This window comes from Coturnix japonica, chromosome 9 (genome assembly GCF_001577835.2).
Source record: "Coturnix japonica isolate 7356 chromosome 9, Coturnix japonica 2.1, whole genome shotgun sequence".
Lineage (NCBI taxonomy): Eukaryota > Metazoa > Chordata > Aves > Galliformes > Phasianidae > Coturnix > Coturnix japonica.
This window is the reverse complement of record NC_029524.1, coordinates 18,925,225-19,069,403: the sequence shown is the minus strand read 5'-3', so window position 1 is coordinate 19,069,403 and position 144,179 is coordinate 18,925,225. Positions and strand designations below refer to the sequence as shown.

The window sequence follows — 144,179 nt, the reverse complement described above, 5'->3', positions numbered from 1 at the left end:
CATAAAACTTGACCTTTACATGAAGCTAAAACAGAAAAAGTCAGTGAGAATAAGGCAGAGAATGTCATTTGTCACTACGTACACCCTTGCTGTGCTCACAGCTTGATCAGTGTATGCTGTTTTGATTCCTGCATCTCAGGAAGGACACAGTGAAGTTCAAGAAGTTACCAAGGAAGGAAAATAAAATGACTGAGAGAGTGGAAATGCTTTAGGAGAGGAAATTGGAGGAGCTATGAGGCTTGAACTTGGGGGGGAAAAGCCTGAGAAATTCAATGGAATTGTACAAGCCCATGATGTATTGATGAAGATTCCAGTGCATTGCACTGTATGTTTTTTTTGGTCTTTTCTGTTTGTGTGTGGTTTAGAATATGTTAAAATTCCATATTTTCCTAATTTTCAAATTATCTAAGTGCAGTTCTTTTCTTAAAAGGAAACCTGAGTGCTTGGAGGCAGTCATTCTGAGAAGTTGAATTAAATGCTATTTTAGTGGTAATGTAAGGGCCTGTGAAGAACAGTGCTTAAAGAAAGGAACTGTGAAGGCATCAGTACATTTTCTGTCTTGAAGATCTGACCTCACATCAGGGTGTTTAAACCATCCAGCAGCCAAACAATGTTCTTCTATAAGTGAGTTTTGTAATAGATTTTATCTTTTTTTTCCTCAAGAACATATACAGAGCAGGGGAATTGATTTTCAAAAAGAAGATAAGCTCCATAGTGTAAATTATTTTAATTGCCAACTAACATGGCAGTGCCACAGATGTTTAAACCAGGTTAATGTTGTGACATTGCTATTCTGAAACTTCTAGATGAATACATATTTGAACAGTAGAGGCTTAATGTGGCAAGTTTATTTTCCAGAAAGTGGTACTGTACTTTAGTAGAAATGACTGCATATGGATTGCTAGGTTGACCCATTTAACCCACCCAGTATTACCCTGGATATTCCCTTTTGTCACTATGGAACACTCATCCTTCCTTCTCCAGCCAAGGAGAACATTCTGAGGTGTTTACTTGGACAAAAAAAAAGTGGGGTGAGGAGGGTGTGGGTCCTCCAGATCACTTCTGCTTCCTAGAAACAAGCTGAGGAGAGATGGAGGAATGGGAGAAAATGACAGAGTGGACAGAAAACTGCATCAACTCCGCACAAACTGATTTGCAAACAGAAATGTTGCCAAATAATTTAGTACACAAGTTAGATCAGCTTTGAGGGGATATAAGTTGTGTAACTTAGATTTATGTAACTCGTAATTCAAGCTGACACTGACTTTGCCAGCAATGCAAGGGTCGTTTGGTGCTGTTCTTGAGCAGTTCCTATGATGAAAGAAGCATCACTCACACAATAGATTTAGTATTTGCAACTGACATTATTTATTGAAAGAATAACTTTAATTCTGGGGACGGGGGGAGATCATAGCCAAAAGAAAAAGAAAAAAAAGAAAAGAAAATGAGTTACTTGAGGTCTCCTCAGTGTCTCTTGTTGTTTATGAGGGTGTTGCCTGAGTTTCAGAAATGTTTTCCAAGTTCATGATTGTGTTTTGAATCCCCTTTGAGAAACTAAAGCCAAAAACAAACAAACAAAAACCACCCAAACCCAACAACAACAACAAAAAAAAACAGCAACATCTAGTCTAGTGTTTAGTGCTGTCTTGCACCACTGGCTTTTGTCATTTGAGGATTGAAAAGGATTTTCTTCTTTTTTGGCATCTGTACATATGGCACACACTGCTTAATTCAAAAGCTGTGAGTATATATAGCAAAATTAGCAGAACTGAGTCCAAGCTAAAATATGGAGAAAAAATAAATAAATATTGATGAAAGGAACCCTTAATTTTCCCAGAAAGTTTTTCTGGAGCACTGCCACGCTCCCTTAATCCTGACACCCAGAGTAGCAGCAGGGATGGAAATGGTTATTCATCACTGAGACTGGGAATGATGAAAACTCCCTTGGTCCCACCAGTGTGCTCCACCAGCTCTCCTGCAGCCCAGCTCTGCAGTTCCTCCCATGGCAGCTGACTGATGGGAGGTTTTTGGGTTTTGGAGTCTGTGAAATGTGGTTAATCTGTTTTTGGAAGATATTTTATTTCAGTGTCTCACAAAAGATTATTCTAATGTTGGAAGCAAAGTCACATTTTGACTTTCCTATATGTTTAAAATCTGCTGGTGTTTGTCATTATTTAAGGGTTTAAATGGTAATGAAATGTTCTACAAGGAATGTTGCCAGGTGCTTCCATGGTTCAACTCCTCGCTAATGCCTACAACAAAGGAAGTAAACTTTTTTTTGGGGGTGGAGGGAATTGAAAGAAACAATTTCGGAACTCAGTGGTTGAAGTTATTTTTCTTGTTCAGTTCTAAACTTTTTCAGTGTGAGGAATTTTTCATTTATGCATCAAACCAATGATTTTCCATTTTTCATCATCTGAAGTTAGTCCCTCTTTCTGATATTCCACTTCCTCCTCGTCGTTCATTTTTCTCAGAAAGGTCATAACATCTAGACTCTTGGTATTTTCTGTTGTAGGAGTTCTTGCAGGATTTTTGCTTCAGGTTTTGGTAATATTTAAAAAGGAATGGAAAATGAAATTGCATTTGCTCTTTCATCTTCAGATTTACATATCTCATAGAAAGCTGTATCCCATAAATTATGTTCCAGGAATCCGTGCTTAACTTCATACGTGGAAGGGTGCACAAAAAGTGGCCTGCCTGTAGGATTTCAGTGCAGATCCATACAAATTGGTACAGAAAGAGCTCAGAAGTGAAGACCATGTTTTTGGAGACAGAACTTTCCTGGAGCTCAGTGGATTGGGATTTCATGTAAATCTGGATTACGCGAAGAACAAAGCTGGCCCATGAGCTCTTCTGTATTCTCTGTAACCCTTAGGGCTGGTTTTGAACTCATTCTTTCTGGTCGAAGTCAAATAAGTCACATTTATGATTTGAAGTCTTGTGCTGACACTTGTGTATGTAATTTCTGATCTCTGTCGCTCAGTTTAGCAGATTCCCGCTGAAGTGTTCAACTCGTTTCTGGGCAAGCTGGGGTGATTTGGCTATTTTGATTGGTAGTTGATGTCTATTAAGACGGTAGCATAGGTAAAGGATTTCAGGACATTTGGAAGAGAGCTTTATTATAAATATTTGGTAATACAGTGAGTAAGCCAAGACTAATGTGAACTTTCCTGTAAATAAAATATAGATATCTAAAATTACTATATTCACAAGGTGCATCTTAATTCATCACAATAAACACAAGTGATGATGCAGTTACTAATGAAGATTATTAAAATAATCAAATTAAGGTTCCTGTAAAACAAGTATGGTAAAAATAATAAGAATGATAGGTGTATAATGACTCACTTTAGGAAGGTTGCTAGAAAATAGACAGCTATCTGGATGATTTTATGTAAACAAAGGAGTAAGAACACTATGTGTGAGATGCTGAGAAACATGACATCAAAAGAAACCAAGAATAAAGCCATCCATCTGCTTATCGAGAGTATCACTGGTGAGGTGTAACTGAAGTTACTTTCCACCATTGCTCTGAGCTCTCAGCTCTAGGCCAGATTGCACCTTATGAATCCCAGCTTGCATATTCATGATGCACTAGTAACATCAACAGTGTTTAAACCACAAAGCCATTGATTTAATTTTATGTAACACATAAGTAGGTATGTAATTGCACAAAATGGAAATGAGCACTTGGCAACTTAAAATAGGAAACAACTTCTGCAAAAGATGCTAATTAGTTATTTGCATAGGAGTCGCTTTATCTATTAATAACTTTGAAGTGGTCAGTGCGCCCTCAAAGTAGCTTTCTTGGCAGCTAAAAGAAGAAGGGTGGGCTGTTGTGGAATGTACTTTAGTAGTATTACTGTCGCTGCATTGGCAGGATCAAGGCGAGAGGATGCTGCCCGGGTGGTATTAATCACTGGGTTAATGGAAATGTTCCCAAGAGAGATGCAAAGCTGGGTTAGAGATCTGCCAAGGTGAGGCTGCATGCCAGCCAACTCAAGCAGCTTTGCTTTAACCCTCTTTTAGATTAGCTGGAATAAGCCCTAACTTCTGATAATGGAAAGATCATATTAATAATGATTAATATTAAATCCCCGCTTTATTTGCTATTGAAGGCCAGTGTATGATACCTTCATAAGGGTTTACTTTTACTTAAAAGGAATGGGAATACATTGTTGACTGAGAGAGAATTAGTAAGTGAACTGACTGAAGAGAATTACGAAGGCTGAAAGAATTAGGGATGAACTGCTGTTGTGACCGAGGTTCCACATACAGAAGCATATTTGGTCAGCTCATTTTCCTGAGGTGCTGGAATTAGTTTTGAAATCCATACATGAGCTTGGTAGTCCAGACTTTTATCTCCCATGTGCATTACTTTGTATTTCTTAGTATTTGGGTTTGCTATCTTGCTGCTTATTAATTTTGACTGGATCTTCATGGGGAAGCTTGGTAATGCAGAGCTGATAGAGGTGTTTGTGTTTCATTTCTATGCTGGATGTAGTCAGTGCCACTGTGGCAGTGAATTCAACATGTGTGTTACATATCATCCCTCCTTTGGAGAGGTTTTTACACTTTAAACACTCCACATTACATTTATGTCTACCTAGTGCTCTCCACCACTCCTGCCATAAATATTGCTCTGTTAAGATAAGTGCTTGTCAAACAATTTCCTGACTGAACTCTCCTGATGTGTTTGCAACGGCTTTGAGATGCATATGTGAATCTTCCTCTCATCCATGCCATCCCTTCCCAAGCTTCTCTTGGAGAAGCTTCTTTCAGTACGATGCTGGTCCTGTGTCCAGGAAGGAGATTCAGTGCTCTGCGGGGATGACACAAAGATAGCAAAAATCCTTTGGGGTTTCAGAATAATGAAGAGTAGGGAATGAATGAATGAAAGAATGAATGAATTGGTTTTATCATAGAACTGCAGCACCAGTGAAGTTTCCTCACTGTGAGAAACACGGGGCGTAAGGCTGGCACTGCCAGCATGGATATGATGGTGGGGGTTGAGGGCTGCTAGAAAGGTACGTTGCATGTTATGTATCTTGCCAGTCTCTAGTAGGATGATGAATTGCAATCCATAAGATACTGAAAATATGGTAGGGTAATTAATAGATCCCCGGGTACCTAATTGTCCCATGTACAAATTCTCAGAGTTTGTCAATGGAAATGAGTATTTTATTGTCCTTTTAGTCTTGATTGACCTGTGCGATTGATTTTGCCTTTGTTATTCTGGGGAACTTAGCTAATTTTCCACTTTGCCAAGTGATGAGAGCTGCATTATAGAAAAGATCTATGTTATGACTGTGGTGTGCCATGCCAGTGGTGAGTGCATTTGAAAGATAAAGGATGTACTGCAATGACTCATTTATGAGTTGGAACCAGAGGGCTGTACACCAAGCTACACAAAATGCTGTGCTGAAGGGAGACAAATATCGTACCCTGGCACGTGCTGTGCAAAGAGCCAAAATTGGTGCCAGTGCCACCTGCTTGGTGGCCTTCAGACCTCCTGGAGGTGCCAGTGATGGCCATGTAGACCACCTGTGTGCTCTGGCCAGGACAGATTTTATCCAGCAGCTTTAGCTGTGTGCAGTGAGCAATTCAAAAGTGCTTCCCAGGATCCTGAGAAAGGCACAGATGAGCTTAAAATACCATCTCAAATGTTTTCAAGAGTTAATGTGAATATTTTGAGTGAGTGTCTGAAGGTACCTAAGAATCAAAGGAGAGAGCTATTCTTCTGCACTACTAAAGCAAGCAAACATTCAGAACTTAAATTCTGTATTCTAATAAGCGAGAGATACTAAAGATCAGCTCCATGCATGGTTGATATTATTGTTTCTACCTCTATACCCATGAATTTTTTGTGCCTCCCACAAAGTTTCAAAATTGTTTCAGTAAGAAACTTTCCCAAAGTGTTTTATTAAAATCATGCTCAGTTACTGACACATTGATGAAGTTCTTCTCTCTAGTTGAAGCTCCAATGATTTTAATTTTATCAAGAAAATACATAAAACTCGAGCAAAAGAAAAACTATCAAACTCTAATAAATCTTTTAAAACAAATTAAAGTGATGACTGAGCTGACATATTCAATTTTCAATAAAAAAGGATTTTCAGCAAGCCACAGGCATTACTCAAAGACTGAAATCTGCAAAAACACAATTCTGCTTGTTTGTTTGCACTTGAATGCATTAAATCAGCTTGGTGGCTGATGTGTACAACACAGCACTGCAGTGCAGGGCAGCCCAGTGTTTCAGGACACAGAGATTCTTACCAATACCAGGAATGTCCTCAATAAGAATTATTTTTTTTAATGTCTTTTCAGTGAACCTTCCATACAAAATTAATGCAAAATTTTGTGTTTGGCTCATCTCCAGTTTAAGTAACTATCTATAAGGTATGAGGTCTGCATATCAAAAGTGTTGCTGAAGGTGTAGGTGTTGTTTACTCACAGTTTTCTACAGAATGCTGCTGGAGGTGTCTTAAGAGACCTCAGGTGCTTTCTCCTTTGATTATATAAATATTGCTGGTAAAGCAAACCATTCCCAGCTGGAAATTTTCCATCCATGTTTCCTTTTCAAGAAAAGCACAAGATAATTCACTAAATAAATAATATTTACCATGCAAACTATTACATTTAAACTTATGATATTTTTCCAAACATTTCCTTGTGACAGGAGATTAATACTGTGTGAACCAGTTCCTTATACAGTCCTTTCTAAACCTTAAATATCCATAAAAGGTACAATTTAGAACTGCTTCCCCTTTGTACCTTCTTTGTCCTTTAGTTTCTAAGCCACTGATCATCATCTCCATTCTCTCTAATTCTGCCTATGGGAGCACTCCAATTTCAGTTAGGAATTAAAGATGAAAACCATACTCACCACATCTCTGTGCTGCTTTTTTGTCATTTCTTTCTTTGTGTATGCCACCTTCTTTCATGTTCTGACTAAAGGGACGTGTCTTTGGCTGACTACATAATAACTAACTGAATAAACTCTGGAAAATAATACGCTGATTTCCTAATAATAGCAGCAATTACTCTTTCTGACTTCATGGTCCTCTTAGCTTGATGTGTTTCTGATTAATTAGGCAGTATTTTTCAATCATGAAGAAATGTAAAAGTACCCTTTAAGGTCAAACAAGTGGTGTGCACTGTATGCTAATTTTTTCTTTCTTTTTTTTTTTTTTAAACTCAGGTTTGTATGATTTTTGGATTCCCCTTTGAAGCTGAACTTCCTTGCCTTCAAAGCTTGTGTTGACGTTTTGATGAAGAAATAACTAATAGCGGTGACAAATAAAAGCAAGGTGTGAATACTTCAGAAAGAGGATTATAATCTCTAATTAAAATATGCTAGTACAGAAAAACCTATCTTTTACAGCTCTTTAACTACATTGTACTTTTGGTGAGCACTATGTGTGGAACAGCAGAAGGTGGGAAGTTATTGAGCTGTATACTTAGGGCAGATGCAACTTCATACATTTGTTTGCATGTAGAACATAAATCTTTACTGGAGGTAGTGTCTGTAGCAGTATCATAAAAATGATGGTTGAATGTTTCTGGTAATTCGTGGCATGCTTCAAAGGTCAGCCATTAACCATCAGAGAGGTCAAGCAGCACATGGGGAAGGGTGCCAATCTATTTGGGGATTTCTGCTTGGTTAAATGCCCATTGACCATGACAGCTGCATTTATAGCAAGAGTTAATATGTGAGGATTTGCTGGGACACACTGACTCTCCTGACCTGATCTCTAATTTAGTTACATAGTTCCATGGTTTTTCATCAGATATAGACTCAGGTGTCACACAGATGGATTGCTTGTTTGTCATGTTCATGGATCTATTCTCACATGGTACTGGTTTTCTCTATTTTGCTGGGCTTTGAAATCATGCTATTAACTGGATAGTCCCGTTAAGTGTTTTAAGTCCAACAGAGCATGAGTAATGCAAAGTACTTCTAGTTACAAGAATTAGGCAAATGTTCAGTCATTGCATTTCCAAAGTGCACTTTCAGATTAAGGAGAAGAAATAGTGCTCACAATTAATATCAGTTCCACAAAAGAGGCTTATGCTAAGACTTTTTATTTTAGCATACAGCATTTTCGCTATGTAATTTGACACTGGAGGTTATCTTAAAAATACATAGGTTCCTTCTCCATGAATATGCTGATTGTCTATTATAATTCCATTTTGCTCCAGGTTAAATTAAGACAATTTGTTATGTATCAAAAATTAGGTATAGATTCTCATTTGTTACCAGTACACTTTTTTAGAAGTACATGCACTTTGTCAGCAAGAGAATATTTTCTGGACATAAATGAATTATGAGAAAAGAAAGGTTATTGTGAATCATAGCACAGTGTTACACGCTCAGCCATGGACTGTTTCATTTTATCCCATTTACAAAGTTACTGCTGCTTTCAAGTTCTGTCTTAAAGCTCTGTGTCCCATATCCCAACTTGTTATTTCATTGTTGGACTTAAATTTGAGTTAACTGGTTCAGAGTTTTAAAATCAGATGCAAAGTGTCAGAGAGAAGAACATGTTTTTCCAAAGAGATCATGAACATGGAAGTGCTGAAAGTTACTGTATTTAAGTAACTGCGGGTGAAGTGGAAAATAAGAAGGAAAAAAAAAAAAAAAAAAAAAGAGAGAGAGAAAGAGAGAAAAATATCCTGAATATTAAGTAACAACTTGAAACACATTGAATAATAATAATAAAAACCCCACCATCTCATTTTATTTTTTAAATAGAGATGTTATTAATGAACCTGCCATCCACTAGAGCAAAGGAAATGACAAGAAGAGTAGACTTCCTTGAGCTATATGTAACTTGCCTTCATTGCCAATGTTCTTTTTTTTTTTGCTTGAAATTTCCATGCTTTCCCTAGATTTTAAATACACCATTTAATCTTGTATCTGTTTCTCAGTGTTTAATTAGTGAAAGTTGCATGGTTCTACTGTAGTAATTCACCACCGTTGGGCATTGGCATTGTTGGTCAATTAGAACGTAATATCTAATTATGTAATATTAAAAAATGAAATCTTAATAGCCTAGGATTTCCTAGGAGTGCTGAACAGCTAAAAGCAGAAATCTTAAAACAAATGTTACTGTTCATGAAGAGTAAAGTATGAGCATCCCATTTAGTATATTGATTTGGATGATTGAATATCTGTCTTGATTGCAAAATTATGTCTCTTCAAGCTTGTGTATATTGTGAAGAATGGAGATATGGAAAGAGGTGGCTTATCAGTATTTTTTGCTTTCAGATCGAATCATATTTTTAGACATGACATCAAACACTGACAGTTGGATATATCACAAACCTCAGCCCTTCCCATTCGCAGTAATAATCCTCTCTGATTAGGACTTATATCTAGATTATACCAGAGATCAGAAATCATTTCTCAGTGAAGTGACATTTATACCATTTTGTGTTGTTTGTTTTTTGTTGTGTTTTTTTTTTTTTTTCAGCAAGTAGGAATTATCCCCCATTCAAATGATAATGAAGTGTGCATCCTACTGTTTATTTAAATACTATTCCTTATATATAGTTCTGGTTTTGCAGGAAGTGATATTTTATGCTCTTGCTTTTAAACACAACACAGTGAATGGACATTTTAATTTACTCTTTTCTTTGAAATTTGATGTCAAACCACTGCTGTGTATTTGATAATGACGGCCAATAAAATTCCTTTCTTTCAAATTTCTATAGCTTAAGCTTACAAATATTTATTTAATAGCAATGAATGTAAAGGAAAAAGTCAAGGATTAAAAGGGAAGTAGACCATTTATGTTAGGAAAATAAGAGAATATCTCTAATTATTGTTTAAGACTATAAAATAAATGTGAAAATTTCCTCTGGCTCTAAAGGGAGTTTGGTTAGATCGTCAAAAATAAATCAGGCAAACTATTCCCAGCAAGCATGCACACTGAATAAACCAATCTCTGATTATTTAACACTATCTTTTCTAAAATAGAATGTTATTCATTTTCCAAATCCATGTTATCATGATCTAAAATCCATTTATCAGCATGCACAAGACACTGCATGTGTTCCTAAGACTTCACAGCCTGACTAAACTTAAACATTAGCAGTTAAAATCTTCACTAAATGCTAAAGTAAGTTTTGTATTAAGGCAATGTAAAATCTGTAAAGTGCTTAGAACAATTAAGCTGTACAGAAGAGTACTTTCAACTCAAGCCATTCTGTGATTTTATATGTACAGCTGCTGAGATATTAATAATGCTTAGTGAATTCAGTAACAGAATGGAAATGGTAAATTTCATTAATTGTTCTGTAGTAAAAACCCATGAGCACATAACTCTCATCAAAGTTTGATATAACCCAATTAAAAATAGGATAAAACTCATCCCTTTGTCTTAATAAGCATGTTAAATTAGCTATGTCTTCCAAAGAAAAACATGCTTAGAAACAAATACCATAATGTTTAGGAGTATAAAGTAGTTATTTCTTGTCCCCTGCTATTTATAATCTTTGATTAAGTGGTGTGAAATGGAGCTAAGCCACCCTGTTGGTGCCTTAGAGTGCTTCCATCTCCCCTGTGCACTCCAAATATGTCTGTAATGAGAGCAGGGCATGGCAGTGCTAATCTTCATCTTCGTTAAAAAATCTTTTAAAGTAATGCAAACTGTAAAAAATGGCTGTTGTTTATGCAGTCCCACAAAGCTGTAACTCTTACAGAAGCATGGATAAAAAGAAATAAAACCTAGTTCCATGTATTTCTCACATGCTATGGTGAAAGTAATTGGAAGATGTCTTTCTGTCTCCAGATCCAGTCTGTTTGTTTATCTGCATTTGTCTTGTTTTGTTTATTTTCCTGTCTGTGTATTTGTTTGGTTTTCAAGAGTTGCAGTCTTGGTGATAAGAGGTTGGACTGAAAAACAAAGTGGGAGCTTTTTCCATGGTTTGAAAGAAGTTAGTGGTCCAGTGCGTAGTCCTGCAGTTATCATAATGCAGTTTCATATAGTATAGCAGTGAAAAATGGAGCATTCTCTTATTATTTCCATTTATGAAAGAAATAAGCATTCTAATATAAAAATGAAAATCTTAAATGAGTAGCAGTATACATTAATGTAGGAAAATACACTTTAGTAACCTTTTATTCAATATATATATATATATACATATATAAATATTTCTACTTCTAATAATTATTAATGTTTCTCCATCCATTCCACTCTTCTTTTCTACTCAGTGATTCAAGCCACCTAAGTTTATACCCTTTGTTTACCTTAACCACTTTTCTGATTCAAGGGACATTTTCAATGATTTATGTAAAGAAGTCTTTAATCACTCTATTCCCATGTCACATAATGTAACCTATTTTTATTTTGCAGTGGAATATGAACATTTTAAATTAAAATTTAAAATTACTGCTATCTCAGTCTGGACTTGCACTGTGCAGTTCCTCACTACACAGTGGATGCATGCAATAATCAGAATTGTGCTGCTGCAAGTACTGCCTAATAACTAGAAAGTACTTGCTTTCTATTAGGTAGTTTTATCCGTTAATTAAACTCCTTTTAATAATTCTATTTAAACCTTGTTGCAGAAACTATTTCTTAATGTGTATATGGTTTGTTTGGGCTAGTAATTCAAATACTTATTGTTTATTAATAATTTACAGAGAAGATGTTCCTGTAACTTCCCCAGAAGCACTCTGAGCTGGTAGGCTCTACTGATTTCATGGCTTTTGCTTCTCAAAGAGGCTGCTGTTCCACTAGTGTAATTGGCAGAGCCCCATTGACTTCAGTGGAGCCTCAGCAATTCTTACCAGCGCTTATTTGCATCATTAAAGGCATTTAAAAATCTGGTCTTGTAAAGAACAGATGATGTGATATTAAAAGAAAGTCAAGCTCATTGTTTCATGAAAATCCTTTGAAAGTCATCAGAGGAGGCAAAATTCCTCTCCTCCTGGATTTTCTTCTCTTTTCTGCCGGGTGAAGGACCAGAACTTTAAAGTTCCCACATGTCATTGGCATGCCTTGGTGAGACCCATCTTCCTCATTCTTCCCTCCCTCCTGTCTTTAAGGTTGGCTAACAACAGTTGAGAGTACTCTGCTCCAAAATCTAAAGTCAGACATCATTGTACTATTAACCACATATAATCTGGATTATTGATTTATCTAAATTTTTACTATTATTAAGAACAAGTTCATTTTTGATGCTTTGCTACACTTTATAGTAGAAAAGTGACAAACAAAACAGTTTTCCTATTAAAAAGATTTATTTTTTCCATTTTTTTTCTTCTTTCAGTGTTCCATTAATAAAGCTTGATGATCACTGACTTTCTGAATGTAGTTATTTTAAGAGACATGTAGAGAGACACTAATTTATGCTATAGAAGCTTGACGAGTAGCATTTTAATTTTTTTATAAAGGCTAAAAAGTAATCCACAGAATACTGCCAAGTAGAGCAGAAACTTTATCTGAGCGTTCCATCATGCATGGGCAAAAAAACCAAAACAACCCAAAATGATTTCCTAAAGCTAAGCACTTAGACACAGCTTTGTTTGGTTGTCTCGCTAACAGATATAGTTCTTACAGAATTTGACTGTCCAGTTTTCCCACTGAGGACATATACATGACTATAGATACAGATATTCATGACTAGTATATGCCATGTTTGCCACTCTAAGGTTGTTCATTAGGTCAGAGGTACTTTTGAGCTTACAAAAAGTGGGCAAATTTGTGGTGACATAGCTGTAAAAGGAGAATGATCAAATATGAGAACCCAAAACCCATATATTTTGGCTCAGATAGAGGTTTCTTGATGCAGTGTGAGTTGCTACAGGGATTCCAGTTCAGCATTGTGATGCAGTAATGAGACAGAGTGGTGCCATGATATAAGTACTTTGAACAAACATCCATGACTGAAGTAATGATTAGGCACATAATGTCCAGATTTAGAGGCACTTGCCAAAGTTCAAAATGTTTTAATTCCTTGCAGAACTGTTGGAACTGATGACTTTTTCCTTTTTTTTTTTTCTTTTTTTTATTTTTCCAGAATTGATGCAAACGTCTGCCAAATACCACTGACACTTAATATACTCAGATCGTGAAGAAGAATTTAATCCTCACAATAACTCATCTTTTCACTCTCAGCCTCTGGCTCTCCTATTTGGGGAAGAGAAATATTCAGCAAGGCTGGTCAGAGAGGTTGGCTCAGTATCCAGTTCCAGTCCCTGAGGTGGGCGCTAATGGGTCTTTAAGTATGTAAGTACCTTCTGTTGAAGTGTATGACTTGCTTATTTAGTTCAGTGAATTATCCTTGGTTGGAAGACAAACACTTGACCAGACAGCAGAATGTCTTAAATGTTGATGAAATCTGCTATAATCCAGTAAGATTTTTTTTTAATTTTTTTTTTTTTCCCTTGGCAACTGCTTTTTTATTACAAAATTATTTTTATGTGGAACATTGACAAAACCACTCCTGTGAGATCTGTTCTACAGCATCATTCCACTTGTCTTCCCTAATGGCCACATTCCTGTCCTCTGATAGTGAGGTGTCTATATTTATGGGTTATCTCATGACATTTCATGCACTTTCCAGCTTTAGCATTTGGTTCATAGTTAAAAGTTTGATTGTGAATTCTGCATAATGGAGCTGGCTAGTGGGAAGCATGACCTTTGCAAACTTAAGAATGGCCTCTGGCAAAGAATCTCTAATAAAAAAGTATCTCCAAGTTCCATAGGTTCTTGTGCCCAAGGCAAGAGTGAGCATCATTAAATTATTGAAAGGCGAGGAACAAAATATAGGTAGAGATAACACTGAGTGGGAATGGAAATGTAGTTTAAAAAAAAAAAAAAAAAAAAAAAGATTGATTTTACTTGTGAGGCTTTTTGAATAAATATTGCATTTCTAAAAGACAGCATTGACTGAGGAGCTCTTTGCAGCTCTTTTTTTGGTTATTTTACTTATTTTCTTCTTCTTTGAAGTATTCTGCTATCACTCTTGGAAGTGATAAAAGCACTGGGTTGTAATTGTGAGCTTTTGTTTCTATTCAGTGGCTGTGTAACATGCCAGCTCAGTGCAGCTGCTATTATATGTGGAGACACGGCTCCACTCCAGTGCATGCCAAAAGCCACATTCTCAGTAGTGCTTTCATTGCCACAAGCCACAGATTTCCCTGATCCTGTTGGTAGTGGGGTCAATATGCAAATTCTCAGACGCTTCAGTAGGATTGAAGTGCTTTTACTATAGGTAAAACAGTTAAAATAATGAATGGATATTCAGAATCTTCCCTTCCCCTCATCCTAAACTGAAGAATGCTGTGTGTATTTGGAATGCCAGTGATGAAAGCATGGCTCAGATTATGTCTGATTTAATAAAAGTTATGTAATTAAAACTTAACACTCTCCTTAGAAAGCATTGCAAGTAGTACACAGAACTCCTAGAAAGGCATATGGTAGTGTTTCTCCCATGATCATGTACAAGCTTCTCTAAACTCTGGGTGTCAGGAGCATGACCTTTCTTGACTAAAAATGAGTTGGTTTCTGTCATGGAACATGGAACTAGATGGGTATGAACTAGCTGCAGCACTAGAAACAATGTTGGAGAGCGGGGTATTTGGGTACGATGCTTGTGAATAGCAAAGGATCTGCTGTTAGCTATTACAGATATTGTGTAGGCTCTAGGGATAAAGCCTAATTAAATATCCATAGGTTATGTAGAGCCTAATTAAATATCCATAGGTTATGCAGTGTCTTGAAACTCTATTTCCTAATACATGACCAGGGATCTTGATTACTCAAATGTGAATAAATATAATCATCACCTCTATCATCACGGATTTCCTGAATAGCTTATCCAGTCCTCAGTTCTGAGAGCCACTTAGACTGCAATGGCTTGAATAAGAACGATGGAAAGTGGCTCTTAGGGCCACAGATGTGATTCATTTGTAACACTGCTATTTAAGTTGTCCTACCTGTACTGTATCACACTGTTCTTTTGAAGGAACAAGTTGTTATGACTGCCAGAAAGTTTTCTGGAAATAATACAGATAAGCTAATACTTGTCATACAAAAATCCAATGTTTATAATAGCATAAGAGCATTTGTATTTACATTTTGCATTTTACTTACACACAGCAGATAGAATTGATTTCATGCTGCAGTCAATGCTTTAGCTGTGCTATCTTCCCTCTTGCAGGGTGAAAAAGTATTGTAATGGAGGCAGATACTCTTATTCTCTTACAGGGGATTTGTTACATTAGTTTCAATTTAGGAAAAAAAGCAAACATGTGACATTAAAATACAAGCAAACCTGTAGCTAGATAAAGGCCTTTGTGCATTATGCCATTGGTAATGGAAAGAATGTGAACATATATTTGAGTTGTGAAACGTACATCATGTCCCAGAGATAGTTAAAAATACATAATAAATTCTTCCCTGGAGGGGCTTGTAAGTGGAGCCCTAGCAGGAGTGCGTCAGGGGTCCTTATGCAAAATGATTTTATAATGGCTGAGGAAGAAATTATTTATTAGTTCATCAGACATAAAGGAATAGTTAATGATAGCATTCATTATAATCTTTATTGTGGCACATAATTAGCAACTCTGCTTCTGTCTGAATGCAGTACCAGAGTGTGACAGGTAGAGGAACAAATAAATATGATTTATAATAATATTAAAATATAATTTTCCCCATCAAAAGTAATGTATACTAGTAGAGAGAAAGAGTAAATGTATTTAGCAGAGATTTCAGAAGATGATCCCCAAATGCGTCCTCTCACTATGTGTTGTCTCACTCCTTGAGCATTGCAGGGAAGGAGTGGAGGGAGCACAAGAGCTGTCCCACCCTCTGCTCTGATGTGAGAGGAAACAAATTAATTGTGGCTTGCATACAGAGGCTTATCAGGAGTGCTTCTAGGGGCCTGCTGCCCTAGGCTACATGTTTTGTTCTGCAGATGATCTCTGGTCTAATGTTGGCTGTCACCAGTGGTTTGCGCTGTGATGTTGCAAGTACTCAAGTTATTTGAAATGAAGGGCTTTTTGCTCAGGCTGGAGAAAGAGAGGGATTTCCATTCACTTTGCACAAAGGGCAGATGTTAGTGCTGCCCTGCAACAAATCTCCCCTATGGGATGGAGAGGGAACTGCAAGGAGTGGAGGAGAAGAGGAAATTATGTCGATGTTATTTATAATCCTTCACTGTTCATGAAGGAAGATGATCTAGATCCTCTCCCTTATTTTCCCTCTTTACATTTAGTTCCATTTCTTTTTTTTTTTTTCAGTGAAATCAAATGTATTCCCCAACTGATGCTATGAAAGTTACAATAGTTCCCAGGTTAAAAAGTGCAATACCTTTAGAACATTTTAGGCTTCTTATGCTGGATATTGTGTTTCTTTTCATGGTATTAGATGCTGTGTGTGAGACTGCACATTAGTTAATTTGTTGCATTTTAAAAATAAATTACTTGTTTTTTAACTGTAGATTATGCTTAGTGCACTTGACTATGATTTATGCTTGACAATGGATTGCTCTTATGCTACAATATAAATAGCTGTGCAATCCTTCTCACTTGGAGCATAAACAAATAGGGAACTCAAACTGTCTTTTACTTAAAAATGAATATGTATTTTGAATTCATATACTCCATACATCCACATTTTTTGAATAAAGAGGACTTAGACACACAAACTGTACCAAATGGAAACATTCTCACTGATTTCAGAATCTTTGAAGGAGAATTTAAGTGAATTTAGGAAGATATTAATTTTGTTTTGGAGATGGATGGGATTAAGAGGTCAAACTGGAAATTAACAGAGCAGAATGCAGCCTGAACTTGACAGAACAATCGCTTGTTTTCATAGATTTTTAGCAAGAAGGTGCCGTTATAAACATCATTTCTGACCTCCTGGGTATTGCAAGCCAGGAAATTTAATCCATGATTCTTGCATTAGAGGAAACTACTCTGCTCTGTTTCATAAAATGGTTGTCTTGTTTGTTTTGCTGGGTAATATTTTACTTTCTCAGGGTGTAGAATATCAGCCATTAGAAGCCACTCTTGGCTTAGTGTTCTGTAGATTTATTTTGAACATTTTGATAGGCATTGTATAAGCAAAGGCTTCATCAAACAAAAACTACTGAAAACAGCATAGTCACTGCAAATTCTATTCCATCACTGCACAGATCTTTTTTACTTTTATTTTTTTTCTTCTTACAGAGAGCTTTCTTTTATCTCCAGTGGCTGATCCCACTTAGATGCCCCCTATGCCTGGTTTTGCCATAAATCCAGAAAAATAATCCCCACTGTGCTGAAATATTCACAAGACGAATATCACCACTGTTGTTTAAGGAATGCCACAAAAATGAAGGTGTGGAAATGTGTGGAGCTATAGAAGAAATGCAATTTAAGAAAACCACTTCCAGCTGATGAAACAGGAGATCAAAGTCTTGGCCAAAAGTCAGAAGGTAAAACAGGTGGAAGAAACTGCTGAGAAAGGTTCTTTATAAGAGCTTCACAGTCATTATAAACACACAGGTGTGTTCCCCACATACAGAACATCTCCTGACTGTTTCTGCATGTAGGGGCACAACTTCAGTGACTGCGTTTGTGTCCTCCCGTTTATTTGCCGCATGAGATATGCAATCTCAAAGAATTTAGGTAAGTGGATGATTTTATTTAATCACACGGTGTATTTAGATGTCAAGAAAATTTCTTTAGATAAAAGGCATGTGAAATTATGTCTAATAGATGCTATAGGATATGTTTCCAAAGAGTAAAAATAAGTAATTCCCATGATAAATACCCTCACATTCCTTCTTCAGTCTCTAGCTGCTACCCTGCAATGAAGTAACTTTTCTAGATAACAGACCTTCTAAGCTGTTTTGCAGATACCATGTAGTAGAGCTTTAGTCTTTAGCATCCATTTCAGATGCTCAAGTTGCTTTTAAGCTTTTGTTGGTTTCAAATAACATCGCTTCTTGTGGCACTGTCAGCTTGTCTGCATAACTGCTGTGTTCAAACATTGTGTTTTATGCAGTCTGATTTGTGCTGTCCACACTCGTGGAAGAACTTTCTTCTGTGGCATTTCTGCAATCACTGCTTCATCTTAATTATAATAATAAGTAATTTGCAAATGGTATTGAGGTGGAAAAATAAACAGAGTAAAAAGAAAAATCCCCGATAAGTGCATTACCAGAAAGACCCACTATTGGTTGTGTCATCAAACATTAATTTTGCTGGATTTTTAAAAATAAGCATTTCACACCAAACAATGTATTGCCTGACTGATGCAGTGAAATACCCAATGAAGGGTGAGCTCTGTGTGTTTTACTTCTGGCTTATGTTTCCAGGTGAGTTAATAAAAACTCATTTCAGTTAATCTACATCCATTGGGTATTGTCTGTGTGTCTTTGGGGCTGAGTGATGCTTTGGTCATGTCCGGGCCACGCTAGCAGAGCTTAAAGCTTCTACTGTCCATGAATTAGAAGAATCAATCTCTTTGAATGCGTTTTAAATTGATCCTTGATTCGACCACACAGCTCTTGGATAAGGTACCCTACTATTAGTCAATTTGACTTGGAAAGATGATGATCCAAATTAAAATGGAAACCTGACCTATATTGAGCAGCTGCAGTCTGCAGAGTGATTTTATTATTGTTATTATTATTATTAGTGTGCAGCTCTGTTTGTGAAGTCCTTGCAGTGAATACTAATGTCTGTGCCCAGGGCTGTGTCCAGAATTCCTAATTCAGGCATTTGCATTAACGATCAGCAGCCTGTAATATGGCCTTAATCCTGGCTTCAAATGGCTCAGAATCTCTAGCACAAAATGCTTCTGTATCCCCTGCTTATAAGAATTTAGCAAAGACTAACAGTTACACAAAAACTGCCTGGTAGCTTGAGGGGACCAATTTTCCTGCATCAATTGCCTTGTCAGTTTTAATCGTAGTTTGAAGTCACCACAAAAGATTTGAAAATGTACGGGTTATGGGTGAGGTCCTGCATTCCCAAGGGCAAGGGTTGCATTCAGACACCTGGCTGGCAAAGGGTGGCTTCCTGTGTATTTGCCTGCCAGCACACAAACAGTGTGGCATCACTGCATATCTCTGGGTTGATGTAGCACTGGCACAACATTTGCACAAGTGACCAGTAAGGAAAGGTATTGAATGTTTGGCACATAATTACTGATTTTGATTAATTTTAAGCCAAATTTCTGTAATTTATAGGAGTATGGAAGAGATGAAACCTTACTGATGTATCTCAGGTGTTCTTTCTGTATTTCTTACCATTGAAGGAAAAGTGAGTTTAGTCTTATATTCCAATAATTACCTGTGTTATTAGTAAGAGAAACCAATGCATCCTAGATGTCAAATATCTTTTGGTTTCAGACTCTCTCTCACATGCAGTTTTATGACCAAATCCCATTTCTAAATTCAGCAGATTTTAGCCAATAATTAAATTTTCATGGCTAAATTATAACTAGCCACTTCCCCTTATCCCTTGCCAAAGAAGATTTGTAATGGGAAAATTGACAAGTCAGGACACTTACAAATTTATATCTGAAAGCTCCATTGTGTCAGCTTCTTCAGAACAGACTTAATGTGATTGCCTTGTCAGCTGCATCAATAATAGAGGGCGAAGATCAATCTGTAATGAAGGCAGATGAGATAACTTTTCTAAGTGTAGAACTGATTCTTCCCCAGTAACTGGAGTTGCAATTACAGTGGTCATGCTGAGTATTGCTCTTGAAATGCCCTGTAGACTTGTAGTTTGGAATAGCCAGTGACAAATAAAATTCAACTACCATAGCAACACATTACTCATGAAGGCTTGCAAAACAACTAGGTCATATTTTGGTGCTTTAGAATAAAACTTTTAGCTCTAAAATATAGAATGCACTTCATTATATTTTTATTTCAATATTGCTAACAGAATTCTACTAGTGTAGGTGTATATTTTTAGAAGAACAAAAATGATTGTAGATCTGTCATTGAACGTAACTGATATCTTCCATGTTTTATTTTTTTCTGCGAAAATTCCATATTTGTAATGAAAAATAGTTGTGTTCTTTTAATATGGTCTGCACTGTGACAGCCACTTGGGTGGCTGCTCCTTATCTATTTGTTTATTTATTTATTTTCCCCTTAATATCCTAGAATATGTCCTCACCCGATACTTTCTCCAATGATTTTTGGTAGACTTCTGCTTCTTGTTGCTGATTATCCTATTTTGAATTTGTCTTTTGCACCACGATGGTGTGGGCAGGCTACTCTGGGATTTAGATGAACTGTCAAATAATAACAATGAACATTAAAAGCAAATTGCTGAGACACCACGAGGCACAGGCTGGAGGTGATCTCCATAAACAAGTCAGAAAATGTTTTAAAGAAAGTAATGCATTCAGTTAACTGAGGATGAGCTGATGGAAGTCTGAGTGATTTTAGAGGAAAAACAACCACATCCATCAACTTGTTTTGAATGAGTGATTTATCTGTTTGGATTTGGAAGCACAGCCCTTTGCATTTGAACAACTCGCTTCTCATTTCCCTTATGATGAAAAGTGATTTTAAAAGGCAACATTCAAAAAAACCATGGCATTAAAATGGTACAGGTTCACTGACGTTGTCCCTTGTCAGCTTTTAATCCAGCATGTCTGAGCAGTGCTCCCACCACTATCATATTGCACACCTTTATTTTAAGGTGTTGCTCTGAGCTCCCCACTGGCCGCGTGAAGCTCTCACCTCAGCAGTCAGTCCCTTACAGCAACACCAGGTAATGTCTTTTAGTTTGACTTCTGGGACACATCCTTGTCTGGTAATGACATATGAAGGGGGAGCACCTCTGGGTTCAGATGTGATCTACAATTGAGCACTGCTGGGTGAAAGTGGTTTCCAGATGAAAGTAATCTCTTATTGAACATAGGGAATATTCAAAACTATTATCACTTAAATGGAATATTGCAGCATGATGCTGAACTTCAGTGGGGTGAAAATCAGTAATGAGAACTATCTTAGCTTTCTCTGTGCCTGCCTTGGAGAGGGAGCAGCAGCTATCTAGGGCACCTTGGAAAGCAATAAAAGCAAATTAGTTGATGAAATTGTTCTCTGTTGTGTGCAGTACAATTTTTTCTTCAGTAGTGAGTCTATGTAAGGGAGGAATGAATGCCTGAAAATGATGTTAGACCCTCTCACATCAACACAGGAGAGGTTTTTCCAGGCAATGTCTTTAAGGCTGACTTCTGGAAAAGATCATCTGATGGGATGCAGCATGCATTGATGAGTGCCACAGGGCTAGCTGAGGGCTGAACTTTTGTTCCACAGATATTGCCAAGACCTGGGGCTAGAGCCTTTGCAGCAGCAAAGATCAATTAGAGGCAATGATCTCTCTAAAATCAGTAGTCTGCAGGAGGACAAGAGGTTAATTGCTGCAAACAAGTAATAACAGAGTAATAAATGTTGACAGTGAGTAAGTATGTACTTCCCCACCCATGCTTAACTTAGTGTAGTCCCTGCAGACAATGTCATAGGCTTTTGGTACCACATCTGTCCTACAAATCCCTCCACTGGTGTGGTTAAAATGCTCAGTGCTAGCTTGGAGGATGGCCATGATGGGCAGGGTGGAAAGGAGGAGCTCAGTTCCTCACTGGAAGAAGGGATTGTGTAGGAAGGCTAAAACATTTGTATTAGGGTCTCCTGTAAGGCAAAGAAAGTCAATACAAAGACTACCTGGTCTTCAGTGTGTTGAAAGAGTTGAAGAGGCAGCAGACAAAATTGATTTGTAAAAGTCTTCTTCTAGGCATGTCTGGCAGTAAAAGCCATGCAACACTTAACAATTTGATTACGCTTCTCACAGACCTGTTTTTAAGTTTTCTTTAGCGGCTCTCAGAAGTCTGATCTGTGCACTGCCCTTATACTGAAATGGCTTTCCATGGGAGCACTTGCAGTTAATTTCCTGATACTCTGGATTAAGAACAAACAAGATTTCTGACCGCCAAACTGTCTTTAATTACATAGAGCACTTTATGCAGCCATGCATAATTTAAAAACACTGCTTCATTTTGGGAACTGGTGTTTTACAGAAGCAAGCCTTCAGAGTGGATGTCAATTTAACACAAAGTATATAAGTGTTTAAAATAAAGTAAATAGGAGCTCTGTCATCTGAGCTATTTCTCCCATGCATTCCTTCAGAAAAATACTTGTCCATTGATGTCCAACTCTAGACACTTCATTATTTCCATGTTTCATGCTCCATATACAACAGCAAATTATGTCAATTGACTCCATTTTATTTATTTTGTGCCTTAGTTGGAAGTGATGAATTTTTGTCACAGACTAGTGAAAGAGCACAAAAATTGTACTGTAAAATAGAGGGATTTTTAGACAGGTTTGGCACGGATAGGAGACTGCTTTTTCAGAAACAATTCTTATTTCGATTTTCAGATATTAACAAAAAAGCCTGAAATTTTAATCAGTGAAGTCCTTAAAGCCTAGGACCATAGATACAGGAGTTTGTAGTGAGAAATGTCCCTGAGAGCTGACTTCAATTCAGCCTTGGAAGTGCTACAGTGAGACTGACACACTCCTGAGCCCAGACCTATTTATGTTCTTGGACTCATGGATATGTATCTGAACAGATTCTGAACTGATACCAAAATTACACATCTCCATTTTTGTGACAATCAAAAGAATATATATATATATATATATATATACACATATATACGTGTATATACATATATACTTATATACGTGTGCATACACATATACACATATATGTACATATATGCATACATATATGCATATACACACATATATACTATATATATACACATATATACATATATATATATGTACCTATATATATATAAATTCAGCTATGTAGATGAAGGAAGGGAAAATGTGTTACATCTGTGACTCAGAGGGAGAATAAGTGCATGATGGAGTCATGGCCTGATGAGCTTAACTTCTCCAGGTGACAGAGCACAGAATTCAGAAATGTAATCACTGAAGAGTTGTGAGAGTCCTGATTTTCTCGTTCCTCTGTGGAGTTTTTGGATGAATATAAGTCTATTGTTCTCTCTGAAAGAATGCCTTACTTCTAAAGGCACTGCAGAGCTGAGCATCTTCTGATCAGATGTTCACAAGAAAGCCACTTGCTTTTCTATTAAGATAAGTTATAATTGTGCACCTTTTGAATATCTTTGAATGAATTTCTTCAGTAAATAAAAACTACTTTTAATTTTTAATACATTATGAAAGAATTCAAGGAGAATAACTGAGAGTCATACCTGTTAATGCTAAACAAGTTTTACTGCTTTTATGATTTCAATATATTTAATGATTTAAAAACAAATACATTATTCTGGGGTGGCCACACTGCTAGCTAGTGTGTTGCTGTACTCTCTCCTGCAGACCTTGTGTAGTTCTGTTTCTGTCTTGGCTGTGTTTGCTTCTGTTGTATGGAAGCCAAAATAGGGAAGTGGTACATGGAAAAATAAGGCAAATGAAGCAGCATACCTTTATTTCTTACTCTATGAGGCCAGTGGCTCCCACTTCCCAGTAACTGCAGACCATGCTTCATCAGGTGTTTCAACAACTCTGCCTATTGCTTTCATTTGCTATCATCTGGAGAGAAAAGGGGGGGAAAAAAAAGAGAGATTGTGTGTCTCTCTGTATAATGCATTTAAAAATACAATTATCATTAAATATTCCATTAATTAGCAATGAGTTTTTTAGTGTTGGTTTCCTATGTAGGACTGCAGAATCTAGCTCTGGGCATGACAGGTCTGTCCAGTGTGAAAAGTAAATGAAAAGCTCTGTGGACTTGTGGCTTTACAGTCCTTTTCTTACAGCTTAAGTTTACAAATGCTACCATCAGGAAAGTAGCTCCTGCTTCAGCTAAACCAATTAGGACAGTAAAGCAGGCCAGTTTGTAACAGGCAGTCCTGAGTAAACTGGAATTAGGATTAAAAGAGGATATCCCAAAGAGGATTAGACCTAAGTGAATATGGCTTTCACATTCTTAGGGTGGCTTAGGGTGTCACAGTGTACTGTGGTTTAAGCCCAAATTGCCAGATTTTGTTTTGTGTTACAAAGTAACGTGAGTCCCAAGGAGAAAACTGGGCAAAACAAGGTTCTTTTGGAGCAGGAGGCATCATCTTATTTTATATCTCTTCCCATTCTAGCTAGCAGACCAATAGCTTGGTATGCTATTTTTAGGGACTTTCCCTCTTTATTAATGCAATAATGCAGCAAGATAATTACACCATATTCCTTATTTTATTTCCCATTCTGTCAGCAACAAAAGATGCTGTAGAGTAGATTGTAAAATAAGACTTGAGGGGTCACTTCTTTAGCTCTGCCCTGCAGGGTGTGGAGCAAAGTTATAGAGCGGGGCAAGGGTAGGAAATTAAGTGCGCTCATCATTGGCTTAGATCTGCTGTGTTCTATATCAAAGGTAGTTTTAATATAGTGAGAGCAATTCTGCCCTCTTTTGCAAATGCTCTCAAAATGTAGGGCTTTTTAAAATGTGAATATATGTCTAAAGAAAAGACCTGAAGTGGCAGTAAGGCTTGATGGCAATGTCTGAGATGATCACAGTAATGGCTCATAGTTTTTACCTCTGGGTCACCACTCCAAATCCAGTCTAGGTCATTAATGATGCAGAGTCACTGCCATCTTGTGAATGTCATCAACTGACACTTGAAATGTTAAGTATCCTGTTCTACAATCAATACATAAAAAATCTATGCATCAGTTTTCTCTGTGATCAGTGAGTAGCTCATTGAATCATTCCTCACTCAACCTCTAATTTTATCACCCCTCATAAAAGTCATCAGCTGTCAAGGATATGTCAATATCTCATGGCTAACCAGTCTTCATCATTTGAGAGATCATGGTTTGTAGGATGAACCAAATAATTTATTTGTCTTGAGTCCTGTATATATGTTACTTATTGTCATTGTCTTATGTTAACAGGAAACACATTTTCCCTTTACTTAAATGTTGAGGATTTTCAGTGCAATGGTTATTTACAGCCAGGTAAATAAGAGGTAAATAATTAAAATCAAGCAATAATTTTCATCTTAAGCAATATATTGTGTCCATCCTGTGTTTCAAGATATGAAAGACAGTGACTAGTCTGATTACAACAATGCTACCATTTATAATCCAATTAAGTATAAGAAAACCTCCTTAATAATATGCCAAAATTTGATATATAGAGAGTTATGTATTTCTATCATCCCTCTGGGTCCAAATATCAACAGTTCCAGTCTTAAAGAACAGTTTAAATAACAATGTTGCTGTCCTGTTGTAAAAGTCCCAGCTGAATCTGGTGTCATTTTGTAAAGGTGAAACACCTGTGGGCCCTTAGGTCACACTCTGTTGCCTAAGAATGACTAGAGGAAAGGTAGCTGCTAACAAACATAAGGAAGGAACTGAGCAACATTTAGGTCATTAACAAATAATAATATGTTTAAAGCACGAGTTCTTAAAAGACACCAACATAATCATGATCAACACTAATAAGATTTCTGTATTTTTTTCATATAAGGAAGTCTTTCTCCTCTCTTTCTTTTCTTTTTTTCTTTTCTTTGTTTTTGGAGACCCATAGTGATTCTGAAGCCACTTCTTAATGGGATTATTTTCTCAACCCTTAGTTTTCCAATTTCTTTCCCTCTTAGCACCATTTCTGCAAAGACTTGATGTGGTTAGAGCGATTGCCTTTACAGAACTCGAGCTTTTCCCATTCCAAGTGCAAGCCAGGCTGAAAATGGAGAGCTAACATAAACCTTGTTCCAAATTCAGGTTGTGAACCAGATGTCAGCTGTAGGAACTTAAGGGCATTTGAGGTAAGTGAGTTCTTCCATTGTCATATAGAACAAAACCATTTTTAAAGTAGAGGGCAAGATCTCTGTGCAAAGTGATACTTGGAAAATCATTTATGAGTTCAGTTGTGCATGCAAAATAAGGTTAATATCTGCGCGCTTTGATAACTGGGCCTCTAGGTAACAATTCCCATGCATGCATAATGTACAGTTTCTGTAGGACTTGCACATATGCATATGTTACAAACAGAAAAGAGGATGGGTAGATGGATCCATACAACTGCTCTTGTACAAAAAACTGTGTATTAAAGAGAAAGTGTATTTGGCCCAGAGTAATTGAAATAACTTTCTAGTCTTAATAACTACTGGGTGTTTGCCTTCAGGTACAGAAAAATCACTGCTGCTCAGTGAGCTGCTGCCACAGGATCACATGCTTTGGACCTGAGGTCCTACTACTAGAGGCAGAAGTCTTACCATCTATACAGCCTCAGTGAGCTGATAATCTGTGCAGTGCTTCTGATTGGGTCCCAGGAAGTACATATGTATGTGCAAGGTGCTGATTGAGAAAAATGAGAGCAGGGTTGCAGGAGGAGAGTGGGAGTGCTAAGGCAGAGCTATGAGAAAGTCTACTTGAACCAGGAATTGCCATTGTCAAGTAAGTCAAGTGTCTTAGAAGCATCAAAGTAAAGACTGCTGAAGATGTTTGATTCTGTATTGTGGATCAGAGGAAATGTGACAGTTTGTCTTGGTAATGCTCACCAGAATGTTTTTCGTGATATTGAGAACTATTTTGCCTGAAGGCATGAATTTCAGATGAGTTGTATTCGAATAATATTGAGATGTGGGGCTGAATCTCAGGGAAAAAAAAGAAGGCAGAGAAATTTTGTAATGTAGATAAATAGAACAAAATGGGATCTACATGAGAAGTTTTATTAAATTTGGAATTGGCTTTTGGACCAGAAAGATAGAGCTAAGTAAAAGCATGAAGTTAACTAAGGGAAAAATGAGTTTGAAGCAGGAACAGAACTCATATTCATCTTTGCCAGAGCAGCAGGAGGCTGACTGTGACCTTGAGCTGCTGGACGTGCCATTTACAGGAATGACTTGCATTGGCCTAGGAGAAACTTGTGCAAATGCAAAGACTGCCTTTATGAAAGAGCACATAACCCAAAACTGCCATAGACCATGTGCTGCCATTTACACTGTTATTCAGTCTAAGAAACTGAGCAAATGAGCTGCCACGGATCCCAGGCTCCTGAGGCTGACATTTCTAATATCTTGAGTAGCTGTGGTCTCTCCATGCCTAGCAGAGGGTAATTGGACGCATTGCTGGGATGTTACCCCCTTTGGGCTGAGCTGGTGGAGGGGACTTCTGTAGGTCGTTCAGCACAGCCTGCTGCTCCATGCTACGTGCTTCGTTGCTGATGGTCAGGCATTTATCCTTCACTGCTAAGTGCTAAAGGAGATAAACAGTGCAGTAAATGTATGCAGAATAGTCTGGTGGCACTTTCAGGGGAAAAAAAAAACAACAACAACAACAACAAAAAAAAAACCAGACATGCAAACCTCTTGTTTAGGCACGCTTTCCATCAATAAGATATTCTGTAGCACTTTCTTGCAGGTATACTTCATTGTGATGATTCCCTATGGGCTCATTTTTTCTGCTCCCAAAACATATTTTTTTCCCTTCCTGTCCATTTGCAGGCCCTGTATCTCTTACTGTTTTTCTTTTATAGCATCCTGTTCCTTATGTCCAGACTCTCTTTTGCCTTTCTCCCCTCCCCACTCCCCCTAGTTAACTGTAATTATATGCCTTTTTAATGAATTTTAATTCGGTTTGGTATGTTTTTATGTGACTAACTGCAATCCCTCTGCTGGTCTAATTTCATATAGTGTATTTAATTGAGTCCCTTTCTTCAAGTACACAGCTCGCAAAAATGTGTGTGTCAAACCTATTCCCTAACTATAAATTGCGTTTTATTCCCAGTTTTCTGATTAGATTCTTATTTGCATTACATTAATTTTTTTTCTCCACTAAAATCCTGTCACGTACAGTTTAACCACTCCAGCAAATTAATTCCTTCTATATTTAATGCCACATGCAGAAAAGCCTTCATGGGTCTCCAAACTGTTCATTTCAGCCATTCTAAAATTAGTTCCCTCTTATTAATTGGGGAGTCATTGCATTCTTGAGAAGACAGAAAGCTCTTCTGCAAGCCACTGCAAGCCACATTAACTGGACAGATGTTCTGAAATAGGTTAAATATTACCCAGTAAGCGCTGATACAGCTCATCAGTCATGTCACTGCAACAATCACTCTTTCCATAATCTAATACAAGCTAAGAAATGAGAAAGGCAGTCTAGGAAGTGATGAACTCATGTTATAGACAATAGTTTTCTGTTTAGAGTAGATTCATGCCTTAAAATACCTGGAACGATTTCGTCATCTGTGATTAGAGGATGACCCCCTGCCCCTACCTTGTAACTATCAGCATTGCCATGCAAAATAATGGGAACTGATGATGGTGTCTAAATTATTGCTGTTTTGCAATAGAGCTGTGCAAAGAAATTCATTGCCTATTTACAGGTGGAGAAAGAAAAGAAAGAAGCTATCTGGGCAAAATCATACTGTGGACACTGGAAACATGGCCAAAGAGTAGATTAAAGCTTTCTTTCAGGACTTTGGGTCTCCCCAACTTAACTACACCCTGCAAACTGTCAGCTCATTAACTTGGCCACCTCCGTCCCGCTCTTTAAATGTTTTGTTTACAGCCTCTCAGATGGGATTAGGAGATCTCAGGACATATATTTAGATATGTCAAAATGAAGAGACTTATAAAAGCCTAGGAGCAGACAAGATGCATCTCGCAGACAATCGCTAGTGTTTCCTTGTTAAATTCTTCATTATAGTTTATGCCATGTCAGTAGCTACAGGGTGATAAAGCAAATGACACAGGTATCCTGACAGCCAATTTCAATGACCAGAAGGCAAAAAATGCCAAGTCCCCTTTCTTTAACAGCTAGATGAATGATGTTTGATCAAAGAACAGAATCTAAGCATCATGGTACTTACCTAGCCCATCATGAATAGCCTCAGGAAATAACTGCAACTCTCAGTTTTATAAAGAGATGTTCAAGACCATTTAATCTTTTTCATTCCACTTGAATTCTTAAGCCTTCCAAGACCAATCGCAGCATGTGCAGGCAAAATCCCAAGCATTTAAAATCATGTACACAAAAATAGAACTTGAGCAATGCATTTTCAGTCTTTAATTCTTGGGTTCCTTTGACAAGGTTGCTTGCTGAGTCAGTACTTTTATTTTCTTAGCCTGATGATTGAGGCTTCTGTTACCTGTGTGTGGCCAAAACAAGCTGTGACAGCAGGCTTTAAGACAAAGCAGTGAAGTTTAGGACATTTGTGGGCATCTCAGTATGTGTTCGCATTTACTTCCAGAACTATGAGGCCCAAATACTTGATTAGATTTGGAGATTGGATGGTATTGCCTGGAAAAGTTGGCTTCTAGGTCATTATTTTTACTGTTAATGAAAAGTGTCACTTTCTTAAGGATCACTTTAACTTCATGCCAGGGAATCATTTTGTTGTCTTGGGAAGTTCACTGTTACAGAGATAATGGGGCAAATGTTACAGATTTCCTTTTGAAGAATGCCATGGCAGTGATCTGATGTGCCCGAGTAGCTAAAAGAGACATTTAAGATTTCAGACTTGCAGCTGTGTAAAAAGCCATTGATTCTGATTGCTCCTTAATGACAACAGAAATGCTTGAAAGGTAAATGTTGGAAAAAAAAAAAAAAAAAAAAAAGAAAAAAAGTCTTTGTTTTTATTGATAAAGCCTCCTGTGTACTTTACATCTCCTGTTAAGAAGTCAGACTTGTCACTGAGAGCAGTGAGATCAGGAGGGTCAGCTCGATGGGAACTGCAATTTGCTTTAAACTGATGAGCAGTTCTAGCAAAAACTGGAAAAAGTCACCTTTGAAAGCTACATAAGATCTAAGAGAAAATGCATTATGCTATCAAAATATAGCAGTCCAGTGCTATGTTTGATGCGATAATGGACAATGATGGCATTGTTGCAACAATTGCTTCCCTTTATTAACTACAGCACTAAGATTATTATGCTTCTCTTTTGAAACTAAATGCATATCCATGAAGTAGTTCTACAGAGAAGTTCAGAAGCTGTTTAAGAAATTTTCACTACTCAGAATTTCTGTAATCTGATGAATCTTACCAACCATGAGTTGATTTCAAAGTTTCCTATACTGGGGGAAAAAAAATTAAACTTGTTTATCTTACATAAATGTTGCTGTTGTAATTGGTCTCATTGAACTTCTCTGCAACTGTGTGCAGTGGCATTCACTTTTGTGAGATTTTACTGTCTTCTTTTATTGCTTCTTTCTCAGCAGCCAAGTCATGAATTCTTTAGCTGCTCAAGTCGAGCTTGCATAATGTGGAAAAATCTGTATATGTTTTGTTTACAACAAAGCCAAGTAATATATTAATTAAATCATAGAGTTGAAAATAAGAAGCTTTCAGTAGTGTTAGCATATTTTGATTAGCTGCATGATCAATAAGAAGTAAAAATGGAAGAATAGTCACAAAATCTGTTTAGGTTTATGGTTTCCACAAGCATTTCAATTTTCATGAAAGTTGCAAGCAAACAAGACCTTTGAACTACTTCAATCTACTTTAGATCAGAAACTACAGTTTCCTTTGGGATTTCTGTATTTTATTGTTCTGTCAAAAATTAGGTGAGAAGAATTGCAATAGAATGAGAGACCTGAATTAACAAAAAACTTGTGTGTCTTATGTGTTACAGAAATAAATTTCCCTGGCTCTAAACAAGCATTTTAGAACCCCCAGCAGGATTTTGATGTTAGCTTAAGGAAAAGTAAATGTTTGCTCGGCTCCATCTTCAAACACTCTCAGCATTTTGACCACCGTGTATAGCACTCATCTGAAGTCTTCCCATGCTACTTTTAACTCCTCTGCTTCCATGGTATATTGAAATTAATTATACAGGTATGTGTGATTCTTTTTGCCTGATTTTCGTGCTATCTCACCTGAGGTCTATGGGATTCCTAACAGGTGAAAAAGGACTTGGGGCTAGAAGAGACTGACTTGCACTTCAAGTTGTGACGTTCTCTGTAGTTGCAGCAACTGGGTAATATATGCTTGGACCATTAAAGGTCTGCAGCATATCCACTATTTACAGTTCAAGATCACACAGGTCAGGAAATGTTCCCAAAAGCTCTGTTGCAACTGTGGTACAAAAGGCCAACAACCACAGGAGAAGATCAGGGGAGATGAAGGGGCTTGTCTTCACACTGTGCCATTGTAATGGCAGGGAATATTCAGGTGTCCAAATGATCTGAGAAAGGTCACAGAGGGTAGAGAAATACTTGTATGATATTTTCATTCCGTGCATTACAGCAGGATTTGAGATGTCACTTCTTAGAGGAAATCACATTCAGACGTAAAGTCCTTTATTGAAAATCAGAACATTTGGATCATGCAAGTAGCTAACTGATGTGCCCGGAACATTTTCCATTCTTCCTGTTTTACTTGACTGCACTTAAACCAATTTTATGTGCCCACCACATCAACAGCTTCAAATGTGTAGTGTGAATTTTCATCCAGCAGGATAAAACTGATATCTTTTATAATGACAAAATTATTAAGGCAAGTATTATAGAAATGAATATAGTTACTGTATTTCTTTGGAACAAAATTATTTTAGCATTACCCCTATGATGGCAGGGCACAGTACACAACCTTCTCTGTACTTTCAATTGAAACCAGAATCTAAATTTACAAAAAAAAACTTTCTGTAATTCATTTGGGATTGCATGGCTTCTTGGGTCTGCCCATTACACACTGCACTACATACCCTGCATTGCTGTGAGAAAGATGAGGAGCTATGTTCTCCAAAACTGCTTGGTTACATTGCAGGGGAATGGAGTTTCTCGCAGCATAAACCACTGCTCAGTGAGTTACAGCCTGGCCCCCAAATAGTAAGCCAGTCCCTGCCGATCTCCTTCACCAGAGCATCACCTGATAGACAGGAAGATATATAAGAACATTGCTCAGTGCATGGGTTTTATCTATTTATTTATTTATTTTGAAAACTGATAACTGTGTATATACATCAAACTACCCCCGCACACATGGAGAGTGGGTATTTGATGGCTCCACTTCAGAGCACAGCTCCTACAGGAGGCTAGGGAGAAAGGTATGGCTACAGCAGAAGTAAATTAATTGAATGCCATTTGCACAACACATCTTGTATATTCTTCAGTCAAAAGCCTAAATTAGGTAACGTTATTTGTTTGCTAATCGTGTCCTAAAACATGCTTGCAAGCTTTTATTTTTAATTGAATTCATTATTATATTGCAAGATAGCCAGTTTTAAAATAAGGTGCTTATTAAATCTAGTAAACATTGCATTGTTGGGAGAAATAGTTGTGTAAGCAAGACGTGTTTAGCAGTACTTTTCAAGAGTATGGATAGGAACTTCTATTAGAGAGTTGGTGTGACTTAAACACAGAATGGTGGATGCAGAGAAATCCGCCACCAGGGGCCTTTCTGCTGCACCTTTCTTCTTGATTTTTCTTGACACAAAGCAGGAAGCTTTCAACTGAAATTTCCATGTCTGGGTGTCTAAATCTAGGCGCTAGAGTATCCCGATGTCTCAGGGGAAAGTGCACTTGTGTTGGGATGCCTTTTTCCTCACTAGATTGGATCAGAAGGAAGTTTTCAGGTAACAAAATGTGATGTAATGATATTTGAGAAAGGACCATCTTTCACAGGCTCAGGAGAAAATCAACTGAATTCTAAACTGGGAAATTACTATCCATATTTTATTAGCTGAAGTAATGATGGAAGAGAGAGATTTAGATGGTATTGCCTAAATCTCAAGGTAATTTATCCAGTGGTTGACAATGTTCAGTAGAAGATACCTCTAGTAAGTATGTAAATCAAAGGAGAGCTAGGAAAGAAAAGCTGCATATCTTATATAATATGATTCCTGAATGGGAGTTACAGATGTTTTAGCATAAGTATGAAATTATTGGAATAAGTGAGACGTGGCTGAATGAGAAAAATGATTGGGGATTTAAAACATCAAGAAATTACTGAAAGGATGTACAAAATGAACAGAGACATGGGAGTGATATTGGTAAGGGCTTATGGAGGCTTGCATAGAAATTATACATACATATATATATATATATATATATATATATATATATATACACACACACATGATACGGCAGAGACTCTGTGCATTGAGGATAATGGTAATGGAAGCAGACAGATAGCTTTGGCCTTTTTCTCAATCTCTAGCAAATGAAAGTCAGGAAAAGGTTTTATAAATATGATTAAAAGGTTAATACATTAAATACTGATTGATACAGTGCATGCTTATAAAGGACAAAATTCTTACACGGTTGTGTCTCTGGAATTGTCAGTTCAATGGGAATAGCTGCAGAATAAAATACCACAGAGGAAGTGAAATCAATAAAACATGCCTCAATCTCTCAGATGCAAATTTAGTATTATCCTTACTTGCTTGCTTAAGAAAATGTCAATATACTGTATTAAAACAACTAGTTCCAGACCTGTACCAAGCCATTTCCTGGCTTAGAGCAGGAGAAAGGTGTCCAGATCATGAAGGCTCCTAAGTTCCTGGCCATTCTTGCTAATATTTATGGACATGTTTCTCCCAGTGAGGGAGTCATGAGTTCTTGCTTGAAATCTCTTAGTTTTCAAGTCTGGCGGATACTTAAAATAATGTTAATGCCAATAATGGTAGTCTGTCTTCATGTTACTTGGTCTGTCACTTTGTCACTTGCTAGAGAAGTTATCTTTTTAATTCATCTCAGTGAGAAACTTAATTGGCTTCTGTTTTGTAGACCATTTTCTTCATATTCTTAAAATTATTATTTACATTAGTGTACACTTTCATTGAGTTCAGTTGTTAGGTTAAAATCTATGTATATAAGTGTGTATATACATGTGTATACATATACACAACCACATCACTTGTCTGTTATAGGTATGCAAAATATAAGTTGTCCCTTCATAGGACTTATTGGGCATAGAGGCACAGCTTCATGCCCAGCCACTGTACATCCTGGTGCAATGAGATGCTCATGATTCAGAACTTCTTACTGCACACTGCTTGTGCTTTCCTGTCTCAGATTGATTTTCCAAAATCATAACTGTTCCCTAACTCGTGAATAAATGTTTCTAGTTGGCATGGTGATAATGTTAAACTTCCTGGAGTGTCAGTTGTCCAATATTAGTGTATTTTCATGTGCTTAAAGTTCTCATTTGTGCTTCCAAATGTTATTTAAGAACAGACAACAAACAGTACAGCAGATCTGTTGAATTGATTCGGTTCCCATGTGTGAGAAAAAGCTATTAAATACAGCCATTGTCAGCTAGCAGGTGTAAAACTACAGTATTTGGTTCAATTTAGCAATCTTACAAAAATTTGGGCTTATTCTATGGGGTATTGAAAAGGTAAAATTGCAAAGCAGGCATGCCGATTAGTTTGCTGGATATTCCAGAGGATTTTGGCTTTGGGACTTTTTCTTTTGTAAAAGTCACTTTACAGTTCCAGATTCCCAGCTGATACAAAGCTGTGTGAAGTGATAGTTATTTGAATGAATTGCAGCTGCACCCCTAGATAATTTAAACAGCATATGGCGAAGCTGTAGTAGGTACAGGCTGCCATTAATTGCAGGTAAACTCTATCTTGGTTTGTCTTGAAGTGAAGTCTGTAACTTTGTTTCTCATTTTTCTTTTCATCCCTCTTTAATTCCCCCTGCTTGTGCACCAGCTCTTTCCCCATTTACTCTCCTTCACATCTTAGTTTGCTTTTAAACAGTTTCCCCCATGCAGGCATCTCTTGCATTTTCTGATTTTAATCTCTTATTTCTCCTGTTCTGCCAGTTCAACCATGGCACTCTTGTATCAATTTGATAGCAGTTTTTTTAGCAAAATCAGTTGGTAACTCCATGTTCCTGAACCTGCTTTTTTTCCAGACATGAAACATCTTTCCCTTTCACTTTTTCTGTTTTATCTTTGTTATAAACTGATTCATATCAAATGATTGCCCAATCCATCTGTCCACTAGACTCTTTTATAATCTCAGAGAGGTTTTCCACCAGGTTAGCTCCATGTTCCAGCTGCTTCATTGTCTGGCTTTGACAATTAATCTCTCTGATCACTTTAACTACTTTTTTTTTAATTTATTTTTTATTGCTTTTCTCTGTGGCTCATTATTTTCTCTAACGCGCATCAAATTGTTGTGTTTTTTCATTTTTCAGAAGTAAAAACCTGACAGTGGCCTATCAAGAACTATAAATATTGATATTCTCTTGTTTCCTTCCCTTAGATGTTGACTTATGTGATAGCTCATACCAAAGTCTGTGTGCAAATAACTTGTACTGGCATCCAAAGAATTTTTAAGTTGTTGACAAAGGAATTTGCATGGTAATGGCAAGTCTGAGAAAGTGGTGATGTTTTCAGTAATACTTGAGTTTCTTGCAGTGTTCCAATCATCTCCATTTGCTGGATGGGATAATTTTGTCTGTTAAGATGAGGAGTCTCATAAACTGTTCTCTGGAAGAACAGAAAACACTGAGGACTGGTATGTAATGAAAAGATTAGGATAAGATGGCTCAAAGAGTGATTAAAGTCTTGCAGGATGACATCATAGCCCTCTTTCTATGTTGTGGTTCCATCAACATTGTAGGTGATCAAAAGGTAAACTGGCCAATGCAGGGATTTCTGAAATGATGTGTTTTATTCAGCACGGAAAACTATTCAATTGAAAAGAAATGGGATTTTAGGTCTGTCTTACTGGCAGGATAACTTGTATTTCTTCTGACATCTTTTTAACAGGCATTTAAGGAAAAAGTTGAATTGTGAGTGTGATAGCTACATGCAGAAGTATTCCCTGGACATAAAATAAATTAAAAAAATAAAAACTCATGGCCAGAGAATAGGGAAAGTATTGAGCCTGATAGCTAGCTATGGCAGATTGAGTGGGCAGCAGTTCAGACAGTAGGTCCATGCCTGCTGCCTGTATTTGGAAACAAGAAATGTAATTCAAGCACTTACAAAACCTTCTCACTTCCTACGCCATTGGTGCTGGAGAGCGATGACTTCAAAATCCATGCAAGTAGTCCTGTGGTCTCTGTATTGCTGAGTAAACTTGTGATGTTTTTAAAGGATTCCATCAATTAAAGAGAAACACTAAAATATGTTTTCCATAGCAATGGTAAGTGCACTGTGTTTTTTTCTGTATTTTTCTATATGAAAATGTTTGACCTGTTCTGTAAAATCAATAATTAGCTCTTCCCAGTTTGATCAGCATGTGTGTTTGATCATTAGCATCCGAATATTATTTTTGGCTTTTACCAGGTGTTACTGTAGCTTGTCTCAGTTTAGCTAGCTAAAATAAGAATTTTATTATTTAGGAAATGTTTTATAGATTTTCCACTCAGTTGTGTATTTTTAATGTGATAGAAAAACCGATTGATAACTGTTTCCAAGTTCAGAAAACTGGGGTTATTTCTGTTGCCACAGAAAAGCAGCACATAACTCCAATTTACTTTTTCTGTGTAATCTCTAATGCCATTATATCAGACTTATACCTCTGCATGGATTGTTTTGTTTGTCTGTCTTCATAAAAATAAGAAGAAAACTGGCTGAAGGGTTACCATGGTGAAACAGGAACGAAATAAAACAGGTCGACAGGGCAAAGTACCAAATGGATGTGATTTCTGTTTCTTTCTTTATTTACTATCTGACCTGAAAGCTTCTTAGTTACTCAGTAAATGAACTGAGATTTAAGTTGGTGAAAAAGTTTGAGGTGGGATTACTATTCTAGTTGTGCTGGGAGTACATGAGTGGGAAGGTGAGAATCCTGCATGACTTTCAATGGCACTTTGAGTTCACAGATTGTTAAGACAAATGTGAAATGACCAAATTTCAGAATAGTGCCCAAATATTTATTAACATAATTTATTGCCTCAGAGAATTGAAAGGATGTTATTAAGCAGCCTAATGGCTTCCACCAACTGGAAAAATGTGGCACACAGTAGAATACAATCTATTGCTAATTATAGCCAAGAGGCAAGTGCACATGTTTATGTTGATTATTTATCAGTGACAGATTGATGACTAAAGTAGACTAATAATATTGTAAGGAATGCAGTTTAATTCCATATATGGTGAGGCTATGTCATTGTTATTTTAAAATGCAGCATAATTTCAGAAGTTGGAAAGCCACCCTGAAAACAAAGCAAGTCTATTTTAGCTGTCTTCCATAATGCAGCTTCCTGACACCAATGCTTTTATTCCAAGGAATATTCATTGATGTGTTTAAAAGCCAGAATCTAAGCCCAAATACACCTCCTGCCTTCCTTTGGAACTGCAACTCTTCATATGTTTTGGGTAGATTAAAATAGAATGTCACAGGCTGATACTTTTATAATGGTTATGGTGGAATGTTTTTGTTAAGTCACTGAGTATATGCAGAGTGAGCATTATGGAAACCAAAGCTTACCTCTTTGGGGCACTTCTGAAAAGATATTTAGGCTGCGTGCCTCTATGACTTTGTATTTTGTTGCTTCAACATCTCTAAAACCCAGTTCTTACACACTTTCACTGGTGCATGCAGAACAAAGTTTTGCAGTTAAAATTATGTATGGAGCAAGTATAGCAAATATAAAATCCTTAAAAGCGAACTGGTGAAATGTAATACTTGAAGTGGGTAAGGATGGAATGTTGGAGCCCACAAATGTTTCAGCTCTTGAGCGGAGCGAGTGGCCCTGTATGATTTCCTGACTCCCTCATATTCCCAGCTTTCTTCCAGTTGTTCCTTTCTGTTGAATACTGGCATATATTCATAGGGGCATATTTCAATTTTTCCCCATTAAAGTTTTCAGACTTGAAAATAAAACTAAAAAAAGCAAGGAGTGAGTAGGAGGAAGTCCTTTGTTGCTGAGCCAAATTGAAAGATGGGCATTCTGTAATTTTCTGACACAGTGGGAGCTCTGCATAGGGGGAAAAATAGCTCTTGAAGCTACATTTCCCTTTATCAGCTTGTGTGCCGTGAGTATGCTTCCTAGTTAAAACTTTTAAATGACTTTAATTATGGAAACTAAGAAGGGCTTCTGCAGAAATTATTCCCACGCAAAGTAAAAGGTCATTAAAAGTTTGGACTATCAAGCTAATTTGTGAACAAGGCTGTGCATGAGGTGCTCTAGCAACAGTAATTATATTGCAAGATCTTCTCATCGCTGCAGTGCTTTGCTACCCTTTTGTCCAGCTCCTGGCAGAGCACTTCAAACTCTTCTGCAGTATAAATAACAAGTGGTCATTGCTAAAGTTTATTAACTACAAGCCTGCCATAAAACCCACAGATGTGTGGCTCTGTAATAAAACCATAGCTAGATATGGCAGACCAGATTCCTTTTGGACTTGTCTGAAATCTTGACTGAGTGAAACAGAATTGATCTGCTACAAGTCCCGATTAATAGAAACAGTTTTCCAGAGCTGGGTTTCATCTTCTTGGACACCTTTCCCTGTCCTGGAGAAAGGAAGGGGAATGAGAGAGCTCTCTGAGCTTCTTCATATTGCTGCCTTTAATTCAGGTTGGTTTGTAGGCAGGCTTTCATCTTTCAGCATGTACAGGTTTGTAAGTTTATCTCATTCCATGCACAGTTCAGTGTTATCGTTCATGCAGTGGCTTGTAAACTAAATGTGAGAGCTGATAGCACTGTACCTGGATGCAGCTCCTGCTTATTTCAGCACGAGCTGTGTCCCTGCGCCTGTGTGAGCAGCACCTGTATGAACCAGAACCAGAGGTGGGTTTTGAAGGTGCCATATTTTGACATGAAAAGTGCAGTGAAAGGCTTGAAAATGTAAGACAGCAAAAGTCACTGAAGTACAAAACCACTTTTGAGACCCTAATTTTGTTCCAGAAAAGGGTGTGGCTTGTTAGGTTAGATAAAATGCTTAGATTTTAATTCATTTATAAGCCTGTATGTATAAATCTGTATTCAAAGATACAGTGAAGCTTTCAGAGATTGTCTTCAGTTTCAGAGTTGAATTTATTTCCTCAAATCCCAAAGCAAACCCATGTTGTTGTCTGAGATATGGCATTTTTCTTTGTATATATTTTTTTTAAATATAGGATGGTGACCATGTTTTATTATTTATTTAGAGTAATATAATGCAGCCTTTAGGAGTAAATGAGGATGAATCCAAAAGCAATTGAAAAAAGCACAACAATATAAATGTAAATCAGCCACGTTTTTTGTTTTCTGTGCTGTGTTAGGCCTCCATTAGCTTGTCCATTGTGGTAATCCTTCCCAAATTGTTTAATTTTCTTTTCTAAATCCATGCTTTCATTGATCTACATCTTTACACTCCACAAAGTTTCTTTAATGATAATCCTATGAATAAAAGCTAATATCTGAGAGATTTCTGTCTGCCTGTCAGAGTAACCATCAAAATGGGTGGGGGAGAAGTTGGTTTTTAGTTATATTCTTGAATTTCTTACTTTTAACTGTTTTCATATATACATGTACATGTATATACATACATGTGATACTAATGCTGTATAATACAGAATGTAGCAGCTAATGCATTCTTTACCAGTTATGATAAGCTATGAGTAGATTGCAATTCTTTCAAGTCAAGAAAGGACAAACTGAATTTAATTTGGGCTTAAAAAATAAGAAGTATGTATATGTGAATTTTTGGTTTCTTTGATGCCCTACATTAATCCCTTGATTGGATGTGGTACTGTGGAGTCACTGCACTAAGGCATCAGAAGGGAGCTGGGATAATGGAGGGATGAAAGCTTTGGCTGAATGCCTACAATCAGTCAGCACAAGGCAAAAACTGACCTCATCCTGCCTTCCAAAGTGAGCAACCAGTGCAAAGAGCCCAGAATATGTCATATGGATAAAATATCCAGTTCAGTGTTTGAATTCATTGAAAAAGACATCTGTCTCTGTGGCGCAATCGGTTAGCGCGTTCGGCTGTTAACTGAAAGGTTGGTGGTTCGAGCCCACCCAGGGACGGGGTTTGTCATCTCTTGATCTTTTAAAGGAGTCTTATAACCCAAGAGCTGGGGCTATTCAACTTGGGGAGGCTCAAAGAGGGGGCACACTAACATCAGTCCCTGCATGGAGGTGCTGGGGTCTGGAATACATTTGACGCAGGCTTGGAGCTCTCCCTGCCCATCAGGAAGCAATGCTGTAATTGGTGAAATCTTAATTAAATAACTTAGCTGTATATTAGGAAAAATCTGTCTTGTCAGACATATAAGTGAAATATTCATCTAAGGAAAGCTATGAAAAAATACGTAGATAAAACTTCTCTGATCTACTTTAAGGTGAATGAGGGGCAATGTAAGGAGTGAAGAAGTCTATTTCATGATCTGAGTCAAACTTTTTAATACATTTTTTTCAGCCTTCTTCCCTTTCAGATGAATGTTACTGCTTTGTTAAGTAAATCCCAGCCTCTCTTTTGTGTCTGGAGAAGATTCTAATTGAAACTGACCAGGGAAAGGAACATTATTCGAGGGTTTCCTGGAAGCAAAATTTCTTTGTTTGCAAAGTTCTGTTCTCTATCTGCTCTTTGAACAAACCAAAGAAATAGGAAGGGCAACATTGGCACATCATGAATTCACCCACGAGGTTGCTTGAAAACAGTTATTGAAATGTTCAGGTATGCTCAAGATTTCTCATTCCTGGTGTATCTCATCATGCGCTACACTTCTTAAACTTTCACCTTTATTAATGCTATAGTATTAAATCCATCATTAAAAAGATGGGTATGTATGCATTTTATTCTGTGTAAGGTGTGATCTACACCTTAGCTCCAGAGGGGGTAATTTGTTCCCTCAATTCCATTTTCTCATTCTATTATATAAATCTCTTTAGACAAAAAGGAGGTTAGGAGAGAAGGGAATATATATATGTGTGTGTGTGTGTGTGTATTGGAGGTGGCAGGAAGAACAAGCAATGTGTTCTGGCTGATGTTTGGCATCATTTTTAAAGACAAATTCATGAGCTACAAATGCCACAAAGACTGAGCTGGAATCTCAACTAGTTGAAGAGATGCTGGCATTTTAGAAGACGCTGGCAATTTTTGAAGAAAGGGGAAACTGATTTGCAGGTGGAATATATTGAAATATTGTAAGCAAGGATAGAGTGAGGTTACAGAGAATTTATGCAAGAAATCTGGAAGATCTGAAGTCTGTAGAAATTCCAACATTGCCTTCGCTCTGGAGAGAATATTTTAGGTCGGTTGGAATGGATTGGAACTGTAGGTCATAGAACATGTGTGGCTCTGAACACAGGAGGAAGATATGCTGAGCACCTGTGGGAAATGGGAATTGCAGTGATGTGGTTTTAGGAGGTTGTAATAATTATTTGCAGGTGTTTCCATCTTAAATGTGCCCCCTCTCTCTTGTAAGTATGTGCCATCTAGATTAGGAAATATGTTTTCAAGCTGGCTTTGGTGAAAGTACTGTCATCTCTTTGCACAAACCAGTCCCATACCACTAGTAAACCTGGTCAATATGTAGTCCAGCATGCTTCCTCCCCTCCATATATTATTTGCCTCTTTGTATTAGGCAAAAAGGAAATATCTGGCTGATATGTTCTATCTCTGTGTGAATTCTAACCCTGTGTGTCTCCAGGTAAAGACAGCAATAAATCCTCATTGACTGGGTCTTCAGTTTTGTCTTACTGAGGAAGATGCATGAAGTCCGTGGCATTGTTTGGCTTTTCCACATACCCAGCTTTGGGCGATATGCTCCATGACTTATATACTCTTCTTATTCCTTACAAATGTTCCTATTTCTTAACAGTGGAATGCCTGAATTTATTGGAACTCTGAAATCTGTCTCCCAAATTCTGAAAACAAATCAAAGCCAGGGGTTGGCACTTCCAAGTATCCAGCTTCAGAGCATGGTGGCTGCAATTCCAGGTATGTTGAATTGCAAAGTCTGAATTATTTGCTGAAATATGTCTGGGCAGTCATAGTCTTGCTGCTTGGTACTAAATTCTTCCACTGTAACTTGTTTTGAGACAAATAGTTTATACTAAACTTTATTAGATGCAAACTGTCTGCTTTTGTTGATCTATGTATAAACACTACACTACTCATAAATTAATCAAATTTGCTGTCTATAGTAATCAAACAGTTTTCCAATATGCTTATACACAAAGAGTTTGCCTCCAGCTGGGAACATTGTCATATTCAAATTATTTTTCCTTGCTGCATTCTAAATTGCAAATCAAAGGCATTGACTCAACAGATTTAAAGACACTGAAGACATCTCCTCTTTCTGGTGCCTTTAACCAAATGCTGCACATGGACTCACATTTGGTTCAATCAACCAGACATAAGACTGTGAAAATGATTTTATCCAAATGCAGCCAAGGGTGAAGTTCAGCAAATTGAGTCCAAACTTTTCTACATAATGTTTCACTCCTGAGTGCAATCTGCAGAAAAATATAATGAGGTGTCAGTTTTACTCACTCTGTGCTAACCAATGAAGGATGTTAAAAATGTAGCATGGTTAATACAGTGATTTCACTTTTGAATTTCCCTAAATCCCTGTTCATTTTGTTGATTTGCTTTCCAGCTAAATACTGTAAATGAAAGCAATAATGAGTGATGAGAGTAAACACACTTTGCAATATTCAAAGCAAACATTAATAAACCAGAGCAGCAGAGCAGCAATAAAGGTCACTTGTTCTCCAGAGACCATAAAAAAGAAAGTTACCTGTAGTGAATCCAAGAGTGTCTTATATTCTGATTGTCATTAAAAAAATTCTCCTTTTCATGTTTCTGGTGCAAGGGGATATAATCAGGGAAACATGAAGTCAGAATTAGGTCTTTTGAATTTGAATGTTCATTACACTGATGAAATTCCTTCACATGAAAGCCTAAAATACAATGCTCAGAAGGATTTTAACATATACATACCTGTGTTGCTTAAATATTTCTCCTTCTTTATTGTGAACTTAACTGTTCTGTACTTAATCCAATGAAATCAGGAAATATTCATAACTTATCCTTCTTCCAGTTAATTGATTTTTTACATAACTGATAGAGCATTAGCAGAAATCTCTACTATTGAAGATTTCTGTGTAGGATATTAACTGGTGCTAATCAGGTATTTCCAACCAATTCTGATAATAAATTCCATGTTAATATAGCACAGGATGATTATCAGCTATGTGGAGTAAGAAGAAATTAGAAATCATACACAGAGTAAATGCGTATCTATTATTTATTTGTTTTAAATTATATTCAGAACAGAAATCTAGGGAAGGATTTTTAATATTAGTCATGAAAGCTATTTAACTGCACTGAAAATTCTCAGTTGTTTTGATTCTACTTGCTCTTTTTTCCCCTCTGCTCTCTGTGCATTTACTTTAGGACTTCATGTAGAATACTTACTCTATTTTGATGCATGTCATGTGGTATCTAAGTATGCATTAAATGACAGGACATGAACAGCAATGTACTGCTGCATTGGGCAAGTTGTACATTTATTCACTATAAGTAGCAATATGATATGCTGTGTAAGTTATTGTTATGAAATAGTAAAGAATCCTTACATCAATAAAAACTATAGATGTACAGAAAACGTAAGTTTTCATGCTATACGTGTGCACATGTGAATGTGTGTATATGAGTATAAAAACAGAGATATGTTTTCTTAAATGGGGCATATTTTAGAGTCCTGTGGTTAGAAAAGAAAAGCAAATTTGAAAACTTCCTTTTTCTTTGATACTTTATGTTTTTATTGTTATTTTAAATAATGGGAATGAGTGGGAGCATGAACACGTGAAGTTTTCCCATCATGTTCTGATGTTCATGACCTGCAATTATATTCTATGGAAAAAGATGAGTGTGGTGATTTTTTTCTATAGATGGACTTTATGCATTACTTTCTGATGCAGTATATAAAGGGAGTGCAAATGGCAAAGTGTTTAACAAAACCTGAAATTAATGGAAAATTTCAAAGTAAGTTAAGGTTATTTCTTTGAGTGCATCAAAATAGTTCTGCATTCTCCAGTCAGGTATGAAACCTTTCCTTTTCTTAAGCACACAGGTGAAGTGTTTCCAGGTAGATCTTTCTTTTTTACACTTATTCTGCCCAGAATGCTATGGCTAGAGGTTATCATTTACACTTGATTCCTGCCACACTTGAAAAAGAGAAATGGCAGAAATCACCTCATAGGAGCAGGCAATTAGAAATGGATCAAATGAATGTAACAGCAGCTGTGGTTTTGTTGCACTGCATCATTCCTTCTATACCTTCAGACTGTGTTAAAACATCCCATCTATTTTATTCTAGTCACACTGAAACTAAAGGCAAGCTTGTTGGTACAGATGTAAGGACAGGCATAGAGAGGAGATAATCACAGTAAGGGAATTCTTGGGAAATATTTCCTAGATAAATTGACACTTCTATGCTGTTAAGTTGGTGTTTTTGTATTGTTGGTTTGGTGTTTTTGTTGTGGTTTTTTTGTTTTGTTTTTTTTTTTAATGAAAACTATTTTTCAAGTTTTAGTGCACAAATGCATAAATATTTTAGTGCTTTCCAGGAAAGCAGTTTTGACATAACTCAATATTTACACCTGTAAAAGGCTCAAGTGTAATTTCTCATGACAGTGTCATTGTTATAGTCTAGGAACAAATGCAGGCAGATAACGGGCAGCATTATCTGAAATGTCAGGAACAAATTAAATAAATGATTGGACCTATCACTATTGTAGTCTGTTGTGTGCAAGAGGCAGCGGTATGTAAAAATATTGCATTGATATAAGGACATTATTGCCATTTTTTGTAGCGGTGATTTACAGGCTGATGGTGATATCTGTGGTAAATGGTTTTCTAAACAAATCTGTTTAGTGAGGTAAACACATTTCTTCAGTGTATCTCAGCATACGTGACCTCCCCAGATGTGGTTGAATACCTCCTAAAAGCAGCGTATTTTACCACTGTGGACCAGAAGAGAAGGGCTGTGAGGGAGTCAAGGGAACAGCAGGAACCATGGCAATTCCCTGAAACAATTCTTCTTTTCCTATTGGCATTAGTTTGTTTGTATCCAATATTACATGTGAAACCATACTGTAAGTATTGTATGCTCTCGAGTCGATTGCTCCAATGTTTATTGCAGTTTTCAGTGTTTGTTTTCAAAGGATTTGCAGAAAAGCAAAAAATACTCTTCCCTTGCGAGAAAAAAGTAGTTTTTATCACTATAATCATATAAATATAATGAAACATTTTATAGTACACAACTGAGAAATGGATTAATAACCATACTTAAGTACAAATTGTTTAATGTGCACTGAAGCATTCTAGTTTCCACTTAGATAAATTGAACAGAAAAAGGAACAGAAGGAGCCACGTTTGCAATTGGAGGTAAGCTGCCATTTACTTTCCTAATATTTCACCAAATATAAGCTCCAAATATTTCAAACAAAACCATAGTAATTTCAAACAAAGCCATTGTAATTTCACACATACCTTAGACATTCAAGGAAGAAGCTCTTCTTTAGACTAGGTGATTGTGCCACCTAAGGAGGAATATGGATTTGTCCCTGAAGCAGTAAAAAGGCAGGCCTGAAACAAATCCGATACTTTAATAAAGCTTTTCACTGTGTTTTTGTCTGCTGGTTGGTTTGTTTGTTTTAGGAACTTATCCTACAATTTTATGTTGACTGAAGCAGACAGTTTGCATTGGTGAATTACTTCTTAGTGTTCTTGGAGTTTATCCTCTTAGAAACCGCAGGTCAAAAGTCATTAAAACTTGTTTACAGATACTATTACTCTCAGTTTGGTAATTTAAGGTAGAATTAACCTTCACAGTCCTATTTTCTTGTTTTCCATTTCTCTTCTTCAGTTGTTGCTATTTAATTTTCTATTTCATATTTTTCTATTGATGGTCTGTGGTCAGTTACTAATCAGCTAATTTGCTGTTATTAGACAGAGACACAGTGAAGAGATTGTACTTTCTAATGGTCAATAAGACGCAAATCATGAGTAATAGACCAAAACTTAGTTACTCTTAACAACCACTCTTTGCCTTTGTACTTTCTTTCTTTTATACTGCATTTATAAAGTATATAATCTCAAAAATGCATGGGATTTCAGAGCTTCTGCCGTCTCTGGGACGTTATCTTGTTGAGGTTAAACTAGTTGTTGCATGGTAATATGGGGAAATGTGGTGCTCTGTGAGCTAGTCAGGCTGGTGTGCTTATACCCCTTCCAGATCAAGCATGATCTCATCTTGTTAGTTCAAGTCTGCCCACATACTGTTAGATGTGAATGCAGATATGATGGACATGAGGAGTGAAGGAACCACGCTCATTAGATGGTGAAACAAGTGGCTCTGCCCTTGAGAAGATTAATCAGATTTTCTCTGCTAAAGAGCCTGTATATTGTCATCTGAACTGTGAAAATTTGGATATCCATTTTCTCTGTTGCAAATCGATGACATTTTATGTGAGAAATGTGACTGAATATGTGTGTGTATATATATGCACGATTATGTGAAGGAAAACTAAATTACAGCTTCACAAACTGCTACAATGTAAGGATCAAATGGCTGTGGTATGGTTTCAGAAAGTGCATGCTGTAATAAAATATGAATAGGAAAATCAATGTGCAATATGCAGTTTTTATGGGAATTGGTTTTGCAATGGGTTTAGAGAGATTAGTGCAATCTGGAAAGTGTTGACTGTAGTGTCTGCTTTGTGATTTGGGGAAGGGCATTTACTGGCTTGACTACACACAAAGATTCTCTCATAGTTACAGTGCTGGAACTGAAACACTTGTGGTGTATGTAGGTATGTTCCATGCACACCCCAAACAATGGAGTAGCATGGATGCCCCACAGCTACCAATGCTCACATCCTGCAGGGACTCCAGTTTGTGTCCTCAAGCAGAAAGGTTTGCAGGTGTAGTTTCTGTTCTCTGAATAGCCAAATAATGTGGTTAGTCAAAGACTTCTGTTGCTTTTCTGGATACCCACTCTCACTCTGTCCATTTAGGTTCATTTGCTGGAGTACTTTTGTTGCATCCATATTCTTGATAGTTGTTGAGGAAGAAAAGAGAAGAACTGCATATGAAGTATTTAATACTAAATAGCATTTACAGCCTTTAATTTATTACAACAAGAAGCTTTAATAACAGCGTAGATATTCTATGCTGAACTGAAGCCTTCCTAAGGAGTACAAAGAGATGAAATGTAATAGGCTGTATACATAGTTGAAATATCATTGCTACTTGAAGTGCAGCACTTTCACTGAGAGTGCTCTCTAATCCATTTTAAATTGAATATGAATAGTTCCAGGATAATGCCATCTTTTTTCATCACTGTGTTGTTTTCCTAAAACTCAATCATTGATTGTAAAAGCCCCACATTTCTACTGTTCCCGGAGGTGGTTTTGTATTTGTTGTGCATATATATTTTTAGTTTTATAAATGTTCTTAAAGTCAGAAGGAGCTTACTGAAGGCAAAATGGAGGTAAAGGTATGGTTATTTACACCAGAATCTCATGCTATTGTATTTTTACTGATTACTAGAGAATTGATTTTCTCTTTACCAGAAGAGGCAAAAAGAAGTGCTTATAAAACACTTTCCTTTCCACCATGCAAATGCTTTTGATAAAAAACAAGATATTCAATGAAGACAAAAATTCTGCTCCTGGAAGTGTTCCTGAGCAAGCACTGCCCCATCCTTATCATTTTTTGGAAGAGGGGCTTTATCCACCCCCATGCACTTCCCAGGGTCACTGAGATTTATTAGCAAGGTGAGTTGGCTCCTGTCATGTGAAAAGTTATTAATGGCTTTGTGACAATTCACATTAATTGCATCATGTGAACTTCCATTATCACTCTCATCTGTAACCTCCTAAAAATATCAAGGCTATCAGTTATTTATATTCTTCCTCTTATTTCGGTGACCTCAAATTATATCACTGTTTTTTATTCCACAACAGTTTTTATTGTTTTATATGTCATGGGAGACAAGCAGATTAGTAAAGCAATATTCTCAGCCAACCCTAAAACCTGGTAGGGTTTCAACTGCTTGTCTCTCTATAACCCAGTTGTATTAAAACTATGCCTGTAAAGCAGCTTACATACCTATGTTTACAGCTTTTGGACAGCTTAGCCCAGCAAGAACTCATTTCATAACATTTACATTGAACACATTGAGATCCTGCATGGAATGGAGCCTAAAATAAAGCTCTCAGTGAGCAACATGAATGTGGAAGATGCTCAGTTATGCTAAAGCTAGATATCCTTAAAAGCAGAGTAAACAAAATACATATGAGTCAAAGCAAATGTACTGAAGAAACTGAACAAGCATGTTCAATTGTAATAATTGTAACAGTCTGTATTAAATCCAAAGAATTCAATCTAATAGGTGTAAAAAATAGGGAATTAATTACATTTTGGCTGAGTTTTCAAGCAAGATTTCAAGCACTGTCACTGCTGTATTGTGTTTCTCTTGTATAACAGAGAGTCTTTTCACTGGAAGATCCAAATGCAAAGTTTGCAGGTGGGCATGGTCCTGAGCTGAGTGCTTGAATGGGGGATGGCAGGAGAAGAATTCCTCATCTTCCTGCTCAGTGATTCATTTGCACCAAAAGGGAGAATAAAACCTGGGCCAAAAAAAAAACCATGGCTTCCACTGGCTCCCAGGTACAGGTATGCCTCTAGATTTTTATTCTAAGATGTATTTTTTTCAGTTACCTTCATTTCTGAAGATGGTATACATTCTTTTATTAAAATGAATGTCTTGGCTCTGTACTTGGTTATTCCAAGTACGTACTCCAAGCATGTGAAGGATGGCAGGCTGGAATGATTAATTAATAAGATTTTTTGAGAGCCTGTTGCCCTATGCCAAGTTTTCCTTAAAAAATTCAACACAATTTTTTTTTTAAAGGAGGCTTGGGAAGCCAATTAATTTTTTACCTATTTATTATTGTTTCACCTTGAGACATGAACTGCAAGTACTTTGATAAATGGGATCAAAAGTCTGTCTACCTTCCAAACTGCTTCTTGTATGTCTCTGTGCTGTTGGGTGTTTGTTTGGGATTAAATTTGAACTTCTCACAGTCTGGCCATACCACATTCTTCTTGTGCAATTACTACACTAAAGGGGACTGTGTCCCTCCTCTGCCAATTCACTACTTGAATGCTGTGACAGATCAGGGCTCAATGCTCTTGCCAAAGTTATCATTTGCCCTTTACTTTTAATACAGGTTTGCCATCACTCTGTTTTGGAGGACTATGTATATATTCCTAAAGAGACTTAAATTGCTTTGTTGCTTCCTCCCCCACCCCCCCCAAATCAATTTATTTCTTGTGGAATGTACACAACAGCTATTGGCTGGACTAGAATGCAAATATTAATAAAAAAACTATAGCAAAGAGACTTTTTTTAGCATTTCTAAATGCTAGCTTTGCAATACTACCAATAGCTCTCAAAAGTATTTCTTTTCATTCTTATCTTTTCTTTTTTATACTGAATTTCCCTTCTGAGATCACAAAACTGTGGTCAAGTTGGTGGACTTATTTTACACAGAAGCAATTACTTCTCCATGGTATCAAGTAATGCTTATTTTCTGTTGCTATTCATGAAATAAGACTAGTGTTAATCAGCCCAGGTTTCATGCAATTTGTGGAACAAGGTTGTATGGGCACAGCAAAGGAATTTCTCATTTTCTAATTGTAGGCTGCAAGCCTGTTTTTATATATATATACATATATATATATATATATATATATATATATTAACTACAGAGGGAGCATTGCAAACATAATCTGCAGCTGTGATGTGACTCTTCTGTAGCCTCTAGTTGTGACAGGATTCTAATAAACTACGTGCAGGGAGCAATTTTTCATTTTGAACTAAAAAATAAAATGATATCTCAACAGCAGTACCAGCTTTGGTGACCTCAGGGTTGCCCATCACAGCCCATCAGTCCTTGAGCACCTGTCACATGTTGGGATTTTGTTTAAAAAAAATAGCATTGTGTCAACACATTTACCATATGAAACTTTTCTGTTAGTGTCTTCTCTTGTTTTATATCCCCATCATTCAAACCTAAAGCATTAAAAATCCTGCAAATGCTTTAGAAGTAGAGCAGAGATGTTTGGTAACAGAATGCTTATTTCCTTTAAATACTTCCATGCAGCCCTGCAGAAGTAATCACTTTATAGAAGCTAATAAAGAATGGATTAAGCTACAGCTTTGAAGAACTCATCTCAAAAGGACCCAGAAACCACTGTCTAAAAGCAATATTATCAGCATTAGAAGCTGAAAAATTACACCAACAGATCTAGGTCAGTGCATTATAAGTAGAAACAATAGAACTGATGTCAGAAATATTACAAAAAGTCTGCCTCTAGTAGTCTGGGGACACTGAAGTCATCAGCTTGTTTTCATCTGAAGGGTTTGCAGCATGCCTCTATATAAATCTGTGTCCCTGTGATTGAGATATGGCTCACAAGGCTCTGCTTTGGTGTTTTATCTTAATGGCCATTGAGATCTTTACAAGAGTATGTTGTTGGATGTAGATTACTGAATATGTATATGTGTGCATATACCCAAGTGTACATGTAGTCTTTAAGGTTTTGTAGTAAAGATGCTTCCATAATCAGAAGTGTCATCTTGGTATACAGTAATCTCTGAGGGGTTATTTTTTTTTTTTCTTTAAATTTTCCCAGTTGTTTTTCAAACCCATATAAACTTAGGAGAACTGCAGCATTGCACAAGTGCTTCTGCAACTTCTGCTTGCTTAAAGGGAAGAAGTGTAAGTGATGCTGAATGCTGTGAGTATGCTGTTTTCATTAAAGCCCATGGAAGATGTGTTGAAACTAAGATTTCAACTTTTGTATCAACTTTACTGAAAGCTCAGTTTTAGTATTATGATTGAAGGGGGTGGGGTGAGGGGGGAGGATAACTGGAATGTATATGACAAAATTATAAAAGCATTTTTTTCCTCTGTGAATTCCAGTGGATACTGGGGAATGACTTATCTTGCAACTGTATAGTTAGATCTTGTATACTACTGCAAAAGGTAATTAAGCATCTGAGAGGGGGAAAATAAAAAGAGCCAGAATAAAATGAGTGCTATAGATACTAGAAAGCTCTTTTAAAGAATCAGTTATTTTCTGAAACATGAGAAGCTCCATTACAATGGAAGGGGTTGCTGGTAGCCACCCCACTATATATCCATTTCTCAAAATAGTACAAGCACTTCCAGAGAGAAGCCAAGTCATTTGTTACAGAATGCCCACAGGACACATATTTTTTCCAAGTGAACTTTGCATTCCCCTTTTGCAGAGGAAAGTAAATCTGAAATAAAGATAAATGCTTAACAGGGAAACTATAGTGGCCCTAGAAGTTGCTATGAAGCACAGTACTTATGGGTAATGTAGTGATTTTTCTGTCTGTTCTAATTATTCATTAAATATTTAGAAATTTAAAAATCCTTGGTTTTGTACCAAAGGAAACAAACAAACACTGTCTCTGCAGGTGTAGCTGTACGGTGTGATACATCCTTTCCTTTAAACATTTAGCCTTCAATACACTTACCTTGCAATTAAGTAGTGTTAAAGGAGGGGAGAGGAAGAGATCTATCACTAGAGACTGTTGCTCATGTAAAATGACAGTATGGTATGCAAAACTCTGGGTATAATTCCTGGAAAAGCAGCTAATATGTACAGTAATATGCTTGCAATATAATGGATTTCCCACAAGGGAAATCACAGTTTTGCAAAATTGGCAAGCTAGGTACAGAAAAGAGCCCTTTCAAAACTGATGTGGTTTTTTTTCTTTCTCCTATTAATTTTAGTGTGAATAAGACAATAGATTACTGTGTTATGCTACTTTATATCTTTGCTTCTAAAGATTTAACTTTAGTAGGAGATTAGCAAAACTGATGTGAAGCAATCTGCAAGGTAAGGAGACCTTGCTTCTGTTTTCCAAGGGATTTGATGCCTGATGTCTCTGCAGAACTTTACTCTGTAATGGTTGTCATAGCACATTGCAAATCTGGCCCTTTGCAAGATGGATTAACTCTGGACCTTTGCTTGACAGATTAGTTTAACAAATGAGAGAACTTTGATCAGTTTATGTACAATGCGGTGGTCTCTAATGAGTTCATTTTTAAGTACTTCTGCAGTATAAGCAGGGAAATAACCTCATTTTCTGCAGCACTCTTCCCTACTTCTTCCTGACATAAAATGTTACCCCTCACTGAGATGTATTTTCTTCCAAAAGATCAGTTAATTGGAGCTAAGCCAGGCACCCTACAAGCTCATTGCCCTCCCTCCGAGCTTCTGCCTCTTCAAGACTTCAGAGCAGTGCTGGCCAACGTTTCCTGGCAACGTGGTGAAGCAATGCACTTTTGGTAATAATACTGAGCATGTGGGATGAGTAGCACACCAAAACCATAGCTTTTGCTGCTGTGACTTCATATGAAACAATCATGTAAAAATACATCATTGTGCTTTTGGTCAAGTTTTTCAGCAATTTCAGCCAGGCTCACAAACTGGAATTTTTGAACCCCCTTGAAAGAATGTCTACTGTCTACATTTTTAGCTGTTTCTAATTGTACTTTTATGGTATAAATCTCACATGAGAGTTAAGAACAAGGTGAGGAATATAAGTCAAACTACTCCCTTTGTAGGACAAAATGACTGATGTTCAACCAGGGCCACCAGTTTTAGGAGTAAGAGGCATAGCGTTTTCCTTGGATCATTGAGCTAATTATTCCTATTCCTAATAACTACTTCAGGGATATCTGGAGATGCATGGGAAGTTGGTTTATTTATGAAAAGGTTTAGGTTAACAAAGATGTTGTTTTTGCTGAAGCAGAAACAGATGGAGATGGGGGAAATGATGTCACAGTGAACTCAGCATGACAAAATAGTGGTTCCCTGATTGTTACTTATTTGTTTATTGTTGGTTTGCTGAGAGAAGTTGCTAGATGAGAGAATAGAAAGAGTAAGGAAGAAGTTTAGAGCTCTCATTGTAATGAAATACATTAATTGCAACAAAAGAGTGAATTTTCTGGCATTAGTTGGATTCTGAACCGTTCTCTTTCTTTCTAGGCCAAAAGCAACAGAGTACGTTACAAAATTAAGGCCCCAGGATTATGTGCTTTGTTGTTTTGCTTGGTGTAAATAAGTCAGCACTCACAAGCCACTTAGATTCATTTCGGGGTTGTTACAAATCTGTAGGAGTGAATGTGTGTTGCTGAGTAAGCTGAGAGGTTTTATTTATTTTTTTTTAAGAAAGGGCATAGCCCTATTCCCGATGTTGCTTCTGAAGGTGGCCTCAGAGATGTTAGCCCAGATTTAAAGCCGGTTGCAGCTCCTTCACAGTGAGCCCACACAGATCCTATTTTTGTGTCTATTAGAGAACAGATGTCAAGTGTATGCATCAGCAGATTTATCCAGACATCCGTCATCCCAAGCAGGATGACTGGTGGTGACCTGAGGCCTGACATCTGCCTACTGCAGTGCAACTGAAAGACATCAACTTTCTTTGAGGATGTGTAGACCACCTGAGCAGGCCTGAAATTACAAGGACAGGTGTCTGAGGCTTAACAGATGAAAACCACTTGCTGAAAATAAAGGTCAGACCATGGTAGAAAAGAGGTGACCCCTTTCCCAGCTCAGTTCAGCAACAATATCTATGGGAAACAGCTGTGACAGTTCCCTTCAGCACAATATCCACAGGTCCAAGCTGTTAAAACTGTGGTTAGTCTGCTTGGGCTATTGCTGTCTGCAATACTCTTCATAGAAGTAAGCATTCTGCCTGAGACTGAGCTGTGGTTACAGAAACTTTGGACAAATGCTGCAAAACTCAGAAGCAGGTAGGTAAGAAATTTTCATTTTCATCTTCTTTTTCCTGTAAAGATTAACGGATGTGTGCATTTTTATTGTTTTAGGAAAGAGTCATTATATATATAATTTAAGTTCAAATCTTCCTTAAATTGAATCTTAACCGTATTTGAGACTATGGGCTTTAAGCATTGCTCAACAATCACCTCTCATTTAAGTAAAATGAAAAAGGTCATGATTCATTTGTGTTGAGGAATTAAGAGTGATGTTGATTATTAAGTAATTGTAGTTATGGAAATCAGGCTATTCTCTGTATCAACCTGAAACAAGACTTTTTCCTTCCAACCAAAGAGCAAGGTCTTTAATTGTTCTCAAATCAAAAATCTCTCTCAGGAATGGAGATCTTATCAGGATGGCATCAGATTGAAGCAACATAGCTGCTTTCTCCAGTTGACAAATGCACGGTTATTCTCAGACGATTCTTGGTTGAATTCATGAGTTGAATATCTGTCCTCTGTACATAGTAAGATATATGGATGATCAAATTTCTCTTTTATCATCTTATTAATTGAATATCAGTTATTATTTGAATGTTGTTTTTAATTACTTAATGAAGTTAGGTTTACACGTAGCTGTGTGTTCATCTAAACTTAATCAGGTTAGTAAATGCAGTAGCAAAATCTGTTTTCCCTTTTCCCAGCTCAAAATCACGAGAAAGATGTGAATGGTCCTTATTACTTGAAAGGTGATTCAGCCTCTGGGTAAGCAAAGCTGTTATCAGGCTCTTCTGATCTGACTTACTTTTCTTGCTTTGCTACAGAAGCAGAAGTCAGATGGGGAAAGCTGAATGTATGTGAGTGTCCCTTTTGCCATTAATTTTTAGGAAGACTTGCGTATTTTAGCTGCTCTTTGTGTCTTTGAAAGTATCATTCAAACAGTTTCCTAATTAAAATGGAGAATCAGGCAATAAAACATTGTAATCAGTGCCTCCGTTTGTGATGCGTCTGAGGTGATACATGCTTTGTGTTCATAGACAATAGAACTTTGAAAACAAAAAAAACAGCAGAAAATGTTATTTATTTTTCTGTCCTGCTCAGTGACCTTTGCTATTGGTGGAGCCTCTGAAGTCTGGCAGAGAAAATGAAATCCAGGTCTAGTGTGGCTAATATTCAACCCAACAGCAAAAGATAGATTTTTCATTCTTCTTTTCTTTATGCAAAGGCTGTTTGTTGAGTTGACATTGTGAAATCAGTCTGGCTTGTTGTGAATGATGTATGAAAGAGGAAAAATCCTTGCTCAGAGCCCAAATAAACAGATGCTGCAGTAAGACCAAGGTGGTTGGGCTATGCTATCCTATTTGCTGTGTCTGAGGCTGCAGGCATTTCTGGAGGTCACCTGGCCAACCCCTGTCCCAGCAGATGTATAGTGTGCCCACACGTTTACTTGTCCAAGAGTCTATTAGTCTAGATTTTTTGAATTACATACATAAGTAACAGTGTCGCTATTTTTGCTTTAGAAAATCATGTATGTAACTCATTTGTTTTCTAAGAAGTTGAAATTTTCTTATATATATATATATATATATATATGTATGTATTTTTAAGGAAAAGCTGAGAAACTGGGAAATTTAAACTCCGTTAGTATAAACAACTGTATTACTATAATGTTAGTATATAGTTTTATTTACTAGACTATTTTCCTCTGGCATTTCCATAATTTCCCAAGATGATGCCTCACAAGAATAAAGGGAGGTATTAAGTGTTAAGATGTCTTGACAAGAGCAGAATACAGATTTAATGGGATGAGGAAAAGTAAACATAGTTATATTGCTCTTTTCTGTGTTAGTGTAGACATTGCATGTTTAGATATGATGGTTGGTGGCCCTGTCTGCAGCAGGGGGGTTGGAGCTTCATGATCCTTGAGGTCCTTTCCAACCCAAGCCATTCTATGATTCTCTAATTCTATGATTTTTAGGATTCAAATCTTTCTTGGACTTGCACATACCCTTTATCCATAATGAAGGTCAAATGACCCTCAACAGGTCATCAGAATGGATTAATCAAGACAAGTAGAAGATATTTCATGCAGGAGTAACACTGCTTAAAATGATGCTCTGTTCTTTTTTGCTGAAGTACAGTGAAGGTAAAACAGTGAATCACTGAAGTCCAGGATGAGTGAATTGCAACTTTGGATTCTGAACAACCTAATCTTAATGCTGTTCATCAATCATAATAAGTAATATCTTGGTACTGTATACATCAGCAAAATTTGTAGATTACTACTTATCACAGACACTGAAATGCCCATTTTGATATATTTTTCATACGAATATACATGCCTCTTGTGGATTTTATTTATTCACACCTTCTGTCAGTGTAATTGTGCTGTAGTTAAAGTACTTGTTTTCCCTTCATTCTTATCCAGCTCAATAGATCATGAAGGTTAAAGTAACCTTAAGCTATGTTTTACAATTCTTTCTAGTACTTAATTAAACATTAAAAAAAATCAGCATTTAAAAAGGTAGCAACATTCATTTTACTACTGGAACAGATGCAACATGAATTTATTTAGTTCTAAAGACTGCTCTTATCGATGCCTAATTCATTTCTTCACAATGCAGAAAGACAGAGAAGTATGCTTTTCTCAAGGTTACAACCACCCTAATTCGTTCCAGGTTTCTGACTTGCAAGAAGTTACTCTTGCACATTCAGTGATTGATCACAATTTGCTGGAACAAGATAAAACTCCCCATCCATTCCTCGATTATGATTTTTAAATGGATTACATAGTGTAATCTGATATGTACATACTGCTCTTATATTTCAAGAGAATTAAATACTTGCACTTTAAAGGCATTAAAGTCTACATCTTGGCTTATATAAAAAAATTCTTCACATATCACACTCCTCAGGCATTAGAAGTGAATGTTCTTCAATTTATTCTTTCAGTAATTGTCTCTAGAAGTTAACTCCAAATTGAAAGCTCATGATATACATGTTGTATGTTGGGATTGTTTATCAGTATCTATTTCAGGGCCCTCACTGCCCCTGCTTTTATGGTGCCAAATGTCAGCTTAACTTTTGTCTCTGGTGTATTTGGTATTTCTGGTAAATACTGCTACAATGGAAAACTGAGTCTACATGCTTAAGGATAGTTGGGGATTTGTACCTAATTTCCTTTGTTTAAAAAGAAAAGGAACTTAAGTTCCTTTTTTTTTTTTTTTTTTTTTTTTTTTAAATCAATGCATGTTTTACATTTGTATGTATTTCATGGTGCATTGCTTTGTTGTACCTATCAACAGAGTACTTCAGACTGGGACTATATGTGCTGTTTGGGATCACACCACTTTACGTTGGGTAAAGGCTCCCCAGAGAGTACAAGCATTGTCAGAGAAAGGGTGGTTTGATGGACAGAGTATCAAATCTAGATGAGAGCAGAACTGGGGAGCAAGGGGGAAGAAATCTTATAGCAAGCATTCAGGAAAGAACATTATTTATTACAATGAAAAGGAAAACAGCTATGAAAAATGAGATGAAATTAGGAAAGAAAAATGGTACTCTGCAGCCATTCTTGCTGTAGCTAAAGATGCTTCAGTTTTCCTATTATCAGTCAGGAACAGTCTATGTTCATTTTAAATGTATAATTATTTTTGTTATAATAGTTTTCTATTTTATTGCATCATCTCCTTTACAGAACACACACAATATCATTACAGGACTCTTTTCAGTGCCCTGGATGAACAATATATTTACAGGATGGGAAAGTGTAGATGTCTGCCTTTCCTCCTTTGAATGGCACTACTGCCTGTGTACTGAATAAGCAGGGCTGACAGGGTTCACATTAATAGACCTTCCTTTTAGAGAGAGTGGTTGTGTGCATTTCTGATAAACAATTAAAAAAGCTTTTTTCCAGGTATTTCATTGTGCAATAATAGACAGTGAAGGTGGAAGGACTGGAAAATGACAAAGCGTTTACCATGTAGTGAGAAAGCCTATGTGGATCAAGAGGAGGAAATAATTGCTCCTTTTCTTTCAGTTTTTATTCAAGTCAAATGCATCAATGGATGTTGCTGTAAAAGAAAGGTGGCCAGCTTTCTTTAGCTCGAACAGAGGAACTCAACAATACTATGGAGCAAAGTGAGAAACATTAAATATGAATAGACTAATGAGCTCTGGGTGAGTGAATTGTGTGCAGAACTGTACTTATTGTCCAACAGCTTTTTGCATTGATTATATTGACTGCTTGTCTGTATCTAGAACTTAATGTTTTCCAGATGGTACTTAAGATATCCTTATTTATTGCTCCTCATCCAACATTTTGACTTCAAATGGAAAAACAAACCTGGTAGTCTGCAAGCTGAAGGTGTGGCGGGCCACTATACTGCCTTGGCTGACGTCCCTGCTATTCTGGGTCCTTTTGTGGCTTTTGAAAATCCAGAATGTAAGTACACACTTCCCAGCTTTTCCTAATTTTTTTAAAGCAAGACTTTTGATGGATTTCTGTAACTTCAGGAAATGAGAGAGGACAGCTGTATTTGAAATGTCTCCTATGAAAAAAGACTAGCTCTGCTTAAATATTTTGGTGTAAGGTAATTTCTTACGGCATGAGTCTGAGGAGCTGGGGTTACATGGCTTACATGGTTCCTTTCAGTGTATTTGCTACATAGACGCACGCACAAATGAAAACCCAAGTTGTCTGACAGATATATAAGAAAGACCTTTTCTGTCCCCAAATGTCCTTTAATTTGATAAAAGTAAAATAATAATAATAAATCTCACTTACTACCACCAGTCATGCCTAAATCACTGGGAGTACTTTATTAAAAGGAAAGACTGCTACAAAGTAAATTTAAGGCAGCAGAATTTAAGTCAGTTCTTGTGGGAATGGACTCCTGTTCCTTCCTTCAGACTGTGATTAATCTCTAAATAAATGAAACTACACAGGCATGAGACTTCAGAGGCTTCTGATTTTACAGTCTCTGAAGTGATCAGGTTAAATAGCGAGACAGAAGGTTTCCCAGGATCTACTTTTACAGACTGTTGTGTATCCTGCAGTTTGTTTCCCACCTGAAACAGTGTACGAACACTGAAATTTGTATTTTATTCCATATGATTTTCAGCACCGATGTTACAGTTGATCTGAATCACAGAGCATCCTTTAAGAGCACACTGTGGAGGGAACTCAAGGTACTGTAATGGTGTTGTAGTGGTGCTGCTGACAGCCATATATGCAGCAACTCTATAACTGTATAAACACATTTCTGCTCCTCTGCTGGGGAGAGGGACAGCTCATCAACATGTTTGGCCCAAATTCAGAATAACCTTTGTTTTTCTACTGCTCTATGGCATTTGGCAGACAAAAGAAGACTTGAAACTGGCTAATGCTGCCTTCATGCTCAGCATCTTGCTGCTGTGTGGGCTAGCAGGAGGTGTTTGGCCTGAGCAGACAGTCTGGTAGTGCTCATTGGGGTGGCCTTATGTATTCATATTCGAGGGGCAGTTGAAGCTTTGGTTTAAGATAAAAGTCAGGACTTGGTGACTCAAATTGCTACCCAAGCAGTATAAATTTAGAAAGCAGTCTATAATCCTCAAACCAGCAGATGTTTCCTATATTTGTTGAAAATGTCTGATGCACAGGCTGGAAAAGAATATGAAATACCTTAAGTAGTGCAGGTAATTGTGCCAAGTCTCATCTGATTAATATAGTTAATATCACCACTTCTTGGCTTACAATTATGGCCCATTCTCAAAAACAAAAGTCTTAATAGAAACTAGTGTACATGCAACATCTTCTGACAGTGGGTATGTAACAGTCTATTGAGGCTTAATTTATATTCCTGTCTTGAAGTGCTTATGAAATCTGAAGACCCAATGTAGTCATAGCAAATCCTTCCCAGAAAACAATAATTGTACATCACTAATTCAATCATATTTTAAAAAAATAAATAAAAAATCCAGTGAAAATATGTAAAGCAAAATTGAGCAAAGCTTTTTGATTTATTGCAGTTGCCAACTGTCTGAGATATTTTTCATCCTTAATCATCGCTGCATGAAATCAGGAATAACATGTAACTGATCTGCTAAATGAGTCAAAGTGGTGTGGTGCTCCTGGACACTAGATGAAAGCAGTGTTATGTGACAGAGCTGATCTATTTTAGCAGATTTTCTGTGTGGATTAAGACTATAAATCTGTTATATGGTATGTTTTGTTCCATTCAATATGCTTTGCTTCTAGACTGTATTTTTCAGCAGGCTTTCTATCACAGATGGTATCTGATTCATTCAGTCTAATGTGGTTTGTAGCCATTTGGCTATCTACTGAGCATAGATTTTTTTAAAAAATATATTATAATTTGTCGTTTTATGGGATTAATTAGACTCAGACAATTTTTCTATTGAATTATGTGATGGCTTTGTGTAACTGTGATAAGGGCTGAGCTGGCTCCATATTAAGAAAATTTAACTATCTAACCCTTAGGCGGTAGAAACAATACAAACTTCTAAGGGCTCCCCACATGGATTTAGTGCTTTAGACATCTGCTCCGATAGCAGCAAAGCCTGGATAAGTGACTAATACTGTGTCAAGGATTTAGAAACTTTTTTGCTTAAAGTTAGAGCACTTGCAACAATGAAGCTTCTAATCTGGTTCTTGTGTTGGAGGTGCTAGAACAATCTGAAGAAGGGCCGTTCTCAAGCTCATAACAAAATTGTTCTACATGCAAAACCTTGCTTACAAAACCTTGTTGTTTGTGTCCCAGGAGGATTATGATGAGAAAATATCTAATGCAGACAGACGATACTTCTGCCATGTGCAGACTGCAAGCATTTCTGGTGTCTCTTGCAGGAATAATGGTTTGTAGATCTCTTATTTTTATTATTATTATTTTTATTATTATTTAAAAAGGTGCATCCTGAAACAGGGTATGAAATAAGAAACGGTGGTATCAAAATGGATATAGCTGTATTGCTGTCCCAGGTTGCACCTAAGAACTTAAGTGAAGAAGGCACATCCTGTCTGAGTATCATCCCCAAGTTAATCATATCCTTCTAATGAATCTTAAAGTATTTGCAGTTGACCAGCAGTATGCTGGCACTGACAACAGCAAAATTACTGACTGCCTGAAAGAGAAGAAAGCAGATGAGTCAAAAGAATTAGATTAGATGTAGACTACTAATGAAATGGACAGACTCCTTCCTCCTTCCCATGGCTCTTCCTTACAGCACTTCTGGAGATGGCATCTAGAGCAACAAAAATCGAGCCAACATAATAGTACTGTAGAAATCATTAATATGCACAAGAAAATTCAACAAAATGCCTATTGTAAGGCTGTTGATTCCAGGGCTGCAAACTACAGTTGTGAAAATTAATGCATTTGCCTTAGTTCAAGCTTGGTAAATACTATGAAGAATTAGCAGTAATTCCACAGTTGTTACACTTGAAATTGCATTATAGTTCTGATTTTGTTACCTTCTATAACATGTCCAAAACCATAACAGATACCAGATTTTGGCATTAGATTTGAGATTAAGCGTTATTCCAGTCAGCTTTAAAATAAAGAAGCTAAAGTGTTTCTGAACTCCTGATAAATCCCAATATAATTAAATATACTGAGATATAAATCCGTCATACTAAGTTTAAAATATGGGACCATATTATTGTAGTTTACTGTCCTCTTATGATTGTAATTAATGATGTAATTACAATCAAGGTGGAGCTGAAGTAGTAATACTTCCAAGAAGCAGTGACCCTGATGAGCATTGTTATTCTATGGAAAACCTTGTTCACATATGGTTGCATAGAGTTTTGTCTGTCTAACTTTTGACAATGGGTTTGGCTAAAACTCGAAGATGCAAGACAGGTTGAAATAATACCCTCACTTTTCAGAAAGTTAAATAAGCAGGAGACTTGACAGCCCACATCAGGGCTGCCAACTCCAGCAATGAACCGGATTTAGAAGTTGTTATATGAAGAATCTGCAGGACATGAAATTTAAATGGTTCCTCTGAATAAATACCTTCTAAACTAGGTGTCTACATGGTTTGTTGAATTGTTCCCTTTTGCTGTTGTTTTGTTTTATGCGTTTGCAGTGACTTTCTTCTGCTCCACAGAAATAGCCTTTTAAGGAAGGTTTCTGTTCAGTGATTACTACAGCTCCTGCCTCCAAAGAGCCAAATTGCTAGGTCCAAGTGTGTCTGTGGAAATCATGATTGATAGACAAGGGAATAAACTCAAGTCTCCACCCTCAGTTAGGGATAACAGCTAGTCTTGAAAAGTGAATTGTTTGTTTTCAGAGACAGGAAGGGAGCAGTGTGCCAAGATAAACAGCTAGCTAATGTTTTCTGAATATTTGCAATGCCTAAGTGTTGTAGTACAGCTGGATTTTGGTAAATTTTTTAATTCTTGCTTAAATACTGAATTCTAAATAAAAGGTTATTAATGTTAGTACAGAAATATAATATAAAAAATATATACATGCATGAATGGAAAAGTCAGCAGAGATGGAGAATTATGAGACAATTATGAGTTACCGGAGGCAGTTAATTGTTGGTCAGTTTGCTACAATATTTGAAACAAAAGCTCATTCTCAAGCCCTCTTTGTAGCCTGCATTTCTCTCTCTTCTAAATAAGCACACTTTTCTTCTATGTAGATTTATGAATTGATCGCATGCTACTAAATGTTTTGCTGGATAAATTATTTAGCACATAGTTTTTTTGTTAGCATTTTCCCTGCTGTACAACCAGATGAATAACACCTGTGAACAAGATCTGTCTTACTATCAATCTGAACTTGATGATATGACTTCTTGTTGAAGTAACTCATATTGTTACATATGAAAGCAAATATGAATAAAATTGGTTACCTATTTGCTCCCATGAACTTCTCCCAGGGCAGTAGCTCTATTTGTTAGGTGCAAGGTCTATCTGCAAGGCTCAGTAAGAAAAATATCTGCTGCACAGTTATCCTTAAAATAACTTCAGGCAGGAGCTGTTGTGCAGAAGGACGTGACGTTGTGAGGGGAAAATCATGGTGGACAGATGCAGTGAATTAAACCCCTCCAAGAACCTCAAAAGCCATTTAACATTGTCAAAATACTCAGTCAGAGCACACTCTGAAAGCATCAGAAGAAGTCAAGTACCACATAATATTCTGTGCTCTTGAGCAAGGCAAGAATATACAAAAAAATGTATTATTTTCACCATTCTGAAGGGACAGAAAGATCCATGCTCTCAGCAATGTTGCAAAGTCTGATTTAGTTAAACTTGATATTATTTCAGTTGTGACACTCTTAAATATGTTTCTGTATAAACTATAGTTCTTTTGTTCTGCTGTATGTATATAAGTATATGCTCATACACAGGACTGGTAATACAACTCAAGTCTAAACTGAAAGACATAATTTGAAAAAAACACCCTTGGCCAATTACTGGTAATTATTTTAAACTTACTGTATAAACTGCAGCATTGTGTTATACATCATTTCAAAACTTATGCCTTCAAATAATATTCAATTCATAGGAAAGTTATTTTGTGTTAAAATATCCATGACATGCTGATACAGAAGTATCTGGGCTTTGCAAAGTGCTGACTGGCAAATCAGGGATAATGCAAAGTACATCCTCAGTTTCTTAGATTCATTGGCTTTATTGTTAGAAAACTATGTTAAATCTAATGCTGGCAGTGTGGCAATACCTGAAGAAAAATAAATAAATAAATAAATGTCCTCGTAAGACAAACTCTGATAAATTCTGTTTGACAGTGCAATATGAGATAGGAAGGGAACCAGTCTCACTTCCTCTGGCAACAATAACCAAGCACGGCACCTGCCAGAGAGTTGTGGCACTATTAAAAAAGAAGGGAGTATAGGATGAAATAGGTTCTCTGAATGAAAGGTTATATTTGAATTCTTCACTACAGTGCTGTATTCAGATCGGTCTCATTCCAGATTTTCATTAGAGCTTAGTGCTCAGGGCTTGGAGGGAAGTCAGAATAAAGCAGAGCTTGCTGGTCACAGGCAAGAAGTCCCTTCTGGGGGCAAAGGTATTGCCAATACCGCTGGGAAGCAGTGGGCTGGGAAAGAAAGGGATGAATGACAACTGGGGCTATTTGAGAGAGGGTATTAACAGCACTGGAAGAAAATTCTCTGTTGGAGGAGAAAAATAAGAGTGAGAGGATGTGAAATCTTTGAGTAAGTAGTGTCAGAAGGAAAACATAGCCTACTGGGAGTTCTAAGCAGGCAGTAGCACAAGACCACACCAATGGATGGACAGAACATCCCAATGGATTTATTCTCTTACGCCTAAAATACCAACACAAAGCACCAGAAGAAATAGAAGCATTAGTTTTTTTAAAAAATTAAATGTATGTATCAGTAAGGCAAGTTAAGCTGTAATAATCGGGTAAATGTTGACTTTCTAGAAAATTAGGGCTCAGATCTAACATTTACCCCCAGATGTTAGTTGTATCTTCTGTACCACCAATCAGAACACCAGTGCAATTTTATGGCCTAAAATGATCCAACAGAGATTGGGCTTTTGGCATTTGGGGAGGATGTCACTTGGAAACCAATCCTGAAAGTGGCATGGGAGCCCCATAAATGAATCTTTTATGGGCAGAGGAGGTGCTACCTCCTGAGATATTTAGCAATAAGGAGAAATTCAGAGTTATGCAAATAGAAGGGAGCAAACAGCCAGTCTGTGGATCTCAAACTATGTTTACAGAACCCTGGCAGGCAAAAACAGCAGGATGACAACCTTGAAAGAAAAAACTTTGCTTTTCTAAGGTCAGATGAAGCCATGCTGTTCTTTATGGCTTTGAATGATATAGGGGGGGGGGGTTTGGTAGAGCCAAAATTGCCTTGTGGTTTTTATTATTTCTTGATCTGATTAAAATATTCCTGTTCATATTGGGGAATGTTTTCTTTGGCATGTTCCTCACTCAGCACAGCCCCAGTGAGCCCCGCATCCAACGGTGTCCTGTGTGGATGAGCTTCCACCAGTGGGCATTGGGAACAGCCAAAGTTCAAACAGTCTAATTTTGTATGGATAGCATTGTTATGGCTGGTGCTAGGGACCCAGGGGGCCCTCACAAGTCTCCCAGTTCTATTTTATGGTAATGTTTTCTAAATTATTATTAAGGTGAGAAGTTCTTTGTCCATGCTGGTAACAAAGCACTGACAATGCACTCTACCCTGCTCCACTTGCCTAAGGAGATTAGACTTTGAGAGTCCTGGGGAAACCATGGAGACAATTTTTAGTCTCCAAATCTGTGATGGAAGTGTTTTTCCCTCCAGACCAGTGCATTCATTATTAAAAATGAATGGCAAGGGTTCTGCTTGCATGGAACCATTACTTTTGGTGTCACAAATAAAATCTAATTCCCAAGTATAATTATTGTTGTGCTTTAGGATAGTCTGGGAGGCAAATTGGTGTCCTGTACAGTCAGGTGTGCAAACTTACTGTATTTTCTGCTCTATAAAATTTGATGGAAGTCCTAATATTATAAATCTCATTTTTTCATTTCTAGGTAACTTAAAAGTATCCTTGAGTTATGTAGAATCTCATTCTTAGTTTTAATTCAGAAATGGACTTTTGGGAAAGATCTATCTATTTGGTTTACCCACTTCTTTATTATCTTCAGAGTATAGAATATACATCCCATTTTATATTTGAAAGTAGTTATTTTAGGGGCTCAGATAACTAAAAACCTATGTGGTTTTAAATCTATCTAGGTTGTACTATATTTAGACCATTTTCTTCCTGCAGGTGAATGACTCTGTGACAGATTTCAAACTAAAAATAGTTGCACAATACCTATCATAATAAAAAAATTATCACCGGACCTTGACATGGATCTTCTTGAGCCCTGACAGAGCCATGAGTCTGTAAGAGCAGCAGTAGATGTCCCAGAGGAACAGTGTCAAGTTCCGCTGGTATTAAACTCCATAGGCACAGAATGTCCTCACTGTGGTAAAAGGGCAGTAAATTGTGTGCAGGTGATCTCTGCTGTTGTGTTCCTTGATGACCCACACCATCTGCAGAATCAGGGAGATTGGCGACAGCAGCGATAAGTCAGATGATTTCAGTGCGTTCCCCCAGCTAAATGCTTTTCTGCTTCACCTGAGTTATTGCTTCATACTTTGAGGTGTTGTTTAGCCTAAATTCTGTCCCAGTTGTGTTGTTTTTCACACATTAAAAACAAAAAAAAAAAAAAAGAGTAGAAAAAATCTTCTCATAAAGAGTGATCAGACGTTGGATAGGCTGCCTAGGGAGGTGGTGGAGTTGCTTCCCCTGGAGGTGTTAATGAAATGTGTAGATGTTGTATTTAATGATATGGTTTAGTGGGCAATATTGGTGGTAGATGAACAGTTGGACTTGGTTATCTTGGAGGTCTTTTTCAACCTTTATGATTCTATGAAATAACCCATATGGATTAAAAGCCTTGTAAACAAAAATCAAATTGTTTTTGTCTTATAATCAGTGAAATCTGCCCATTGGTTTTAGATGCAGCTTGTTCATGAAAACTGACCCACAAGCTCTGCTGGAGGCTGGGAGATTATTATATGAAAATTTAATGAGAAGGCTATTTAACTTTTTTTTTGTTGGCATCTGTTGGCCACTTGACTAGTTGGCTTATTCTGCCTGAGTCATTACAACCTTTGCCTTATAAAAGTTTCCCCTTTGTATCCTTGATACTGTTGTCATTTTCTTTGTTATTGATGGTGGTGCTGTTTTTAATGAATGTCCATTAAAATGAATTCTGTATAATTTTAGCACATTTATATGCATGCAAATATGTACACGTAGATGAAATTTTACTGTAAGATAAATGAAATGTGAAATTGCATTGTACAGACAAACATGGCTCATTTTTGTAGTGAAAGGATTGCTTTACACTGTGAAGAGCATTTGTTTTTCAAAATATAGTGAATTCTCTCATTTCCAACAGAAGAATAAGATAAGTGGGCAGAATATAACAGGATCTTCCTGTAATGAGATTGTTTTCCTCTTCCACTCAGACCTATTAGCGTTAAACCCTACACTGCACCTTTCCAATTGCCGGACTGATTGAATAATGCAAAATTTGATACCAGCACTCTGCATTGCTTAATCTCCTTGTTTCTTTTCTAATTCCTGAAGATGAGAGATGCTGTGTTTATTGTCAAGTTTATTGCCAATTTAACCCTGTGAAGAACAACTGGATGAGGTATCTGCAGTGTGTGCACATGGGAATTACAATATCTTCATATGCAATATTTTCTATAGAAATCTGCTGGTATACCTTGCAATATATCTCCTGCACCCAGATGGCAGTAACATGCTCTTTATAACTGTGGACAGTGCTTTGCCTCATAGGTTCAGAATTCTTGAATATATTTATTAAGATTATGCAAGCTACTAAAACACAAACATCACCCACAAACTAATAATTGTAAGGCAGCTTAATGATCTTGTAAAGGCTCAGTTAAATACAGCTGTGTATTTTCATCCCATAGAAGTGGAATAATTTGGTGAGTCCAATTTATTATTTTATGATTTTTAAGAGGAAGATCTTTCTAATGTTTGGGGTTGTAATCTATCCTTGTGGGATTTAGGTTTAATTATCTGCTTTTAAACAGGATTTCTTTTATCATCTCCAGTAATTTAGCTCATATCTGCACTAAGCTTGTTTCTATTTGGTTTTGGAGATCTCAGTTTTAATGGGTGCCCAGGTAAGGAAGAAAATATTTTTGAACCTCTGAAGTGCTGAATACCTATGAAATATCACTTGTGTCATCACCATCCTGGGATCTGGGAGGTGTCTACATAGTTTATAATGGAAATTTGAAGTTCTCAACTGTATTATTTAATGTCTGGGAGAAGAAACCTGGTGATGACAAAAATAAAGAGGCTACATTTTATTTCCTGCCCATAATTTTCGATTGAGAAGTAGCAGGGAGATGGCTGTAGCCTTGCCTTTACCATAGGAAATGACTTATCCTTCAGCTGTACTGAAGTCTTGCCCACAGACACCATGAGGAAGCTTGGTACCTGTCAGGGGAGTGCCAGGAGCTGCAGTGATGCACAGCCATCTATGTTTGCTTTGGCTAATTGCAACACTCCCAGTCAGATTGCAAGAAAATTCCTTGCTGTTGGTTTCTCGTAATGGGAATCTAGGTAATGCATTGTTTGGCTTGCAAAATATTTAGAAATACTCAAGAGCACTATGTTGGTAATGAAAATATTTTGTATTTCCAATGGGCTGGATGTTGGAGATAGGATCAACTATTAGTATTACATGCACATAGATTCTCTGAAAGCGAAAAGACCCTGAGTTGACTACTTTGGCAGCCAGTTTGCCTCTGAGCCCAATATTGCATTGAACAACCCTTTAAAATTCAGTTGTGCTTGTATATTTTAATCCATTTTCAGAGCATTAAGCAACGATTGTGTTCCCGGCTGGGGACTTTGATTTGCGATGGTCATTTTAGGTAACCATATGCTATAGCTGCTTAAAAAAACTCATATATTGTGCTAGTTCAGTCAGATACTTCTAAAATTAAATATAGGATCTTCTTTTTCATAGGTTTGGTGCTAAAGTCACCAAAATTACTTTTTAAGCAATCTGAATACTATTGCTTGAATATGTGTTTTCCAACCTGTAGCATAATGAAGATTCAAGAATTTGAATGGGGTAATAAGTAGCTTAAAAATTGTGTAAGATGGGCAAACAGATTGTTTGTTCTTGACCATTATAGAAAATCAGCAATAAGAACACACCTCTGTGTTTCTAGCAAAAAATAATGTAACAAGGGTGTTTTACACATAGGCTGGGAAACTCACACCACTTTAATTCATGGCTGAGTTAATCAGTGCTAAGTGTTATGGATAAAGGGAGAAATGGTCTTTTCCTCTTGCAGGGTCCTTGAGGGCATGGAGAGACCCTCTTTGACAGGGTGTGATTGTTTTTTCTTCTCTTCACTATTGCAGATAGACAGCTGGGAGAACCAAGGAAGAGCTCTCTTTTGCCTGCTTCGAGGAGAAAGTCATGAAGTGGATTATCTCACCTGATAAAGATTCACAAGTTTCAAGGCCACTATTAAAACAAACAAACAAACAAAATCAATGCCATAAGCATAAGTAACAAAGGCACATTTGGAGAGCAGCAGTGAGATGATCAATCATTGATGACAAATCCAAATTTTCATGTTAAGATGTGCAAAAGCACATTGTAGACATCTGTTCTGTGTGCAAAATAAACAGCAGACACTTCGTTTCTCAGCTTTTTTCAGATGAGTAATCTGCTGGAAATTGAGCAGAATTACATGGAATATAGTCATTTTAGTATACATAATCTAGAAAAGAATAGATCTCTAAACAGATGAATTCATAAATTATGTATTTTTGACATTTAAATACATCATGGGGACCCTATAAATCAAGCTCTCTCTGCATTTACCATGCATGCAAAACACTTTCAGACCTTGCTGATTTCAGTAGGCCAGAATCTCTTGTTCCACAGCATCTAAAACAGAACTGCAAAACTTCTACCTGCTGCACTTCCTTTAGCATCATTTAACTTCAGCATTGTTTCAAGCTTGTGCCCCTCTGCCCAACCTGCTGCTATGCTGTTAAACCATTTCACTGTTGAATTTTAGTTTTCTAAACTAACTTTTCTTGTTAGGTGTCCGTTTTTTAAATGTTTAATCTCAGTGTGCATGTTTAGAGTAGTTAGAACCATTCTCTCTCTATATATATATATGTGCACTATATTTATATGTATTTATGTATGTTTATATTAAAAACTATTTTGCAAGTGTTGCAAATATAAATTTATGTATCACTGAAGAGATAAGAAACATTTATATAGATGCTGCTGTTATATACAGGTATGGAGGTGAGAGGAAGAATGGCTGTAAGCCCTCCCATTGCCGTGGTCCTTCTGGTGATGCCCTCAGCCATCACATGCAGAATCCATACAAAAGGTAGGCTAGTCCTGGAGATTATTTCAACTGGCTCAGGATTTTCTACAGTTTTCATTAAAGGTCTGAATGCAGCGGGGTTTTGATTTCCTTTTCTGCAGCCATCTGTAAGACTTGTGAGAACAGCTGCTCCTAACGCGGGTGCCAGCTCCTAGATTTCCTGGGAGAGAAGCTAACGAGGTTTATGGAGGTCTGTCTTTTAGATCAACCAAAGATTGTCACTGGTTATTGCTTTATTAAACGGGTACTACATTTATTAAAAATTAGTAGATAAACACTTGGAACAGAGCAATGCGCAAAACAGTGTTATGTAGAGGCTGAATATTCCCACAGGAAAGAACTAGTATTAGAAAAGTATGTGATGAAGAGAGTTTCTGATCATATTTTTTATAGGTTATTCATGATTTTTTTAATGGAAGAGAGAGCAGAGGCAAACTGAATACGCAAGAATACCTAAATACCAATAAGCAAGAGTATTCAGAACTGGTCTAAAATGAATGAAAAGTGTGTCACATTAAACTGTGATAGTCATTCAGACAACAGGGATATTTATTTGGAGTTAATTCAGACAAGACCAAATGGACTTGTGTATTTGAACAATTTAACTAATTTTAAAGTTAAACCTCAAGTGTTGACTCATTGCCTAAGAACAGAGCATCCTCGTGTGAGAACAGCTTGGTTCATCACCTGATTTTCCTTACAGTCTTTTCAGATGTCTATCTATAAAATGATGCTGATTCCTTAGTTCTGGTTTGGTTTTGTTTTGAAAGACATTTTCAGGCAAAGTGCTTTGCTTTATAACACCTCTATTTATTCATTTGTTTATTTGTTATTTTATTTATGTTCATTTTCTTTTATTCAGGCAAACTTTTTTATGGCTCTCTCCAATTTAGGTATTATCCCAGTTTTCTTCCTGGTTCCAGTGATCTTTGTTATTAGTGTTTCAGACCACCAAGTGGTAAGTTGAGGTTATACATTTCTGTTAGTATGATGCTCCAAACTACAGAGCTTAAAGATGAAACCAAAAAGAAAAGATACTTCATCTTCAAATCTTGTTCATGCTCAGGTGATATAAGCTTCTAGGTTGATTGTCCCACAGTTAAGAGTCCCAGTTGCTTTTACCATCACCAGGCCTAGTTATTGAAATCCATTAAGTCTAATGGCAGCTCTAATTTTCATTGCTGCATGTTTAAGTAGTAACAACAATATATTTGTCAATGCACTATCAGAATAATTCACTGATTTGTTATGTAATTGTATTAGTTTGAATCAAATATACTGTACTTTAAAGAATTCATACGTATTACAATTTGACATTTAATTTCTGTTGGTCTTAAGAGAAATACATAGACAAAGAACATTCATGAACATTCTGTCTATTTTAATCAAAATTCTCATCTAGAATGGACAAATATATTTCCTGAATATAGCTGAAATACAAATCATAGAAAAGAAAGTAATATTCTTTTGAGTGCTTTGTAATCCAATCACTTTTGTCTTAGAACCCTAAAAAAAACTTATATTTGGATTATGAGATAGGAATTGGAAGAGAATTTTTTGTATATTTTTTTTTACCATCCTCTTCAGACTTTAATGCTAATTTTCTCTCATCAATCACTCATAAAATTATCTTAGAAATAGTTGTAACAAATCTGTATTTGATACTGAAGTTGCCCAGAGGCTTGGAAATGATGCAATGGAGGCAGTTTCCCAAAAGGAAAGAAACCTTTTTCAAATAGAATTTAAAGGTCAGACTGCTTCAGAAATATTTTAGCTATTAGTAGAGATGCTTAAAAGCTCGAAAGAAAAATCTGAACTGACATCCCCAGTTTGCAGCCTGTACTACAGTCCGTTTTAAGATGGTCTCAGTTTCATTAATTTTGAGTTGGACATGAAGCTTGAAGGAATGATGCAGACAAATAATTAGTCTGCCCATAATCTTGAATGTGAGAAATTGAATTTTTGGGAAAAAACAGTTTTTATGCCTGTGTAGGAAACTACCAATATGGCGTCATGTGCCATATAAGATCACTGGTTTTCATAATTTGTAGGGAACTGAGCAGAGCACTAATTACACAGGTGTGGAAAGCCCAAATGTCTATTTTTCCACAGCTGGTGTTCTGTAACACCATTTTCTCCAGAGACATGTGAAATTATGCTGTTCTTGAGGTTGAATTAGAAGTCCTCCGGGGATTAGACACATTGTCTGAGAGTAAATGAGAAGATAGCACAGGCTTCTTCTCCAAGAGCAATGGTCTAAGGCAAATAGGCTGTCCAAGTTTGCTGGCTCAAGATTAAGAAGAATTAATGCTTTAAGAAATAATAACGAAAAAGTAATGCAAATAAACAACTTCTTGAAAAAAAATCCTTTACCTGTAACTAGAATTAGATCTACTTCAATGAGCCTGAACAGCTTCTTTTGTTGTTAATGCCTACCAACTTATTTAGTTGCTAATACTTGTTAATTCCATTTTTATCAGCACAGAAGAAAACCCAAAGCCCATCAGAAAAACACTACCCATAGCCACATAAATTCCCTTAATATCCATTTCAAACTTGTTACTTCAAACACAATGGATATTAGTATGAAATAAGGAATCTATGTGACAGTCCTGAAAAATGTCAACTACCCACTGCTCAGCTGCTCTTGGTCAAATAAATGTTCTGGATCTCTAATAACAAACATTGGAGATGGAAATTTGAAAGGCAGTGGAAATCTGTGGCAGGAATGACTGGTTAAACCTCTGACTACAAAGGAAAGCCATAGGCATGGAGGTGGTCACACAGCTTGGGCTTACTCTTCAGTGCAGAGCACTCGGTGCCCTGATGACAAAGGAAATGGAGGATGTTGTTTGCAGTAGGCTTCTGACCTGTAACCAGGTGAGGGGGTTCTTGCATTCTAGTGACTTGGATTAAGATAATTGAGTAAAAAAAATTAATTACCTATTGAAGGCAATAGAGGACTCTATATCCACATCATATTCTGCAATTGCAGAACCATTTTTTCTGGCTTTTCAGAGTTACTGTGGAGCCAAGCCTACTATGTCAGCATCTTATTTGTCAGCTTTCTTCTGTTTCTCAAAGTAAGGCATCCTCCTAATATGAATCTTGGAAAGAAGTGAACAGATCACAGAACTCCCATAATTTCATCACACTGCAATAGCTCTTTTATTTTGAGAAAAGCATACAGCCTTTATGTTGACATGATGTGGAAAGGTTCCTCTGAACAAGATTCTGCTGACTTTCTTATAAATAGTTACAGATTTGTTTCACACTTTCTGTATTCATTTTGTCTATTTGCTTTATCATGTTGCAAGAAAATGCAATCACCTGCCAAAAGCATGCATCCAGGAGTGTTTTCAGATGATTTAATGTTATCCTTTTCCTATTATTGTTTTCTACTGCCAGACATTATAAGCAAAACTGGCTCTATTCACTGGTACTGACAATATTTTCTATGCACATACACTCAGTTTTAGGATTACAAAGGCATGGTATTATCACGTCCTAGATTTAGCTGTGTTTCACAGTCCTTGCATAAATTCCTTTGGCATTTTCAAAGCTGGGCAAGCTCCACTCTTCCTAAACTGAGGTGAAACAGGACCATGGCCAGGTTTGAGATTCTTGAGCTACTTCTTGCAGCAAAACACCGAATGTACTCTTGCAAAGGTGGTTAGGTGGAAATAATATTTTCCAAAATATACTAGGATTTTTGTACATGAAGACTTCATATAGGTATAACCACTGAGCTACTGAGATTAACAGGGCTGTGGATAGAGACATGCACATTAATGGCAGAAAAACAGAAGTATTTTGGCTGAAATGACTCCTCGATATTTTTTCTTTTGTAGATGATTCCACAGTGATATTCTGTGCTAGCTGCTGGCTGGAAACAATAGATGCAACATGGGAGCTTAAAGAAGAGAGATGCTGGGAAGCCATCATACTTTTCCTGGCTGTTCCATATCACCTTACTCTGTTTGGAGAGATGGTGGTCCATCCCTACTAAGTAAGTTTCTCAGAAGTCAGATCAGGCAACTCTGTTTATAATCTGGAATTTCTTCAAGTTCCAGAAATCTGAATGGAATTGTGGGTTACTGTCTATTCATAGAAGCAGTGCAACAGGGTATCAATAATGAGCATTATTATGCAAAGAAAATTACTGACCCAAACCTTCAGCTAAATTTTAACATACTTATGAAAATTTCTCTTTACAGTCATTGTTAAGGGGGAATGATTTTTAAACTGAGACAGGGGAGATTTAGGTTAGATATTAGAAGGAAGTTTTACACCCAGAGGGTGGTGATGCACTGGAACCAAGGAGGTTGTGGATGCCCCATCCCTGGAGGCATTCAAGGCCAGGCTGGATGTGGCTCTGGGCATCCTGCTCTGGTGGTTGGTGACCCTGGACATAGCAAGGGGTTGGAACTGGATGATCTTTGAGGTCCTTTACAATCCAGGCCACTCTATGGTTGGTATCAGATTATTATAATTTTGTTTCCTATCCAGCTGACAGACTATGGACCTTAGAAAAAATATTTGCAATAGTATATTCAACACATTACACATGTAATATAAATTTTATATATATCTCACTAATCTTAGAACTCGTGAGTATAGGGTTTTTTTTATGAAATATATGTAATTTCTCTCAACTACAAGATTAGAGAAGAGCGTGGGTCTGAACTTTATTTACAGTTGTGTGCGCTCAGCAAATTATCACATTTTCTCTGTTCCGCATAATCAGAAATGAAGCTGTATGCAGTTTGCTTACAGTTAAGTAGTGAAGGTTATAATAATATCTTTGCAAGTTTTACTTGTAACAAGAGGACTTAGTGTCAGATAAACGCTCTGTCATGAGACAAATAAAACCTTTTTTTTTGCTAAAAAACAAAGCTGAGGAAGCAAAATTGCACAATAAACCTCCCACAGTCAATAAGCAATAAGTAACCTGTCAAACATAAGGAAAAGAGAAAAAAGTTAAGCAATGTTGGCATCTACAAACATCTACTGGAGCAACAAGGCATAGCAGCAAGAAAATTAATGCCAACACCTCTTATAGAAATTACCAGCCACTTCAGTTCTGTTTCTTGCAAGTAAATGTCAACTGAGTCACGGATGGCAAACACCTTTGTAGCTCAAATATTAAAATGACTTTGTGGGCAAATGCCTCAAGCATAGGAAGAAAGGTACTAGACTTAGAAATGAGTATCAGTGAGGAAGGTATTAATGAATAGCAGCTGAAGGGCAACATATAAGTTTGGGACTTCATTCTTATGTGCAGGCACCCAGGTTGTGTTATTCTCATTTTAGGTAAATTGCTGGCTGACAGGTGGAACCACCTCTGCTATAAATTACTGGACTCACAGGCAAGTTGGATATCTACCATGGGATCATCCAACACAGAGGAGTTAGTTTGTGTTTACGCTGCTGTACCCAAGCTGGGGGCTGGTTCCCAGAATTACGGAGTCTTATATAAAACAAAATTTTCTCTTCATTAAGTTCCATGTTGACTGTCACAGATCCTCCCTATGAATCCTTTCTAATTGGTAACTTGTGAGGGCGGGTTAGGACCCACAAAAGGCATTTACCCTAATTCATCTGCTGCTTTGTAAGGCTTTTATTAGGCTTCACAAATTTGACTTTCATCTGCGTTTTCAAGCTTCATTCCCCACTGGTATTTTTCCCTACAAAATGTTGGTGATGAATATTCACAATCCCTGGTGAGAGCTGTGCCAAAGACATCCTTCAAAACAATACAGCTGTAGCCAGAAAGCTGTACAGTGGGTGAACTGTTCTCAGTTCATATGCATCTCTTCCATCTCAAACCTTCATCCTATTTAAGTGCTTCAGCAAGAGGTAGCAAAGAATCGTTTTCCCCTGGAAATCAAAGACAGAGGACTTGAAGGAGGAAAAGTGAAGTATTGTAAGCAATCCAGGAGGAGCAAACCAGGGCCCATTTATGAATCTCCTCCCGTAAGGATGGCTGAAAACCATTATCTTGTGAGAAAACTCTGGATGTCTGAAAAGTCTTCTGATATGACACGTTGTGTCTAATTTAGGTGCCTTCTGATAGGGTTGGCTGCACGTGGAAATAGGGGAAAGAGTAAATGGATAACATTCTACTGCCAGAAAAGGCTGAGGCTTCTGGAAGATTGATATGTGTAGGACCTGTGTGTTCAAAACACCATTAAAATCATAGTAAACAAATAATCACAGAGTCACAGAATTATCAAGGTTGGAAAAGACCTAGAAGATCATCCAGTCCAACCATCACCAATACTTCCCAGCTAAATCATATCCTTCAAATACTTGTTTGGGTCCCTGACCTACAACAAGGCGAGATGGATGAAATTTATTGTCTTTAATTATTGTGAGCCAATGTCATCCATAGTATAATCAAAACTGTGTTAGAAATTGTTTGCCGCTTTTCACTTCTCTGTATGTATGAGTCTATATAACAGAATTCTCATAATACCTTAGAGGAAAAAAAACACATCAGACAAGAAATAAACGTGTCTTCCTCTTTCATCTAAATTTAACTAGAAAAGTAGTCACAAAAAAATTAGACGTGCTGAACTATCCATAGGAGATTCCAATCCATTATTAGCCTACTCACCCTGTTACTTATCTTCAAACGCACACACCACCAACAGAAAGGATTTAGGTTACATTTAAGTAATCCAAATCTTGTAGGTAGTGGGTTTTAGTGAAACTGGAGCACTTGTTACTATAATTTAACTACAAAAACACAGCATTTAGTGAAGTAAGAGGTCTGACTTTAATGCACAAAAGCAGGGAGTTTTGTGGCTATATCAGTAAGGCTGAAGTGTCAGTCTGGATTTTCAGCCTTAAGTCTGAATTTCCTTGGTTTTGTGGATTTGTCAGATGTTTAACAGAGCTTAAATGTAAACTTTCTACTTGACGACATTCAAACCTCTACAATACAGCCCTTTTAAAGAAGAGGAAAAAAAAACACACACACAAACCAGGAAGAATAAGTAGAATGCTTGTGTGCTCCAAAGAGATTTAACTTCGCTGTGCCTCAGTTTCCCAAACAAGAACCTGAAGAGCATATGTACAGATCTCAGAAATATCCTCACTTATGAGTTACTGTGTAATGTGAGTGAAGTGGTTTAGCATGCTCGAATGCAGAGTGTTACCAAACATTTCAGACGGGATTTTAATTGCCAGTGACCAGAGAGGACCTCGACACAGAGTACGTGTCAGCGCAGTTCATCCCTTCAGAACATCTTCAATTAAAGTTGCTCAAGGATAGGAGCTCTCAGATTATCATTCTTGCCAGCCTGTTAAAGAGTGATAAAGGAAAAGGGGGACTGCACTTCTGCAAAATGAATATTGGATTAGAGGAAATATGTCTTGTTTTACATGCTTTGCACAAACTGCAATTTTCCAAATTTTCCAGGTAGTCCAAATTGTTTTCAATACAATTTCCTTTGTAAAGTGCACTACGTGGAAGGAGGAAACATCACTTCATGGAGAAGAAATGCGTTCTTGAGTGCCATAAAACCACATTGTACTCTGAAAATGAATTCAACAATTACTGGGCTACAGCACACTTTTACATTTATGACTTTGGAGGGGAGCTCAGAGTTATCATTTGTGCATATTCTCTTGACAGCATGCCCTGAGCTGCTCAGCCACTGATTAACAGAGGTTACTGTGAGGGTCCTACCAATTAATAAAAATAAAAATCAAAATTCAGTTGTCCAGACGTCGTAGATGGAGCTGCATTTCTGATGACACATTCATTAGTCAGAGCGCTCTCAGTTACTACTTTCTATGTTACATCACGCTTGCTTGCTGAGATAGATTATGAAGACAAAGTTCACTCATTGGTGGAATAAGTTACTCTAATTTGAATTAGAAATGGATGACATCCCATTATTTAGCTTAAGTTAAACTCAGGAAAATATGCAATTAAAAGTGCTACGTTACCTATACAATTTAAATCCTGAATTGCCTCTAAATATCTAGCTCTGCAAGGTAATATTTGGACCATGTATGGGAACATAAAAAATAACCACTGAGGGTGACTAGACAGTAAATGATACAGAGAATATTAAAAAGAATGAGAAAGTCTTTTATTCCAGTGGAAATCTAATAAGCAAGTACCAAGAAGGACTGTGTCTAATGAGAACTGATGTAGGCGTTGAAATACATCACTGATTCACTCACATGCAAAACTTTACTTATTTATCATAATTTATCAGAAAAGCTATAGAGAGGAAGTCCCAAGGCACTGGCAAGGTAATGATGCGCTGTGAGATGTGGAACCCCTGCATGTTCTCATGAGCAGTGCTGCTGCATACGGGTGTGCCAGCAGTGCCTGACCATCCGGGGCAAGATGATGACTTGTGTTATGAATGTTTCTTTGGGAAGTTCTTTGCAGATTTATTTCCTACATCCAGACATAGTCCTTCAGTTCAGGAGATTATTGCTTGTCTAAAACTTGAGAGTTACATTAATTATTCAGTGTTAACTATTTGTGGATAAAATCTTTACTTCCTTGTTCATATTTTTTATATGTAATGACAGAATGGTGCTCTTTGGTGCCAATAAGTGCATGTATTTTCTCCTGCATTGTTCACTGTGATGAATGACAGACATTGTCATTCTTTATACTTTCCCTTCCAGATAAAGCGCATTTATGATTATCTTTGAGCAGATAGAAGCTTGTGCACACATTCTGTGTACAGACACAACATAATAGTTAAATGCTTCATGGACCTTTAAGACCTGTTACTTGGTGCATAGCTGGATATGCAAGAGTTGGCTCAGTGGATGCTAATTTGAAATCACTGCTCTCAATTTTCTAACAGTAAGCAGTCAGCTAATCTCACAAACATCAGCCTTTGCAGAAATCTTCCATATATTTCCACTGCAAACTAGGAGTTTAATAAGCAATTAGTTGCTGAAATGATGCATAGCTATCTGCAGTCACCATTTAAAGACATTGCAACAAAATCAGTTTGGAAGAAAAAAGTTGAGTTGGTGAATATTTCTAAGTGAAACAAACAAACAAAACCAAGCCATTTGTTGGGAAGGACAGCAACATAGCACTCTCCCACCACTCCTTGAGGAGTGGTGATGGGACACAATAAAAAGACAAACACCAGCATCATTTTGGCCTGCAGAGGATGGTTTGAAGTAAATAAAGCTTCCCAAAGACTTACATTCAAGGTCTGGTGAATTCTCTTTTGTGACACTTATTTTTCTGCTGTAACCTCTTCTCCTGTTGTCATTCTATCTCAGCTTTACCTCTCTTCCTGCTGAGCCTTATCCCAGTGTCCCCTTCTCTTCCAGGTGACAGTTTCTCTTTGCAGTCAATGTGCCAGACCCCAAGATACCAGAGGTTGTGCTTGGGGTCCTTCCCTTGCTGAGAAGATAAAGTGGCAACTCTTATGAAATCCCACCCTTGCTTCTCCAGCTGGTATGTGTCACTGTGGTGTATTGTTGTACTGTAAGAACATTCAAAAAGCTTTGCCAAATTGGCGATGTCCTCCCTTGTTCACAGCAACTGGGAAGAGGACGCATGACAATGTTTCCCCTTGTTGCTGTCTGGTTGCTGGTAGACATTTAGCCAAAGAGTTAAGGGAGTTTGCAATAGGTGTTTGCCTGTTCAGAAGGAGACAGAAAAATTGTTCTGGCTTCAGTTTAACCAGTAGAAACAAAATACATTTTTCTTCCTCCACAACTATGAGAGCTGAAGTCCAGGAAAGGTGTGCCTTTGCAGTAAATCCACCAACTCGTATATCTTTCCTGATCGTGCTTGGAAATATTTAGTAGCTTTGAAATACTTTGAAATACTTTTCATGTTGTTCCAAAAATGCCAGAGGTCTGCATTTTCCTCTCAATGCTTAGCTTCTGCTCCACGAGGCAGTGGTTTATACATAGCTCATTAATAAGCAGAGTCTTTGATTTGTTTCCCTTTGCCAAGGAGTAATGGAAACTCTCCATTGACCATTACAAAAGGATCATTAAAATGTGGCCTTCTGTATATTTGCATTCAAATCTCTAACTGCCCTCAATTAGGCTTATCAACACTGACTAATCCTGCCCATTCTGCAGTGTAAGTGTTCTGATTTTGAAAAAGTATTTAAAACAGTCTGGCCAGAAGTGTTTGGAATGTGTTTCTATAGAAAGAAGGGGAATGCTAAGTAGCTCTGACTGTAGACATCTTCTTGCTAAAGGCAGTATTATCTATTAGACCCATTAGGTACTTGTTGATGCAAATTGCTATGGTCTTTAATGCCTCTTGGATTTCCTGAAAGTTCATTAAAATTAAGGTACTAGCTTTATCTAATTAAGCAACCAATATCCATCTCTTTCTTTCAGTTTGTCTCCTGTTAGTCTGGTTTTAAAACCGAGACTTCCTTTGAAAGCTCTTGATGACATTTTCACATTTTTTCCTCATGTCCCTAACTATATTTATCTGATCTTCTGGTCAATCCTTTAGGGCTGAATCTTGTGAATCCATTATCTAGTCTACACCACTAGAATACAATTCAATAATTAATACCATTCTAAATAAATAAATAAATAAAGCTATTAGTTGACATTCAGTTCCTCATTCAGCTTTTTCTGTTATAGCAAGTACAACTGACTGCAGCTCTGGGTAATTACTCATATTTTGACTGTCAATTTTTTATTAGCTGCTTCAGATTAGGTTTTTAATTGAACTGATTTAACTCTTACCAATGTAGTGTGAATAAAATATTAAGAATTACATACAGAATTTAATAAATATTACAAATGTTCATAGTAAGTGTCGTTCTAAAGGGTGTGAACACTCCTGGATACCATATTTGAGCTGTGAACTAAAGAAAAATAAATATTTTAGAAGGATTCAAGTATGAGAAAATACACATTAATAATACAGTAATATAGCGGGGGAAATGATGCGATGCTTCATTAGAAAGCATTTGTATGGGAAACGCTCTATGTCAGTCAACTTTATTGCTAAATTGGTACACAAAACTGAAAAACTGAAACCCCAAAGGAGAATGCAGCTCTCCTTTGAAAAAAAGAAGGAAAAATGCTACAACTGAAAATAATGGTTTCAGTGCTCACATAAAATTTATTGGTTTAAAAAGTGCAGAGCAAATTGTGCTACCCCTTCTTGCTACTGAATACTAATATAACATGTAAACATTTCATTAATCTGGGTGGAATTGTTTGCAATGGCACTGCAGCTCAGCATGGTTCCCAAGGTCACAAGAATCTCAGAGCCACTGTAACACTAGAGCTTCCAAAGTTATCATTCATTACAAAGTAGGCCTGAAAAGAAAACAGATGTGATTCTCTAGATGAAACAGTCTAATCATGTGCACAACAATAACTATCAAAATCTTTTGTTGCCCTTTGCCAGTGATTCTCGTTACCATGGCATTGCCTGTTCTTCCTATGATAGCTATAAATCTGTCCTGCAGTAGGGTCAATCCTTGGTGAACTGTGTCCATGTGGTACAATTGTATGAGTTCAGATGTTGATGCAGGCTTGTTTGTTTAGCAGTAGCAATTGGTATATTAGTTTAAGGACCAGTATATTAGTTTAGCAAAAGTGAGTGCTAATTCTGAAACTTTCCATTTCAACTTTCCTTGGTGTGTGAGCAGCCTTGTTTTCTCTTAATTCTGCTTCACAAGAAGCACTGGAGTCATAATAGACTACTTATCTTTGCATTTCACCAGGTGCAAGGATGTTTTCCTCGGATTTTCACATATATTGTTTTGGAAGTTGTTAATTATGGCCTATCAGGTAATGGTAGGTTGCCACATTGGGGGAAAACAGCTAATGGTCACTCAAAAGTCTCAGTGACGTCTACTAGATTTGAAAAGGAGATTGTCAGAACCGTGTTTATGAATAATGATGTGGGGTACTTCCCAAGGAAAAATATTATGGTGTTCTCTGGGCACATACTGGGGTTTCTATTAAGGTTAAATGTCACAAGTAGATGCTGTTCTACACAAAGCCTGTTAAGTCCTGGGTCCAAAATTAAGAGAAAAACCATCAAGCCTTTTCACTCTCTGTGATGAGGCATGCATTTTCCTTGCAAACTTATATTATGCTTGGCAGTTTGCACCAGTAAACAAAGTTTGCTTTAGTATTTTCTTATTTACATCTGCCTGCACTAGTAATGCTATATCACATGCCAGGGGTAGCCCTGGGTCATGAGCTGGCAAGAGCCTTGTTTTCTTGTCACAGGAGTTCTGTGATTTCCAGCCAAGGGTATGTGCTCATTGCATACATATCTTTGCCTAGCAGCAAAAGCCATAGCAAACCCTGCAGCTCGTGCTTGCTTCAGGCTGACATGTGATGTAGGCTGGCAGAGAAAGAGTTTTTCTACCGTTATCCTTTGCAAACAGTGACATCCTCACACAGCCGTTTTCTTATTAACCCAGATGGTTCCCCAAAGTCACCTTCCATTGGGTGCAGGTGTCTTTTGTTGGCTGGCTCTTCCTGGCTGTTTGAAAATAAACCTCATAGTTTTCAGTTCATAATTTATGGCTGGTTTAATGTGGGTGCACACACATCTGTACAGAAAGAATGGCATGCCAGCTTGAGAGACACACATGAGAGTGCCCGGCACCCTGTCTGCACTGTAAATCACAGGCAGTGGAGTTGCTCTGTTGGCAAAGGCACATGGTGAGCCCTACAGCCACCTCCGCCAGCTCCACTCCCCTGCTCCACCTGAGCATCAGTCTGCTATGTGAAGAAGTGGTGTTTAGAATCATAGCATGGCTTAGGTTGATAGAGACATTAAAGATCATCCAGCTCCCTGTTTAAGGGATCGATGGGTGCGGGAAGTCTTTGCTGAACACTTGGCCTTATTTTCAGATGAATTGAAGAGTCTCTTTATGAGCTTTATAAAAGAATAATTCAGATCAATAACAGTTTCGGTTTCTCACAACTCCAAAGTCAGGGAAATGTTTCTAAGCAGCTGAAAACAAAACAGACACTGCACATCCAAACAACCCCTTAATGTGAAGATGTGCCACATAAAGTTCACTCCTTGCAGTTTAAGGTCTAGTAAGAGACCTTGTTTGATGGCTTATCAGGTCCCACGAGTTAAGCAACTGAACATTTTCAAGAGAGAGTCTGATAGGAGAAGCAGCATATTTCGGATTGTCATTAGGAGATGACATTTAGAAAAGAGAGTCAAAGACATTAAAATTTGATCTGTGCTTCAGGATCTTCTTTCAAGTGAATCCTTCATCCTTCCAGCAAGGCTTTGTGTGGGCTCCCAGGCTGGCGTGCATATTCCTGCATCCTCAAAGCTTTATGAATTCACGATGATTAGAGAACGTCAGGACTTCAAGCATCGAGCTTTCTGCAGAGCATGATGTGGAAGGCAACATTTCAAATCCCTGCCCGTACATTGTTCGGAGCCCACCAGCTTGCAGCAGACATGCTGATCTCTGGTGGAGCAGAAAGCAATTAGAGAGGCGGCTGCTGCTTGGAGATCCTGCCATCGCTGGACATTGCGTTTGCAGGTCACAGACATGCTGAGGGCTGTTTGTTTGGGAAAAGGCTTGCCAGGAGGAATGACATTCAAGAGCTCTGAAGTGCTGCTTTTTGTCCTGCCCTGGAAGCATGGGCTCTAGTAAAATACCAAACCCTGCAAACAGAAGAGGCTGCCAGGAAGGTAAATTCTGTGGCCAGATAGGATCAGCTCGCATTGAAAAAAAGCTGGGTAATGAAGGAACTTGTGCAGAGCCTTTGTTTCCACAAGAAGGAGTGATTAAGACATCAGTTTGTTCTGCTTCCATCTTCATTTATAAAATTGTCAGCCTTTATCTATCCCATGAGATAACCCTGCAGTGAATCCTGACTACAGAAAGAGGTTCCTGGAGCCATGCACGCTGTTGCGGATTTAGCTGCCTATTAAAACCATATTCATTTCAGAGGTTTGAGAAGCTGAGGCCAATAATGTATTTGGCCCCAACTTTTGTCATTCATCACGTATGACTTTGTCAAAGTTTAGAGATGAGTCCTTTGACTTTGTGTCCCATCTGCCTTCAGCTTATAAGCACAAGTCAGATTCAAGACCACAATCTGTGAATAAAAAGCCTTCACTTGCACCACCTGTACCTTAAGCCATCTCTGAATCTATTGCTGTCTGGTGGGGGAGCTTTCCCTGTGTTGCAGCAGACTTCTTCAAATACTACAGTGTGCTGAAAGTCACAGCATCCTTGAGTTTTCATTGCCTTCCCGTTATTGTTGTTATTGTCACTGTTATTAGACTTTGTAATGCACTGAACTCCCAAGTGCTCTCTGCTATTGCTAAGATTACACAATATTTCAAGGAATTTTAAAGACAGCTGTTGTGTGCATGCTTCAAAACAACAGGGAAGGCAGAAGAGCTGCAACTTTGCTTTATATGCTGGTGTGCAGCAATGCTACGCAGAATTAAATTGTGAAAGCTGATGATCCCTCTTGTCATGTGTAAGCCACGGAGAAAAAAATCTGTTAAGATACCAGAAATACACAAGAGAGGGGCCTCTGTTTAATGTCCTTCACAGCCCCACCCTGGCATTTTCATAGAGTCCAAGAGAGGTTTTGCTTTGAGGCTGAAATGTACAGTCACATCCAGAAAGGCTCCAAATGTTGTGGTCCATCCCCTATTCTGCAGTGGATCCAAGCACATTTCTCACAAGATATCTCAACAAAAGTAACACTTAAGTGCTGGGTGTTGGAAAGAGGATTGAATAAAACCTAGGGGAGGTTTGGAGAGGAAGAAAATGAGGAGTGATTTTAGTTCCAAATGACATGACGATTTTTTTAAGAGGAGGGAATGAACGACTTTCATGTTTGCAAAACTCATCTGCATTTTAAGAAGATGCTGTGCTTGCACTAGATTATGTCGCAGGACACATCACTGCTATTATCATTAAATTTTTGTAACTCATTCGAATTTTCAGGGTCAGGTAGTTTAAAGCATCTGAATGCTCACTTTCTGTCTCCAGTAGTATGTCCTTGACAGCCCGAATTTCTGACAGTTTTGCTTAGGGCTGAGTCGACTTGGAGAGGCTGTGTCAGCCTTGGACTTTCCTGGGCTTGCTTTTGGCAAAGATTTAAAAGAATAATACATAAATTTCCAAGCATTTGCATGGTATGAAGTGGCTGGAATGATTTTCATAGCTGGGATATTCCAAGAAGAGACACTCAAGGAAAAAAAAAATAAAAATCCTTTGACTCATCATATAAATAGTAATCTAATGCAATATTAAAAACTATTCAGTTAAATATTTAAGGCTGTGGAGTAACTCACTTAATTTACGGGTCAGTATACCTAATTGTATGTGTGGGGGATATCCATTGGCTTACTGCAGCCCAGCCCCAGGGAGGTGAGAAGGGGTTATTGCTCACACCTGCAGGGTGGCCCTTAGAAGGGCTGCAACACAGCAAGCTGGGTGGAGTAGCTGAAGAGTGGCATGCAAGAAGGAAGATGATTAGTACAAGCCACAGGTAAGAAACAGATGTTTAAATGTGGTTTGTTTGGGTTTCTGCTGAGAAGTTTGCTACCTATACAGGGGAGATGAGGAGTTTATCCTTGGTAGAGGCAACATAGAGTAGGATTGCAAAGAATAGAGGGAAACAGAATGAGCTCAGGTTTTAAGTTATAGTTTATTTAAGACAAAAAAGCTGTTGTAATATCATAGTGGGTGACGTCAGCTGATCTAATCACATAACGTGACAATCAAGCTGAGTACAGTGAAACCCTAAGGCCACCTACATGAGTGCTTTTCAAATGAATGGCTTTTGTTATTCTGCAAAACCTGCTACCACCTTCTGCTTAGGGTTGGGGGCTCAGGAGCACTGAGCTCCTTCAGCATCTCATATCCAGAGCATTGTAAAGGAGGAGCAGGGAAATATCACAAAAGGCACTTGGATGTCTCCAGGTATCTGAGGTCTCAGAAAAAAGGCAAAGTATAATGAATTGCAGTGGAGAACTACAGGTGCTTCTGAATAGAATAGGTACCTGACTGACAAAAATATGTGGTTGTTTCTGCTTTTTTTCTTGCATAATATCTGATAATAAAAGCTTGTAATTGTCATTATTAATTAATTACAAGTTTTGTTTTGGTTTTGCTCTGTCATTATAAACTGATATATCAACAGGAAGGAACCATCTAAAAGCCATTCACTGGTGTGTGGCAAAACCAAGCCTAGCTCTAGAAGCTGCTCTTGTGTTGTATTCTTAAACTCACTCTTTAAGCTGAATGGTAAAGACAGACTGTAAACCAGAGGTGTTTGGTGACCACCAAGGCAAGAGCAAGGTAGCATTCTACTAATGGCTCTGGGCAGCTTTGTCTAATGGTTCATAACCCTATCTGTGGCAGGGGGTTGAAACTAGATGATATTTGAGGTTCTTTTCAATCCTGGCCAGTTTGTGATAGTAAACAGATAAGTGCAAAAAGCCTTAAGAGCAAAGAATTATTTACTGTGACGCTTGAAGTATTTTGAGAAATAATCAGACTGAAGCTCTGATAATTGACTACCAAAGATTAAATAACTGAATATGTAAATAATAAAGAAGTTTTCAGAAGTGTGTGCATCAGTAAGGAATGATAAAAAATGAAAAACATAAATAAAACATTCCATTCAACATAACTTTTTGTTTTGATATCGCTGAGTTTAGCTTAGCACAAAAGTAGGAGATGTACCAGCACTGGTTGGCATTTTAGGATTTTTTTTTCTTTTTCACCCCCATAAGATGCAAGCTGAAGTAAGATCATAGTCTTAGTTAGAAAGTCAATTAACTTGGAGAGCAGAATGGAAGTTCATACTAATCCAGTGACGTGAATCTCAGAGGTAATTAATTCAGGTCTTTGTAGCTGCTTCAAGGAAGCAATTTACTATTCTATAGAAGGTAATGCAAAATGTTTTCTTTGGTCCTAGGGCCTTCAATTATGATAAATAAATAATTGGCATAGTCTTCTTTTTCAAACCCATTATGTAGTCTTGGAAGACTGGAATTGATTTCTGTTGTAAATACCTTTCTGCAGAGCAAGGGAAGCAAGAGACAAAGAAAGATCTGGTCATTTTTTAAGTTGCGAACTACAATACAATTAAGCTGAGCTAATTTCTTGCCTAGAATTGCTACGTTATAAAACAGGGTCTATTAATATAGCAAATACATTTAATATTTCAAAAAAAATTAGGATCCTTTTATGTTAAAGACCATATTGTTTGCATAATTTCAGCATGAAATATTTACTTTGGCACAAAAATACCTGTCAGATGATGACTGCTGCTTATGGCATTGGAAAGGAGTCTTCAAGGATAATCTCAAAGGTTAGGGGAGGGCTCATATTCATTCTGTAGGGGCAAGCAGATTTGGTGTGATAAGTATTTTTTTCCCAGAGTAGCAGAAATTAGCAACAAAGGTATGTGTTACAGAACTCTTGCTATATGAATCAGTTAAGGATATTTAGACTGCAAGACTGCTGAAACAAACATTTGTTTTGCCATGCTAGTAGCATATTTCAGGTTGCTATATTAGGCCTTAAGTCTAAAGGCAATCAAAGAGAAAGGAACAAAAATCCTTTCATTATGGCTCCTTGCCAAACAACCTAAATCCTGGCTCTGCACTAACAGAGCAATATAATAATAACAATTGGCTCTTTTTTAAAAAACAAACAAACAAACAAAAAAAAACAACCCATATCTATTCATTCTTTTCTCTAGTTGCTATCCCAGATAGCTCTTCCTTTACAGATTTCTGTGCTTGGACTGCATATATAAACTCTGTGTTGCTTTGTGTTTTAAGTACTGTTTTGAATACCAACTGTTGGACCTGTAAGCATAGCAGTACGTCAGCCCTGTAATGCTAAAGCATCAGAATGATGGCTTTGTAAGCAATATTTTGCAAACAAACACACCAGCAAGAAATTATAAAAGAGGAAATACAAACCAATGACTGGAATTGTTTGTCAAATCAAGATGATACAGAAAGCTTCATGCACAATACATGTAGCACTGAATGGGATACCAGGTGGACTCTCCTGGTTCCTCCAGAGCAGCTGACTTGCAGATAATGTTGTTGTTGGAGATGATGCTAAAATCTTTGTGATCATTTGTATGCATCTCTTATTAGCACAATCTTGAAAAATCTGGTCTCTTTGTATGGTATTTAGTTTTTATGTCCTTTTGGGTATGGAAACAACACTGCGCTGGGAGCCCGCAGAACACAGCTCTAAGCACCAGAAGTAGCTGAAATTGAGGCTAAGTGGGTTTTAGTTTAACTACAGAGTTCAGAAGATTAGAAGAGAAGGCAAAGAGTGTATTGGGAGCTGAATCCTCATGAATAAGTATAGTCCAGGAAAAACATACAGACAACAGAACACAGGTATTGGAAGGGCAGTACCAAGACTGCATCTCTTAACTACGAAAAGCAGTTAAATGTGCTGCGAGGGGGCTTTTGTCAAGCCTCCTCTCCTCTTTTGAAGGGCCAATTATTAAAGGCTGCAGTTTCTCTGATCCGAGTTTTGATTTTACTTTTTTCTTGCTTTGTTGGATTAGGTACTTAATCCAAATTAATTGTCTGGATGCTGATTAAAATTGCTGAATATGTGAAATGATTAGAAATTACTTCTTGATAGCAGATCCAACAGCGTTTGAATCACCCACTGGGCTGCATGTCTCCATGTTGACTACAGAGGTGAAATAGACTACTGGGTTAGCTTAAATATTTAAGATAAGTGAAGACTAAGCTGTCATTAATGTCTTAACAATTTTTGACACCACGAAATTAAAGGTGAGTGTGAAATTGAAGTTACGTGGTTGCTTACCTCTTGTTTTTTCAGTAACATCAATCCCACCAAAAAAGTATTGACTCTTATTATTCATTCTGGACACTGAATGGGTATTTACTCAAATTTAGCTGTTAGAACAGTATATGCAACCCAAATAATTCATAGATAAAGCTAGTATGAATCTTACTTGTCATAGAATATTGGCATATTTAAATATTTCCTCATGTATGTTCTCCATTAGTCCACAAACAGTCATTTATAAAATTAGGATACGGTACTTCTAGAGTGACTCAGTTCATTATTAAAGGACACTGAGCCTGAGAGGCTAGAGATAATTACTTTTTCATGCTATTAAAAGTGTTCATAAAAACATGACATTATTTTAAGGTTCAATGAGAGGTATATGACTAAAATAGCATTAAAATTTTATTTTAACGTTCTACAAATATAATGACATTTAAAATATGACATTTAGATGCTAGAACCTCTAATATCAAATAATGTCAGCATGTGTAGCAGTATTTCTTTCCCAAAGAGCAGACAAATGACTGTCAATGTCACCTTCAGAACCTGCTATTACCTATTATCAGTTGCAAAATTCTGTTTGTAAAAGTTCTGTAGCACTTTATAGCCATTAGCAAAGTCAATTAATTACAATCTCCACTGCTACATGAACGGTACAATTACTTCACTATTCACTCTGATTGTGTTGACCAGCAGTTTTCAGGTGAATGCTTGGAGTACAATTAACCTGTTGTGGGCTTGTACGGAAGCTGCAGCCTGTGTTTCTGAGTGGTTTAGGCTTGGTTCCTGTGATGCTTCAGAGCTCTACTTCTATCTAAGACTGTGGTGCCAGATCTGAAAGGCAGCATGGCACATCTTCCCTCCTTAAAGAGGTCAGCTATCCTGATAAAGCTGGGCTTCAAACTTAGGGCTTACTGGGCTTTATCAAATGAGGTAAATCAAACACTGGTAAATAGAAACATAGAATTGAGCTGTTAGAGTTTCTGTGGCTCTGGGAGGTTGATATAGAAAAGATAAGCTGTGTCTACTGGAATATTCTGTTCCCGTCCTAAATGAAATCTGAGCACTGAAGGTAACAGCTGGTAGATTGAATCAACTGCAACAAATGTAGATATTTTTAAGGATTTGTGACTAATATGGGCCCGAATGTGTTTTTAGTAAATATATGTCAATATATTGGGAACATAGATACATTGAGGAAATTATTTCACTACTAGGAAGAAACTTTATCCACTCATACTGAATGTGTTGATGCATAAAACTGGATATTAGTAGGGAGAAATATTCTGTTATATGAGAAGTATGCGCAGGGATAGGAAAGAAACAATTGTGCTTTTAAGCTGGTTTTCAAATCAAGGCCTTAACATCTCTTAAATCATCAAAAAACATAACATGCCTTTGAACAGATAATTTTCAAATGTGGTAAATTCTTTTTGTATAATTTCTTGGTCAGTGTTAAAACTTGTGTTGTGCAAACACAGCCCTGTCAATACAGCTCATATCTCAAAGTGGCCCATGACTCCCAAAGCAGCCTGTCTGCTCCTGACAAGTGAATGAACTCCTGCAGACACCAGCAGGCTTTCACTCACATTATTTTGTCCCTAACAGAATGCAGTGTTTCTCATCTCTCCCACTTTATGGGTGCCCACTTGTAGATGCATCACTTGAGATAATGAAGCTGACAAACAGAAAGTACTTAAGCATATGCTGCAATGATTTTCTGTGCTGAGATGTTCTGGGAGGATGTAGAATAAGAAATATTTTGCTCTGTATATTGAGTCTGTCATGGATATGTCATCTTCACATAAAGATCAGACAAAAACAGATACTGTTTCAATTGTCTTCTACCCCTGGTCTGGACACAGGCCAGAAGAAGTGAGAAGCAAAATGAACAAACAAAGATCAGAGAAGGGGGAAAAAAGAATTCAAATAGGTTATGTTGAGAGGGTAATGAGGAAAGGTAATTCAAATGATTCATTTATGAGTGTAAATAAGACCCACTTCATGTTACTGAGGACTAGTAGGATGGATGGCATGGCTGGAATGATAAAATCAATAGTGAGAACCTATCTAAGATGAATCAATTAAGGGAGGAAAAAGTAAAGAGTGGCATTTTATAATAAAAGTGACATTTCTTTACTATCTCAGGGGTAAATGATGTGCGGTGCTCATGGATCAGTGGTTTGTAAGACAGAGCCAGAACTGCTATGAGCAGCAGGACCCCACATCACACCTGAATGACTGGAACAGTCTCTCCCTGCTGGGGACAATTGTGTAGGAAAGATGAAAAAAAATCAATGAAAATTTGTGACTTGTCTTCATGTGTGGCTTTAGAGTGGGTGTTATAGGGAGGAAATACCACTTTGATATACCACTAAATTCAGAGGTCTGATGGAGAACAATCCAAACTCAAAACATATTGCATCTTCAAATTGCATAGTGGTGGTCCTCGATGTATAAAGCAAAGTATGACTGGGAGACTGAAGAAAGAACTTTTCATCTTGAGCTGTTTATATTTCTTATTAAAAAATAGAATGAAGTCCAAAAACTTGATGCTTCAAACATTTAACAGAGATAGAAATATATATACATATATATGCAAGCCAAAAAGCTTCTTAGAAAGAATCCATAGTGAGAAAGACAGGAATGCTATCTGTGGTTCTCATACAAGGAAGAGCAAGGTGAGTCTGTAAATTGGTAAACTTAAATTCCTTCTCACTATACTGATTACTAAAACAAGGGTCATGGTGATCTGCTCTATAAATGGAATCCATAAATCATATTCAAATAATAAATAATACTTAAGGCTATGGCAAAAAATTTTTCTGTGACATGAAACTTTTCTGACACATAGAACATTTATTTTCACCAAGGTTTGCACCAGACATTGTGTATCTTAAGGCACACGTTCTTCAGAGTGTGTTTTTAGAGGAACCAGTGAAAGATGGATGTTTCTGGGTTGGATTTCGATTGAAAAGTGACTGAATTGCAGGCCTCAGTAGGACGCTGGTCTCCATCTGCACTGTCTGACCCAAATTAGATCAGGAATCAGTGGGCTGTCAAGAGTGAGTCACACTGAAGTATCTAACAATGTAACTGAGTCCCTGACGAGAAGAGGTGGGAGGGCTTTCATTTGTCAAATGCTGATAGAACACCAAAAAGAAGGGAAGACTGTCACACAAGGATAGTTCCTGTGGCTGAAATCGGCCTAATTAAAAAATCAGTTTTTTTTTTTTTTTTTTTTTTTTTTTTTTTTTGTCAAGTAATTACCCAGACCTTAGATCTTGTGTAGCTAAACACTGCATACTTTTGCTGTGATTTGGTTGTATGTTTGTTTTCTAATCTATTTGATTTTGCATTTGTTTTTTACCTTTCTTTTTGCTTTTACCTTCTTCAGATAGCATCATATTTGTTAAATCCAGATGTTTATGCTATTCAAAATACCTATATCCCCAGCTGTACAAACACAGTAGGAACAGCCTGTTGTAATGCTACCAGGGAGGAATTTCAATTCAAGAGCAGCAACCAGGCTGTATTATTTCAGAAGGTTCTTCTGTCAATAGGTGGCAATAATATCCTTCACTGCAGCCACTTAATGCATGTTTACAGTTTTTCTCCACCCCATTTGGAAATTTTATAACATAGTCTCAAGTTATTTATATCTGCAAAGTTCTGCATTCCCACCATTACAATTTTTCATGTCAGTATAGGCCAGCTATGGGGGAGGTATAGCATGACATTACTTTATTAAAGCTGACACTTTGCCTTGGATTGAATGAGTTTTCATCCTCTGTATATGCCGCCGCAAGTCATTAGCATTCCAGTTCTGTTTTGCTATCAACTAATCTGCACCTAAATATTTGCATGAAATCAAATTCATACACTGGTCAGATACATGGGAAAAATACCAAACCCCTTGTCAGATACAGAGGAAAAATACTCAAGCCCAGCCCCTGGTGGCTATGGTTCAGCTGCTCTGAGAGCAGCCCTGGGAGTGGAGACCTGGGTGTCTACAGACAGTTGTTTCTTTGTGGCTTTTTCTTTATGAATCCGTTACCTTTAGCGGTTGTGTGCGTTGGGGGGAAACGCATCTTTCTGTTAGTGAACAGTTACTGGGTCTATTTAAATATTCTCACATTCGTATACACAAAATACAATAAGCTGTAAGGTGTTCAGCCAAGTACAAAACCCAGGCAGGATGGACACTGTCAAGTGCTTTTTGCAGTGGCTAATCTGCTTTCTTTCATTCTAGTTTGTAATTTCATCTTAAAATATGTGAATGCTATTTGCATAAGTTTTGCCCTGCTTGGCAGCTGCGGGTACTCACTATTTAGCTGTTTCCTTTGAAACACTTTCCCTCTATAGGATTTCAGAGATTGCAGCGTTTTAAGGTTGTATCCACAACACAGTTGCTAAAGCCCATTTTCTAGCATTTCCCTAAACAACTGCTGAGAGAAGAAAACAGGGCTTTCCCAGTCTGCATATGAATATACATGCACAGCATGAAGCTACCCTAAGATTTGGGAGGAGGCTGATGCCTTAATTTCTCCTTTATGTAGCCCAAGTGCTGAGGTGACACCCAGAGCCTTATTGCAAAGGAAGTGAGTTATCTGCAGGCTAAGTACATGTACTTTCAAGAACACAGAGGATCCTTAATTCTCTCCAGCAGTCACCCCTTAGAGTTCTCAGTCTTCAAGAGCTCTGTAGAAGAAAGAATTCCTATTTCATTTTCCATAACTTGAAGTAGCTTTCCCCAAAGGCCAGTTGAGGATGAGGCCCCTCTTTGTCCCCCAGAACTGGCTGACACCTCTACATGCATGATTTGGCCACAGCATCTCACTGCAGAGGTTGTACACAGCTCAGCTGCTGGCTGGGGAAGTTTTTGGCAGCTCAGTATTCAAAGACACATGCCATGTAGGCTGTGGTTACTGTGTTGTTTCCTTGATGTTGCTGTGACATTTTCAGATTAATATTATAATTACAAAACCATTCTGCCAGGATATTCTCATAGGAATGTTTTTCTTCACAAGGTAAAGGCAAACTACCTGAAAACTATCACCTAGGTGGCAATGTCAAATGATAAATAAGGAAATGTAAGCAGTTTGCACCCTTCTTTTGACTTAGGAAGAAAAGAAAATCCCATTTCTGTAGTGTGTGGTTAGGTTTTACGCTTAACACAGTCTCCTTGCTGGAGCAGACTGCAGACATTGGTTTGTGCCACATGAGCAGTTTCTCAGAGCTATTAGGAAATGTGCTGGTGATCATTAGCTTTCTCTAATTTACTTTGTGCTCTCTTCTATCATTGAAACATAACATTAAAAACAAATATAATCATAACTTGCTAATATCAGTGGAAATCAATCCAAAATAGAATCGTATAGACAAGAAAAAGAGGAGGAGATATTAAGGAAACTGCATCCTCAGGGTTGTTTCTCCTTACTCTTTCCTGTTCATGATAATATGGTTTTTATTCCCCTGGTGTGGACGTGGCAGGAAAACATTATCATAGCAACTAGCACAATAAAGTCCCGAGTCTTCCCACACTAAAAATTAATTATTTTCTAGTAATCCCTCAAGTAAGAGAAGATGTAAGGATATAATAGAAATTCCACAGACTTCAAAGTGTATCTGAGAAAAGCTATTATAACAAGAAAAAAGAAATCTGTTTTATATAATTAATCTGTATTTGCTATTAATTTCACAGCTCATGAAATAAATTGAATTAATTACTGGAGTTACTTACACGCATTTTAAATGTACAGTAAATATTTCATAATTTTATAATTTACACTTAAAATCAGCCGCACTCACGGTACATTCATATCTTTATTGATATTATTATCAGAGAAAGACAAGTTTCCTATACATTTTTTAAGTACCACATCCCTGCACACTCTTATTTTCATCCCGTTGTCATGTGTGATAAAGTTAGATCTTTATCTGTCAGTATTATCCACGCTAACCTTGCCAGATTGAGTTTGTGAAAACTTTTTGGTATTGATCTTTTCTGGTTTCATCACATCTTCTCGAGCAGATTGCCTTTGGGCTTGGCACCGGGGGAATGCTGATTAGGGAGGGCTGTTTATTGTAATACTGATAGAGAATGACAATGAAGCTCCTGTTAGAAACACCCTGCCTGGAGAAAGACTGGTGCGAAGGTTAAATGCAGATAACAGTATTGGCAAATGGTGCAATATATCTAATTGCACCGTGATGCACAACACACAACTTGTTCTTTCCCTATGGGCCCAAAGTTTCCCAAAGATGCTGGAGTAATGCAACTGCCATGTGAGGTCTCCCATTCTGCCTGTGGGAGCATTGCTGCTCCCATGCTTTCAGTCAGTGATAGCAAGTGGAAGAATTGAGTACAAATGTGGAGGTAATTACATGGAAAATAGTAGTGCAGGAAAAATAGGGTGATAAAAAGGCAGCAATTAAGAACTGATAAGAGAGCTGTAACATGGAGATGAGTGTATTAGTTCAAGAGATTTCAAGTTTTAGGTAAACAGAAGTGGTGTGTCAGAACAAGCGTAGACAGCACAATACAGCCAAATGAGAATAAGGTGGAAAAAGGAAAATACAGTGAATGAATGAATGCTAATCACTAATTGTAGATCAACAGTGCATAAAATGTGTATGGCTTTGTATGGAGCTTGGCAAATATATATAGCTTAGGAGTGTAGAGAGCTGATTCTATTTCCCACTTTGTTTCCCAAACAGAACGGATACATTCTTTCCACACACTCAGAACATCAGCTTGCAAGAAATGATGAAGCTTAGTGTAGAATCATGGACAACCACTGAACTCAGGTAGTCACCAGCAAAACACAGGAAACGTGAGTGTTGGGCTGGTGAAGCTGTGAGCCCCACAGCGGTGGCTGTACTGGGACCCTTGCAAGTCAGCTCAGTCTCTTCAGTCTCTACAAAAAGAATGTATGGAAAAATGATAGATGCAGAGCACAAAAAGCATATAAGCTGAAGTGTGTGATCCGTGTGGTAATGTCACAAAATCAGTCATCCAATGTTTTAACTGTAACCCGAAATGGTATCTAAAATATACCTAGACACCAAAGATTCCGTAGAAACGGGACTCAGTGCCCAGTCATGAATGCGTTTTGTTCTTTAGCTTATCTTCTATGGCTGCCCAAAATTCAGTAGCGCCTGGTTACTGAAACTCTTGTGGACTATGAGAAGGGCATGCTGCTCAGAAAATGCTGAAAACTGTAGAACTTGAATAGAGTGAAATAACACAAAACTAAGGTTTGTACTCTCTTCCTTGTCATTTATCTTGGAAGTATCAGATGGGACTCTGCATATGCTCTCTAGACACATGTTCTGCTTTCCCCAGCTTCAACAAACGTTTGCTGAACTTGCAGAAATAATACATCTGGGAAGAAATCAATACCATTTATTTTTCCCTTTACCTAAATCAGCCCTTCTGCAGCTGAATGAGACTGGGGGATGCAGGAAGCCTGGGGCTGCTGCCAGCAGAGCTCAGCCCGCGGCGTGCCGCGCCGTGAGGTGCCAACTGAGCCATTTGCTCTGTTCCCAAACATCACTTTTCTGATGTGAAATCAGGCTGGGTGTAAGAACTTAATTAAGAGGGAAATGTGGCGTGCTGGCTGCAGCAAAGAAACAATTGGCTTTTACAGGTTTTGGGCCGCAAGTGCTAGACTTTTGTTGCTTGTCATGTTGAATTCTATACAAAAGGCAAATCTGTCTGTAGGTCGCTGCTTTTCCTACCCTGGGCATTCGGCATAATGATGGAAACCTGGGGTTACTGGCGCTGGTGAGAGCAGCAGCTTGCCAAGGATAGAGGGCTCTGAAATGGTTACATTTGGATGCTTTGGAAACTGAGAAGCCAACTAGTCAGGTTTAGGTTGTTGAAGGGTTTAAGAACCTATGGAGCAGTGACAGGTGACATTCCACACACAGGCAGCAGAGCTTCAGGGAAGCTGAGATAACCCCAGGCAGGTGGGCACTCAGCTCATCTGGAAATGGTTAAAGAAGGGGAAAGCTTGCAGAGGAATCAGCTGCTGGGCTGTGTGAAAGCTTTGGCCTTTCCTCTTCATTCCTGATAGCACCACAGCTTTGCCAGCTGGCTTGGGACTTTTCATTCCCTTCACCTTGGAGAGAAGAGTGTGCTCTGATATGAATGAAGATACAGGATCATTGTGGTCTGTTTTCCCCATTCTTTGAGCCACCCCAATGCAGGTACCAAGAGAAGAAACCTTTCTCTCTGCCCTTGAAAGAGGTAAGTTTTGTGACAAGGACATTGTTTGGCTCAGTGTGGCTGGTGGGGAACTAAAGGAAAATTCAAAGCACACCACTTATTCTTTTCAAATTCTGCTGAATCAGGTGTGAACAGCTCACTAACATGGCTATTTTTGAAGACAAACTGTTTTTTACTTTATTGGTAAAGCTTTGGTTTTATTTATATATATATTGTATATGCCTTGGAGAGCCAATGTTAAAAGTGTGTTTTAACCGATTAATTGCCTTCCAAGTACTTTTTCCAATGAGACTTTGTAAAATCTCATCCTCCCCCTTTTTAAGACATTTAATTTGTCCTCTTCCCTTGACAGACACACAGCATCTAATTTATATGATGAGTTTAAAACAATTTCACTGTGAGGGTTATGCCTCTACATAAGCACAGCACCACAGAAGTCCTGAATGTGGGGCTGGCAGAGCCCTATGGTGATTACACAATCAGATGCTGTGTTTGAACAAAATGTGTATTTCTTCCTTGGTGGGGCGTAGAGGCCCCAGAGCTCTGCTTCTTAGAGATTGCAGAGCTTGAAAGGCAGGGAACAACCCTTTCTTTTTCTGACTCAGGCTGCAGGAGCAGCGTGAAGGTGTCCAAATTATCCCACCCACAGCACACTTCTGGAGGGCAGGGCAAAGAAAGATGCACAGAGGTGCATGGCTGCTAGCTGTGTGCCTCGTCTGCACGAAGGGAAGTGGGAGCTGGGAAGAATGATGCCTGACAGCAGAAAATTCGCAAGTTGTGTGCAGTCAGACAGGGCTGATCAAGGCACTACAGTTTTTATGATACGTTCACTGCAACTGGGATAACAAATGGTCCAGAGGAGCTCATGTTTATCCCAGTGGTGTTTGTATGAAAGGTGCCTAATTCTAAGGATAAACTTGCTTTTTCATTGGGTGCTTGTGCAGTTGACACCCAGGTGCTCTGTGATGCTGGCAGGTGCCAGCCCTGGTTATTCTGGCTGAGTGTGTTGCATGTGGCAGGGTCACCATGAAAACGTATGTAAGAAACAGGCTTTTCTTTGCAATAGCACTTAAGCCATCCTAAAGCTTTATCTTATTTACTTCTGCTTCAAGAGAAATTAATGTAGCTGTCAGTACTTCTGTACTTGGTAAAGGAGATTTTTAACAAAGCAATTTCACCAACTAATCAACATTGTGTGCTTTCTGCTTTGATTTGTTAAAGGAAAATATTGGCTAAACAAAATTCTGTCTCTTTTACCGCACAATTTACTGGGGAAGTATGGCCTTCAGTAGAACAGTGCTATATTAAATTAATACTTTTCCAAACTTTGAGCTGCTGTATGTGAAGGGGTAATTACCAGCTCTAGTACGATCTATGCTGTGCGATATATGGGCTATTCGCCAAGATTTACTGTAAGCACGGCGAAGGAGCAGTGAAAGCTGCCTGAGCTATAATCTTAACAAGAGGTAGAAATACAGTGCTGCTTAATTCAGTATTTCTTATAGGCACTGCCTTTTCCAAGACACCACAGTTTTAACTTTCAAGTGGCCAGAGTTGGCTTCTTTAAAAGTTTGCTTTTTTTTCTGCTAACTTGATATCTCTGAGACTTTAAATACACCATTCAGGTAGGGGGCTTTGTGGTTTTGTTTTTTTTTTTCTTTCCTTCATCTTGCCACATGTAGTTTGATTGAGTTTGGGGACAAATTGATGAAGTCATATGCTCTTTGGATTCCATGACTTTATACAATGAATAGGAGGGAGCTCTATAGAGGGCTTTGCTGCAGCTTCTTACTTCTGCGGCAATCACTAGTTAACCTTAAATATAGACCTGAGATAAAAATGCCTATATATATATTTATTTTGTTTAACCTACATGGAAAAGCTGACTCATAGTCAACAAACATTTGGATTATAGTCATGATATGGGAGTTTATTTAATCAAAGGGAAGAAAAACCTTTCCTCTTATTCTTGCTTAGAGAAAATGAGAAAGCCCACTTTGTAACATTCCAGAAGCATGCTTATTATTTACAGTATTTGTAGATTTCAGGTCTGTTAGCCCCGACCAGATACCTTAAATGGGATCCCCATTTAACAAGAGAGCAGCATACATGTCAGATACACTGAAAAGAAAATGGGGGAAGATGAGTACATTTTTCCAGATGACCTGAGGATATTGTTCCTTAAACACAGAGGGAAGCTATATTCTAGAGAATGTGAGAAGAATGTGAGGTGAATGCATATCTGCAGTAAAGAGAAGGAATAAGTATGAAAAGACGGAACTTTTATAAGCCGAAAAAAGAATCATGCCAATACATTAATTTAAGCCCCATCTTTAGCAAAAGGTTCTGCAGCAGTGAGTCCAAGATCCCCACTGAGGGCATCTGGCACGTGGCTGTGTGATGCTCCTTGCTGCAAAATCAAGAACTGAGGATGTTCTTGGAGTATAACTTGCCTCCCTATTTTGTATTTTCAAACTCTTTCATAAGGAGTAATATGTGCTGTAGGACTTGGGGTCAATGGAGCTGAAATGATACACGGCACAAGTAGCTGGAGTGAAAGAATCAGGGGAAAAACACACTGCCTTCCCTGGGGGCTTTGAATGTAATCTCTGACTTCTGTCCTGGAAATGAAACGGCACTGTGTGAAGGTGGAAGGGGGGGGAGCAGCAGCCCCTTTTCTTCCAGACCTTCACTTACTGATACTGAAATAATCTCTCAGGCAGCACAAACCCTCCAGTACTGCTGCTTCTCCTTTTGGGGATATACCTGCCAGATGTTGAAGCACTGTGTAATTTCAACAAGATAATTAAGGGAGATCATTAAATTCAGAAGGGGTCCTACACTTGAGAAGGTGAGTCAGGGCAGATAGGTCTTGGGTATCTTGATCCCTGAGTTACAGATGCTGATCACAGGCGTATGCAAGAAGGAGATGCTTACAGTTTCCTTAGAAGTCTAAGTCTTGGAGTCTGGCAACCCCAGCTATATAGGACAAATAGGGAAACTTTTGTCTAATGTAGCTGTACATCCATTTACATTTTGGTAGTTTTTCTGTTCACCTAACAGCAGTCCCTACAATGGAGACCATTGCATCAGGTGCCTCTGCATATTTTAGAACAATGGATGGGATAAAGTCTCTCAGAGGAGGACCCCCCGGCAGCCACTTTTGTAAGCAGGAGCCTCCATGGATAGAGAAATGCTGATCTCAGTGGTGTCTGGAAATAAGCAGAGCAGCAGCTGCTCGTGTCCTCCTGGACTTGTGTCATGCCAGCAGCACTTTTAATCCTTCTGTTTTGGTGATAGATGAGAAGAGCAGAAAGCAGAGTTTCTTGGGAACCTACAGGTTTGTCAAGCGTCTGGGGACAGGCTTGCTGCAGGCCCAGTTGGCTTGCAAGCCCTGAGAACCTCATATACCAGGTATAAATCACTTCCCCTCTCTCCTTTTCCATGGCCCTCAACCAGTGTAACTTCCAAGCAGTGTAGAATCACTCTCTACACCTGACAGCGGCCTCCTGGGTGTGCTCCATCAGCAGCAGCACTGCCCTGGAATGTCCAGAGCCCAAAAAGTGCAGCGTGTGCATCTGCTGCTCCTTCCCTGATTTAATGAGTTACTTACTTATTACCTTAAAGCAAAAATGACACTTAAAGTATACTGGCATAGGAATCACTTGTCTGTGAAGAAAGCAGGAGCAGAGGATGTTTGGATAACAGAAACAGGCAGCATCCTAGGAAATATCCAATAGTGTGAGGAAGGCTTATCAGATGTTCCCACTTAATGTTTTCAGATGGAAGCATATAACCTAATGCAAAGGTAACACACTTGGAATTAGTAAACTGAAATGGTTACTTTGCACAATTTGCAATTAACCTTTGGAGCTTTTTATCACCAGATAACTTTAAGACCAAGAGCTTAGAAGGATAAAAAAAAGGATTATATGATATCCATGTGGATAATGAGAAGATCAAGGTTTATTACAGAAAATCAAAATGTATAAGAGAAATCCTCATGTTTTCAGGATTTAAGGTAATTGATGAGATCACTAAGCATTCACTGACAGGAGTAGATCAGAAGCTACCCCAAAGGCACTTCTTTCACCAAGTTTTTAGTACCTCTTTTTAAGAAGTCTTACATATACTACTAGCCCAGATAAGATTTAAGACTGGGTAGTTTGTGAGACTAAACCATACATGACAAGATTTAGATCCTTAGAAGCTGTTCAAGAGCAAAGAGTTGTTCTGGGCAGGGATTTGGAAGCATTTACAATGCTGTGAAGGCTTCTTTGATGTCTTTTAATCAAAATTTTACTACATGGTTAAATGTTTTCAAGATGGGAAAATGAATGTTGGGGGGAACTTTGCACAGAATTTATAGCAATCACTCCCAGCACAGAGATGTAGGCATGTATCCAACTCTCCTAAAGAGTAGCACATCTTCCTCAGTGTGCCTGCTTTTCACCTAAGCCCTAGCCATGTGAGAAACAACAAAATGCTAGGGATCCTGTCTCTCAAGCTTCTTCTGGACGCTTCTAAACCTAGTTCTGAGTGTTCTTACAAGTGCTCTCCTCCTAGCAAGCTTTGGGAGCTCAGTAGGTGTCTCTGAACTTCACTCTTGGCCATTTCCTGCTGGCTAGTTGAGCTGCTGAAACACTGAAAGGTCCCTTCAGTGCAACTGGCCAGGGTAGGAGTTGGGTATGGACTGTCATCACCCATGATAAAGCCCAAAACATCCAAGTCTTCCTCCTTTTCAGACTCCCTCACAAAGGATAGGCTTTCCTTAAGCATTCCACAGGATGAGTTTTATAGAACTTTGTATTCAACCTGCAGCAGATTAAAGATAGATGATGATTTCAATCTGTTGGAAATCCACATCACCCCACTTAAACATTTTTAAGGTATTACATTTGTCACAGAAAATATTGCGTGCTATTTAAGTTCATAATCATGGATCAAGATTACACATTGCAATTAATTATTATTATTATCAGTAGTAATAGGTAAAATTGGACCTATTGAAATATCAGACTTTGTCTTGTGGATGGATCGCTGCCATCGGTGCAGGGTGAATGGAAGAAATATCCTCCAAACAAAGGATTTCGTAGGATGCAAATATACAGATACGGCTCTTCCAATCCTGCTGTTCTTTTTGCAGTTGTATGTATAAGATTTTGTAGTAAAGCAATAACAAAATACTTAAAAAGAATCAGAATTCATCTGAGATGCAGATATCACTTTTAATCATAATTTGCCAATCAAGCCATACATTTTGTAATGAATTAATAACCTACTTGCTGACTTAGCTTTGCCTGTTTCTTTCAGTAGCATATTGTCTTATGAAGCAATTTATAAACTTGGTGAGAAACTGTACGGCATAGTGTGAAATATTAGAAACTGTGCCTAGAACTTGATCAAAATTGATAGATTTCTACTGGGTAGATCATAAATTCAGTGCTTCCCTTAATGCAGTTCTGTTATTGCTTGCATACTGGTTGCTGTCATGCTACTGAAAATTGATTTAAGTAGATATAGGAAATTTTGCTTGTAAAATGGTGGGATCCATAAATAAGGCATTGAAAACTGGTTTATGATTATTTTTGATATGTAAGATTTTCTGGTTTGATTTAGTTTGTAGTGGCTTCCAAGATCCCAACACAGCTTGGAAAACAAGAATTTAAAACAAAACAAAAGTAAAATGCTGAACTGTGAGCACTACTTGAGTTCAATACAACTCTTTATGTATAAATAACAGCAAAGTCACTGATTCTTGCTAAGGGCTGTTATTGACTTAAAGAGAAATCTCACAAACATCAGTCAATAGGTAGATTTGGCCATTAGATTTTTACTACTAAGTGAAATGAACTGAAGAAATGACCTGAAGTTAACTAAGTATGTTATGTTTTGCAAAGCTGTGTTTCCATGAGAAAGTGTAATTGTAATAAAAATAAAGGTTTTCATGAAAGAGCAGATACTTAATGGTATAACATTCAGTAGGAAAAAAAAAAAAAAAAGAAAAAGGGAAGATATATTTGTGTTTCATGCAGCCACTGCCACTAAGCAGCGTAGATTGTATTTCTGTTGCTATTCCTGGCATACATAGATCACATGGAGTCACTGCAGTGACAAGGGACTGAATCTCATTGTAGACTTTTTTAATGTATCTGGCTACAAGAGGGGTATGGTGATGGCTCTGCAACACCGACTCTGCGCTCCTCTGGGGTGGAGAGCTGCTCACTCAATAATGAACAAGCATCCTCCTCTTTCCCTTTTGTTCCCAAGAAGGTAGCTATAGTCCAGGCGTTTCTATGACCTCTTCCTTCTAGAACAAAAGGTTAATTTTGAACACTTAAGTTTCTAAGAGAAGTCCTGATATCTATTTATTTTTACTTAAGGAGAGCAAACTCTCATCTGTAAGAGAGCTCTGAAGGATCTGCTCAGAAAAATTCACTGTTGTTAAACGCTTGAATACACAGAGCTGAAACAATTAGAAAGGTCTTAGAAAGGTTTAGAAAGAAATTACAAGTGTCTCTACTCAATAATGTAGGCAGTAAAGCAACGTAGCAAATGGAAACAATTAGGTACAAGCTCCAAGGGCTTCGACAGGGGCAGGTCAGCTGTCTCTTTATGAAGATACTAGAAATGGGTCCTTGAATTTGGTGGCATTTTCCAGTAATTCTGGCAACTTCAGATAATACTGAGATATTAAATAGAGGTTTTCAGCACTAAGATCGTTTGCATGCAAAAAAACAATCAACCAGAACTAACCCTTTTATGTATTACTTTAAACAATGAGTAAACAGTGGTCTTACATTAACTTGATTTCTGTTTGCTTTCATATTTCAAGATACTGTATCCAAATTTAAGATGATTCAGTAACTCGATGCACATGCTAAAATATGGTCTGCCTTCATAATAATAACCCATGCAGTGAAAACATTGTGGCTGCTTCTTTTCAAGTGACCCTTTTGCAAGGGCACAACAGAACACAACCCAAATGGACTGTGTTACTGACTACTGTATCCCTTTCATTGCTTCCTATTACTGAGGCATCAAGATCCGGCTTTACAAAAAGTAATTTAAAATCAATTTTATCACTTTTAAATAAGAAATCAGTCCCAAATTTTCCACTTAGCACTATCAGCTTATATATAAATGTCTTCTTTGACAAACTATAAGGATAATTGTGTTCTAGAGAAACATTATAGAACAAACAAATTTTATGGTCTGAAGATATTGAACTGATCTGTCAGCAGTCTTGTTCTAGGCAAATACTTTCCTATTGGGCATTTTCTTTACCAGCAGTTATTGTGTTTTCCTTCATGGACCCCTTCTGTGTAAACATCAAGATATTGCATTTTAACCAGTGGGTTTTATTTATAGTTATCTAAAATCTGTTGCAAGGTGCCTGATTGTATCATCTACAGATGGTGTTTTCATTCACATTCCTTGACTGTACTCTACTGTATTTGCATGTTTCTCAGCTGCTATTAGTTAAACAGTCATTGGGGTAATGATCATTTGTAATAGGTGGCAGAAGCCCCAAGGCCATATCTGCAAGCCTGGGGCAGGGATCTTGGGGAGCCATCCCTGACCTTAGCAGGTCAGGGCAGAACAACTCTATCCCAGTGCTCATGCTGGTATCTCTGTGTCCCAACCTCCCTGGCCCCCAGGCTGTGTCACTGTGCTCCCAGTAATTACTCTGTGTGCCTTTTTACTGTAAAATGACTGTGAAAACGGTTCTACCACAAGTTGTTGCAATGCCTGTAGTGTGATGATGAGGTTGCGTCATGTCGTGTGGCCTGTAGGAATGTCTGAGGACTCAGGGCTTGCAGAAAGTGTATGTGGGCTGTGCAGAGCCTTTTTGTTGGTACTGCTTGAGTTGACAGATATCTGGAAAGAAATGCCATCTTCTTGTTTTGCTCCCAATGAGTGGAAATTTAACATATGCTTATTGGGAGTGATTAGTGCTGAAAGACAAGGTATTTTACAGGTTTAGTGTATAATCTTTTTAATAGTTTACTGCATTTAAGTTGTCATGACACAGCCTACAGTATTATGGCTAAGCAAAGTTATTTTTATAGCAGTGGTGATCAAATGGGTGAGGTGTGGTTTCAGGTTCAGGTTGTACCTCTCTCACCCTCATTTTACTATTCAAAGCTGTGGTAAATAATGTAAGATAAAAGGGCATTTAAACTTCAGGAAATAGATGAGACCACATGATTAGCTATTCCTGTGCTTGATGGCATTTCAATCATACTGCTGTCAGTACGTCTCTGCCTTGCCACAATGTGGGACAATGAGCATCTTGGCTGATTTTCAGAACTTTGGGCAAATGGTGCAAGTCCTTCTCCAGTCCAACAGATAACCAGAATATATATTGACAGCCATGGAACAGATAACTGTTTCTTAGGTATGCTGTCTTTTTTGTAGTATCTTCTCCAGGAAATGTAGCAAAAATGCAGAAAACCATTGTTCTCCTGTAACAAAAGTCACATTTTCAGTTGTGCTCATTTTGAATTTTTTTTCTTGATGATTATTTCAAGAGTAGCTTTTTCTCTGCAGTGAAGCGTGACCTTTCTTTTCAACATGAACTTTACAGTGTGCTCATTTCCCCAATAAGCTAATAAGGGAATGTGTGTGGATATATATATATATAAAAGAAAAGAAAAAAAATAAAGAAAATGAAGCTCACTTGTAAATTCCTAGCACACTCCCATTTTATCTCTTGTCCTCATAAATGACCTTTTATCACCCATGTTAGACAAAATCTCTTCATGTTGTAGCACTTGCAGATGAAATTATGGTTTTGGCTAGACATGTTCTACAGATGTGCATAAGACCAGCAGAAATACTGCTCATTTCCATTTGTTCCCTGCCTACTGAATAGGGTTTATTTCATACAGCAGGTACTGAAGCATACTATTGACCTCTGCAATTTGCTGCCAACTGACTGAAGTGGTAACGAGCTATCTATGAAAGGTGAAAAATTGCCATTCAGGCTTTGTGCGCCTAATGGACATTAAAACATTCAGGTGTGGTTTTTGGACTGTGGCTTAAGTTACACGCAGAATTAGAAGCCTGAAATCAACCTTTATTTCCTCCAGACTTAGCTGGAATACCAGACTCTTAGAAATCCTTTCAAAACACTTTCATCATTATTACTGTAATCACTGCACAAGTGGGAAATCCTGTACAGAATGCCTCTTGTTGCTATGGGACGTTGTGGTGGCAGTTCTGCTCTCAAATTGATATTATCAATCACAATTTAGTCATTACAGGTTTGCAGCAAGATTGTTGGCCTGCAAATTGTTCCTACTTTTGCTGCATGAGACTGAAGATCTATAGCACTGCGGAATCTTAAAACATTGTATTTTTTCTTTAAGTTGTATGAATATTATTTGACTCTACCCAGATTTTATTTTTAGTAGAGGTACTTCCTTGCCTGTGCTGCACACTGCTGGTTCCATATAGGAAAACACAAGAATGGTCTTCACAGAGCCTTTTAAACTAGAGGACTCTTTGCAACTGAGGCAGAAGATGTATTTCAGGAGAAATCAGGTTTTTTGTTGTTGTTGTTTTGTATTAAACAGTGCTATATTCAGTGCTGATTTCCTCATTGCCCCCACTGAAAACAGGGGCATGATCTAGCCACATATTAGCAGCTCCTTGCTGGAACAGACCAAGCTGAGATGGAGCATGACAGTTCCCAGCTCCATGCACAAGCTGCAAAATTCTTGCCTTGCTTCTGAGTTGTGGATTTCATCTTAGCTCTTTCAGAAAGGGGAAAAAAAAAGTTCATAATACAGTCTAGGCACATCTTCAGTACCAAATCCTCCTTTATCCTCCATGTCTGCCCCAGTACATGGGTCATGCAGAAGTAGAGAGGGAGGTGGAGGAGAGTACAGAAGTCTTGATTTATGAGCCCAGAAATCAAAGGATATTTTCCAACCCTTCAGCACTAGTCTGTACTGGGATTTTCCAGCAGGAATTCTAAAGGATTGCCTGCAGATCTGGCTTTTCTGAGTTATCCAATATGCTTACATTTGTTTGCATATATGTGACTAATAGTAGAGCTAGAGGGCAAGCCTTCACCACTGTGTAAACCCCAATGTTAGGAATTAAGTTCTAATTAAATCTGTCTGTGTTCTCTGTGGCAGTGGGACGGTGGCCTTTGACTGGCATACTCCAAGAGACACTGCTTCTGTTATCTCTAGTCCAAGAAATTGTGATGTCCAGTTTTGAACACTGAACTGCAGCTCAAGTATTTCTCTCACTGTGTGAATAGGAGGTGCTTGAGCTCCCAGTTAAAGCAGCTTTCCTCTACCTGGCAGCTACAAAAGCCTGGAGATACTGCTGTTGCCTTGTGCAATCATATAAGTGCTTCTAATTAGAAGAAGAGTTTCTTTTCCCCACTTGGAAGATCAAGGCTAGACTTCTTTATTACTTTTAATTTGTTGAGAAAAGGCATGTAGCATCATCTGGATGAAACTGACCATCTTCTGTACAATTAAATTGGTCGAAAATTAAAGGTCTGAAACCAGAAGCCTAGACTGAAAATCAGTGCTGCGGGATATGCTGGAGACACAGGATGGCTACAGCAGAGATTAATATTTGTAAATGAAGAACTGTAGAAGAGACTTAACTGTTGGTAGTCCGAGAAAAAGACTGAGTAACAGTTAAAGGGAAATTATCAGATATGACTCTTTAAGCATAGCCAAATGAAGAAATACTGATTTCATTAAATGGGAAACCTCGGAAGTACCTGCATGCCCTACTACAGCCCGTCATGTAAAGTTTATGTGGAAACCTATATGGTAGAATGCAGAATCAGTTCTGAGTTGCTTTCTGTCATGTTTTTCATATCTTTGATTGCTCTAATTCTTGTTCTAAAACTCAAACAAAAAACCATTATCAGTTATCTTGTAGAAAAGTGCTCCTCTTGCCACGCAAAGATGTTTTATGATTATGTATTGCACATCTCTCACATTCATTTAGCGCAGTAAACAATACAAAGACAGCTTGTAGGAAATGAATCCTCTCTGCATTATCTTATTATCAGAAGCTGCATGTGTTTCCTCTAGCAGAAAGAGTGCAGGAATTATTACGTTTATACATTGAATTATAATATTAAATCACCACACAAGAGGCGAATAATTGGCCTCCTCGAGCCCTCCCCCCCCCCATTTCCAGGTTCTGTGTTTAGATTTCAGTATTCAATAAACTAGTGAATTTCTCCGCTAAAAGCTGAATGTAGAGACAAATGTGATGAGTGGGATCTCTGTGATGATGGAAAATTCATTAACTTCTTCTAAAGTAGATCTTAAAGATCAGACAGCAAAATATCCATGTGATATGAGGTTCTAGTGGAGAGAGTGCCAGTCTCTCTTCTCAGATGACAAGCCACAGGATGTGAAGGAACAACCCCAAGTTGCTCCAGTGAGTGTTTAGATTGCATGTTAGGAAGAATTCACTCATGGATAAGGGGGCCAAGCACTGGGAAAGGTTCCCCAGGTGTGTCAAGTGTTCCCATCTTAGAGGGATTCTAAGATGTGTGTGGGTGTGGCACTAAGGGACATGGTCTAGTGATGGGACTCAGTAAGTTGGGTTGATAGCTGGACTCATTGATCTTGAATGTTTTTTCCAATGCAGATGATTCTGTTCTGAGGATAGCTTAGCTGCTGACATAGGCTTGTTTTGATTCAAAGCAAAACCAGAAGTATATTTTTCCAAAGCCAGTTTTGCTTGGCTAAGAAATAAGAATGGGCTGAAAAACAAAATTGAGGCTGTTTTGTAATACTCAGCACTTGTTAAAGAGAAGATGAAGTAATTACCATACCAGGAAGGTTTGTATGTAGATAAATGTCTGAAGGTAATGAGAATAAACTCAGCAAAACAGAATTATGTAGAAAATTTGCCTCCTATCAAATGTCCTCATTGTTTATGTACCCTGACAGAGGGAATGTTTAATATCTGAACAACCACTTAGAGGGTACACTGGGACTAATAAGCAGCCTAATCCTCAAAGTACCTTAGCGCTTCTAAATGTCATTAAAAGTCACTCCACAAGATAAGAGCTAAATATATATTCTAGCTATCAAAACCAGATTGCTGTGGGAAGTGTATGAAACTGTGCATGTATAATACCCTTCTCTTAATATTAGAAGATCAGTTATTTATCACTAGAGAATGATGGGGAGGGGAGGGCTCCTATGTCCTTTCCTTTTCCTTTGAATCCTGTTAACAACACCTAATGATCCAACACTTGTCTTAACTATTTGCAAAAAGGCTAATTTGATGCTGAGGAGGAAATGACTGTGGCATAAACATTTCTATTCACGTAGATAAAACCGTTGTAAAGAGGAATTTTTATAGAACTTTTCCATAGCTGTGATAGGTTACAGCATACAGATAGAACTGGAGAACACATTTCCTAAGTCGTTCACAAGCTCAGCATAAGCTTCTAAATCTATGGTGCTGCACATAACATTGGGTTTTTGCAGAAGAATTTCTCAGGACTGCATTGAACTCTTTAAAGTTTACTTACTTCAAGTGTCCTCCTGAATGACTAACTGGCACTCAAGAATGTAATGAGCCATTTTAGAACGATTATAATCTTTGAGCATTTTTCTACTTAGTAGAAGAGAAGAGGTTAAAATTCCCAATCACTGCATAGTGCAAACTCCAACTTATCTGCACAGTATCAGAACTGGCACCCTTTGTGTTGCTGTCTTCGCTCTAATTATGTATAAAATAACAGTTGATCTATAACTGGAGTAATGATTTGCTCTTCTGTAAATGAAAAGAATCCTTGACATATAACTCTCTTGTGTACATTTGAAATTAGTGCTTTTTACACTAATTGATTCTCAGGATCATAGTGTGGTTGTGTGAGGAGGATTGTGGTCCTCATGTAGAAACTGAGCTGTTCTTCTCATTTTTAATGTGTGTTTTTTCACTTATTGGCTATGTAATAAATAGTTAAGATTATAAAACAAACAAACAAGAAGATAAAACAGAGCACTTTAGATAAATAACTTAACCAAGATAAAATATTTTTGTAGATTAATGAGATAGCACAAAAATCCTTTGTATTTTATTTAATAATCTTGAAAAGTGTTCCTAATTAGAGTATATATTTGTCTCTAAATTTCTCCCAAATCCTATTTTAAGGTAATGAATACTGAGTAATGGTGGCTTACTGAGTTATCTTTCACATTTTTCAAATTTCTTAGCATAGAAATCTAAATTTTAGTTACTCTGCTCCTCCAAACAGTTTTATGCATACAATCTGACCATGTAACCCTTGATGCTTTGGAAACCAAAGAGAAGAACTTCACCAGACCACCAGATTTCCAATGACATGTTGTGCTTTCAGTGTTTTGTTAATGTAAGGTGTTGTCTTCGCCTTGCAGGATAGAGGATATGCCAAAAATCCGTGTCAGTTCAAAAAGTGACTGGAAGGAAGAAAAGAATCCACTGCAGAAAATCCTTAGAGGAAAAATCTATCACATAGAAAGGTTTCACCTCAGCTTCAGGGTATGCTTGAACCACTAATAGCTGCAGGCTGGGAAGGTATTCTGGGGAATATGGTTGTGTTCTGTAAATACGGGCTGTAGGCAGTGTTGAAGGATGTGGGACTATGTGCATGTTCATTTTGAGCTGGACCAGCCATTCCTGTGTATATTGAGCGTGTGTTTTCCAAAAGAAAACAAAACCTCTCTGAGAGATGCTTCTGTCTTTCTATTTTTTGTTATTCCAATCCAGTCTGTCTTCTGGGCCAGGGAGCCCTAGGCAGATGGTGGATGAGGGAGGAGCACCCGAGGGGCTGGCGGCATCTCTTGCAGACCAACATGCCTTGGTCCCTCTGTAGCTGGGAACAGTGCAGAGCTTGTTAGTGAGGTACAGGTATCAGCAGATAATGAACAGGATTGTTGTAAAAAACAAAACAAAAAAGCATGGAATAAGAAACAGTTTATTTATGGTGTATTGACAAGGATATGGAAAAAATCCCAAAAGTTCATAACAGGAAGACACAGTATCATGGCTAATAAATTTTATTTTGCAGTGAAATCTACCTGTGGCTGGAGAGGTTGATATTAAAAACAACAGTGAACTGTGTGCAGCAACAGGCATGGCTCCTGCCTTCTCTTGGTTGGGCTGTCCAAGAAGCACAACGACGCATGTGGGAATTACAGCTGGAGGCATGAGCTATGTTTTCCCCAGCAGATCAATTTTTCTGACTTTAGAACAATGAAAGAAGCATAACATATTATAAATTGAAATTAGCCTGCATGGTTTTAACTGTACAGTTGGCAAAGGTCATTAAATAATGTCATTCCCAGCCACGCACCACAGGGAGCCATCTATTGTTTATTATCTAGCATTCTGATGGAAGTAAAAATGATTAATTTTTACCATCTCATGTATAATTTACTTATTAATGTTCCCTGTGAGACAAGCTGGTCTTGATTATTTGGCTAATGCATACTGAAGCTGAGCTTCGTATTTTTCTTTGAGATTAGGGCAGTTATTGTTTTCTGCGAAGCGTGGACATTTGAGATCCAGTGTAATAAAGTAGGTATTGAATAGCATTCAATAGGAGAGAAAGAAAAATAAAATGCTGAAATGGATCATGACTGTTCAGGATGTTTATGAGATCCCCAAACATCCCATCCCCAAGTGCAAAAGCATCCATTCACCAAAGCCTAAACTGAAACATCTTTACATTTATTTTAATTTTTCTAGTTTTTGTTCAAGTTCTAGAAAAACATTTCATTTTATACTTGAATTTAGGCATGGGTTAGTCAGATTACTTCAGTTTTCATCAAGAGGAGCACATAATAAATTAGGACTTTCTCATTTTAAAGCCTGAAATGCGCCCTGGTTGATATGAGGACAACGACTGTGTGGTTGCTGAAGTATGTTGTCAGTTTTTGGCCTTCAAGGGCTAAATCACATTTTGAGATAAATGCTGCTCTTAAAGTAATCAATATTGAGTACTGTGAGTTCTATGTACATTTAGTTAGAATGCATTTATAATAACAAGAAACACCTTAAATTTAGTATTAATTTTGTTAGCTGCTGTTCATAATTGTTAGGCAGTTTTAAAATATACCTTATTTTATAATTATATTGTAATAAAAGCCACTGAGAGACTAGGAGAAGAGACACGTCTGTAAATGATTATATGATCTGGCATCAATACCTCTCTGAATTTGTTCTGTGCTGCTTCATATTTTCAGCTTTCACTTTGCAATTACGCTGTCCCTCTGTCAGGCCCAGCAGATCATGTTTCTTGTGCATGAGGTTTAATTCTGACTTCCACTTCAAGGATACAAACTTATTCTATGTTTCTTTAGCATTTTACCCAATCCTGATTTCACTAATAGCTTAACAATAATAATAATAATAACAAATTTTATTTTCCTAATAAAAANTCAGTAAAAGCATATTTACATAGTTATGTTGAATAATCACTAGTGTCAGGCTCTTTGGAGAAAAGTTAAGATGATGCCTTTCCTAATGACGCAGATCAGCAATGCTTCAAAAGAAGAATTTGTTGAATTTCTACCTGGAAGTTGTCTCATGTCTCTCCTGCTCCTTAAATCAAATATTACACAGCACCAGGGTATGTCAGACCCAGCAGTCCCATAAGATGAAATGAAAAGGGTAGTTATTTGCAGAACCTTCAGAACACATGAAAAAGAATTTGTGGTTGAGGTTGTTCAAAGGAGGCTAAAGGAAAGGAGGTGGAAGCAGCTGGGTGCATCCTGCCCTGAAATTCCTCATCTACAGGTTGCAGTACTTTTGATAATGATATTTCTCTATCTTCAGGAGCAGATTGATTATGTGTAGTTCCCAAAATGATTTTTAGTACTCGCTTTTTTACTGCATGTGGGGTACAAAGAACGTTTTGTACCATGAATAGTGTTTATATTCAAAAAAAAAAAAATCTATGTAAGGAAAACTTGATTTTCTCAGAGCTGCTATCAGTGTAAAATTATACCTATCCTCGGTTTTTATGGATAACTGTCATAAACTGCATATGCAGGATGGGTCAGGTTATGTAGATTTTGAAACATTTTACTAAGAAGTGTGAACAGTTTTTTGGTTTTGTTTTCTGTGACCTAATACTGTACACTCCAGCTCATTATCTGATCTCCTGTTGCCATAGCCAAAGAATATCCCATCAGCCGTTGTTCATTGCTCCAGCACATCTACATTATCATGCTCTTTCTTCTCATACTTTTAAAAGTATGTTTTCACATTGGCTTCTGGGCAAAGTAAAAGCTAACAGAACGGCACTCCTTCATCTGCCTACCTCTGTCTTTTACATGTAGACACAGCCCTTTTCTGACTGGCATATGTGAGCAGGTGATGGAGACAAGAGGCAGACTGTAGAGACAGACGTAACTTTATACGCTACTTATCCTTCCTCTGTTCTCTTTTAGCTACGTCCAGTGTGAAGCTCCAACACACATCAGAGTCCTGCAGACACATGGACTTCATCTTTTGCAGAGGAGTTTATCCAGTTTAACTTGGCCCAGCTGATGCCAGCAGGTAGAGTTTCACTGGGAGGTGTGTAAAGGTCTGTGTCACTTTTCCACTTGCTCTTGGGAACTATTTAAGTTCATCTCTCTATGGTCAGCAGTGGCCAATAGGCAGAATTCACCTCTATAGTACTCTTGTCTAATTGGCGTACTAATGTCGTCTCTCAGGCTCTGAGAGCAAGAGCAGGGTGTAAGCCACTCTTGCCTCTCATGAATGGACTCTTGAATCTGCTTTATTGACTTCAATTAACTGTTGAACAGGCTAAGGTAGTACTGAGTTGTCAGAGATGAACCTCTCAAACAGCCAAGTCAGGGGGATTTTCCAGCTTGCAGATGGTCTGGAAGTTAAAAGCTGCCTCGGAAATACTAAGTGCCACTTAACAGTGATGAGTGCAGACTGGGTATGCTATTAGATATTTATTTCTCAACTTTTACCAGGTTTTAAGGATAAACACAATAGATTTAATAGGACAATGCCATTCTGGAGTGCTAGGAATTACACACTTGTGTTGAAGTAGTTAAAAGCAAAGGATCTCATTCCTAATAGCTTCTTATTTGTTTAGGTCTTTAGGCCAATGGCATCTTAAAGTAGACCATCTATGAAATGGTACTGAATGAAGATCCTAATGTTCATTTCCAGTTTGTGCTGGTATAATTTATCCTTCAGTGCCACAGGTAATGAAGTAGCAACTCATGAATTACAAACAGGAGAAATGAAAACCTGTTGTCACTGTGTATTTATTCAGGCTGTATTGCTCTTGTACCTGAGAATCTCCTGAGGAATGGATGTGTCCTCACAGCAGCTCTCTCAGCAGGTTGTGTTTTTCCCCCTGACCAGATGGGGCCCGGGATGCCATGAGGTTAAATGGGTTGCCTGACATTACTCAGGCAGTCTGGAACAAAAGTGGGAGCAGAACTGAACTCCTCTGCCTTTCAGTTCAGCACCACAGTCAGAAAATAATCCTGTAAAATACCTTTGTCAGGGAGCTGTGGAAATCAAGGGGAAATAAATACCAAGTGGTTTTTGTTCAATGTATCAGATTGCTGCAAAGTAGAAGGAGCAATTGGCTAATCATTCTGTGAACATCTTTTCATCTGCTCTTTTACAGCTGCACCATTCCCACTGGTCACCAAGGTCCTAACCAGCATACTTCTGTGTTCAGGAAGTCCTGCTCTCATCTGTTCAGTCTGGTAACTGAAAGTGCAAAGAGGCAATTAGGTTCACAATTAGCCCATTAGCTAGTGCACTATCAGGGTCAGATCTAAGTGTTGGCATGTCCAAGGCTGAGAGGTTGGCCTATAGAAACATCTATCTGTATTACATATTAAAGTATCTGCCATGGCTTTTGCCAGTGTTTCTACATTACCATCCCGTGTTTGAACTGTAACTTTGCTGGAGAAGAAAGATGTTTCACATAAAACAATAAGGGTTGGCAAGGATATCCTAGTCAAAACACAGTGCCTAATATACATGCAAATATTTGTGATTCAGTAAGCCTTTGGAGCAGCATCACTTTAAGGAAATCACGTTTGAAATGCTCCCAAATTGAGCCATTAATGTTTTTATCCTTATTGTGCTGTATGATTTATCCTTCAGTGCTCAAGGTAATGAAGTGTTAACCCACTGTGTGCAAATGGGATGGAAGTAGGAAAACAGTTTTCTCTGTTCATATTTACACAGCTTGTACTTATTCTCTTTCAAAGTCAAAATTGTGGTTAAGATTAGAAAACACAAATATGGCATTTTATTGTGCTGAAGGAAGGAGCTGCAACCAAAGTAAACGTGCTGTAAGTTCATATTTCATCGGAAAAGGCTTGATCAATATCTTATTTTAATGTATAAGGTAATGGGACATAAAAAGCATTTAAAGGCCACTTGAAGAACTGTTATTATATACTTTACATAGCTTGATACATGCATTTAGAGAAAATGGAGCATAACACACATCTTCAAGGTTTTGGATTTCTAAAGCGTAACTGCAATGTGAGGAATTGTTTTCCACGGGTGCCAATGGCTCTCCCTTGGTGCTGGACAAGCAGCTATGAAAAGTGAACATCTCCATAAGGCCATGGCCATGGCATGAGGAAACCTCTACCACTTTGGCAAACAGCATACAAGTCCAACGTAGGCCATAGTATGTAAATTATTTTACTTGATTTTAGCTTCAATTTAGCTGGTGTTGATTGGTGTCATTGCATGGGAGCAACCAAACTTTGGCTGCACACAATGGAGAAAATGCCAATGGAACAAACAGAGCTCTCAGAGTTTGTAGTACTGTTCACTTTCAAAACCATCTACTATTCAGTATGAAAAATAGGCTGCTTTTTGCATTTTACTTTATCTTGTAAATGAGCCTTTTTCCCATTAATTATGGTAGGTTGGGTGTGTGCTGCTCTACCATATACATATAGTCTTTTGTCATCAATTTCTATTAAAACAACCTTTTAAAGGTAAAAATATATATCCCTTTGGGGTTCTGCTTAAATATTTTAAAGGCATGCTATGTTCAAAATGACAGCTCCGATATGTAATGCAGTTAATACTTAACATTTCAAAACTCAACCTTTGTTGTGCAACTTAAGAGAGAACCTGGCAGACAAGAAAAACTTATTCATGACCCACTGAAAAAAAGAATTGAGGATTTCAGTTCCTTGATCTTCCACGGATCTCCTCCAGCCTGGGAAAACCTAAAAAGATTTACAGCCCACTTTATAACATATTTTCTATAAAGCTCAGATTCTGGTTTGGAAAAGTTTTATCTCTGCTTTCAATTGCATTAACCTCATCTTTCTTTGAGAATAGGATTTCTGAGATACTTCTTTCCATCTGCAGTATAGGAACAGGAATGCTACTTGCCTTCGATCTAGCCTTGCATTTTGAAGTTTTACTTTTATGTTTGTCTGTCACTTTGTATTTGTATAGGCCCTTGTACAATCAGGCATTCATCCCTGCTAAACTCTCATTCTTCAGGTACTGTGCAGTGAATACGCGTTTGGAATTAAAATTAATTTTGAATTAATAGAAAACGAATTGCAAACTAAAACTTATCATACATTTCATACAGTAGTGCGTGAAAATTAATTAAGATTATGAAAAATAACTATGTGCTTTCTTGGTAATGTGGCACTTTAAATGCATTTTCGTCAGCTGAAAACAGAACATTGAATTGACAATAAATAGCTTTCATTAATATCATTCTATATACGTCTTTCAGAAAGTTTATTAATTCTAGTGAGCGGTTTATGCAACTGTGAGCTAACATGCAACATTTCCTTCTGTGACATTTGAAAAAATCAGAAACTGAATCCCAATAACAGCTGCCTCCTCTGCAATAAACATCTGTTTGGCACAAATTTAGTATTTATGTTATGTATGATAAATATACACACTTGCATGCAGCAGTCTGACTTTTGCAATTTGCCACTCAGGTGGATAATTGTATTGTCCTCATTGGGATTGTAACAGGGCTACCAGATGAATATCCAGCTGCTTCCATCCCTTTGAAGGAAAGGAACACAAACCTGCAGCCTTAGCTCCCACCCGTGCTACAGAAGGGGTTCAGCATTCAGTCTGGTAAACATTGACTACTTATTTAACTTCCTGTAACAAGGAGTACAAAAACACTATTTTGCATGTAGACCCCATTCAGTGGTTTCTGGAAGACCCTTTTGAAATTCTCCTGGATGCTGCTTGAGAAATCTGGGCTTCTCACACAGGAGCTGAACTATGCTCTAGATTAAGTCTGGGAGCTGACAACTTGTGAAATGTTAGTCATCTTGTGAACTCCATGCATGTGTATGTGCCAGGACTGTATTACGTGCTGACATCCTAATGGCAGCAGGGATATGGCGAAGAAAGGAGGTGGTTGTGCCATCTTCTCTGCAAGAGTGCTGAGAGCAGGAGCGCTGTCTTTTCCTCCCTCATTCCTCTCCTAAACATGGGCATGCCAGCTCTGGTTCTAAGCTAATATAATTATCAGAATAACTGAAAATAACAGAAAAAGTGCAGGCAGTAGATCCAAGGAGGCTGAAGTCTGAATTATGGGGACATGGTACCTTGCTGCAACACTTTTTAAAACGGGATGACTCCAGCAGGAGGAATAGAGCCAGCGTTCTCCATCCCATCCACTTAAGTGTGTTCATCTCAGGTGTTATCGCTCTGGCTGCCAGGGCACTTTTCTGCTGCAGAGATGGCACAAATCATCTGTACTGCTCATTGACCAACATAAATTGCCATCCTCCCCACATTACATATGTTAGTCTTTTAGGTATACATATATATGCTTCCCATATCTGGTCATATTTGCCATTAATTGTTTTTTTGTTGCATTTATGATGGAGCAATGTTCAGTTTATAGAAAACTTAACTTTTAAAAGGCTTCAGGCAGAATTTCTGTGGTGTGTGGAACAGTGAATATTAAGCTTGCTTGTCATCAACATCTAGAGTGTGTGATGCTCTATGAAAGCCACATCTCCCTGCTCTGTATATTTAAAGCTTACCAGTTTCCAGCATTTCAAAAGTGGCTGCTTTGGTACATAATTCCCATCAGAAATTAAGTTTCTGGAATAATAAAAAAAAAAAAGAAAAGAGAAAAAAAAAGTTGAGTCTGCATTGTTTCGAGGTCATGTCACATCATTTATGCAAAGTGGTTTCAGGCAGAACAGAAGTAATAAACAACCAGTTCTTTCAGGGATTTTTTTGTTTCTTTTTCACTGAGGAATGTTTCTTACCAAAAAGATGTGGCGATTCCCACCAGGATTAAGCTAATTTCATAAGAAAAGGGGTAACGATTTTCTTACATGTAAGTGTAAAGTAATTGATTGCTTGCTTTGCATTCCTTTTAGGTTTAGCAGCAGATTGGCAAGGTGACATAACAACTATTTACGAGTCTATGTGCTGTCTGAAGTTACTAAGGTAACTAAATTGCACAGCAGTCTGCTTGGAAGTCCCTAAGAAGATAAAGTGGTCAGTGCTGCCCCACTTCGAAAACATCAGGTACCGACCCTTCTCTGTATTATTTGGGATCTAATGAGAAGCAGACATCATTTGGTCATGACGGTATCGACAGCTTGCGGAACTGCAATACAGTATGTTTCTTCCCCTCCATCCAGCCCTGCTTTCTGAAGAATATCGCTGACTGGCTGAAACGTTGCCCATGCAACATTCGCTCTTCAGCTGTACTTCTCACAGTGGCTTCAGATGAAGAAGGAACAAGACCCAGGGAAGTGTTTGGACATCTGCATCCTCCAAGTATAAGACCAACCAGAGCAGCTCCTGTTTGCATAAGATTTGTACACCGTTATCACTGAAAGAATAAATATTTCAACGTGAGAGGGATCCTCAGCTGGCAAAGCTGTATCTAACAGAGGGCTGTGAACAAGCTCCATGCAATTGAGAAGGATGTTGGTTGAAACGAACTGGAGGTCTTCCACTTTAACATGGATTTTATGCTTGGTGACATGCGGACAGCACTGGCACGAGGATGATTTCAGTCCCTGATACATCAGTAAAAACAAAGGGGTTGTTTAAACTCAGCATTGAAATAAATGAAATAAAAGCTGAGCTGTTGTCTGGTGTCTTCGTGTACTTGGTGGTTGTTGTTCTAGAAGGGGTAAGGAAGCTGCTGGCAGCACGCAACACATAGCAATTTCAACGCTTGAAAGGAGTAAATAGACGGCAGGAGGGCAGGGGGCCCGAGGCACTTTAAGGCCTTCAGTGCCCCGCCCCAACTGTTAACGAGCTCATTAACAGCCATTGCACCTTTCTCCTTTATACCCATCCCAGGGCAGTGGGTTTTAGAGGGAGTAGAGATTATCTCGCCGTGAAGAGCTGTGTTCTTTGACGGGTGGCTGCCCGGGAGCCCAGGTAGGCTTATATGAAACTGGGGGGGGTCCCCTGAGCTCAGCGTGGGGTGGGATGGTGGTCTCTTGTAGTGGTGTTTGGTGAGCAATCGGATGGCTTTTGGTTTCGAACCCTGATGGAGTTAATGCAGCAAAGTGTGTGAAAGTAAATAACTCCTGGCTATAGAAAAAAAAAAAGTGCCGGTCCGATGTGGGTTCCTGCGTCATTGAGTGTCTGGGTGCTGGAAAACGAAAAGCACAACGCGCTTGTCTGAAAAGGACGAATGAAGGGAAAATGTCTCTTAGGATGCTTGAGTGGGAAGATGTTACAAGCCATTATCTGGTGTGTCTGAACTCCTTTCTGCGCGTGGGAGGGCGTATTTGTGAAGCGGTACGGGATAGTCAATAAAACCTACGCAAACAGGAGGCACTTGCTGTCACCGAGCAGGGTAATTAGCGTAGTGCCTCTTATAGAAACCCCAGCGTGTCGTGAAAGCCTGAGTAAGTCACTGCTCCTTTGTGGAAACAAGTCACGATCATTATTCACGGGGATCGCTCCTAAAGGATGCGCTCATATATAGCTCTTGCTTACTAAATTAGCCAGCCTTCGTGTTAATATTTAGCTGCCCAGAAGTAATATACTGGAGAATGAAGCCGTCGTTAGCGTGGTGCTTAACGAATGTTTCAAGCTGGGTGCGGAGCTGCCCTGACGCCTTGCCCTGTTGCCCCTCTGGCCAGGCCTGGGTTTTGCCTTGTCTCTTTGGAAACTGCTTCAGCCCATCCTTTCTTTCTTCCTTGTTTCTTTTTTAATTCACATCTCTTAAAACAAATTTCCACGGTCCTGAGGCTTCCTCCCCCCCCCCCCAAACTCATTTCTTAGCCTTTGTTCTAAAACAACTACCCTTGCTGGGGACTTCTATGCTTATAAAGGCGTTGACGTCTTTGCTATTTGTAGTGAGTAAATGAGAGGTTTAACGGTTCATTGGCTGCTAAACGCTGAACGCACCCACCCCCAGCTTTGCTACAGTGGGGCAGAAAAGCGCTGAGCCTGCAACAGGTTTAGCTGTCTGGTTGTGATGTGTAGGGTGCTTCTGTGTCCTTATCCGCTTATTCCTGATAATTTCTGTAAGCGCCTGGGTAGATCTGCGTGATGGGCAGCTGGCCGGTTTTAATAGGAATGGTGTTGTGCATCACGGAATGTCTCTGTCTCTTGAAATCACCTGCAGGTGTTTAACTGATGGTTTTCAGGAAGGGAGGTAAAACACATTGTTCTGGCCTGATTTACTGAGGGGCTGAATTAATTTACCTATTTCAACAGCGCTGGGTGGTAATCAAGATGTGATTACAAGTTGTAGGAGCCTTGGGGATGCGGAGCTTTCTTCTGTTCTTCACCACTTGCGCATCGTTGTAGAAGTGGAGAGGAAATGGAGGAGGGCACTTCTGAAACGTTCAGAAGTTAACAGCTGAAAGAACAGGAAACAAATATTTTTGTTTATTTTGAATGGAAGAGCAGTTTGCTTTTTCCATATGTCAACTGTGGAATTTGCTTCCTACTGAGGAATGTAATTACGGAGCGTGTTGAGCTCCCGTTGTCTCAAGGTTATGTTCAGGACATACCAAACAGCCATCAGTGTCTCACTGCAAATGATCAACTACAAGAATTCATCAGAGACCACTGAAATTCACTTGCTTAATTGTAAAATAATTCAAATGCAAGTACGATTTACTTGAGAATGGTTATAAAAATAAACTGGAAAATAAAGTTGTTGTTTTGTTTTGTTTTGTTTTGTTTTTTCCTTGATAAGTGGGAGATCAAAATATCATAGTGTGGTTACAGACAGCTGGAGATCTGAATTTCGTAGACCAGCACAGAGTGCTGACTGTGTGAGCCTGGAAGTGGCTGTGATGCTGTTCTGTGAGAGCAAAGGTGACCTGCTGTGTGCCAGATAGGTCACAGACACCACAAGAGCAAAGGGGGAAGTAAAGCCAAAACATCAATCTGATCTAGATTTGCAAAGTTCAAATACTGTTATGCACTGTTTGGCAGAGTTTCTTGTGTTTAAGTGCAGTTAGGTGTGATGGCATTTTGCTTGCAAAGTCAGAAGTGCTAAGGATGGTGTCAGAATATTATCAAATGAGTCCTGCTATGAAAAGTGCCTTTCTGTTCAACTAAGTTCTGGCAAGAGATATGTTTGTTTTGGTAGTAGATTGTTGATTTGAAGTACTGAGGGGGGGGTCCCTTTTCCCCATTTCCCCACTGAGTTTTCCTGTTTTTCTGTTCCACTTTGAAGTAAACTTCTGTACTCAGAATGGATTTTTTTTATATGCTTTTTAATTTTTAATTTCTTAAATTAAAATGAAACAACTGAGTGGTTGGTGGTGTCTGTGGTTTCATATGGAAGCATTAACAAAGCCATATGGGTGTATATACGTACACTGACACAAGTTTAAAAATAGATTAAAACACTAGGCGATAATAAAAGCAAAAGTTGTTGCTGATTAACAGAAAGGTACACAACAAAGACTTTATTCCAACTGGTTATGAATTTCTTCAGCTAAATGAGCTGATATGATGCTGTGCCCCAAAGCAGGAAAACACCACAATATTAAATTGCTTAGTTTTAAATTCAACAATATATTGGAAAAGTATATTGTCCTATTTAATTCTTTTTTTTTTTTTTCCTCTTCTTGATAGCTAGTAGTCAGTTTGTTATACTTCTGAGCTGTTAAAGTTTAATCAGAGCCTAGAAGGCAAGGGTAAGTTCTATATGAAAACAGTTGATACAAGTGCTGTAGCTGGATCCTGGCTGCTCTGCAGTAGCTCCTTCTGAAACCTAGGGGTGACTGCCAAGTGTTTGATGCCAAGCAAATCCCCTTGCTTCAGGAGGCCCTCAAAGCTGATCCGGGAATTCAGGAGTGTGGCATATGTGTTGGGTATCTCTGCAGTCCAGCTATTCATATGGAGAAATATTTCAGTATTCTATATGCGTGCTGCAAAGTAGCAACAAGAATGCATAGGCAGCATTACTTGCATTAGGAAGGAGCTAATTTACATTGGTGAAGATATCCTCATAAACTGCAGGTTGTGTTAAATTTTTAACGACTGGCTATCTGTGTGTAGACACTCCTCATTAATTTTAGCAAGCCTTTTGGATGCTGTACGAAATCTTACAGAAGGTGCTCTGAAATCACCTAAGAACAATTAAATGAAGAGTTCTTGTACATCATGTTAGGCTACAAAGGAAAACTGAAATAGATGTCAGTGCCAGCAGAAAACAGTTCTTCACCTTGTCTAGACAGTTCCCACTGGGCATAATAACACAGGAAATGAAAGGAACAGACATCCAGAAGAAACTTCATGCTTAGTTTAAGTTACTTATTTATTATTATGAACTACTGATAAAAACTTTGGAAAGGAAGGGGAATAATTTGGCCAATTTAGAAGTCCTTCTAGAGACTGTATTTTTATCCAGCCCCAATCTGAAGTTTCACCTCCGTGTAACTGCTTTTCAGTGACAGCAGTCTTAGAGAATCATAGAAATGTATTGTAGAATGGCTTGGGCTGGAAGGGACCTCAAGGATCATCAGTTTCTAACCCCCTGCTGCAGGCAGGGCTATGAACCTCCATCTGTAATATCAGACCAAGTTGCTCAGAACCCCATCCAACCTGGCCTTGAACATCTCCAGGGATGGGGCATCCACAGCCTCTCTGGGCAGTCTGTTTGAGCAGCTCACCACTCTTGTAGTAAAGAGTTTCCCCCTGACATCCAACCTAAATCTTTCCTCCTTCAACTTAAAACCATTTCCCCTTGTCCTGCTGTTATCTAACCTTGTAAAGAGTTGACTCCCCTCCTGTTTTTAGGCTCCCTAAAAGGTACTGGAAGGCTGCAATGAGGTCACCCTGCAGCCTTCTTTTCTCCAGACTGAACAAGCCCGGCTCCCTCAGCCCATCTTAGTAGCTCTAGCCCTCTGATTGTTGTGGCTTTCCGCTGGTCTTGAGTTACTCCAACTGAAGGGCAGAGCCGGATCTTACCACTAGCCAAATAAGGTGTTCAGCAGGTTGTTTAAGATTCATTTCCATTTTTTCCCAAGAATTGCTAAGCATAAAAGTTTAAGCCATTAGAAGTGTTAGTTTTCTGAAACTGTTTGAAGGCCTTTAGAATACCATGCAGTGAAGAGTAAAATGTATTTCAAGAAATTTGCTGCTGTGAATTGCCTTTTTTTTCTTCTTCCCTTCTTGATTTGAAGGGTGAAAGGTGCAAGGTTTGGGAACTATCTGAGAGCAGCAGTGATGTTTCTTTTTTTTTCCCAAGTGGTGTTGAACTGTTCTCAACTCCTTGTAATGGCATTTATTTAAAAGGTTTAGAATCTGTCTAGGTTGGAAAAAATAGTACTGTTAATCTCTAAATCTTTGCTTTTGAAAGGAGTATCTTTTGAACTTTTGGCTTTTAGTATCTCTACTCCTTCTTAATGTCTTTATGAAAAAGGGCAGACGTCTTTATGGCAGCTTATACCGATTTGGGAGAAAAGGTCACGAAGTTAAAACAGCAAAGATGTGGGTAAAAAATGGCGTATTGTTGGTGGGAAGCCATGAATAGATTTCTCAATTGAGCCTTGTCCCCATGAACTGTTTTACAATAGAAAAGTTCATTGCTTTCTGGGAAAAATACCTGGTAGACAAAAGCAAGTTGTGATGCCTGAGCTATGTCAACTTTGTTTCAGTGTAGGTTGGATCTGGATCCATCAGGAATCCAGGCTCTGGAAAAAAAAAATAAAAAATGAAACTAGAGCTCTGCAGTCCACTGTGTTCCATTCTGCATAGCTTTATTCATGGAGGAACTGATTCATTGAAACACCAAAAAAGCTTACTTGTTATCAGTTACTTTTTGTATGTTCAGATGAGGCTATTAAACAACACCGTTAGTGGGCTTGCTGGAACAGAAATGTACATGCTATCTTTGGCTTCCATCGTAGTATCCAATAAACATGCATACGCTTACCACTTTAATGACTGGTATGTGATTTTTTGGTTCCTTACCTGCATGCACATAAAGAACTTCTTAATCAGTCATGAAGTGATCTGCTGATACTCACAGTGACACTGTGTGGCATGATTTAGTTATCTAGTAGCTTGAAATATTCCTGTGTAGAATGTATTCTGTTTTAAATATCACTTGTATTGCTTTTTCACTTCTGCTCTCTTGAGTTACTCCACTGTTAATGCAAATAACCAGAGGGCTTTATTATTGCTGTGAAATTGGTTCTGTATCTTACACCATTAAGTTGACTTTAATTTCTATATATGAATTACATTTTTGATGTTAGTAGATACATAGGAGCTAATGGGGAGCTTGGCAGCGGGGTTGTTTGGGAACATTCTTGTGGAGAATCTGACCTTTTGTTTTTTTCCTTAACGATCTCTCTGGGTAGTGTGGTACATACAGAGATCTTTCATGAAAGCAAGGAAAGATACGGGAGATCTGAAATCTGTTAAGATATAACTTACTCTAAGGGAGCAAACTTAAACTCTTAGAAATGCTTTTGTATTTCTTTGTCAGAGAACAGAGCTCTCAGTACAGGCTGGGGGATACAGAAACTAAAAATATTTCCTTTTGTTAATTCATAATACTTACAGATAAAAATACTCCTCCTTTGGAGGCTTCATCTCAGTAGCATGAAAAGCTATTATGCCCTATTCTTTTTGTCATGGCATGGTTTTCTTAGCAATGCTATTTTGTACAACGCGTACCCCAAATGCTTTCCAAAGGTGGTGAAGTTAGAAATTAGAGCTAAATAACAAGCAGAATAAGATAAGGAAGTTGTGAGTTGTCGTGAAGCTAGAAAAGATTTGAGAAGAGATGGAGAGAAGATAGGTTCATTTTATCAGTGTGAGCAAAGGGGACAAGGCTGTCCAAGTGAGCTTGCAGTGGGGCTATAGAGGAGAGATTTGTAGGAGATAAATTGCAAGGAGGGAGCTGAATAATGGGGATGTTCTGCTCCCAGTTTCATACATGTACATAATATACACTCTGAAGGATGGACCTGGTGTGCATCATAAAACCTTTTGACCCTCTCATTAAATATATGCAACTTTGCTAAAACTGATATGGTCAGTGAGAAAGAAAAATGGAGTCTGAAATTACCCATGAATTAAGAGAAGGAAAGTGCGTTTGTGTTGTCTCGCCTCATTTGAGGTTTTCTGAATAGTGTTTCTATGTAGAAACAAACTTACCTCGTTTTCTTGGCACTTCATAAGATGAATTGCAGAATATTGCAGGCTGACATGAATGGTTCTGTAATGGCCTCTAGAGTCAGAAAATAATAATCTTCCCTGCAGTCACCTTGTAAAGCTTTCTCTTTGGTCAGAGTTTATGTCAGTCCTTATTGGTACACTCTCTACAGAACAGTGAGAGGCTGGCAATCAAGTTTCATTCTGACTCATTGTTTGCACGCCTGCTTGTTTTCTCTTAGCTCGTTTGTGCTCTGCTGTGCATCTCTTTACATCTTCCAGCTGAATCAAAGTTAAATTAAAATTATTGTGGCTCTTTTGATAAGGTTTTCTTCCTTGTGTTTTTGTGTGTATGTATCTTAAGACCCTTGGTTTTCAAATAGCGCAGAAGAGCTGAGCTGCAGAGACACAGAAGCAGGTTTAACCGGTGCTTGCTGCAACAATTTCCTATAGTTCTGCTAAAACATGTTTTGTGCACTGTTAGTTTCCCCAGCGTTAAGTAGTGTTCTCTGCCTTCCATGCTTCAAAACTTTCTTTTTTAAAGTAGCTCCAAAAACTTTAGATATCTTGTATCTGGATAAGATTCACAACTCCATAGTTGAGTACCCTCGGACTTCAGAGTTGGTAAATAACCCTTATAAAGATTGATGCTTGTGAACTTATTGCTAAACTCCTGCCTTACAAATGGTTTGACAGAAGTGCACTCTGAAGAGTGCTTTGAAAGCTGTGTTATGAAGACCTGTATGATCGTGGTGTTTTACCGTTACGTGTTACAGATGACAGATCACCACAGCTGCTGGGTGCCGGGAGAAATCAAGTACTGTTTCTTACAGAAATGTTGTTTGACGTTTGTGGAGAGATTTCTAAGCACTACAGGCTTGCTTTTAATCACCCTTCTGGGAAAACGCTGCAAAAATGTCGCACACCCATTTGAAGCCATATACAAACGTCTTCTTGCTCATATAATAAATATGCATTCATAACAATCCTTATGTAGAAGCAGCTAACAAATATTCCCACAGGTGGGACCCCAGTCTAAGTGTGCATCTGGCCAGAACTGGCTGTGCTGCTTTTTGTCAAGGCACCTGCTCAGAGCAGCCTCAGGCTTTAACTCTGGCATCTGTTGGTTTTGTAAGGACGTGGCAGAATTATTCAGCTAAGGTTTGTCTGTATTTTTTCTTCTGCTTGCAGATGATATTCAGATAGAATCATAGAATGGCTTGGGGTGGAAAGGACCACAGTGGTCATCCACTTTCAGCTCCCCTGCTGCAGGCAGGGTTGCCAACCACCAGACTAGAGCCACATCCAGCTTGGCCTTGAATGCCTCCAGGAATGGGGCATCCACAGCCTCCTTGGGCAACCTGTTCCAGCGTGTCACCACCCTTTGGGTGAAAAATGCCCTCCTAAGATCCAACCTAAACCTCCCCATCTCAGTTTGAAACCATTTCACCTTGTCCTATCACTATCAATCCACATAAACAGTAATTCCCCTTCTGTTTGTATGCTCCCTTCAAGTACTGGAAGGCCACAGTGAGGTCTCCTAGAAAGGGAAGAGATGAGATTTGTTGTAAATTGTCAGTTTGCTCAGCTGTGGTCCTGAGGATTGCCAGGTTCAAGTTACTGAGTGAATTACAATGGGTTTCTTCTTGCTGGTTTGGGTAGGCTCCAGAAAATGTTGAAAGTCTTGAAGAGGTTTTCTTCTGATCAATCCAGCATCTACCTCTTAACATTGGATAGAAAATGGAAAAAGAAATTTTCGGTGCTGGGAACATGTAGCAGTTGTGCGAGATGGTGGAATAGGAAGAAGACAGCCTTTAAAAGGCAATAGCCTGCTCATTAAAATGCAGTTGGCTGTTAAGATCAACTGGAACATCAAATGCTGAGTGTCTGCAGCCTCAGGGTTGCTGGTGGCTGAGAAAATTCTTGGTGGGAGTAGTTGGAGGTTTGTCCTCTTCTTCCCCAACTCTCAGTCATGTAGGCTAAGGAGATATTAAAAATGTTCTCCAAATTGCAGACCTAGTGTAAGTTAATGCTTATTTTAGCATCTCTCGGTTGTCCATAGGTTTCTACTAGTCAGTGATTCTCTATTTGAGAATATGTTTCAAAAGAATTGCTTTCGAGGAAGAAAGTAATGTTAAGGCTAATTAATAACAGAGCTTTCTTCATTTCTACTGATGAAGATAATTATTTTTCCACTCTTTCCCCACCCCCGCCACTCCCCTCTATGAAATGGCATTAACTTCAGATCATGGTTTATACCATCTGAAGACAAATAAAGATGTATGAGTCTTCTAGTGCGATGTCTGTGAATATAGCTATGTTCTTCCTCAATCCAGTGCAATTAGGAACTATAACAAGTAAACATTTATAGATGTGAGTAAATTATCAGGAAAAGATGGAAGCAGCAGTGGCAATACAAAATGTAGATGTTTTCCTGCAGAACTGGTTCACTATGGGGTAACGTTTAAAAAAGAAAAAGGGGATAAAAATGGAAAACCCGATGATTCATTTCTTGCTTATTTTTGATCTTGCCTGAACTTAGAAAAGTTTGGTTTATCTTTTCATTATTTCCTTTCCACTAAGAATCTAATTATTCTTTGCTTTCCAAATGACTGAAGAATCCTGTGAGTTTTGCCTGCATTTAGATGCTAACAGGAGGGTGGATGTATAATCATCTTCCTTTTAGAGTCTTTTTTAAGGAGAAACAGATAGTGTAGTTAGTGGTTTTTCTTTTCTTTCCTTTTCCCCTGCCAGGTCGAGCTTATCTGCTGCTGCAGTAGGCAGGCAGTGTCAAACACACACAAATATCTGTTAATGGTGCTCTGAAACTTGTTTTTTGAGCATGATATAGAGGTTTTCCTTAGCTTCTGTGATTGAGAGCTGGAAGAAGTAGAGGATAAACTTCGTGGTGTCAGAGCTTCCTGGTGGAAAACAGTTCTGTGAATTGTGGAAGTTTAACTTTTTTTCCGGAGTTTGTTACCAACTCCACGATTGCTAATGCAAGAAGAACTTTATTCATTTTGTCACTAATGACATGAATATTCTAGGGCGCTGTGTGTCATTAAGATCTTATGTATTAACTACTAAGTAAATTCTGTTTTTAAGCCAGAAATTCAGGTTGGCTGAACCAACCAGTTCGACTTATTTAGTGATGAGCAGCTTGCAGTGATGACTTTTTCCTTTATGACTGTTGGGTTATTCAGTGGTATAACCCAACATTTTGTCTGTAGTAACTTCCTAATCTTTTGAACACAAATGTGAGATGAATGAGTATGGTGTTGGTTTTTATATTTTTTTTTATCTTCTGAAATATTGAACGTGAATACTGCACCTGAATTGATGTTTTGAGACCAAATGCTTTGCAGTGAATTAAAATAAGAAGAACAATTACTTCCAAAGAAATGTGGGCGTCATAAATCCAGGTGTTCATTCTTTGTGCTTAAATCAGGTCAGGTTCCATCCAGGATGGTTCAGGCAAATGTAATTGTTCTTTCAGGGCCTGCCAGTGCTCACCTAATTATAGAGAAAAGAGCTAATGGTACGTCAGGGCTGGCTCTAAAATTCTCAGCTGTTGTCTTGTTTCAGATTGAATTCTCTTTTCTTCACATAAAATATGCATTTCTACTGGCACCATCGACACACCTCTTGAAAGTAGTATGAAATATGGAGACTGTGGGATTGCTGCCCTTTATCTTCTTTCCGTGGACACTAAAAAAACCCTGTACAATAAAGCCTGTATCACAGCTCACTTTTAAGTGCTTTATGCATCTGAACACTGTAGTATAAATAAATGGAAATAAATATTTAAGTGAACAATTCTAAAGTGTTAGAAGGGAGTAGCAATGACAATTGATGCGCTTCATTAAGTTGGATTTCACTGTGTGAATGAAATACCAATATCCAAAGGGGAGCAACAGGAAAGAAGGGGCAGCCGCTTCAGCGGAGTTTGTGGCGATAGAACAAGGGGAAATGGCTTCAAAGTCAAAGAGAGTAGATTTAGTTTGGATACAGGGAAAAAATCTTGTCTGGTGAGGGCGGTGAAGCACAGAGACAGATTGCCCAGAGTAGATGCCCCATCCCTGGAGACTTTCAAGGAGGCTGGATGAGGTCTTGGGAGCCAACTGTTAGTTGCAGGGAAGTTGGACTAGATGACCTTTAAAGGTCCTTTCCAACTCAAATGATATTATGATTTTAGAGGGCTTAATGCAGTAAAACCAAAACAAATCCCTGCCTGCCATCCCCTACCGCTCATGGCAACGCAACTCAATTTGTTGTAGGGGAGGCTGTCAAAAGGAAGCCTGTAGATAGCAAAAGTACCAATGTCTAAATATAAATGCAACATATGCATAATAATTAATAATTCCCAAACCAAAGCCATTTAAACTATTTTTAGGCCAGAGTCAAGATTAAAGGGTGTTTTAAATAGATGTCAAACAACCATTACTTCTGCAAATTCATTATTCTTTAAGATAACAATTAACATGTATATAATGGGACTGAAACACGTTCACCACTCGTAAGATCCAAGCTAATTAGAATTGTGCGAAAAGCATGTGAGCTTGTTTGAAATTGCCTCAAGCAGCAGGGAATGATTGAGGATTGCAGTTACACTGATACTATAGAAAAGAAAACCATCTGAAGCAGCCAATGCAAACTCCTGTTCCCTAGGAAAGAAAAAAGAAGAAAAACGGTGAACTTGAAAGATGCCAGCATGTTTTATTCTGATCCATTTGTATATTAAATGAGAGGTGCTGGAATGGGTTGCAGACAAGCTCACAGGTTTCTAACAGAAACTTTGTGAGACTGGTTTGTGTTTTTTATCCCTGTACATAATATTTTAAAGTAAACTCAATAATATGCAATTCAGCATGTGTGAGTGGTGTAAAACTTCATAGTGTCTTCCAAAAATATCTTTCTTTTTACATCCCTTTTAGCTTTTTCTTGGCTTGCTCTTAATTTCTGAAGCGCTGGCACTGAGCCATGCTGTTGGATGGTGGTGAGGTTCAGAACATAAATAAAAAATTACAAATAAGATTAAGTTGTTGGGCCTGGGTTATGCAGGTTGTCTCTGATGGCTGTGCTGGAGACCTGGCCCAGAAGCTGCTTCACTGAATGCTGCTGCTCCAAAGAAAGCTTTATTCAGGGATGTGTGGTTCACCTTCAGTGCTTTCTTTGTTTATATTCTCTGTGAGTACTTTGGCTGAAGTAAAGTAGAACACTTCTAATGTAGTACTAATCCATTTAAGCTGGTAGACCACATCCAGCCTATGTGTTTTGGTTCTTTTTTTTTACAAATAAATATATCTGCACTTCACTCAAGCACTGCGATCTGACGGATTTTATTTCTGTATATCGACTTCAATTATTTTCGTGCCAAGTCTTCCCTTAAACTTCACAATAGATACATTTCTTCATCTGGGCCTGCATCTGTTTCTTATCTTTTATGTCAAGCTCACAGGCTGTGTGTATTGAAATATAGATTGTTTTCTGTATTACAGCATTGAACATGCTTTTAAAAATGTATCTGAATCTGTACAGGATGGAAAAGACTGTAAGTGAACAAATGAAAGCTTGCAAACAAAACATAAACAATACGTATAAAGCCTGTTTTTCGTATGCAGGACTTGTGCATCTGATGCAATATTTAACACCACCTCCGCCTCCAACATTCTAAACACCGTATGGGATATAAAATTCAATACTTTATTTGTAAAACTGAATGAAATGCTGTTTTAAGGAAAGTTTATTACAACAAAAGGAGGATCAAACTTGAATTTGTCTTGATCACTGCAGTTTCTCCTGTGTTCAAGACTTCTGTTACCAAAGTATTCAGGCTAAATTCCCTTGATGTAGTATGATGCAGAAGCCATATTCTGAGCATATTTGAGCTGACCAGAAAAATGATTTGCTCTAATTCACTTGCGGAATTCTATCATGTTGCACAAATTGCAGTAGCTGGGGATTCAGGTCACAGCATTGAAATACTTAAATGGATTTTTCAAGTCTTTAATAATTTCTCAATGTTCTACGATGTAGTAATGAATGAGACTGGCATTAGGCAGTCTGGTTTGTTTTTTTTTTTGTACTGGAAAGGGAAGCAGAAGTGGATGCACAAAGCAGTGGCTGGGTGCGCATTCTTGAAGAGAAGCGTAACTGGTCCTGCATGGCTCATACTCTTAAACTGTTTCTAAAGTTAGATTTCTAATGAGAAGTGGGTGGGAAAATGCTTTCTGGACCTTAGGGAAACTGTTACTTACTGCATCTTACCAATAACTTAATCTGTGTTGATTCAGTAAGGCGTAGGATTTCATATCTGGGCCCCACTCCTGACCTCCCTTCCAGCTCTCAGGCACTGCGATTTGAGGAAAGGGAACTTACTGGAGAAGCATCAGTTGTAAAAATAATAAAATAGTTCTTCAGTGTGTAGATTCTTAGACACCGTTGATGATACAATTATAAACTGAATAACTTGGAGCTATTATTGGTTGACATCTCAGATAAATTAATCCACCATTTCGTGCCCTAAACTCACTGATATTTTTGCATCCATATTATGATTTGGAGAGTCTAGCTCTCATTTTCCAGAGGGCTTAATGAAAGCTTCACGGAACAAGAAAGATAATGTAATACAAAGGAAAAGATTGCTATGAAATATTTGTCTAAATTAAGTCTGTAATTGATCTCCTCAGATGTCGTGTCTTGAGAAGCCGGCCAAATTTTATTTTGCATTTATTGCTAAATGACTGATTACCAGATAGATGGAACATAGCAAGCGCCATATGTTTTGTTTACCTAAAGGCTCATAAATTCAATGTCTGTTGGGTCTCTCAAACATGATATGTTAGCAGATTCCTTCCAGGAAAACAAAACCAGCTACACAGTCATCAGGTTGAAGTATTATCCGTTCAGATGCTTTTTCAACCCAATTCATTCTTTGGCTGTAAATATAAGCCAGATGCAGTACTGAGTTCTGATTAATTGTTTGTCAGAATGTGTGTAGCTCACTGAGCATGGAGGGATTGTTGGCACCTTGGGTCACTAATGAACTATACCCCACAGTCTACACAAAGTCTGCATGTATATAAACAAGTGCTTGAGAGGAGCATATGTTCTGATAAGCTTCCTTGCTTGGTGATTAGCAGCGTGACTCACAGGGACATCAGGTCAAGCACTGATAGAAGAATGTGTGCCTATAAAACTGTATTTCCTTTAAGTTAAGGGAGGTGGTTGAGTCTGTTGTGATGCTTCTCTTAGAGCAGGTTCTGGAAAATAAAGATTGAATTTCTGCACTGCATCACTGTGGCCTTCTAAAGCAAATGCATAATTCTTCAGGTAGATAGGCTGAAGCCTATATTGCTTTGAGACTATGTCAGATCACTAATGGGGGAAATGAATTGCTTGCTCTGGCAGTCCTTGTTTGGACCAGCAATCTGTGCTGCTTAACGTCCTTTTTCTGGACGTAGCACATATGTGATTTCTCTCTCTGCTGAAGTTGCCCCTTCTGTCTCATCTCATTGGCCAGTCCAGTTGCAAACAGAAAGTGAGCCCACTTTGTGGCCTTCTGGGAGTACATACATAATCCCCACAGTTCCACTTCTGTGCCTTCCTCAGAAACCTTCTTACAGAGCGGCTGTCAGCTGCATGAGACCTTTGCACCCTGCGGAAGTGAGCAAATGATCCAAACAGGCAGATGATAGTTCCTCACATTTCTTTAATTTTTGAAGTGTGAAGTGTTATCACCTATCAGATGAGACAGTATGAAGACACTTTCCTTATGCCAGCTGAAAATTAGATGAAATTTAGAGTAGTGCAGGGTAAGCATATAGAGGCTACAAAAGGAATAAAAAGTAAGTTGGTTTGCGTCTGCATATATATAATGTGTTCATTTTCACTGTAGGAATTTGTTTTCATTGCTATCTTCAAATTTCTACTGCAGCTACTCATAAATTGTTGGTGTAGCATATATGCATACTTAATGAAACGTTGTGTGGTCAAGAAACAAGAGAAGGAGAAAAAAGATGAAGCAGAATGTGGGAATTTCAAGCAGTGATAATGATCACAGGGAAAAGATGTACTGCAATTGTGAGGAAGGAAGACTTGGTAGAATGCAGGTGGCATTAAGGGAATTATGAGGTGCAGCTGAGAGGTTTAAATTTTCTGTAAAAGTAGAGAAAGATGGCTTTCTTCATGGCTCAGTGAAGCTTTTTGCATGTCACCCCCATTTATTCATAGCTGTCTTAGAGAGGTGTATGAAGTGAGTACCTGCTCCTCTCTTTTAGATGTAACATTGCATTCTTTCAGAATGAACAGCTTCATGCTGGGTCAAGAAGAGCAGGGGTTGTTTTTGTGTCTGCGTGTATGTGTGTGCCCAGGTAAATAGCAGGGTTGGATCCCTGCTTACAAATAAGTTAAGCTCTTTGCAAGTCTGATCCTTTTCTTGCTAAGCACAGTGGGAGGTTTGCCTATGGGAGAAACAGAGCCTCTGCATTAACTTTGATTTCATTCAAGCTCATTTTTGGAAAAACAGCTGATCCACCAGAATACTGTGAATGCCACATCTGTGAGCGCTAGCGGCTGTTGCTACCGTGTATGATTACCATGAAACTGCTTTGAAAAATCTGAGCAGTAAAGAGCAGAAGCCCTAGATTTCTCTCCCTGGAATCCATCCAGCTTTCATGAGCATGTTTAGAACAAGAGACTAATTGCAGCCATTCCTGACATCCTGAGCATCCTCCATCGCTGATACAATATGAAGGGGAAAGGGACTTTAGCTGCCACCTCTGAAATCAGGAGCACAACTGAACTCTTTGCCTGTGTTGGTTTGCTGCAGCAGTGGAATGGGAGGGGGAATGAGGTTTTGAGGAAAACTGGTGAAAATCAGCTGGAGCTCTGTTTAGACTTTGGATCGGTGTCCTGTAGAACAGCCGCAGACATCTCCACAGCGCTGTTGCCAGGACTCATGATCTCCTGGTGTGTGGGAATGTTCAGAAAGCAGCTGAAAGTGGCTGTCCAACTTATTTGGGGAGAGGAATAAGGCTGTAGTCAGCAGCATCGTAGAATCGTTAAGGTTGGAAGAGACCACTAAGATCAAGTCCAACTCAGTTCATCCCTGTTGAGTTGTGTACCTCAGTGCCAGGTCTCCACAGCTCTTGAACATCTCTACAGATGGTGCCCTGAGAGGTTGTGGATGCCCCATCCCTGCTGGCATTCATGCCCCGGCTGGATGTGCCTCTGGGCAACCTGGTCTAATGGTTGGCAACCCTGCCCATGGCAGTGGGTTGAAACTAGATAACCTCTGAGGTCCTTTTCACCCCAGGCTATTCCATGATTTTGTGAATCATTCAGTAGTGATTCTGCCACTTCCTTAGGCATCCTATGCAACTTTCTGAGAATAAATTTTTACCAGTGAGTGCTGGTGCCACTCATTCCTGTTCTTGACTCTTTTGTACTGTGTCTGCATGAGGTTTAGGGAGGCGCTGGGGCTGGGAGGGCTGTGGACTCTGGGCGATGGAGGAGGAAGGAGGAGGCTGAATGCAGTTCCCATCAGGCATCTGGTGCAGATGTTCCAAAAAATCCACCAAAAGAAACTTTTTTTCCCCAGTGATTATATAAGAAGTGCAAGTGAAGTGATGTGAATCCTCCTCGGGGTATTAGTCATAGAGCAGGCGTTGTCTTGAAACATCTCCAGTTGACACATCTGTACTTTGAAAAGGAATCGTTTGGCTGTGGTGGGTCTTCTGAGTGCGGCTCGTGGAGATGTAAATCTTCACTTGCTCTTTTCTTCTTGCGAAGCATTTTGCAGACTTCCATTATGTATTCCTCCTAATTGTTCAGTATTGGAAAACTTGGTCAGCAGGGAGTTGCTTTTATCTCTCTGAAATGACAAATACAAACTCAACTTAATTGAAAGGGAAACTTTTTTTTTCTTTTCAGATTTATAGGTTTATAAGTCTAAGAATCTGCATGAGTAACTTTAATTAAATTCATTTTCCTGCAGTGCTTCTCCCTGTTTCAGTTACCTGAATTTCTACACATGTTGCTCCTCCTTGCTTTTCAAGTTGCTTGCAAGATGTTATTTAAATGCTTGTCAGCTTCCTGAGAGGAGCAGGTATTATTTCAGATGCAGTGGAGGAGGAGGAGAAAAAAGGAAAGAGATATCGTGGCCTTCACAATTTTTGTTCTTTGTGTGTGCTAACACAAGTCAGCACCCACCTACCTGATTTGAGTGGCAGATTGAAACAAAGATAATTGAAAACAATAACGGGACCGTTATCATTGACCTCTGGTTGTGTAAATGGGATGCTGCACGATAGCAATGAGGATACTTTGAATATCATTAAGTAGGTAATTAAAATGCTCGAGAGGATTGTTCACCTACGAAGTCTTTGTATTAGCGTCATATATATATGGAGTAGCAAGGCCGAAATGAGTAGAGATGAAAATTCTTTTGCCTACTGATATGTTTTAGCTGCAGAAAGATGAGTGGCAGAGATAGCATTGAGTTTTATATCAGGGCTGTGGAGTATTTTGATACAGAAGAAAGAAAAAAGATGGCTTAGAAATATTGTAGAATGGCAATGTTTTGTGGAGAGATGTGAGTCGTCTAGCTATGACTTTACTGCAGTAGAAAACAGTCAAACACAAAGAGAGAATTGTTTTATCAAAGAAGCAGCGTGATCCCTATGGAGATTAAAAAAGGAATTGTGGTCTCTGAGCTACTGGAGATTAAGAGGCAGATGGATGAGAGTCGAGTGAAGAGAAAAGCAGTTTTGTTCTTGCACAGAATACATGCCTGGTTCTTTCATTTCAGCCAGCAACGACTTCTTTTTCATCCAGGAAAAATGCAGGAATGATGGAAAATTAACTTCTTAAGATGTTTTGCTCTTTCTTTTCTGACCTACTCTTAAAGAACTTGCAAGGAAAACATGATAAGTCGGTATACTGCTGCACGCTGGGTTTGAAACCTTACCTAAAGTCACTGAAGGGAAAAGAAATGATTTCCTGGTCAGCCCACTGAGCAGTGCAGTGGGTCTGGTGGTGCTGTTTTGGTGGAGTCAAAAGAGGTGCGGCAGTGCTGCGTTTGAGCAGGAAGAGTGTCTGCACTGTGACCTTCTCTTCTCAACCCTCATCATTTGCTCTGTTGTTTGCTTTTGTTTTTTAAAATATGTTTAACTGCTGGAAATGAGGAAAGGAAAAATTTGTTGACGGGGAAATGCCTCTAAGGTATCTGTTCGGTCTGGTATGAAACGCTGAGAGATACCAACAATGAAACACCAGGTAGAGGCGATTAGAAGACCAGAAATCTTAGCTGAATACTCATTAATTTTCTGAATAAGTCAAAGGACAGTTATCACTGTGTTAATATGCAGACTGTTTGTTTAAGGAAGGACAAAGACATCAAACTGTGAAGATAAGCTCTGAATTATCATAAAGTCCATTTCACACGAGAAAACGGTATTTTAATTTGAAAGGAAATATTCATGAGCTGTCTTAGTTTATGATTTGAATATAATATGCTGAAACCTGTTAATAAGAGATGAGTGGGATTTCTTTTTCCACCATCGCAACAGGTGGCTGTGTAATACAGTCTTAACAAAGTAGCCTTTCAATAATAACATCATGAATTTTAAGAGGAATTTCCAGTGCTTGCTGAGGATACAGCAATAAGATCTTACCTTGTGTGGGAAGAAATTAGAGGTATTATTTCCAAAGGCCGATGAAGTCTGAGAGGCAACTGACTTACATCGACTATGGTCAGTGGGTTACTGTTGACAGTTCTGAATGAAGCTGTGAGGGTCATGCAGTTTCAGACTATGGGTATTTGCATCTTAATCAAGGAGAAGGAAATGAATGTTGATAGAATTGGAGAAGTTGATGTGAACTCTAATGTTATAGAGCTAGTAGGGAAATTGTGTTTATAGGTAGGGTGGGGACAATACCAGTACTGAATATTAACTTGTGAAACTATTTAATTGTGAGAACTCACCAAATGCTTTTATTTAACCTTTCTCATGCAAAGATAAAATGTGAGAGTAAACACAGCAAGCATAAACTTGGTTTGGATGAGAAACAGGAATTCTAATTCAAACATGAATCAATATTTATAAGGAATTTGGCTTGATATATGACTTTCTGACCCTAATCCATTCCTATGAGATTCTTCTAAATTTGTGATTGGGTTAAGAATCTTGGTTTTCAATTCCTGGTGCTTCTAGCTTCCTTTAATTGGGTGATTAATTTGCAGAGTAGGGTTGTGTTTGTCCTTGCTGTGGTGCCCATTGAACTAGCAGCACAGCCACTCCTTTTAGTCTTTTTCCAAAATAATGATCCATTCAGATTTGGTGCGTCAGATGGTCAAGGTTTGGATGATGCCTTTTTAAGTGAGATACCCAGGTTGGAGAAATGTAGAGGAAAGAAAATATCAAAACTGTTAGCATTTATTTGCCAAAACTCTGCTTGCAAGAGAAAATTTGGGTTGAAAACTGAGATTTGTGTTCACCCTTGTCTTTGAAAGTGGGTTTGAACCTCTCAGTGATAGTTCAGATTGTGCCGTGTTGCTCTCACAGGGCAGTTCTGCTGCACCTGATGTACAGTCAGTTACTTGACATGGGAAGTAATGGGCTTTTTAAAAATTTCATTTTTGTATTTACAGTATGTAGCAATGCTGTCGCAGAAGATTAGTGAGTAATGGTCAGCCACGGTAGAAACTGTGGAGGAGAAACCAAGCTGGGAGAAGGAATGTTGAGTTTTGAAGAGTCTGAATGTTGTTGGCGCTGATATAGGAATGATCACAGTGTTGGACCTAAAATAAAAAATGAAATAAATAGGAAGCATTACTTCTGGAGCAACCTACACAGTTAGTTGATTTTGCAATAATGTATTTTTTTAGCATAAGGGTGGATATAAATTTATATGTTATTCAGTATGTTCTCTGTTGTTACCCAGAGAACATAAGAATGGAAATGAATAAGAAGCAGTGTAAGCAGTTATGGTTATGAATGAGATTAAGGCTGTGAGTACACTCAGGTTCGTTTTCTTCCTGCTGTGACTGCTCTCTCTGACACGAATGGATGAGATGACCTTCCCCTTGCAGAAGAAAGACAAAGCGTGCAAAGAGATGTGCATAATTCATAAGTCTTCTCCGTAAATAAGAATAAATACCCCATATAAATCCCATGCCTGCACAAGTCATGAACCATTTTCAATGCTGTGAAGCACAGACTGTCAGCCTAGCACGTTTCCAGCAGTGAGTCGCACAAAAAATGTATGTGCCACAAAATAAAGTTATCGCCATGTAGTTTTTGTATAAAATAATTATTTATTATTTCCTTTTTATGGTCTCTGTTGGCATCAGCACTTGATTTTTAGGGTTTTGGGGAGGCACGTGTTGAAAATCAGAGAATAGCTTGGGTTGGAAGGGACCTCAAAGATCTCATAGTTCCAAGCTCCTGCTGTGGGCAGGTTTGCCAGTCACTAGAGCAAGACAAGTTCTCCAAGTCGGGCCATATGCAGATTTGGAAGCTCATGTGTTTGCATATTCAACTAATTTAACCGTTGTTTCTTTTAAAAATACAAGTTTAAATGTGACTTGGAGCACTCAAGAGCATATTGTTACTGGTGAGGTTTCTGGTGAGGTTTCAGTCTCCTGAGCTTTAATTAGGAAGAACCCAGTGCAGGTTGTCACAAGAATGCCAAAGAAGCTGTAATGAGTGTGGCTGCCATTTGTCATGACCACAACTTTTCTGAATGGCAAGCAGTAGCTGAGCACAAAATTACAGCTAACCAAGCTATGAGGAAAGGCAAGATGATTCATAAGTACTATCCTCATAGTTGAAGATGAATTGAGTGAAAGATACTCTCTGTGCAGCCTGAGTTAATGAGTGTAACCAGTCATTCCAGTGGAACTCAGAACGCACACGTCCTGATTGCTTTCTAGGGATGAAGGAAATCTCGGACAGCTTTTGTTGTGCTGCTGCTTGTTATCTACTGCTAGTTGGTGTCAGGGGACTGAAAGAGGAGATAACTGACACACCGGCAAGGAATTCAGCATTTTGTAATTATGAGCAATGCTATGTAAATAAATAACCCAGTGAACACTGATGGCATCTGTCATTGCATCAAGCATTCCCAGACCACACAGGTAACTCCGAGTGGAAAGTTTTCTTTCTTACTCCAGTGATGAAATGGATAGAAACTATAGCTATAGATATTAAAAGAGTTCAGTATTTTAAGAAACAACTCTCCAGAACAATGTTCATGAGAACTTTGACAGAAAGTCCATTCATGTCAGTGTCAGTGCTGGGCACTGGTCAGACTGTCTAAAGTTAAGGACTACGTCTGGTGCCAGATGGGAGGCTTTTCTTTGCTTCTTTCCCCACGTGCTTTTCCCCTCCAGATCTTAGGCTTCCTACCCTCTTAGAATGAAATAGCACCCTTCCCTCAAATGAAGGGGGAAGGCTTCTCTTACAGCTTAAGGCAACAGGTCTATGTGGGATTGTGAGAAAAATCCATTTTCACAGCACTGGGAAGAAGAGAGCAAAAGGAAGCACAAAACAAACAGCTATCATTTCACAATGCGGTTCCGTGCCACAGATGAAATTTACACTAATTAGAAATCATCTGGAGGCTGCACAGCAGATTGAGTCTTCAGCTGGAAGTGCTTTGTGACAGGTGGCTTACCACAAAGCACCATCACAATTACCTAACACTGCTTGACTTGTGTAAACTCCTGTAACTGCTCTCATTGTGTAATGAACTGTGCCACAACTGTAACACAGGAAGTTCCATACAAACATACGGACGAGCTTCACTTTGAATGTGACAGAGCAATGGAACAAGCTTCCCATGGAGATGGAATCTCTCCTTCTCTTGAAAAATTCAAGACCTACCTGGACAGCTTTACTCCACAACCTACAGGGAATCAGGTCTCTGGGCGTTCCTCCATTCAACCTTGGTTTTACATCTCATCAGTTATATCTATCTTTTTGCAATCTACTAAGGATTGCACCTCTCCTATGGAAGATTTACTTTAAAACAGTTAAAATCAGACTTAGCCTTAAGTCTTCTTGTCACTGAGTAAACCAAGCTCACCCACATACCCCTCAGATCATAAATAACACCAAGGAGGCAGAGGTAGTGGCTGGCTGACAAACTTTCCTAGGCAGGAAGGCTGAAAAGAGTGAAAGCCTTTTGCAAAGTCAGGCTCCAGTGGTTGGTTTTAAATTAAAAGAAATACCAGAATTTATGAAATAAAATGGCATTCACTGTATTCGCTTTGTGCTTTTTAATGTAATTTCCAGCAACATTCATGTTACTGGGTATCTTGTTGCTGATTCTCTGATTTAAGGAGTCACACGATGTGCAGAAGTTATAGTTTGATGTTAATAAGCTTTATAGTTTTATGTATCTCCTCCTTTTTTTCTTATAAGCAGTTCATTCCAATTGTATCCAAATTCAGCATGTTGTTAATTACAGTTTATCTCTCGTCACTGTGAAACGTAGGCCTACACTCTCAAATGAAATCACAGCAGGATAATTTAAGAACGTTCACAAGGAGAGATGGGACTGAGTGTTGAGCAGGACTGTTAAAAAGATAGCAGGAAGGAAACATAATAAGCAAAATGAGTTGGTGTTATTTCTGAGCTGCAATCTGGTTGCTCTGTTTTGCTTTGCCTTTTTTTCTTGTTGTTTGCTTGAGAGAGAGATTGGCAAAGGCAGTTGAAGAGAAGAATTTCTTGTTAGAGAACGCAAAGCAATCTAAAAACGTAATCTGAGGTGTAATCATCTTCCCACTCTGTTTGAATAGCGGCTTTATAGTGGGTTTCCACAAGGAGATGTGTGTTTAATACTGTTTTCCCAATGCTGTCATTCAGATGTAGGACAAATGAACATTAATCTAATAACTTATGTAACCAAACTTAAACTTGGGTTTTGAGCCACAGAATTTCAATCAGTGTATAACCCCTTCAGGAAAACCCATGGCCTTATTTCAAGTCAATGTCTACAAAGAAGCACCCTAAGATTACTAACAGAATCTATCACGTTGTGGTCACTGAGCCGGTGTTACAAAGCAATCTGTTTCCTGCATCTGTCTGAGACCTGTCTTTGGGCATCGTTATGAAAGATCACTTTGCTGAACTTGTTTAATTTACCGCTTGATACCTCATCTTACCTGTCTTGTAGAGAGGCCCAGGATGGCGACTGGGTGGCAAATGAAAAGCCCTCAAAGATGGCAGGATGTTTTAGTCCTGGAATATGCAGCAGCATGGCGAGATGGAGCTTCTGTAAAACAATACATTTCTAAAGAAGGACAAGGTGTATGGTTGAATATCTAATGCAAATGCATTAGATGTTGTTGTATAAGAAAGAAATCAAGTTCAGTATATAAAGGAAGTGCATGTGATGATTTACTTCAAAAAAGAGAAAGGCAAAACAAACGAACAACAACAAAAAAAAATCCACAAGAAAACCTTCTCAGGATTTTCCTCTCACTGCTTCTATTTGTTTTTCCACAACTGACAGATTTTATGGCAGTTTTTCAATGCAAACACATCGCTCAGGTATAGAAGAGGAGTAGAAATATGGCATGAGTGGAGAATGACTACTCGGCCAGATGGTAGGAAGCATAAAGAGTTTGTGTTGTAAATACATAACAAATCAGCAAAGGAAACAGTAAGGCCTTTAAAAATAGACAGTGATATTTCTTAGAGAAAGCAGACATTGCTTGAAGAAAAAACTGGGGTTGTTTTGTCTGTCTATAGAAAGGCAAGCATTAAAAAGTGTAACAGAATCTGGATTTTCAAAGATGAGCAGTAATAGTTGAAACAGAAATGTGGTCAGGCTAGGAAAGATAATCTAAAAAAAAAGAAAAAAATACCCCAAAATATTAAAATCATAGAATCATAAAATTGCCAACACTGGAAAATTCCTCCAAGGTCATGCATTCCAATTGTCCACCTATCACCAATATTTCCCTCTAAGCCACATCCATCAGAACATCTAATTTCAGGGCCTGTATCTGCTGAAATGTTGTGGTGTTTTCAAGTCCAAAGAAAGATGGGGGACCTGTGTTCAGAAACATCAGTGAAGCTCAGTAGAAACATTCCAAAGAATATTCTTGTTTATTTCTGATTTTTCTCATATGTTCCTCGGAGGACAACAAATGGAGGAGGGTACAGAAAGGACTTGCTGCAGTAATACAAGTTTTGTAGGTAGAGGACAAAATATTCACTTTAAATTACTTGTCAGATCATAGAATTGTTATAATGGAATCGTGGAATGGCCTGTGTTGAAAAGGACCAGAATGATCATTGAGTTTTAACCCCCTGATCCGTGATCTCAAATTAACATAGAACAATAACAGAATTTTTCCTTCAAAGGCAACACCTCTGTTTCCAGTACAAAGCTTGAAATTAACCTTCTTTGTTAAATGAAGTTCCTGCTAAGAAATATGATGGTCTGTAACAGGGCAAAAAGAAGTTGTGTGATTTAATGTTGTGAGAGGCTGGGATTTCAGCAGGAGTTAGTTAAAAATAATTGAAGGATTAAATAACATGGAAATATCAGTCTGAAACTTCTTTGGGAGTTGTGGGATATCATGGATTTTAAGAAATGACAGTGAAAAAATCGCATGTAAGTGGTTTTTGCTCTGAGGAAGGAGTATTACCTGTTTTAACGTTTAATGTTTGGTAACCCTAAGATGTCAAAGTACTTAATTCAAACTTCAGTGTGTTAGTGGAAGGAGGAAAGTTGCATGTGTACATGACTTGGCTTCTTGAAGTCCCGCAAATTATATTTGGTGGGATGCAGTAGACTGTAAAATTGGAAAATGGATATTGTAACTTCATTCAAAGAATGCAAACTTGTATGAGGAAATTCAATGTTTCTGTGGGGTTTGTTTTGAAAAGATAATTAATGGCCTCTACTTATTTTATTGGAAGAGGAAGAACTTCAGCAAAGCATCTTAGAGCAAATCAATGAGAGAGGCTGCAGTTGTCACGCAGTGTTCACAGCAGTGTCAGATGAATAACCAGTTTTAGCTTCTTGGTAAATCAGCAGAAAGTTAACTCCTTGAAGCATGAATAACAGGCAGATGTGTAAATGTTTTACAGTTTACAATAAGAAAATGAGAATGAAATAACTGCAATTCAGGATCCACACAGAATAGATAATTCTGCATGGTATCTTAATGAGAGAATGACCTGAAACAAAGGCTGGAGTGGTGTGGGCCAGCTGCAGCTCTTCTACTGTTAGATAGATCCTCTTAATGACCTTGTACTGATGAGTTAGTCTAGGATACAGTGACTCTTTATTTAAGTATTACCATTGAAGATGCGGGTGTTTGTCCTCCGCAGCTTCTTTTCTGAAATTCACTGTGTTTGAATTCCTCTCTGTCTTGTGTTGTTTTCAGAAAGAGTGGGTGAGGGTTGTGCAAACTCATGCTGGAAGACCAGGGCAGTTCCTGCATCTTTACTGCGGCGCTTTGCTAGTCTTCTGTACCTGGACATGGGACAGCTCAGCAAAGCTGTAAAAAAAAATCAGTGGAATACCCTTGAATTGGAATGGATGTGATAGAATTACAGGACTTACTGTTTAGTAAAGGTTGAAAAGAAAGAAAAAAGAAAAAGGAGAAAAAACTCCAAGTTGGATCCTGTCTTGTTATACTAATGCTTTATTGTGGCACATGATAGGAATTCCATTTGTTTAAGATACAGCTGTTGAGTTTGACTGTATTCCATAAAAAATAGATTAATAGCTCTGTTTTAAAGCAGCTTAAAAACAAAAAAAAAGTGTTAATCTTGTCTACTCCTCATCCCCCTTTCTTGCAGTGT

The 144,179-nt window shown here is 38.1% G+C and overlaps 3 long non-coding RNA genes and 1 other non-coding gene across 5 annotated transcripts; all 4 read left to right on the top strand.

Annotated features, from left to right (window-relative positions):
- The first annotated feature begins 39,853 nt into the window (after positions 1-39,853).
- On the top strand, positions 39,854-39,927 carry TRNAN-GUU. Its single transcript has one exon. It is a non-coding gene; the product is annotated as a tRNA-Asn (tRNA).
- Positions 39,928-59,756: 19,829 nt separating this feature from the next.
- Positions 59,757-79,552, top strand: LOC116653861. The gene is made up of 4 exons (XR_004308439.1): positions 59,757-69,705; positions 70,596-70,660; positions 73,554-73,711; positions 79,030-79,552. It is a non-coding gene; the product is annotated as an uncharacterized LOC116653861 (long non-coding RNA).
- Positions 79,553-95,229: 15,677 nt separating this feature from the next.
- On the top strand, positions 95,230-101,843 carry LOC107318350. Its single transcript, XR_004308442.1, has 3 exons — positions 95,230-95,341; positions 96,587-96,759; positions 101,724-101,843. It is a non-coding gene; the product is annotated as an uncharacterized LOC107318350 (long non-coding RNA).
- Positions 101,844-113,184: 11,341 nt separating this feature from the next.
- Positions 113,185-119,543, top strand: LOC107318349. Of its 2 annotated transcripts, XR_004308447.1 has the most exons (5): positions 113,185-113,289; positions 114,389-116,250; positions 116,746-116,853; positions 118,125-118,275; positions 118,392-119,543. It is a non-coding gene; the product is annotated as an uncharacterized LOC107318349 (long non-coding RNA). The 2 variants fall into 2 exon arrangements; XR_004308446.1 differs by having other exon boundaries at positions 114,389-116,853.
- Positions 119,544-144,179: the final 24,636 nt, after the last annotated feature.